At 41.7% G+C, this 142,646-nt stretch overlaps 11 protein-coding genes across 14 annotated transcripts in view; 5 read left to right on the top strand and 6 right to left on the bottom strand.

Moving 5' to 3' along the window:
• Positions 1-26,297: 26,297 nt before the first annotated feature.
• LOC146988182 (pre-B-cell leukemia transcription factor 1) lies at positions 26,298-78,000 on the top strand. 3 transcript variants are annotated; one of them, XM_085773247.1, is made up of 9 exons: positions 26,298-26,889; positions 27,851-27,924; positions 65,768-66,012; positions 67,537-67,727; positions 69,446-69,581; positions 70,940-70,988; positions 72,089-72,201; positions 73,125-73,214; positions 75,200-78,000. In XM_085773247.1, exons 1-9 carry the CDS (start codon positions 26,702-26,704, stop codon positions 75,290-75,292), a joined length of 1,179 nt encoding a protein of 392 aa, XP_085629373.1. In that variant the 5' UTR covers positions 26,298-26,701; the 3' UTR covers positions 75,293-78,000. The 3 variants fall into 3 exon arrangements, with proteins under 3 accessions (XP_085629373.1, XP_085629372.1, XP_085629374.1); XM_085773246.1 differs by having other exon boundaries at positions 70,940-71,099; XM_085773248.1 differs by lacking the exon at positions 72,089-72,201 and having other exon boundaries at positions 70,940-71,099.
• Positions 78,001-82,615: 4,615 nt separating this feature from the next.
• On the bottom strand, positions 82,616-86,092 carry med8 (mediator complex subunit 8). 2 transcript variants are annotated; one of them, XM_085773236.1, is made up of 7 exons: positions 86,026-86,092; positions 85,366-85,487; positions 84,336-84,480; positions 84,115-84,255; positions 83,950-84,037; positions 83,593-83,838; positions 82,616-82,977 (listed from the first exon to the last, which is right to left on the bottom strand). In XM_085773236.1, the coding sequence occupies exons 1-7, from the start codon at positions 86,029-86,031 to the stop codon at positions 82,907-82,909; spliced, it is 819 nt and encodes a 272-aa protein (XP_085629362.1). In that variant the 5' UTR covers positions 86,032-86,092; the 3' UTR covers positions 82,616-82,906. The 2 variants fall into 2 exon arrangements, with proteins under 2 accessions (XP_085629362.1, XP_085629363.1); XM_085773237.1 differs by having other exon boundaries at positions 83,614-83,838.
• Positions 86,093-87,061: 969 nt separating this feature from the next.
• On the bottom strand, positions 87,062-92,200 carry aldh9a1a.1 (aldehyde dehydrogenase 9 family, member A1a, tandem duplicate 1). Its single transcript, XM_085773231.1, has 12 exons — positions 92,182-92,200; positions 91,826-91,988; positions 91,337-91,482; positions 90,947-91,076; positions 90,259-90,393; positions 89,942-90,138; positions 89,573-89,713; positions 89,294-89,482; positions 89,128-89,215; positions 88,094-88,235; positions 87,712-87,824; positions 87,062-87,560 (listed from the first exon to the last, which is right to left on the bottom strand). Exons 2-12 carry the CDS (start codon positions 91,965-91,967, stop codon positions 87,466-87,468), a joined length of 1,518 nt encoding a protein of 505 aa, XP_085629357.1. The 5' UTR covers positions 91,968-91,988; positions 92,182-92,200; the 3' UTR covers positions 87,062-87,465.
• Positions 92,201-93,234: 1,034 nt separating this feature from the next.
• On the bottom strand, positions 93,235-96,279 carry tmco1 (transmembrane and coiled-coil domains 1). Its single transcript, XM_085773230.1, has 6 exons — positions 96,068-96,279; positions 95,131-95,208; positions 94,944-95,050; positions 94,694-94,761; positions 93,812-93,956; positions 93,235-93,659 (listed from the first exon to the last, which is right to left on the bottom strand). Exons 1-6 carry the CDS (start codon positions 96,135-96,137, stop codon positions 93,561-93,563), a joined length of 567 nt encoding a protein of 188 aa, XP_085629356.1. The 5' UTR covers positions 96,138-96,279; the 3' UTR covers positions 93,235-93,560.
• Positions 96,280-100,937: 4,658 nt separating this feature from the next.
• Positions 100,938-107,981, top strand: uck2a (uridine-cytidine kinase 2a). The gene is made up of 7 exons (XM_085773238.1): positions 100,938-101,094; positions 102,940-103,099; positions 103,275-103,371; positions 103,822-103,964; positions 105,059-105,156; positions 105,255-105,303; positions 106,515-107,981. Exons 1-7 carry the CDS (start codon positions 100,990-100,992, stop codon positions 106,637-106,639), a joined length of 777 nt encoding a protein of 258 aa, XP_085629364.1. The 5' UTR covers positions 100,938-100,989; the 3' UTR covers positions 106,640-107,981.
• Positions 107,982-108,565: 584 nt separating this feature from the next.
• On the bottom strand, positions 108,566-110,404 carry aatf (apoptosis antagonizing transcription factor). The gene has a single exon (XM_085773235.1). The coding sequence runs from the start codon at positions 110,327-110,329 to the stop codon at positions 108,731-108,733; it is 1,599 nt and encodes a 532-aa protein (XP_085629361.1). The 5' UTR covers positions 110,330-110,404; the 3' UTR covers positions 108,566-108,730.
• Positions 110,405-110,904: 500 nt separating this feature from the next.
• magoh (mago homolog, exon junction complex subunit) lies at positions 110,905-112,559 on the top strand. The gene is made up of 5 exons (XM_085773239.1): positions 110,905-111,133; positions 111,442-111,500; positions 111,791-111,901; positions 112,172-112,254; positions 112,340-112,559. Exons 1-5 carry the CDS (start codon positions 111,043-111,045, stop codon positions 112,437-112,439), a joined length of 444 nt encoding a protein of 147 aa, XP_085629365.1. The 5' UTR covers positions 110,905-111,042; the 3' UTR covers positions 112,440-112,559.
• Positions 112,560-112,656: 97 nt separating this feature from the next.
• cpt2 (carnitine palmitoyltransferase 2) lies at positions 112,657-117,223 on the bottom strand. Its single transcript, XM_085773234.1, has 5 exons — positions 116,614-117,223; positions 115,881-115,961; positions 115,682-115,788; positions 114,291-115,598; positions 112,657-113,422 (listed from the first exon to the last, which is right to left on the bottom strand). The coding sequence occupies exons 1-5, from the start codon at positions 116,802-116,804 to the stop codon at positions 113,094-113,096; spliced, it is 2,016 nt and encodes a 671-aa protein (XP_085629360.1). The 5' UTR covers positions 116,805-117,223; the 3' UTR covers positions 112,657-113,093.
• A 1,964-nt stretch (positions 117,224-119,187) lies between these two features.
• Positions 119,188-125,662, top strand: scp2b (sterol carrier protein 2b). The gene is made up of 5 exons (XM_085773232.1): positions 119,188-119,337; positions 120,565-120,655; positions 122,713-122,842; positions 123,027-123,106; positions 125,055-125,662. The coding sequence occupies exons 1-5, from the start codon at positions 119,318-119,320 to the stop codon at positions 125,148-125,150; spliced, it is 417 nt and encodes a 138-aa protein (XP_085629358.1). The 5' UTR covers positions 119,188-119,317; the 3' UTR covers positions 125,151-125,662.
• A 2,951-nt stretch (positions 125,663-128,613) lies between these two features.
• On the top strand, positions 128,614-139,676 carry podn (podocan). Its single transcript, XM_085773229.1, has 11 exons — positions 128,614-128,857; positions 130,985-131,266; positions 131,436-131,529; positions 132,590-132,654; positions 135,036-135,145; positions 135,231-135,387; positions 135,541-135,656; positions 135,771-135,984; positions 136,137-136,580; positions 137,371-137,519; positions 139,017-139,676. Exons 2-11 carry the CDS (start codon positions 131,000-131,002, stop codon positions 139,156-139,158), a joined length of 1,758 nt encoding a protein of 585 aa, XP_085629355.1. The 5' UTR covers positions 128,614-128,857; positions 130,985-130,999; the 3' UTR covers positions 139,159-139,676.
• A 2,915-nt stretch (positions 139,677-142,591) lies between these two features.
• Positions 142,592-142,646, bottom strand: part of slc1a7b (solute carrier family 1 member 7b) — a 40,865-nt gene continuing 40,810 nt past the window's right edge. The window contains exon 11 of the mRNA XM_085773228.1: positions 142,592-142,646. This exon is cut by the window's right edge and continues 740 nt beyond it. The gene's annotated coding sequence lies outside the window, so the exon portion shown is untranslated.

Genomic DNA, 142,646 nt, shown 5'->3' with positions numbered 1-142,646 from the left:
CAAAATCTATAATTCACCAATTTTCTACTCACCGTCATGCCAAGGAAGGGTTTGGAGAACTTTTGGAGTTATCAAAACGCTTTTGGAGTTCCAGGGGGGCTGGCAACAGATTTACATATAATGTGGGTGGATTAGAGTTCACTTTTGAATAATCCAAAACACACACTATGAAACATCCAGATACCTCCATACTGCTCATCTGTAGCTACTGATCCAAGTGTCCTGAAGCCGCCACATGAAAAAGTTGTTTGGAAATGTTTTTTTTTTTAATCTCTGTTTTTAGCCTTGCTGTAGCAGTAGCTCCCAGTGTTGATGTTTGTGCGCATGCGTGAGATTTGCTGCAAGATATTTGTTCGTCGTTGTAAAACCATAGATATACTGTAGAAATGGGATGTATGATCAAAGACGGTTTATAAACCAAGACCCCTCATGACGACTCAGCTTCCTGTTTACATGTCACGTGGGTTTCTGCACGGCCACGCCTTTTTAGGAGACTAGCAGCAGTCTTGAGTGTAGGCTATTAACTCCAATGGGAAAATTGAACGTGAACACAGATTATGGTCAATTCTTTCGCCCCACAGTCACTGAAGTAAATTTTGGACTCATTTTTCACAAGACACATCTCTTCTGAACATTTTGACACGATTTTCAGACGGACACATCAGGAGAAAATTTACTTTGTTCAAGAGCTGTCTCTGTCTCAACAACACACTCTTGCGAGATTTTGCACACATCTCCTAGGCAACATCTAACAAATGTTCGCGAACGCCCGTGAAAATTATTTAAATAATTTCTGTCATGCTAAATATGACTGTTCGTGTAGCCGATGTTAATCTGGCCGTCTGCGTTGTGTTTCGGTACAGACTGCCCCAGGTGGGGTTCGGACCCTTGTCATTGACCTCTTGGCAGTCAGGTTTGCGCGTCCTTTATGGGTGAGTGAGTGCACTCACTCACCCATAAAGTGCAAAACCGGCTTCCGGTTTTGACGTTCTGAAACTTGTGGATAGAGTATCTTTGGCATGATGTAAACACGGAAGAACATCTAGTCAACACTAGTCAAAAGTCCCAGCCCCTTTCCTCAGACTGCTCCCTGAAGCTACGCCTTCATCTTTCCGTGGACGTGGGTGAAGACGCCCAAGGCACATTGCCAGAGCTGGATTGGTCAGAGTTTTGTCAGTTGTGCTGCTGCCACAGAAGTCTGATTATTTTCATCACTTTTTCTGATGACTACTCTCAGGATAGAAAGACCATTTCACCCAGTATAACAAAAAGTGTTTCTGAACAGGATTACCAACCCTAACTTTAAGTTGGAGAACTTGCTGTGTACTGTCTGTCTGAAACAGTTGAGATGGCTAGTTTTGTTTCTACATTGTCACATACAAATGCTCAGTATAATCATTTTCTGTTGTTGTTACCGTGTGCATATTGTGCAATGATGTCAGTCTGTCAACTGAGTTGTAGTAGTGTGTCACGTATAAGTCTTCATCTTCGTCACATCAGCATCTCTGAGTCTGCAGACAGAAAAACGATCTCACCCTGTTTTGTTACATTTTTCGTTTAATACTGGCACAAGCACTTTATCATATTTGCTGGCAAAATGTTTTCATACTTTTATCTAAGGTGCTTTGGCCGAACTGCCGCGCCTGCCGTTACCAGAACTGACTGTCACGTTTCACTCGGTAATAGGATTCGGCCATGTGGAGAGCAGAGAGACAAGTGAGACGTCAGCTTGGTACATTGTGGGCCGGATTTACTAAAGGTTTGCGTGTATTAAAACGTGTGCAAACGTGATTGCACACGCAAACACATGTGGAACCTGATCTACTAACCGGACGCACCGAGGATTGCGTCCCTCACACGGGCAGAGTAGCACGTGCAATCCATTTAGCGTGTTTGCCTTGATGCATATGTAAATATGGACGTTTCAGCCAGAACGTGCTAAATACTGGGAGGAGTAGATGCAAATCGATTTATTTAGCGCGTGCAATGTGATTTACCAAACCAGGAAGAGATTGCGGTGGCTGTTTTTGCGTCTTTATTCACCACGTCTGAAAACCATGTACTAACTGATACAACTTTGCCAAAACGTATGCGTTTATTGATTTGATACCTGTCAGAGCCCCGTGATCTTACATCTCTGCATTTCCTCACGTCTGAGTAATTCTGTAACAGTTTTTCAGCCGTGTTAAAAGTCTTTTACGCGCCGTTACGCACGGGGCACGTCTGTCCTGCAGTGCGCTCCTCTCCTCTCCTCTCACCTGGCTGCTCAGCTCCGTCTCTCAGTCCCGGTCCCGGACTGAGACACGTCACCGCTGCTTTCACCCGTGTTTGATCCCTCTGGTCAGTGGTCAGAGCGTTTAGATCCGTGTGTCCCACCTGAGCTCTCTATTAATCCACTCGATCATGGGCGGCACACACACACACACACACACATATTACAGGTGTGTGATTGTCGCTGCAGCTGCTGCCTGTTCGTCACTATATGACGAGTTGGGCCCTGTAGCGATTTGTGTTTATTTATCTAAACAGAGCGCGAGAGAGATGAACACACATGCTGTCTTTGTCTACATCGGATCAAATGTCATTCTGTCCCTTCGTCCGTCCAGCTCTCTGTCCACTCTCTCCATGGCGGAAACGATTACACGCGCAAAACCCTCATTTACATATTGCGGTTTGCACGTGTTTTCATTTAGCGGGTTACTCTTAGTAGATCACCTGTTTTGCGTGCACTAACCAAACTCGCAATATTATAGCGGGCGCAAACAATATAGCGTCCGCTATCTGAGATCTTAGTAAATCTGGCCCTGTGTGTATAAGTTAAAAATGGTGTTCAAAAGTAGTGGCAATGTGGGGCGTCGTTTAGCTCAGTGGGTAGACCAGGCACCCCATATGCAGAGGCTATAGTCCTCGCTGTATCGAATCCCAACCCAGGTGGCCCTTAGCTGCATGTCATCCCCCCTCTCTCTGCCTCCCATTTCCTGTCTCTCAACTGCACTATAAAAGCCCCAAAAATATACCAGTGGAAATGTAGTTGACGTACATTTGTGCGTATAAAAATGTGTGCAAATTTGCTCACCTCACCTGAACAAACGATTGTGCAAGCTGATTTACTAATGCTGTGCACCGAGGACTGTTTTTCAAATGAGCAAAACAACATGTTTATTCCATTTACATTCCAATTTGTTCCATTTAGCACCTTAGCCTTAAAGCAGAAGAAGAAGCAGAAGAAGTGGAATGTTTGTGTTAATATAAGTCTTAAATAGTTATATCTTCCGACAGCAATCACTTCTATAGAGTGTTTGGTCTGAAACACGGGTCTGTCAGTCACTCTGCTCTGCTGTAAGCCGAGGAGAAAACTTTCCTTGTATCCTACATCCTTTATCCAATGAGGAGAGAGAACGGCATAAAGGGGCGGTCCTTTCTGTGTGTGCAGCCAAGGGATGCGCATGAATGTGGTGACGTAGGGACGAGGGCGGGGACTGCTAACTCCATCGGCTGACAGAAAGTTAGCCAAAACGACCGGATCGCTGCTGCTGTTATTGCAACGAGACAGAGGTACAGTATAACACAATTTAAGATGTTTTGCTGCTGCTCAACAATGTGTTTATTTGCCACTCTCCAATAATCCATCAGATCAAATTTCATTTTAAGCTTGTAGTCATCCAGCTCTCCATCCAAACTCTCCATGGCTGAGACGATTAGCTACAGCATGCAAAATCCTTATACATATAATACTGCTGTTTGCACATGTCATTAGGGCAATAACTAGTAGATCACTGGCAAAACGTACAACAACCAAACATGCAGTATTTTAACACAAACATGCCATTTAGACCCAATTTGGGGGGTCATTATTTGGGGTCATATTAAATCAGGTCACAAAAAAAGTAAAAGGAACAAAAACTCAGGGAGGCTGCATCTGGCATACTGACCTGTTAAGCTGACATTTAGAGGATTTTTGCCTGACAGCAGTGGTATTTGTCTCGTATTTGTATGTATTCATTAGTTGGAGGTGACATGGGGGAAGGCAAAGATGGCCTTACTGCACACACAAAATATGCACCCACACACACAACTGGCAGATTGCAGCTACACCATTACATTGCGATGTCCCACTTTTTAATTTTGATTTCAGGAGGTGATGTTGGAGCCCTCACTTGGTTTTAAGAACAATCCAATGCCCTGACTCTACACACACACACACACACACACATTACTATGCACTTACACATACATCACAGCAAGTCAGCCACCTATTTCCCCCAACCTTCCTCCCCCAGTGATTTGCCCTGTCATTAGGTCTTGGAGTTCCAGAGGGCTGCAGAGCGAATGGAGTGTCCCAGACCCACTCAGTGTCAGAAAGACATCACTTAACCCCGATGCTCTCATTCGCCTTTCCTCAGCTTGAAAAGCCAAAAGCCTTTTCCAGTTAGGCCCTTGCCTGTCTTGCCTCTATTGATTTTGTGACAATGGGAAAGTCCAGTATCAAATCAAGTGGCAAATCATTAATGGAAAGTTTCAATTAGTTTAGTTTAGGCTACATCGGATTTTGCTCTGCCCTGCTGGCACAGGCTGATAGCAGAGGAGGAAGAGGAAAAGGCAATGAATCCACAGGTTAACTTTCAAAAAACAAGTTTGAACTGGTCTGACATTCTGAAATTGCTCACAGCAATTATAGCAGGCATTGACCAAAGCATATAACCAATGGCAATTTATACATAATTATAATCAGAAACCAGCTCTGTGTAATCTGTCACAAACAAAACAAGCTAAAAAGTATTAGAAAATTGGAATCCATGGCATCACTGACTAGAGAGAGAACAAGCCAAATAAACTGTTTCCAGTTCAGACATGACATGCCTGGGATTCCAAACCTATTTTGTTGTTGCACAGTTGCAGTTGATTATTCGTCATTCTTACATGTAATGGCACATAATGAAGAGTGTGGGTTCAGCAGTGATTGGATTAGTTGAGGTTCCACATCTTTTGCCTTCTGCGTACATCTAATGGAGATGGAACTGGCTCTAAAGTGATTACTGTCTTATTTAATCATTTCAGGAAAAATTTGTTCTAATCAATTCTGCGAGTGTATAGCCAGATGTTTGGAGTTTCTATAATTGAGTTATTTCACTCAGACAAACAGAGATGTGTTTGGTCTAATTAGACTCTGTTGTCAGGAAAATCAAAAATTCTTCAAGCAGGAGCTGAATTCTTTTAATACGCCATTGAGTGATGTGTCATTTTTAGAATTAATTTCTGATGCAATAAAAACTTGTCTGATCTTTGGATGTTCCTGTTCATCAAGAGCTGTCAGTTATTTCTGTCATTATTCTCCCAGAACAAACTGTTTAAAAGCACATTGTTTGTCTCTGTTTGATCTTCCCAGAGCAATCAGGCAGTCACAGATATTTATAGCACTTCCTCAATCTTGGATGGAATTAATATTCGTGCATATGAATCTCTGCTTCTGACAACGTATGAGGGGACGGAGATTATTTGTGTTGTTGTGATGTTAAAGCATATCTGATCAACTTTACATTCTCTCCATTTATCTGTGTATATATATGCTGAGCTTTGAAGGGAGAGCATCTTTATTTGGACTGGAAGAATGGGCAGATTTTTTTGCTGGCAGCTCTTAGCCTGTGTGACTTCATTACCCCCATCAGGCCTGCCAAGCACAACAGACTAATTACTCAGTCAGTCCAACATTGGCAGGTAGTTGCACACATATTGATCAAAGTGCTTAAGGCTGGACATTCAAGCAGAAATTAATCAGGCATTATTTCTGCTGCAGAAATAATATGAAATCTCAAAATGCTCCATGTTTGATGTGATGATGGTGATGCAGTGTTTATAAAGTAATATAAATATATATTTCTCACTGAATTATTGCCTGAACATGAGATGACATCAGGAAATATGAATCATTGTGCAATGACGCAGGGACATGCAGGGTACAGGAGTCGCTCTAATCGCAGTCCAGTCAGCGAGTCAAAAAGTCAAAGATTGGTGGACATCTAATAACCGGCTCCAAAATCGTTGGTCCAGACAAGTCTCAGTAAAAGGAAAGGAAAGGTCTCTGTATTTTTACTAGAATTCACAAACACTGTTGAGAACTGTTGAAATTCAAATTCAAGAACACTGTTGATATGTGTATTTTCTAAAAGCAAGGCCAGACTAACTACAAGAGCAATGGGGAAATTTCATCTCAAAGATATTCATTTAGCAGCAGATGATGGGATTGGAAATATCTTTGGAGAACAGAAATCAAAAGACATTCTTTATTGCACAGCCAAAACGTATAGACGGCTTCATTCACCTGATAGTATGTGGCAGAACAGAATGAGAAAGAAGCATTTCTTAGGCACAGTCAGCTTCTCCACCTCTTTCACGACCACCACCCTAGCAGGTCAGCGAGGATGGCAAACACTGGCACAGTGGCCCAAAATAAGTTTTGATGTGAAAAACCAGTCCAGTGCTTTCAGAGCTGTTAGGTTAGAAAAACCAGAGAACCAAAAATGGCGTAGAAAATTATTGTCAGATGGCTAGGGAAATGCTGGGGTTAGACATTATGAGACCCTTCTCTAGAAGTTCTGCTGGCAACTACTATTTACCACTCTTTGTAGACTACAACTCGCAATGGCCTGCCTTCATTTATCAAACTTGCACAGGATCTGGTGTAGATCCTTGTGTAAAAATCAGCGCACACTAGGTGTCACGTGTGTTTTACAAAAGGTGTTTTCGTAAGCTGATTTCGGTGTAAAACTAGCATGGTGTTGATAAATCTGGTGGCTGAAACCAATCATAATTTCACTGTCACATCCCGATATATTCCTGCTTTAGAGGCCTCGTCCTGCCGCCTTTACGACATGGAGACAGAAAACGGCCAAGAGGGACTCTACTAAGTAACATTACCACATTCAGCAGAGAGAGGGCAGTAGGTATCACAAATGACCCAGTGATAGTTTTTATGACAGATTAATGCAGTCACCAGTGGATAGGAGCTTCATTGGATTTGGACGGACCAGGAAGAGCAGTGCTGGGAGCTTCCATTACAAACCAGCTTAAAGCATATACTTATTTAATTTTTTTCAGAACAATTTCTCATGTTGGGGCTTCAATACAAGAGGGACATTACAGACGAGCACTATGGAGGTATTTGGATGTTTTTTGGTGTGTCTTTTAGGATGAAGAAAAGTGAGCTCCATTCGCAACCGTCATGTGGACATGCAGTGCTGCGCCGAGCCCCCCTGTAACTCAGAGAAGGCACGGAGGACTCTGAAACTTCTCCCAGCCCTTAGTCGACATGAGGGTGAGTAGATAATGAGTGAAATTTGAAATTTGGGTGAACTATCCCTTTAAAGTTAAAGGGACAACGAGGAGTTTTGGAAAAGCGAAGCGTTTTCACACTACATTTATGAGCCTCCGCGCACACCGTACATTTCTTTGACCGGCGCAAGACGGACTCATGTTTTCATTCATCAAGAATTAAAGTCAGAGGTTCAAAGAGGTTCACATACCGTCGTAGTTCCGACCATAAATGGCGATTCGGCTGCGTTATTCTCATGACTCACCACGAAACCGAAAGTAAAGAAACGCTGGTCGGCTCGACCAGCATTTCCGCCACCACTAATAATAACAAAATAACGATAGAGACAGAACGATATATTTATCGAAAATGGGCCCATTAACAAGTGTGGGTAGCGGAGATTCATCTACATTAACATGAGACTTTTTTATAACCAAATAGAAACTCCTCGTTGTCCCTTTAATTTTAACTTGCACCACAGGAACATTTCCTGATGAATAAGCTCTATTCCTGTCATATATATATTATAAATATGTTGTTGTTTTAATATACAGACTTGAATCATATTTGGATTTGCTTATTGCATTGTATTTTTTATGTTTTACTGTGATGTTTTGAATTAGTTTTTGAAGGTTGTTTAAGTATTACTTTAAACTTGCACTGAATGAACTTTTCCTGACAAATAAGCTTTGTTTCACTTAAGAATATCCCATAATATCAATAACCATGATAATTTGGTCTCTATAATCATGATGATTTTCCTCCCTTAAAACTCAAACTGTCACACAATTTAATTGCCCACTAAAATAGAAACTTAATTCTTCATAAAGGAGCTGTTTAAATAAATGTACCCATGTAGTCAGTCTGTTTTCATGTGTCCTGATGAGCAGAATGATGAGTTTTACTGTGTAAGTTTGGTTAATGCCTGGAGTTTAGATGAAAGTGTGTGCTCTGTAGCTCCATGGATTTATCTGAGCTCATTTATGTAGCTTGGTGGGCTGCCAAGAAGCCTGGATTGAAACGTACGTCAGCAGCATGATTAACGGATAATGACAGACCTGGGTGTCGATATGTTCTGCGCTCAGATTTGTAGTGAGGGCATTATCACAGGCTCAGGCCCAGTATATCATCCAAAGGGAGTCAGCAGTGTGGTGGGAGAGGAGTATGAGGGCTACAGTATTCTCAGGAAGAGGGGCTCTCTGTGCTGTACTGTGTGGAACTTATTCTCATTTTTGTGCACAGACAGTAAATAGCTTTCTTTTCTATCTGTGCTCCTGACCTGAACCTGTGACCTCCCTTTGGTCTCTGATAATATTCCTGTGGTCCCCTGCTCAAGGCTGCCAAGCAGGCCATCTCAGCCAGATCCAGGCCTTGTAATTTACAGGCTTCTAGATCGCCTGCCACAATGTATTGATTTTTGTTTCCCCAATCTCCAGGAGAGAAGCAAAGAAAAGATTAAAAACACTGTCAGTTTGAAGTTGAATAAGAATCCTGCACTGGGGAGATACAGAGAGCTAAGGGTCACAGCTGAAGCAATGTATATCTCTTTATAGTTTTAACCCTTGCTTGGTCCATAATTCAATTGTTAGTCCATTTAAACAGCCAACAATGTTGACATTATTATTCTTTAAATACAAACAAACTATTGAATAAAATCCCCGAAACTAGCCAGCACATGACAATCGCTTATCTGATCACTGAACTGATTCTGATATGATTGAACTCTAAATTCAAAAAGGTTTGTTTTGCATGAGTTTGTTTCTCATCACAGTAGCAGCAACAGGTTCCATATGAATAGTAACTCTATGGAGGGAGTTTAAAATGTAAGAAATGATTATTCATATGTAGCTACCTCAAAGCCAACTCAATATTTTCTTTCTCTATTTTTTCCTGCATACACCCGTTTAGCATTTCTTCAGACAATGCAGAGCTAGTGGTTAACACAGCAGGCAACAATGATGACATTATCCTACAAGTGATTCAATCTCTCAGAGAAGACCTGCTGAAAAAAATCAATGACAACGCAGACACTCATTCCACAGAACGACATGAAATTGGCCAGCTGAGGGGTGAATGAAAATCAGCCGTTGATAAAGGTCAGCGGCCGAACGGCACTAAAAGATCGGGGGGAGAGCGTATTCACTGCAAATGATGCGATTGTAGGTTTACTCAACATGCAACAATATTAAAAGTAAACCATCTCTGACAAGAACAAAGGCCTGGAACAAAGACCATATTAGAGCTCCTAACTAATTAAAATTTCCTAGCATGGAGTCTAACAGTGCGTTCTAACAGATTACATACAAAGTCAATGTAAAGACGCGAATGGACGCAAATTTGTGCGGGCGGCACGAATGACGCAAATGGCATGGCGTGAATGGCGCAACGCGAATGAAGTGAACACGCGAAACTCACCTGTTTGCGCTAGTTCAAAATAACTCAAGCGAAATATTTGCGCGAATGCCGCAAGCAAAAACAAATATTGCAGCGGGCAAACTTGAGTGAGTAGAGCAAGGGAATATTTTACTCGCGCCCGGTGTGAACGCACTGTAAGGTCTTGTCCACACCAGCCTGGGTTTTTTTCAAACCAAAGTTTTGTTAAATAAAATTCTGCGTACACGCAACCATAAAATTAAAGCAATTAAAGCACTTTCATATTCACCCTTTCACACACACATACAGCACTGTTCACAGACAGGCTTTGGGAGCTAATCCTTCACACACATTCACACAGGGTTCAGTGTCTTGCCCAAGGACACTTTGACATGTGGAGTGGGGCAGCCAGGAATCGAACCACCAACTTTCCGGTTAGTGAACGACCCGCTCTGCCTCCTGAGCCACAGCCGCCCAGCGAGGTATAAGGAGAACAGACCTAAACTCTCACTAACAGTTCAACTCTGCCCATGCTGTGAACCCTGTTGAGAACTATGGTATGTGGTGACACAGTAGCATTTTCATGCAAGCAATTCTCCTTTTTCTCCTCCTACTCCTTAGAGGCCGCTGATTGGGACTCTATTTTGGATTCTTTCAAGGGCCTTTAGCTGAACACCGATGGTGTTGTGAGTTCTGATGACACTGCATCCTTGACAGAGGACGTACCTAATGATTAAATTGACTAGGCAGTTAAGGCCAAGAGGAGTGGTCAAGCCCCAGGGCTGAATATAGTTGCTTCTGATTTTGGCCTTATGCAGAGGTCCTCATGTTGTTAGATGCACATAAAGCTTGTGACTACATTGGATTTAACTATTTACTGTATTTATAGCCCTTGGCCTATTTGGCTTTAGGCCTGCCTTCTATCCTGGATACATCTTGTTCTCTGCACCACAAACAGCAGTCCACTCTAACAATGTCATCTCTGGAGTGGGTTAGGAGGAGGAGGAGAAGCCAGAGGAGCCTACATAGAAGGATAAGCCCCTCCATGGCAGGTAGCACCAACAAACAGAAGATCTACCAATAGCTGGAGAAGCCCGGGAACAGGAACAGGCCCTCAGCACAAGATCAATAGAGACTGAGGTCTACCATGGCACCTCAGGTGCAGGTTATGCAAAGACGCCTCTGAGACAGTGCAGCACATCACAGCAGGGTGTAAACTGCAGGCAGGGAAGGTATACATGGAGTGCAACAACCAAGTGGCTGGCATACTGGAGAGGAACATCTGTATCAAGTGTGGGCTGCAAATACCAGGGTCAGGAAGGAAGATCATACCACGTAAGGTGGTTGAGAATGACTAGGCGAGGTCCTGTGGGATTTCCAGATCCAGACAGACAAACTGGTGGTCAATTAACTGGACATTGTGGTGGTCGACAAGCAGCAGAAAAAGGCAATAGTGATAGATGTAGCAATCCACGTGACAGTAACATCAAGAAGAAAGAATATGAGAAGCTTGAGAAATAAAAAGATAAGATAAAAAAAGATCTAAAAGAGGAGCCAGAGAAGATGTGAGGAGTGAAGTCAGCTGTGGGAAAATCATAGATCTCAGTCCAGAAGAGTGCAGTCCTAAGAAGAGCTAAGATACTGCACAGGACCCTCAGACTACACACAGACACACACACTGTATGGTACCTGCCCAGCACCAAGCACCAGATAGACATAAGTCAGCTGATCACACTCTTGGTAGAGACCGAAACAGAGCTAAAAGGAAAGTGACCATCATCAGGACAATTCCGGGCAAATTCAACTCGGGGCTGTATTTTCCCAACATTTTAGGTCTAAAAGAAGGAATCTGAAGATTTTCAGTTGAATCGCTCCTGTTTTGCGGTAGTTGTGTCTGTCCCCACATCGCCACGGCAGCGATGAATGGGAGCGGATGCAAGTTCCACTGCTTAGGCTGTTTACATCCCTCAAAGCCGCAATTTATTTTCCACAGACAGCGTCAGATGGCGACTCAAACATGCACCGTGAAGTTTAGGATGTTAGGAAAATACAGCCCAGAGTTGAATTTGCCCGGAATTGTCCTTTAGCATTCATCTGAACATCAAAGACACAAGATTGCTCATGTTATTTTGTGTAGATGAGTGTGTGAAGGGGGAATGGTTTGCTAACACTGACTCAACAGCTGTAGCCTATAAGGTGATGATAAGTGAGAAAAAAGTATATATATTTTTTAATATTAATCAGATTAAATATTTAGGTAACGGGGGACAGAGCTTCTGGGGATGTTAAATCCTGAAAAACTATTGAAAAGAAATTGCATCTTGCTCATCTCATCACTGTTGAGTTTTGACTAGGCCTACAGTATTTTTTCACCATGGCATCTTCTAAATCGCTCACTTTTACATGGAAATCTTTACAAATGTCCCATGTTGTGACAAAAAATATTTCTATTAGATAAAGAGTTAAAAGAATAGTTCACCGAAAATTCAAATTTCACTCATTATCTACTCACCCTCATGTCGACAAAGGGCTGGGAGAAGTTTCATAGTTATCCGTGGCTTCTCTGAGTTACAGGGGGTCTCAGCGTAGCAGTGCATGTCAATATAACGGTTGCAAATGGATACCAACTGTCTTCGTAAAAAAAAAAGACACACCAAAAAAAAAACATTAAAATCGTGCTCGTATGTAATGTCCGTCTTGTATTGAAGCCCCAAAATGCGAAATTGTTCCGAAAAAAATTAAATAAGTCTATATTTCAAGCTTGTTTGCAGCGGAAGCTCCTCTTCCTGGTCCGTCCAAATCTCGTGTGATTTGGACGCTCCTCTTCCCAGTTCGTCAAATTTGGACGCACTGGGAAGAGGACACACCCTGGTTCGTCCAAATATGACGAACCGGGAAGAGGAGCTTCCGCTACTTGAAAAATAGACTTATTAAAATTTTTTCGGGACAATTTCGCTGACAGTTGGTATCCATTTGCAACCGTTATATTGTAATGCTGTTAATGTTACTAATGTTATTAATTATATTGTATTATCTTATTGAACAGATTAGTTATGTAGTTGTGACATTTGACCCCTGCCGGAACTGTGGGTTAGAGACAGACTTCCGTGTTGTTGTCAGGAAGTTCCGGTTTTAGTACAGCTCAGTGTTTTGAATCGCTCGCCTGCTCTGGTGTGGACGTAAGTCTGTCTGCACTGGGGCTAGAGCGTTCGGCTGTAATGTAAACTCACCTGTTGCTGCCGTCCTTCAGTAAAGTGAGTCAAAGCGACATATTCCTCTCCAGAGTGGTCCTTTTTCTCCAGCACGTTAGACACCGTAGTCCCCTGTTAGCAGGAGCTAACAATATTGACATGCACTGCTACGCCGAGACCCCCTGTAACTCAGAGAAGCCACGGATAACTCTGAAACTTCTCCCAGCCCTTTGTCGACATGAGGGTGAGTAGATAATGAGTGAAATTTCAATTTTGAGTTAACTATTCCTTTAACATAAATATACTTGGTAGGCTAATTCTGTTCTGTTCTAGTTTTATTAATGATAATAATCAAAAAGGTTCACATTAATTAAAGCAGAAGTAAGCGGAATGTTTGTGTTAATATAAGTCTTAAATAGTTATATCTTCCGACGGCAATCACTTATATAGAGTGTTTGGTCTGAAACTAGGGTCTGTCAGTCACTCTGCTCTGCTGTAAGCCGAGGAGAAAACTTTCCTTGTATCTAGAGCACTGGAAAAGAGAGTAACGACACGCATTGGTTCAATGGAAGCGCCTCCTGATGGCGGAATATGGGTATTGCAAAAGCGCCCAAGAACTGACATCTCTGCATTGTTGGTGAATGAGCAAGTGTGGTATTTTCAATAATTTAAGGACATTTATAGATCACCCACGTTAATAGCATCATTGAGGATCCTTTACAGATAAAAATTATCACATCGGCGAGTAAAAAACAACAACAAAAAAAACAGTTGTCTACATTAATGTTTCAATCTACATTTTGTAATAAACAAATTATAAGTATAATTTAATATGACCAAGACACCTAAAAACAAAAACACTGCCGTTTTCATCAATTTACAAGCAAGTGGGCAACACACATACATTAGAGTGAGTTTTCTGGGCGCTTTTGCAATACCCATATCCTGCCACTCGGGGCGCAAAACCCTTAAGTCAATGGTGGTGTCGTTACTCTCTTTTCCAGTGCTCTACTTGTATCCTACAACCTTTATCCAATGAGGAGAGAGAACGGCATAAAGGGGCGGTCCTCTCTGTGTGTGCAGCCAAGGGATGCGCGTGAATGTGGTGACATAGGGACGAGGGCGGGGGCTGCTAACTCCATCGGCTGACAGAAAGTTAGCCAAAACGACCGGATTGCTTACTTCTGCTTTAAACATAAAACTGGATCATTGCATTTATCCGGTCAGTAGGGAGGTAGCCAAGTCATTCTTGTGTATATTTCCCAACTTTCTAGCAAAGAAAGCCATTGTGTCAGCTCTCAGCATCACAACCTGACCTCATTACACCCTCATCATCAGTAAGTGCTGCTGTTCATCCCTCTCACGTGCTTTATATGCTCTCAGGACTGTGTGTGTGTAGGCATTTTGATCGTGGTAGTCAGGTCCCATCCATCTGTGTGGTGTTGAAAAGGCTCCTTATTGGCCTTGACCCCATATGAAATATTGTCTTATCAGCTGAGCATGAGTTGCCATAAGGCATTAGGGCTTGCACATTTCTCCAGCTCCTCTCTCTAACAATCCCTCTCTACTGGAAAGAGATCACAAACACAGTACTGTCACTCCCTGTCCAATCATTTTGCTTGATTTCTATCTATCTATGGTGAAAGCACAGATCAAGTCAGGCCCCATGGACATCTTTTCAATCTTACCCTGGCTTTTACTTTTCTTAAAAATGGATATGATACAGATAGCATTTAGATTTTACAGGCTAATAACCACACACTCACTTTCTGAGGGACATTACAAATGCAGGTGATAACTTTAATAAAGGAAGACAGAAGACATAAGAAAACAAATTACATGGTGACAATATCCACAGATGCTGTCACCCGAGGTTAAGATGGCAGCACTGTGTTCTATTATTTATTGAGTTAGTTGATGAAATGTCATCTTTGATGATGTGATGTTCACAGGGAACGCTTACATCTAAGAAGTTTAATTGACATGTATCGTTGTAGCCTTGCCAAAAACATGTACTCTTGTTTAAATATTGAAGGCCTACATAAGGAAGAACATGGACTCCTTTGTGCTGCCTGTCATGCATGTCGGCAGGTGTAAATGAATTGACTGGATGGCAATATTTTCTACACTGAATAAAGCAAATGGGATACTTTTCAGAAATGGTCCTGAGCATCTTTGGCATGGACCAAAGTCCCAGACCAGTAACACACAGACATTGAACAGTGGTTATTTCTATGACTGTAAAGCTTCTAAATTTCAGCTGAAAGAGTTTGTTGTGCTTCTTGTCTGTTTTTGGTGAAGTTATGAGCATTTAATACTCATTTAATATGACTAGCAAATATTGACTACTGTATTATGTTACTGTTACATCATAGTATATGAAATATTTAGTGAACATTACAAAGTGAAGAAGGAAGAAAATCACTACCAATAGGATGCAGCGCCATAAAAACTCCACAATTTACAGAGCATGATATTGTATTCTATTTTATATCTTATGTTATTCATAGCAATTTACCTTCAGGCAACTTCACAAGCTTAAAGTCTTACACAATATGCTGGGCCTCCTCAAAGGGCATATTAGTGTTTGCTGTTGCATATTAATTTAGCATCCAGAATGACAGACTGGATACAACCTACTGTGCTCCTTTATGCCTTCCTCTCGTGCCCTGGAGGGGTAATATTGCTGGGTTATGAGTCCTATGTGTTATATTTATACACCCCCTCTTTCTACTCCTTTTTATCTCAAGCAATTATGTCTTTAACCCCATCAATCTGTCACTCAACATCTACTTACACCCACCACACTGTTTTGCCGCGAGACTCATGTTTCACTGGCTGCTTAGCACTTGACTTTTTGATCAATTCTCATTAATATGGAGATTTTAGGACTGTGGCTTGCATGTGGCACATGTGATCATCTGTGGTTTGGAGGATGAAGAAAGAATTTATAAGTCGTTAAAATCAAATCACATGGCAGTAACTATTTGAAATGACGAGAAAACATTCCTTTGTTGCCTGTAGCCAAAAGCTGCTTTCAGCATTTACGTCATGCTCAACAGGCTCATTGAAAAGTTATTTTCTGCTGTACTGACGTGCCTCCATATGGCTGTACAGGTGTGAGGAGAGAATACGTGAGGAATCTATCCCTACCGTAGCGCAGCAGCACTAGTTATTTTTGCCTGTCCCATCTTCTTTGGTAGAACACTATAGGCTCAGGAGCGTTGAGCAGAAAATGTTTGAGCAGAGGATCAGTGGAAAAAAACCTGTGAGCCCATGTGCATAAAAGACGACAAACTACAAACAGGAGCATGTACACACACACACACTACACCTCATAAACACACACACATCCAAGCTTTATAGATACACAGCATAAACCCAGGTGGATTTGGTGCAAGCTGTTTTCACTGGCAGCAACTCCCCCCCACCCCCCACCCCACCACCCCCATCCCAGCCCTGTTCAGCAAAGCTGTCACAGTGGCAGCACTCATAATGAAGGGTAAAATATTTTATTCAGATTTATTAATTTGAAAATGAAGCATGCCTGTCGACAGAGGGACAGTTCTTCTCAATCTGTCAACGCGGAGCCACTCGGCGCTGACACCAGGATTCATTTGTCTTGTCGGCTCTGACAGTCGGATTCTCCCAGTGCTCTACGGAGAGGGATCGCCCAGGGATTTTTTGAGCTGGATAAAACACATTCCGACAAGGAACAGCCTCTTTATTAATGCAAATTAGGCCAGAAAAATTCCAGCAACAGCTACTTGGCTCCAGAGTCCTGGCTCCATTCTCTGTTGTTGTTTTTTGAGGGAGGGGGGGCTTAATAAAAAATAATAAAAGCAGCCTCGGTGTGTTTGTGAGAATGGGGCCTACAGGAGGACCTGTCACACCGCAGCTGTGACACTCTCCACACACTTGGGACCTAGACCAAATTTTGGAGCCTTTCCTGCACTTTTAGGTGTCCTTTCCATGTATCGTGTCTCACATCACAGCAATGAATATGAATAACACTCAAACTCTACTTTTTGAAAAACATACCAGTGGTAGGAGATTAAAATCCTGCAGTATGGTTTCAGGTTTTATGTTCATGCGCTGGAGCATTAATTGGTGTTAACCTATTGAATTGCTCATGTTAAATGGGTCCATATAGTCAAACGCGTTGCTCTATATTTTCGATTTCTCTTCTTCTGTGCTAGGATGTATGGATTTTTTTCTCTGTGTGTCTATTTAGACAAGAGGCCAGGAGATTCACAAACTGTGGCTGACTTGTGCTTGCCTGGATGAGTGCAGGCAAGTTGTTGTTTTATTTTGCCGAGAGTCCTTTGACATTTATCTCTCTTCACCTGCTCTGTGATGGTGATTCCAAGTGACAGGGTCTCCTCTCTCTCTCTCTCTGACGCTCTCCTCTGTCTTTCTGTCTGTCCTCTTGCTCCTCTTTCTTCCTCATCGTTTCCATCTCTCTTCCCTGCATACCATCCCCCTCCTCCTCATTCTTTCTCGTTCAGACCTCACTGCAGCTTCAGCTACATGCGTCCCTGTCTTCTATTGGTGCTGCACAAAGTAAATTGAGGGTGGGGTGGGGGTGGTGGGGGGGTGGCTTCTGTCAGTCAGAGGCATTTGACAGGAGACGGCACAAGATGGGACCACAAGGGTGAAGACATGCATGATGGGATTGCTCCCATATAATGTTTAAAATGGGACGGCCTCTCCAATCCTTCAATTACTTAAATGGATGAGATAGGGAAGGAGCACACGCTGCCACTGTGTCTCTACTGTAACGCTCAGATTAGTTAATTGGTTATCCTCTGGAACAAGGAAGAGGTTGTATTTCACTGAAGCCATCAGCAGGCATCACTTATTCAAAGTCCCCCCACTGTCAATATACTGGAACGGAGAGGGGTTCTCTCTGGCCAACTGCAGCGTTGCTATGAAGATATATGCAGCCCATACGTAACCACCGCAGACTGGCTCGGCTGCCACACACACCACTGCAAAACATTGGAATAAAATGCCACGGAGGTAGAAGTGGCCATTTCAATTTGGTTTCATCCAGCATATTAGCTGCCTCTTATGGGAAAAGTCACCTTTATTGCAGAGACTTCAATACTTGACCTCACCATCAGTTCATTAACCCAGCAATAAAGGAAGCCCTCATTCTAGCCCAACAGCACCCGGTCTGCCCATTTGAAAACCATCTCACTTCCACAGTCCTGTTTTCCCCCCAGTGTAAACGGCTCTGCTAGCCACCCACTTTATCAATTGCCTGCGTAATTGTAAAAGCCTTTTTTATGTTGTTGTTTTTCTCTCATATAGTAAATGGAGCCATAATTTAATATTTTAATGCATGTTAATGTGTTGTTTAACCTTCTAGCAACAATCAGGCGGCTCTAAAAGGTTAACCTTGAACGTGAGCCAGTGCAGACAGCAGCACAATAACGCGTCAATCTTTGAAAAACATCTCTGTCTAATGGATTAGTGGTTGATTGCACAGCCCCATCTCGAGTTAGATGCCGTATATATTGGATAGGCATTAAAACGAGCATTTCTCAATTTTCTCGCTGCCGGCCCTCAGGGTCAATGGATCGCTAGGGCAACAAAACGCTGAGTCAACACATGCCTCTTAATTTATCTCTGGCTTTGATTATAGCTTCATTTAAATCTACAGCAGCCCACCAGCTCAAAAATGAAACAGGTTGGGTGTAAAAGAAAAGAAAGGTTTCTTGAAAGTCCATTTAGACATACAGTAGTTCCCCCTCTTTATACTGTACTACTGTACCTCACTGTTAAAAGTGGAAGACACACCGGACCTGCTCTGGCATGAGGGTAAACAATATTGTAAGAAAAATGAAAATGAAATTAATCTACATAGCAGCACCCCTAAAACTCACTCATTAACATGTCATGTCTCATTTGTTTAACCAATTGCATCAAAATCGTTCCTTTAGATTTTTAAGGGGGTTATACGTATGTGCCTGACTATTTCTTGGCTGGACACAGAGGCTCCATGGTGATGGTTACTCCTGGGGATGACAAGAACATTTCTCAAAACATCAAACCATTCCTTCAACAAATCCACACGTAGCAGTCCAGAAGTTATATCCTCATAAATTGATAGGACAGAAGACTTCTGACAAAACCAGATGATTCTGGGCTGTTTGTTTGCTGGAGAGTTATAGGGGGTACAGTATCCAAAGAAAATAACTCTGAGGTTACTAAACTATGTATTTCCCATCTTTTGGCACATAGCTAGCTCCCTCCTCACAATCTCTGCACTGCACAGGGATTAAAATGATGGCTGTGTCAGCCATGTTTTTTTGTGAGATGGCAAATAATTAAAGTATCAGAGTGACTTGGGTGACTGGGTAAATCCTCACATTCCTACAAATAGTTTCTGTAATCAATTAATATGACATACATTGCTTGAAGACTAATTAGTAATTGATTACACATCGCTGAGTGCAGCCTAACTTTGGCTAAAATGCATTTTTGTTCTTACACAATAAAAAGTTAATTCTACAACAATAAACTCTTACATAAAACTATAACAAATAACTGAGTTAGCCAAAGTAGCTCTTTGTTTTTCTGCCTTTCTTGATTGTGTCCCAGGTTTCCTCTGTTTATCCACCCATTTTTACATCTGTCTTTATCACTGTCCTGTAACCGGAGGCTCAAGTGCTTAAGAAGGTGCATGTGAGATGCCTGTGACACTGGTTGAGCAATGGGCCTGTCTTGTTCCAGGGCCCCTGCTGAAGCACAGTTCCCCTTTGTTCTGTGATGTATTGATCCATTCAGACCTCCTCTTCAATGTGCTCCACTGGCACTCTCTCTGCTTAACCCAGCTTGTGCCACCTTCCTCTAACACACTTCCTCTAACACACACATTCATACACCTTAACTGGAAACAGGGCCTGTACAAAAAACATTTTCATTCAGTTTTAATGATTTTTAATGTCTCATAACATCTGAATTGTTCAAAGCATCTGATCAGTTTGAACCAATGAATGATCTTTTTTTTTTATCTCTACATCCTAACACCACACAGAATAATACAGGAAATATCTACTGTAGGAGGGCAGCTAGTGTTGCCAGGTCACACAGTATAATTAAAACACCACACTTAAATCCATGGTGACTCATTGGACGTGTTACACAGAGGCAAATTAATGTTTAATTAAAGAACATTGGTAATACTTAAAGTGTCACCTCTTTGCTTTTTAATAACACTGGGCTTCTGTGAAAGTAAAAGAGACCACTTTTCATGAGTTCATGCTGTACATATAAATAATGTCTCATACAGTATGTTTGAGAATAGAGTGGAGCTGCCATACATTATTTTCTCTGTCCAACTGTATTAGAATCAAAGAGAGTTTTATGTGTATGAATCTTTTCCATTAGTGCTGCCTCTACGCAGGCCAAAAACCGCACAGGATGAGAGGGGGGATTTATCTGCACAGCCTCATCACATGGTGTGACCCTGGGCCTGTAGTAGAAAGGTCTCTCTCTCAGGTGCCATGGAAACCAGCACACCTCAGGCAGCTTGTCCTGTCGTCCTCCAGTCGCCCTCTGTGCTTTTCCTGGGTGGATATCTGGCAAGACAGTGGAGGCGTCTATAAGGCCTGCTGAATGTCTGAAGAGCTTTTAAACAGCCTGCTCCAAATGCTGTGAGAGCTCATTCTTTGACTGATACCCTCTAGAAATGAATCCTCATGTATATTGTACATCATGTCTAGACCTTGTGGTGACGTTATCATGCTTGCATCTCTCATCTCTCATATACAGTATTAAGTAAGTCAATTAATTCAGGGAATGTTTGATTTCTAAAGGGTAAAACCACAAGGTATGGAAAAACAAACATGACTTATTGGGTAACTTAAATACATTCACTTCAAATCAATTAGGAATGCAAAAAGAAAAAGCATGCTGGTTCTCATATCAATCAATAACCTGTAAGTGCTGCAACCAACTCTAACAACCTGCTACGTAGGTTGAAATGTATATCCACTTCTCTCAGATGCATTGTATATGTTGTATGTGTCACTCCTCCCAAGTTCAGCTACTTCAGCATGTATGCACATGTACTCTGCACCCTGTGATAATGGCTGCTGAATCCATTGTACTTTATGTTGCATGTAAAACAACAAGACGAGGATGTTGCAGCTTTTTCTACACAAACAGGCAGACGTGATGCTCTGCTGTGGTGTTAGTGTCTGACTGCTGATCAAACCATTATTGTTCTAACTAAACAGCCAAACTTATTCAAGGCCAGATTTTTAGCCATCAGCAAATGGTTTCAGGTGTTTTACCACCCTCTGCACTGTAATGGGACTGGGGATGGAAATTAGCCACTTGGCTACAATCCCACATATTTACATGATAGTGTTCATCAATATGTACTGTTCCCATTTTAAAAATAAAATAAAATCTGAATCTATTGGATCCACATACATAAATACAAATATGTGAATGCACTGTCACTTTAATTACATTTAATTAGTTAATTACATAACAAGTAAGAATGTGTAAATCTGTAATTGAACTCAAACAGATAGACTGAACCCTGATACATAATTTAGTACTGACTGAATCGATTATTATATTTTTGTTTGTTTCTTTAATTCATTCTTTGAAGCTCACATTACTTTTTTTATTTTATTTTATTTTGATGTATGGATTATTTCAACTAAAGTTTTACCCCCTGCTGAGTCTGGCCTTGTTACTTTTAATAACTGCAACAGTATCTCAGTATCCCACTGGTGAGGATGGCACTCCTGGATATTCATGTATTCAGCCCCACGCTCCATTTACGTCTCTGCAGCAAATTAAGCATTTTACTGGACACCTATTAGCATTTCCTGTTTTATCACGAGTGTGTAGCTGACCATAGATCAGCCTGGCAATGAATGAATGAAGATCACTGGCAGCCCTGTGATTTGTTTGTCTTGCCATGTAGCCTGAAAGTATCAGCATATATTTAGATTTCTAAATGCCCTGCTAACGTAACTTAGCAGATGTTGGGGAGTCATATGGATGTTGGTGCAACAGAGACCCCCTCAGGTATTCTCATTATTCTACTACTGAGCAGATGGCGGGGAAACTTACTGCACTTACCATTATCCATCATACATATTCTGCTCCCAATTTACACAGGCGGTGCTTCACAGGAGCTCCTACTGGGAGAGCACTGAGCTCCAGCATCGCACTAAAGCTCCACCTGAGGCTTAGGAAAACAGTCTGAGATGTCACTGCCATTACACTTCAAACTCAAATATGCTAATGGTTGTACTGAGGACGTACAATGGGTGCATCCCAGTTGCATATTTTCAATTGTGAGGAAGAAAAATCTGCAGCTTGATGTTTTTTAAGTGGTTAAATATCAATTTGAAATTTCCTACTGTGAAACAGGTTTATGTATGAACCTTTTAACCTCAAATTAGGCAACAAATTCTATCTCAGAACATTTAAAGACACTTGAAAACCTTGTTTCTTCTCAGGGGTGATGGGATCCACAAACACACAGTTCCCTGCTAAAGGTCGTCATTTGAAAATCTGCTGACCTAGAGGTGCTGGTAACATGTAAAGAAATGCTGTCATGTGCCAACAAAGCCAGGTGAAGACTACCAACAACTTAACAAGGCTGTACACGATGCAGGTTTGATGATGAAGGAAATGTTTTCAAAGCTTTTTAGAATTCAAGGATGCACATTGATGATTTGGTGAGTTACAATGAACGTTCAAGAGAAACTGTGAGTTCTTCAATGGCCGCTAAAAATGTTCTTAGAACACTCAGGGGCGTAAATTATCTTCAATAGGAAACATGATGGATTGGTGATCAATGAATTGGTTTAGCTGGATGTGATTCACAGTCAGAGAAATCTTAAAATAAATTACTTTTTTTTTTTTTTTTAAGATAAATCATTTTAGTGCTTTCCCCCCATAATGTGACCTGCAACCTGTACTATTCCAATGAAAAACAAACAAATATTTTAGAGAGAGAAAAACGTACATTAAAGGTTGGTTGGAGATTCTGGAAAAACGGTTCTATCAGGCCACATTTCGAAAATACACAAGTCAAAAGTCGCACCCCCTTTCCTCAGACTGCTCTCTGAAGCCACGCCTTCACCTTTCCACAGACGTGGGTGAAGGGCGACGTGGGCGCATTACCAGAGCTACACTGCCACCATGGATGTATTATATTATCTAGATCCATGGCTGCCAGACTGGAGTTAGAGGGTGTGCACATTTATGCAACCACATGATTTTAATACGGTGGCCCTGAAGTGCAAAACACAACGGCAAATCAGACAACAACGGCAAAAGAGAAAACACAACACAAAAAGAGAAAACACAACGGCAAAAGAGAAAACACAACACAAAAAGAGAAAACACAACGGCAAAAGAGAAAACACAACACAAAAAGAGAAAACACAACACAAAAAGAGAAAACACAACGGCAAATCAGAAAACACAACAAAAAAACAGAAAACACAACGACAAATTACTAAACAACGGCAAATCAGAAAACAGTGTATTTATGCATGTGGGGTGTCTGAGTATCTAAGTGTATGTTTAATACATAAAAAAAAAAAAATTATACAATTTTTCTAAATTTTTTTGTTGTTGTTGTATCATAAATATGTGTCTGACATTTATAATAAACCAAACGGCTTGAGAATCGGTTGAATATTCGGTGAGTTATGGCGATTTTAATGGTTGATAGACCTCTGCCTCTGTTGACTAGTGCAGTAAGTAGACACGGCTTCCCCCGTACCAAGATGGCGGCCGCGTTGACGTATTCCACTCGAGGGTACCTACCTTTTCCGGTTTGGTTAATGTCGTTGTGTTTTCTCTTTCTGTGTTGTGTTTTCTCTTTTGCTTTTGTGTTTTCTGATTTGCCGTTGTGTTTTCCCTTTTTGTGTTGTGTTTTCTCTTTTTGTGTTGTGTTTTCTCTTTTTGTGTTGTGTTTTCTCTTTTTGTGTTGTGTTTTCTCTTTTGCCGTTGTGTTTTCTCTTTTGCCGTTGTTGCCTGATTTGCCGTTGTGTTTTGCACTTCAGGGCCACCACATTTTAATTCATCTTTGTCCTTTCAATTTTTCCCTTAAAGGTCCTGTATTATGAAAAACATGTTTTTTCTGGTCTCTGGCCCTCCCTGAGCCTACCAACACCTAGAATGAGGAAAGCAAATGGGTCCTTCATCGACTCTGCAGCCCACCCACTAGTAAACGGCGCTTATACAGGCTGCTCAGACTCAGCTCCTGTGGTGACGTAACGACGGGAGTGAGGCCGGCCCCTCTGCGCGAGAACGCTCCTACCACGTCTGTTTCTATGGCTGCACAGCAAGAAACTCCTGAGCTAAGTTGATGAAACACCGACCAATTTTAAGTCATAAAGTGGTAATAATCTTTGCCGTGTACAGTAAAAGGTATAGTATGTAGGAATTCCCCCCATCTAGCAGTGCGGTTGCATATCGGAACGTATTCTTGATGTTGCATTCACGTGAAATCGGGCAGACGTCAGACATACAACAGACGCTGCATGTAGCAGGATAAACAAGCCTCTATGTAAACAAATGGTCCGCCAGCACGAGGCAAAACAATACAGGCGTATTGTTTACCTGACCCACGTTTTACCGTCTTTCTCTCATCGAGTAAAATGACATCCGGTTGGTTTGCCAGCAGCCGTCTGCCTGACTGCACCTGAATGCACATTTAACAGGCGCTACCTGGAAAACGTTCTCCCCGAGCCGACAGCTCGAACTCATTCTAAGTGTGACAGTTGAGGGTCATGTCACTATGCCTCCAATTGATCTGGGGTTCGAAGCCCGCCCGGGCCCTCTTCACCTTGCCACATTCTGGCGTTGTTGGCAGGATCCATGTAGCACTAGGGGTGGGTCCATGGATTCCTAATGTGTGGCAGCCTGTGCGGAGCACGAGGACGTGCTTGTGAAAAGAGGGGGAGAGATGTGACAGTTGAGGGTCCTGTCACTGTGCCTCAAATTGATCATGCACCCCGGCTACTTGGCCAAGGGGATGTCCCTTTGGCCAAGTAGTTAGCGTGCATGCTCTTACTCTGGAGTCTGGGGTTTGAAGCCCGCCCGGGCCCTCTTCACCTTGCCACATAAGGTACGAGAAAGCTTTCATTTGTATGAATTGAAATGCAAATTTATGAAAGCAATATTTGATTTTTGCTAATAAAAACCCAAATAAGTTACATACTGGAGCTTTAACAAAATAAAATGTATTGTAGACTGATCAGTTCATTGTAAAACATTTATTTATTTACGTAAATGTGGTGATTTCAGTACATAGCCCAGCTCCTCCTCACTTTTCATTCAAACAAACTAATGCCACTGCCACAGTTGTTAGATTTCATCAATGAGACCAACATTAATCTCCTAAAAAGTATTTAACCAGCCAGCGGTAAACCTCTAAAAGCCTGCGGATAAGTTACTTGGCTCGTTTTCTCCCCCGCGATTAAAAAGAGTATAATATGGGATCTTTAAAGAAGAATTCCGTTTGTTTTTGAGTTGGTCAGGTTATAGGTCACAGTCAGGCTGGAAAAAGTTCAGAAATTTTTGTCTCTCTTTTTATTTCACAAAACCCTGGCATTTTAACATGGGTGGGTAGACCACTCTAAATTCATGGTTATATGTCACATACAGTATGTATACACCCAGGCCGATGATCTGCACAGCACTGTTAAGTTTCACACTGGGACTTTTTTTTCCACCCTTGCCGGCAGTGAGGCAGCGCTGGGCCTGAAGGGCACTTTTCAGCATGGCCACACACACTCAAGCCTTGCTGCTTGACTGCGCAACATGGGTCACTGCCTTACATTAGGAGAACCCTGCCAGAGCCAGCCAAGCGGAGTCTTGCAACATACCTGAAAGTGAATGAACAAAGTCTATGTACATTGCCTACAACAACCAAACAAGGGGGGGATTTTAAGATTTGTTCCATACTTTCACTTATGAAAGTGTTTCTGTTTCTCATCACTGGATAAAGTTTTTTTCCTGCTCAGTCTGGGCCATATTATCTATCCCATGATTTTAACAAATGAAAGGGCTGGACAACACTTCTGGACAACACTGATTGGTGGCTTTATCACTGCACAGTATGGAGATGAAGTGGCTTCCTGTGGGGCTGCTGGAGGTCAGAGGGGCAGACTGAAGCAGACCTCTGAAGTTCAGGCTCTATCCATCCAGCAGCCACATCTCCAAGCCTCTGCTCTGCATCCCACCCTCACAGCCTGCTGATCGACGTTTCACGAGAGGCACCTCAAGGTGGGGCTAAATGGTCTTATATTCCCAATCATGTCGCGTAGGCGGAGTCTGCCTCTCACGCTCTTTGCTGCCGCCCGTACTGTACACGACAAAAAGCAAGAGGATGGATAGAGTGAGATAAATCCACACTTCTTATTTCTCACAGCCACTGTTTTGTAATTTGGCAGGAGACGAGGTGATTTGGGATCACTGCGCGACATCACAAGAAAACGTGTCCTAGTTGATGGTGGTAGTAGAAACAGCAGTCTCTCTTTATTTACGCACACCCATGTTCCAGTGAAGGCAGCAGCAGTTCAGATCAGATTTCACATTTAGCTCCGACCAGCTGAGAGAGACACAGCCAGAGAGCGGGAGGCTCGCTGCTCCGCGTTCCCTTCACAAACCCGCTCTGCTCGCCGAGCGCTAGAAAAAACCTGTACCATCTGTAAAGGAACACCGGGTGCGTTTAAAGCACTGCCGGGATTTCCCCTTCCATTTTTCTTTTATGTATTTTTGCAGGATTTCAGCAGCAAGAGCGACACAGACACTTAGATAGAGGCGAGAAGAGATGGACGAGCAGCCGAGGTTGATGCACTCTCACACGGGGGTGGGCATGGCAGGGCACCCCGGCCTGCCGCAGCATATGCAGGAAGGCAGCGGAGGAACGGACGGCGACGGGAGGAAACAGGACATTGGAGACATTTTACAGCAAATTATGACCATCACAGATCAAAGTCTGGATGAAGCCCAGGCCAGGTAAACACCTCTCCACTCCAGCCTCTTCCTCCACTGTCAGGAGGCGGCGGCGGCGGCACAAGTAGATAGAAAACAGAAGAATAAAAGAAGAGCAAGAGAAATGTGGGGGGAAAAGTATATATATATACACATATATATATATATATTTTTTTTTTATCATTATCATTTTTATTTTTTTATTTATTGATATGTAAATATTAACATTAGAACTTTGGAGCGCAGTGTATATGGAGCTAGATGGAGCTGGAAAGCGAAGAGGGAAAAACAACGATGGGAGTCCTTCAAATCAGTAGTTGAAATTTAAAAAGTGGAGAGCCGCGGCCCCACAGGAGACCAACATGGTGTTTATTACACTGCATATTTCAAAACACTTTCATAAAGCCAAGATGCATTTATTGCATCAACACAAATACAGCCTGGTAAAAGCTGTTCTGTTATCAGTATTTAAAATATGAAAGGAAATGAGTGGTAGTTGACTTCCAGCAAGTGCGATGCAACTTTCTAACATGTACATCATTCAAGATATTATCAGTCTTGTCTAATTCACGTTAAATTCAATGAAGCCGCCATGAACGAAAATCCTTCAGGACTGTGTTTTGTGTTAAAGAGACAGTTGGTCAATTAATGGTGTAATAATACAACAGTATCTAATTAGGCTACATAAACTGTTTTTATTCTATTTTTTTTTTTGATAACTTATTTCTGTGTAAAGGCTAATTGATATATTTTACAACAGCAGTTGAAGCACATGTGTTCTTCCACAAGCCGACCAAGTGTTATTAAGATTTTTGAACATAGTTGTGTTTTTGTCCCTGTAACTGCAGCATTCATCTGGCAGATGAAATAAATTAGAACTGATGATAGGCAGTGTTTATTGGTGTCCACTGACTGAGGGGTTCAATAAGTTTTAGATGTACGACCTTTGTGTAGTTTTCTCATGAAGCCTCTTCTCTGTTTCCAGGAAACATGCTCTGAACTGTCACAGAATGAAACCAGCTCTTTTCAATGTCTTGTGTGAAATCAAAGAAAAAACAGGTAAGTTCATCTTTAATTCTACACTCACCAAGCACCAATCACTCGCTGCTTTTGTCTTCACTGTCTACAAGAAACACTGTGAGTCTCCTTAACCAGACTGAATCAATATAGTAGTGTTTTATTAATAATGGAACGTGTTGCTAAAACGTCTTTAAAGGCAAATGTGTTATTCACATCGAGGATCCTTATGCTGGATGTTCAGTCACAACACAATTCACCATATAAATTTCACTGACATGTAAGACGCGTTTCCTCCTGTAGCTGTAAAGTCAGAGCGTTTTTAACTATTTCACAATAGGAACTGTGGACAATTACCTCTAGCAGTCCTTATCAATTATTGTGTCAAAATATGAATGAGCTTTTTGATGCTATTGTGGAATAATAGAGAGTATTGAGCAAAAAAGTGTCACAAGCATGTTGATGTCTCCCCTTGTGAGTTAACTGTCAAGTCTGGTGAATACGTCTCTTTCTCTTCTGTATTGTGTCTCTCTATTAAAGCAGTTGTGAGAGTGCACGCCAGCAGAATAATTGCTTGGAGAGAAATAATGTAACATAGAAGGCGTAAGTCATGTTTCCAAATCATTTTCCCCATGACATTTTTGAAATTGGCGTACATAGAATTCAGTGCACTTCACACTGATGTTGTGCCGCTCATCCCTTTTTTCTTCCTGTCTTCAGACTGATGTGCTATAGGACTCTTCAAAACTCACACTCTTGAGCTATTGAGTTGCCAATGCGTGTGTGAGAGGCAGCGGTTTCTGTGTGTTTCACACTCATTAGTGCATAAAATCAAAGGGATTGGATGGAGGATGAAGAGGATATTGTTGCCATTGTCTCCAAAAGTTGTACTTTCTTATACTTGACCTTTGTGACGGTGTTGCTTTGTGGTCTGTGTGAGCCCACCCTCCTGCCTGACACTTTCATGAATGTTTTCATTGAGGTTTTCATTGAAGTTCACCTCAGTGGCTCCCCCCAAGCCCAGTTATTTATCTTGAATCGGCCAGTGCCTCAGGAGAGGGAGGGAGAAGCCTGCTGACTTGCTCTTCTTTTTTGTTGTCTGGCTAGGTTTTTTTTGCAGGGGGAGTGACACAGTTATGCATAGTGTTTTACTCCCTGGTGCTTGTCGAGTTCATCCAAAGTTCGACTCTGCTGAGAGTACAAAGTAACTTGGACCTCTTCCTGCCTGCACACCCATTCTTCTCTTCTTCAGCTGGCCAACCTATAAATAAAAGGTGCAGCTTATGGAGATTTGCACAGGAGATCTGGGGCCTGTCTTGTTTTTGTCAACTATAATTGTTGCCATTTTTACAGATAGACTTTTCACATTCACTGCATTTTATACTGTTTGTCTAATGCAGGCATTTCACTTTGAATTTACACTTCTCAAATTTGGAGATTTTTGTACCTCTTTGCTTGTTGCCACAATCTTCAAAGAGAATGATGCAGATATGTTTTTCCTTACTGTAACTACACTCAAATGTCAGCACTACACATTTGAGCTCTGTAACCAAGTTGAAAGTCCTAAAATAGTCTTTCACTTTTCTGTTGAGCAACATTAGGAGATTCAGAGAAACAGTCAGGCCTTGTCGCTCTATAGAGGCTCAGAACTTAACAAATTATATTAAGTTTGTAGATATTAAACTAAAGTTGTGATAGTCAGTGCAAAGACAATTTAACAGCTGTTAAGAAATTCCAAATGTTGGATGGTTCAGTGTATCATAGTGTAGCTTAGAAGTTGGTGCTGTGTTAGTGAAAGATGATCTTTCAGACTGTTGTTTTTCAAGACTAAATGATGCAGTTATGTTTGAAATGGCTTACACCCAATTATAGATTTTTTAAAACAGATTATACACAACAGCTATAATTTACTTCACTTGGTTTTTATTTTGCATTTGTGTATAGCAGCGCTGCAGCAACGTTCTGTCTTCTCCTCTTGAACCAGCAGCCAAAATGTTCCCAAATCCACCTTTACATATTTCAGTGTGTGTGTGTGTGTGTGTGTGTGTGTGTGTGTGTGTCTGAGAGAGAGAGAACTGGCAGAATCCCGCAGCTTCAGTGAGGGTGTGAAGCTACAGTTAAGCCAATGTAACTTTGTATCTCAAGCAGAGATAGTGTGTACTGACGGAGCTGTATATATTTTCCATGGCTGGCAGCACCTGCGGGACACAATGCCAGTGTTGATCCAGGGCCTGAACTTCTGACCTACTCTGTGTATTTTTACTGGGATGAAATGAGGGATGGCCAACAGGAGGATTGTGCAGTATAAACAAGCACAACAGCGCAGTGACACCCGGGAGGAAAGGAGAAGGAAGGAACTCTATTTAAACCAGTGCCTCAGTTTTTTTTTTGTTTTTTTTTTGAAGACAGAAATCGGATTCATCTTTACCCCATTTCATTCCAGGCATATTTGGGTTTGTCTTTTTTTACTTCAAAGGAATGCTGGTTTGCAGACACTATGTATGATTGTGTGTGTGTGTGTGTGTGTGTGTGTGTGTGTGTGTGTGTGTGTGTGTGTGTGTGTGTGTGTGTGTGTGTGTGTGTGTGTGTGTGTGTGTGTGTGTGTGTGTGTGACATATCACAGTCTTTAGAGGAGGAGGCGAAGCATGTAATATAGTATAAAGCATATGTGTGTGAGGTGTGGAGTGGAGGTGGAAGGGCAGCTTTGGTTTGCTGGCGTTCAGCCTGTCGTCTGTTTGGAGAGAATCACACAGATACTTTCCAAAAATATATCCAAACACTTTGACTCCTCTGCTGTTGGACCACATCACTTCAGCTCTAGCTGAAATTAGCAGGCTGGTAAATCATTTTTAAAAAATCTATTATTGATATTTTTCAGATGGACTGTTGTTTCTGGTCCTCACCGTCTCTTTTCTGGCTGATGAAAGGCTTCTTTAGATAAGCAAATGCTTGACAAACTGATTTGGAAAATGAGCAGCCTTGACCTCTGTAAACACTTCACCAACGTCATAAATCTTCAGCAGTGTCAAACAAAACCACTCCTTGACCGAGCTGCTTGCTAAATGTGCTGCTTTTTAATTTTTCCCCTCAGCTTTCTTGTGGCCTGTGTTTGTGTAGTGTAAGGTTTCAAGCCTAGGGGATCCTCCATTTATAAAAATGACTGGCCAAGTGATGTAATGTTATTTTTTGAAGGGTGAAAATAGGGTGTTTTACAGCGGGCAGCCGAGCAGTGTTTGACAGGATGAACTGAGCCAGAGGTCTGATTATGGAAGGTGCTTGGAAACCTACACTGACTTGTCAGTCCATTCAGCTGCTTGGCATCTGACTATTTATATTACATAGGCTGATCTCAGCTCAGCCCTGCACACCACTGTGTACACACTCACGATCAGGTACAATACTAACACTAAAACATAGTACAGTCTGCTGTACTGGCTTAAACAGTTTGTGGAAAAATTGATTAAGATGATGACCAAAATCAGTTAACCCTAACCCTAACCCTTAATCATTCAAACAGAAAGAGAAAGCCCTATTGCATCATCATGAACTGAATAACATTTTAATTAATTACGTGAAATTAAAAACTTGGCGCAACCTGTGATTTGTCTTCGTCTTCACAGCTAATAGACTGAAAAAATATTAAAGGCAACTTACAATTGTTTTACTTGTACACTGTAAATTATTTATTTTTTTGAACAATTCAGATTGCTTTTTTTTTTTTTTTTTTTTGTCAAATCAAAAGTGTGAGTCCTGAAAAACTCAGTTTTCACAGGTCAGAAAAGCAGCAAATCCTCAATGTAGGGAAACCCTGTGTTTAGCAAAAACAGTTTCCTTCCATAGACCACTTGACTAATCAAATAGTCTTTGGTAGATTCACAATGAAGAAACTTCTGGGTTCATCTCAGTTTGATGTAAGTCACTCCAGTGTAAACCAGGAGGTGGTAAAACCGCAAGTAAACTTCTCTGAGTTTCATAGTGTAGACATCTGGTGTGATAGTGAGCGTTGTGTCACGGGGCTGAGCCTCTGTCTCCTGCAAGTCTCTCAGCGGACGCACGGAGACGACTCTGATACGAGCAGCTTTTGTCTTTTTCCTCCTCGATGCTGAGACAGCAGCATTCGGGGAGAGAGAAATGCCAAGCTCGCCACCACAGCTGTTTCCACACTCTCTGCTTAATCATCCACAGGGAGAAAGAGGAAGAACTGGAGTCTAATTCTGCCCCAGGAATGTAGACAACTGGAGAAAAAATGATTGTGATCCACTAGGAAACGACCCACACTTACTTTTCTTTATTGTATTTGCTGCAGAATCATAATCACAGAATCATCAGTGAGTGACAGCATTGTAAGTGGTGTGTAATACCATTACAGTATAGAACAATGTGGTCACATTATACATTATGCAAATTGTCAGTTGGCTAATTGATACATGTTAATCATATTAAGGAGCTTAATTATAGAAATCTTACTAATTAACACTGACATTACACGTAGAAGGAAAGTGAGCTATTTTTTTTTCCAGGACAAGTCTCACTGCAGTGATAATCTCCACTCATCCCCTGTGAAAAGGAAGCAGCAGCACTGCGTGCTTTTTGTATTTCTAACTATAGATATTTTGAGAATTTCCTGAACTGATGAATGATTTTTTCCCTCCCTCGTGAAGGCCACTAGAAATGAAGTTTGTAGAAATATTACATTTGGCTCGGAGCAGCCCTGCCAGTGTGGAGATTACAGAATGAAGGTGAGATCCAAGCAGACTTGTAAAGGAGCACAGGTCTCAATCTTTAAGCGGAATGTTGACTCCGCTGCTCAGCGCTTAAACAATTGCTTAAATATCACTGTTCTGCCATTTACCTCATTCAAGGCTCCGTGTGCAATCTCAGTCCCTGCAGGTTCGCTCTGCCTTTTTTTTTATACCAGCCTCCCTTAATATGTTACGAATTTAATCAAGTCTGCAAATTTGTTATGCACGTTAAATTGAACATGCAATGGCACATTTGAAAGTGGTTGCCATACCAACCCCCCAGGAGTTCATTTTCCATAATGTAGTGTTTGGAATCTCATTTCCTCCACTCTCCCCTGCTGCTACTTGCAGACGCCACCTCCAGGCTTCCACTGTATGTTCACCATGAAAGAGGCTCAGCTGCCTCTGCTCTCAGACTCTGGAGGGAGGGAGAAAGGAAAGAGAGAGGGAGAGAGAGGCCTCTCTCCACGTAGTGGAAATGACACAAATTAATATACACTACTTAAACCAGACCAAGATTAATGGTTCCCTTTCGCTGCAGCTTAGTCCCACTGTCAGTTGCCGGGTGCTTGTTGGACAAAATCAACACTAATCAACATTTATTCCACTTTTGCCCTGGGCTTTCAGGAGTCTGGCAGGACTGTGCGGCCCCCCCACTACTCCCTCCCTTCCCTCTCGGCAACCCCCCACCTCCCTCCCTTCGTCCGTCTCGCTACGCTTTTCACCTCTCATCCAGCTTCTCCATACATCACCCTCCTCACATCGCGCGGCTCCTCACAGGAGAGTGCGCCCCCTCCTATCAGGCCACATTAGAGTCATGATAGATTTTCTCTTTTCATTTGCATCTGATATTTAACATAGCAAAGCAGTTGGTCTGTCACGTTACTGTACAAGTGTGTGTGTGTGTGTGTGTGTGTGTGTGTGTGTGTGTACCTAGGTTTTGGTCTGGGTTTTTGAAACAAGGCATTCCAGTCAGTAATCTTATCTGCACTCAGTGGCCACTGCATAGGAGAAACAGGATATGCATTCGCTGGCAGCCAGGTAGTGTGTTTATACAGCACTTCATTTTATTTAAGACCCCCCCACCCCCACCCCCCACCCCCCCTTAGACGTTACCACTGACCCACAGTGTGATTCATCCCACACAGTGCTCAGCTCTGGTCCTAACCAGCTATGTTTTGTATATTTCCTTTTGATGTCAGTGAATGGCAGCAGTGCCATGCACAGATCTGCTGACTCGTGTTTCAGCTTCATCAGCAGCCTTCTTCACAGAGCAGCATTAAGCGTCCCGCAAAGGCTCTTAATTGGCCGAACTAATGCACTTCCACTGCTGCTGCTCACCTCTTTGTCATTCCAACAGTTCCAATAAAAACACACTCAGAGGGACAATTAAGGAAGAAATATACCTAAAATGAAACAGTCTATATCCTAACTGTAAATGTACAGGAAACCGTGTTACTGAGCCATATCCTCTGTGATTATGTGGAGAGAACATCAGTGTTGTCATTCTTGTCACTGGCAGGATTGTGATGTGTGTTAGTATTTATTCACACTGCATGATAGAAACAGATGTTTGTCATATCTTTTAATTGAAGATTTTGTGCTGTGATACAGGATACATCATGGATTTAAAGAGGAACTCTGCTACATTTGTACCTTAATTAAACATCTTCAGAGTCCTAGTGCTGCTCAATGAATGATACACATTTTAAGATCATAAACTTTAGTGCTATATCTATTTATATCCATAAATGAAGAATGTACTCTTTTACATTCTTCAGTTGTGTGGCATTGGGCCTTTAAACCACCCTTTTACATTTTTTCTCACACACAGTTATTTCCCATTATTTCAGGAACCCTTGATAAAACACATAACCCATCACAAAAAAACTGAGCACTTCATAAATGAGAGTGTCCTCTCATTCCGGTTAGATAATTTAGAGAATGATATAAATTCATCTGAAAGGTCACGTATCTTTGGAATTTTGGAAAAGGAACAAATATTTTCTCTGTAAAAAATCAGTTTGAATTTAAATTTCTTAGTAGATTAAGACAACAGAAAGGACATGATACACAAATGAGTGTCTGACCCACTACTTGTTATTGTTGTCATTGTTCTGTCAGGTAACTCGACTGTAAAATGAAGAAAACCAGTAACTGTGCTGGTTGAATGATGGTGAGAGATCTGAGAGGTCCTGTAGTGTGAGGAAACATTTTGGATTCAACACCATAGGTGGCAAAATAATGAATAAAACTGTGAGGACTGGTCAGACCTGCACTGAGTAAGATCAAATTAATTCTAACTAATCATACAAACTGTTTTTTGACAGTATGTCTGTCCCTACAGAAAATAATGTCAACCATGACTTCTTCTGTTTATTTGTACATACTTGCAGATCTTCATTCATCCAGCTGTTGTCTCACCCTCTTGATCCTATTTAGGGAGCTAGATGTGCTGGATATTCCCAGCATACACTGGATGGGAGCCAGGGAAACACCCTGAACTGGCAGACAGTCCATCACAGCAGTTCAGATTTTATTTACATCCAGTTATCTGAGGTAAAATCAGTCATCAGGACTCAGATGTAGAGTTTGTGTGTTGCTTTAGTCCTTTCTGAAGATGGAATTGTGCAAACAACCTGCCTCTTTTCCTACTTTGCCAAAATACTCAGTGCACAGTTGTCCATCTTGTAGGATTGCATGGCCAGAGGCATTGTCATAGAACCAACTGGCCTCATTGAAGTGACATTGAGTGCTTTGTCAGCTTTGTGTTTCAGGTGCCAACCTGCTCTTCCCAAAATAAACTGTCATGCAATGTGACAGGACAGAAAAATGTAGAAGGAGCATGTTGGGGCCCTGTGCCCCCCTGAAAGGAAACAAATGTTCCATAGCAGAAATATATTGTAGTTTTGGACGCCATCCCAGCGTCAACACCAGCAACATGGTGGGGAACTTAAAGCCTGTAGTGTGATCGTCTGCAGCACCAGCAGGGGTCACAGCAGGTGGGATCACACACAAAACTTGGAATTTCTCTGCACTGACGTAGCCTTTTATTTATTTTTGAAGTGATTTTACTTCACTGTGGACCTGCTAGATGTTGACAGCTCTTTGTTATTTGCAGTTGTCCTCCTCCAGAAATAGCTTACGCTCACTGTAGTTAGCTCCTCTTCCTGTTTTATAAATGGTCTGTCATTTTCTCCCTGTGGTGCAACATTACACCAGGAGAGTAAACTGAAGCCGTGCTCTTGGTTGAAGTCACTTTCAGGCTGATGTCAAAGAGGTTGAAAAGGGTGAGCATGTGGAAAGTCATATGCAGAGATTCCTCACTGACCTCCAAACTGTAACAACTAGCTGTATCTGCCTTGCTGGATTTGGCTCTGAGCATGTGATTCCTGTTAGATCTCAGCATGGCCTGTGTGCTCTGTAGCTGCCATGACATTTTTATGTCTAGTGGACTGAAGTAAAGGTGGAAGTCACAAAGGCTTGAAATGGAAGTTCAGTCCTCACCTCCATAATGAGGAACCAGTAGCTAATCATGCAGACAAAGGGAAGGAACCTGTAGCCCGACAGTAAGAGAGCTATAATGATGTTTCACTAAACATGGACTGCAGAGCTGGGTCCTGATTTGAACTGTGTCAAAATTGTGATGAGGTGGTGAAATGGGCCCATTCATACTTTTCTAATGCATCCCTTAAAAACTGCACCCACAGACAGTTGAATGACATGAGGACTGACATCAGACATAATTCATTAAACTTATGATTGGTTTCATTTGCAACTGCAGTAAACAAATAAGAATTCCAGGGACATTTATACAGTCAAAAGGAAATGGTAGATCAAAGAAAGAAAGAAAGAAAAAAACAGACTCATGACATAATTCACATTTAGCCATAACAGCTACTTTACTGTGATGCAGATTATTTTAATCATCACCATGACAAGGAAAAATGGAATTGTAGGGGCTGCTGGAAGTCAGTCATGTCTGACAATTAAAGCAGAATAACATCATCAAAATGAATGTCCATTAAAGCAGAAGTAAGCGGAATGTTTGTGTTAATATAAGTCTTAAATAGTTATATCTTCCGACAGCAATCACTTATATAGAGTGTTTGGTCCGAAACACGGGTCTGTTAGTCACTCTGCTCTGCTGTAAGCCGAGGAGAAAACTTTCCTTGTATCCTACAACCTTTATCCAATGAGGAGAGAGAACGGCATAAAGGGGCGGTCCTCTCTGTGTGCAGCCATGGGATGCGCGTGAATGTGGTGACGTAGGGACGAGGGCGGGGACTGCTAACTCCATCGGCTGACAAGAAGTTAGCCAAAACGACCGGATCGCTTACTTCTGCTTTAATCAAATAACCAAAGATGTATCAAATAAATTAATTTTGAAAATCAAGAGATGAACTGACAATAGTTTCAACTCTTAAAGCCACAATGTCATTGATATTGCTGCTAATAAATTCCCATTGCTCCTTCCTCTGCTGTAAAGAGATTGTGTTGATAAGTTAATATTCCGACAACAGAGATGAGATAAAGAGGTTTTAGGAGTTTGGAGGATAGTGTAACCTTGATAAAACGCTCATCTCAGTGACATTGATTTTCACCATCCATCTTCATCTGATGTGAAGTATGCAAATGGTGGCATCGGCTGGGAGTGGAGTACAGTGCTGTTAAATGGGCCATTTCAAATGTTCTTTGTACCATGCTGACTTCCAAAGAATTTACTGTCAGTCCGCTTGGCACATGCCTCCTTTTTGGAGGCACTTTTTCACCTATATATCTTCTTCTATTTCTTCCATTTCTATCCTCTCTCTCTTCCCCATCTTCTTCCTCCCTTCTCCAGCTTTTCCCTTCCCGCTCCTTGTATGTCATACAAATTAGGTATATACTGACAGTGTCAGAGCGGCTACTCATGAAATATTAACAGCTTGTAGAGAATTTTACATCGCTACATTTCTCTTCATTTTTAACTATGTCAGCACAGGCTGCAGAACATTTATTTGTGTGAGTTCAGCAAGGCTATTACCCTACCAGCTATTTTCATATTTTAGATGATATCCATCAAGCCTCTTTCCACATGCATGTGTAGTCTACCTCACCTCACTTATCCTTTCCTTGCAAATGCAAGCAGGCCAATATTCAGGTGTGCATCTCTACCTACCACAGCCTGGATACAAGTCCAGGATGCAACATGCTGTATTTTTTTTATGATGATGGTTCTTCAACACAAATGAGAATCTGTGACAGGCTTCACACTTTTCCCCTTTGTCTTTTAAGCTTGATTTTTACGTTTATTTTTTCATCCCATCTCTGAGCACACTCATTGGAGTGGGCGGGGATGGCCTCTGTCTTTCTGCTTTTATGCTGGATGGCCCCTGTGAAGATGGAGCTGTCATTCATCTGCAGACTTCCCGATCCCTGAAAGGCGGCATCAGTTCTTAGCGAGGGACTGGAGCAATGACTTTTGTTGTCACACATGTGCATATATGTGGAGCATTCTGCAGATAGTGTCTTAGCCTTTAATCAAATTCATCTTTTCTGGTTGAATGATGCTGAAGGGAGCCAAACAGATGATGGCTGAAATAATTAATATGGGTTAAATGCTTCAAATATTCTCCGCTCATGATTTGGAAGTTATTCTCATTGATTTTCACATCATTCCCATCAGCTTTAGCATTAAACTCACAAAAATATTTTTTCAGCCAGATAATTTAAATCCACTCCATTTGGAGTTAAAATGATGTGAAAGTAAACACAACTGAAATGTTTTCAATCATTTGCCATTGCACAGGAAAACTGTTTGCACAATGACTGTAAATATGCAATAGTTTTGATAACTGCATGGCAGGTTTCTTTTTATCACGTCAAAAAGAGAAATGATGGTGTAAAGTCTGAAAATTAATTAATTAATTAATTCTAATTGTCCTTTACCTATTAATCAAAACAAATTTCACCAGCATTTTTGTAGAAATAACTAGACAGGGAATGTCCTTTTTTGGGAAGTCAAGCAAATGAGCAGCCTGGTTTACAATAGAGTATTAACATTTTGCGTGTTTGGTTGGTGTATTGTATGTTTTGTGGTGAGTAGATGCATAAATGACAACAGGTGCAAACAGCAGTATTTATTTAAATTAGGATTTTGAATGTTTTAATCATTTCTGCCATGGAGAGTTTGGACAGAAAGCAAAACTAAATTTGATCCAACGGACTAGTGGATGGGGCAATATATTGTTGAGCTACTGAAAAGGAGAACTGATAGTATCTGGGAACGTGAACATAAGAACAGATGAAATAAAGAGATGATGGAGGACTGACTGGAGGAGAGACAGAGCAACCACATAAAAACCCTGTTTGTTTTTGTTCAGTGCAACCCACGTGTGCAAAAATCTTTTGTACCCACTCATCCCAAGCAACATAGATTTAAGGACTTGGGAATGCATGAAAAGCTTTGGGAGATCCTCAGGACACACAGTCAGAGATCAGCTTACACATTTGTTTGTGGGTGATATCGTGTGTGCACATGCAAACCCATAGTAAATCAAGCCCTAAGTTCTTTATCCAGTTGCTATAGCTCTGCTCATTTGCAACATCGCCCTCAGTGGTCTAATATACCAGCTCCCACCTTGTGTCTCAAGTCAAGTCACAAGATGGTCTAAGCACTGATTACATATATAGCACAGTCTGTGCTATATCAGTATCATCCCATGGGATTGTATGAGCAGCATTTTATCCTGTCCAGAAACAGGTAATGAGCACACTAACAGGTAGAAGATACAGGTGTAAATATTCTCTCTCTGATTGCTTTGCTGCATAAAAAATGGGGGCAAATTGGTTAATGAAGTGTATCCTCCTCTCTTATCATATGTGGCTGGGGCTTCCTCTCCTCTTGACTAATGATGATGTGTGGCACAGGTAGCTGTCGGCAAGGCATGATTAATTAAAAGCAAAACTGGGCCAATTTGTCATATTGTTCTAACTGTGGTCAGAGAGCAAGGCGAGTTGCTCTGCCCATGCCTCCACTCTCCACTCTACCTAGACATCCAGAACATGTTGGGCTCTGCAGCTATTTGTGAGAAGTCTCATCAGCTCTATGGAGGAGCTTTAATCAGTGCCTCTCTTCTCAGACTGTCTCAACATAGACCCGATAACAATTAGGAGGTGTCTGCTTTGGAATGGGGCTCAGAAATATGAGCGTGCCAAGCAAGGTTGACATAATGAACAGATTCAGTGCAGGGGGAGAGCGCTCTGCTGTGTCTGCTGGAGTGAAGTCGGAGGGAAGCACAGTGTCTTTTGCCACGACCATACAGTGAAAGCTGCTTTTGATTTTCTGTGTTTGTGTTGTGGAGGTCTATCCATGCAACAGTGATTAGCATTGTTGAGATGCTGGGGGCTTACAGCATAGCTCTGAGTGCACACTGAGTGAGGCTTCTCAGCTGCCAGCTGTGGGTCTCGCTGCAGGCCCACTGTACAGAGCAGGAGTCGTGTTTGCATTGGGCTGCAGTGTTGCACCCAGCAAGCAGCCTGGCCCTTGTCAGTGGCCTTGTCATATCTGTCTTGGACCTGTCCCGACAGCCGACCCGGACTACCCCACATCACAAAGGCAGACCCGTCCTAGGAGAGACAGGTGTCAGCAACCCGACACCCGCTCCCCTCCCTTCTGCTCGTTCAGGCAGATGCCTGCTGCGATGGGGCCACAGATTTAAAACTGAGCAACTTGGAAAGAAGGGTCATCTCTCCCACCCATTCTGTCGAGAGCGGAGCTTCATCAGCGTGTGAGAGCGCTCGTGTCAGATATGGAGCATCCACGAGAGGAGGTTATCCCAGTCCGAGAGAGCATGGCAGACTGCGGCTGCGTCCTGACTGACTGACACACTGACTGACAGCTTCATTGTGTCCTTTGAGGAACAGGGATGAAAGGCTCTCATGAAGATGCCTTACAAACACAGACCACTCAGTCGGGCTCCAGAAGAATTACTTGTTCCTTTGTATGCATTGTTGTTTCTTTGTATAGAGTTCACGTCTTTTAGCTGACAACACTCTTTTTCTAATTGTACAAAAGCAGCCATGAAGGGATCTGACTCATTATATTCTGGCTGCAAAGCATCAGCCCCAAGAACTCTGGCATCAGGAATTTCAGCAGGATGTTTTCTTGTTTTCCTCTGAAAATGCAGCTCTTACTCAGGACAGATGCAGCATAATGCCACCACACTTATTTCTATAGAGATACTCACACTGCGCAACACTACAGTATCAGAGCACTTATGACCATTTGAAAACAATTAAAAGCGAAAAGTAAAATGTGATATTCATGATCGTATTATTTCAGTGATAACTCATGTAGTTTACAACATTTCCTAAAGCTGCTTCACAATAAAGTCTCTCAGTGGTTTTTCCAGCGGAAATATTTTTGTGAAAAACATGTGGCAACAATTGCACATGCACAAGCTGTCTCAATGTCAGAATTTTTAACTCTACAGCTATCATAGCCAAAAGAATTCATGGGAATGATATTACGATGATATCTTTAGATTTAGTCAACCAGACTAAAGGTCTGTTTACTAGTTTTTATTACTGAGAGCTGCAAAACTTTGTGTTTAGTCTGGGGTTGTCTTAGCAGAGCTGCCACTATTGAGCCAGTGTAAAGCCAAATGTATGCTGAGATATGGGTTCATTCAACATCACTTGTAAATGTAGCTTTGTGTAGCTTACAGCTCAAATGACAAAGTTGTTGTTGTTTTTACAGTGCCACTCTACCTGCTTTGTATATGAAGAAATATGAAGAGAAAGGGGCGAATGAGAGAGATGTTCAAGTTACGTCAGTTCAGAAGCAAATGTATTCATATTCTGATGCTGTTCTGCCTGCCACTGCATGGTATTTTTATTCAAAGAAGTGACATGAAACAGTGAAAGCCAAATGACTAATGTACCTTTTCCCTTTCTCTGATCCCTGTTTCTTCATAGCTACGCTGTGGCCAGCATCGCTATTTTCTCCTCCGTTATTTTTGTAGTCATCTAAATTGATCCACGGTGTAGCCAGACAAAGATTGCTGTATATTTAATGTCTTTCAGTAGCCACATTAAGAGTGCAGTTTGTATGGATGGGGGAGCTGTGACATTAATAATTTAATTGCAGTCATGTATCTGAATGCTCCAAGAGTGCCAAGTGATGGATATTTTTAATGATATGAAGAGTGAAGCCCAGAAAGATCAATGCCAGCACACACACACACACACACACACACACACACACACACACACACACACACACACACACACACACACACACACACACACACACAAGGAGTGTCTGTCAGTATGAATCTAAGGGCCTGGTGAGGATGATTGTACTCCCACACTAATATTGTTTTGGTCCATAAGCCGTCTGGTCTGATCTTACAGGCTGAAGGTCTCTGGCCCAAATGACTCTGTCCCCTTTGCTGCTGCTGTCAGAACTGACAGTCCTCATGTTTATTTCATTTTGCGTCTGGGCTGTCTCGTTTCCCTATCCTCCAATGTCATTAACGCTGCGAGCCAGGACCCTGCAGTGGTGCAGCTAATGAATTCCTCTGCGGCTCCTCACTCCCCACCTAGTTACCCCAGCTCAAGGTGTCAAATTAAAACAGCCTGGGAAAAGAGAGAGGAGCTGCTCTTGCATGTATGTGTGTAAGTTTGCCTCATGTCCCCCCACCCCCCTCTCCTTGCATTATTTATTGTGTTTGAAACAGTGATTTGTTTTAAGTGGCGAGTGTTGATTTTCTGACCATTGAGAACAAATGAACAAAATTAACTTTTTTATCTTTCCCTTAAATACTTGTTAAAAACAAACACATCTGAGCTGCAGAAATGATCGTGTGAAGCAGGAGCTGCTTGTGATGTCGATGCTTTAACCTTCCCTTTGTTCTGTGATAGGTATGATTATCTTCACTTGGTGAAGAGTTGTTCCTGTTAACATTTGGGATCTCCAGGATAATTTGGGGAATGAAATCAGCAGCGGTGAGGATGCCTGGGTGACTGCTAATTGTGCTTATTTAGTTGTCATTGTGATTAGCGTAACGAGGCCAGACGCGTTATTGAGCTGTGAAGCTGCAGCGGGAAAGCTTTCTTACATTCACCCTAAAACTAAAGGAGGCTATAAAAGAAGCATAGTGTTGATGTAAATGTACTGAAACTGAATCTGAATCTGAATCTGTTTACATTAAAACACAACATAGTTTGTGTTTTTTAAATTAGAGCTTGCACAAAATCTTTTGCCCGACTTGATGATAAACTGTACGAAGTGGATTTGAGGGTTAAGCAAGGCCAGTACTGTGTTGTATGTTAATATCCTCCACCCAGTGGACCACATTCAGAGGTGACCACAGTGCTGCTGCTGCTGCTGCTGCTGCTGCTGCTGCTGCTGCTGCTGAGTGTGGGAGAAGGAGGCCTCCCTGTGTGGCTCCCTCTCTTTCTCTGACAGCACCAGAAGATGGAAAATGGTGTCAATCAATTCATCAGAGCAACACGGGTGGCTGTGCAGCGGGAGAGCTGGGGGTGTGGTAATCGCAGCATGCAGGAGGAGTGCAGCACATGATTATAGCTCCCTGCTGCAACTATTTCCCTGTAATGCTGTAGCTGATGCTGCAGTGCCTTAATGGACTGACTGACTGTACACCTGTAAGCCCACATCCACTAAAGAGCCCTGTGGAGTTTCCGTCGGGGACCCCAATGGCCCTCTTATGTCTACTGAGTGTCTGAAGGGGCCCCTCCCTGGTCTCTGTGCAGGCTCCAGTCTCTGCTGTGTCTTGGACCACCTTGCTACTCACAAGTCCACGGCTTGTTAGACTAAAAGAATGTTCTGTGTTAATTAAAGATGTGTAAATATGCTTGAATGGGCCGCATTTTCACATTAGGAGAGATTTGCAGAATCAGAGCTGTAATATATTTTAATTAAGAATTAATTAAAAAATAATGGGGATTTTATTTTGCCTGGCAGACTAGGCTTGGACATGATTCTGGCATCTACTGTGAGCTCATCAGTGGAATATTGAGCACCTCAGCTTCTCAGGAGCACAGGGAGACTCTCAAGGTCTCCTGAAAACAAAAGCACTGCTCTCTCCTCTTTGAAAAAAAAAAGAAAAAGAAAACAGACATTTGCTGTGAGAGGGAGTGGCCAGTGCGTTGGCTTAATTAAATTTTTCTACCCCCCTCTTCTCATCCTCACCCTCACCCATCCTCTTCTCTCTTTTTCGGCTGGCAGAGCAGCAGAGTGGCTTTGAGACACGGAACACTAGTTGTGCTGGCAATTATGTTAATGGCATGCTATTAGGCCATGATTCGGTATGAGCGATTGGGGAGAAGAAGAGCCCTGGCGGCAGAAAATGATAACTGAGCGTGCGCCTCGTTGATACCACTCCAGCGCGATCATTTGCATAATGAACCCTCCCCACTAACGAGGGGTGTGGCCTCGACACTGAGCTACTTAGGAAGCTCAGGAGTCACAGCGTGCAGCGGGCCGACAGAGAAAGCACAATGTGACAAAAAGATTCATGGACTTCACTAGTCATTGCAAATGTATTTTTGGCACCAATGTAACAATAGCATTCGAATTCCTGAGTTGGTTCCTCTGCAAACTCAGTTTACAGGCTGCATGTGTTTCCTTCTGCAGTGACATGACAGTGCAGTTTCTTTGTAGAGCACTTTGTAGTTGAAAAATGAACGAGGAAATCTCCATATTCCTGGTTCCTTGGTGTAAGTTAAGCCTGAGTCGTTGACTGACTTAGATCAAAGTTTTTATTTTATTTTGCATGTAGCATATTGTTATTCCTGGCAACCACTTTCTAAAATGTCTTAAGCCTCAAGAATTAGTCACAAATCAAATATTCGTTGTGCTGCCATTGTTATTTCTTTTTTTACTTTGCATCTTTTTGTTCAGTCAACATTTTGCATTTCATGCATAGCTCAAACACACACACACATGCGCACACACACTGACACAGTGTAGAATTTTGGGCTGTATGATTCACTAAGCGTTAACAAGAAAACCACCTGGGGCACCAGAATCCTGTTGATTCCCTCAGCGGCTGAAATAAAACAAGCAGTGACTGCTCCACTACATTTGGTAAACATATGCAGCCATAGTAGCCTCTTGGCTTTATTTATACAGCTGAGATTATGCGCCGATGCTATTGATCCCAATCCTTAAAAATTTATTATTAATTTGGTTGCACCGTTCAGCATCTTTATTTATGCATCGCTCCTCCCTCTTGATGTCTTGATGTATTATTTGTGTGTCCACCACGCTCTGTGTGTATTTTCCTACAGCACAGCCTGCCGTCTTCAGACACAGCCTCAGGATTTGATCAGAATGATCTGGAGGCCCAGGGGAAGACATTAAACACCCAGAATGCCCCTCAGGCTGCTTTCCCCTCCTCTCTTTCTCAACCTTTCATTCTCCCTTAATGAGAACTCCTCCTAATTATTTCAGTGGCTGGAGCGTGGGGACACAGCCAGAGTTAGATCCCCTGTGCTCGAACGTGACTGCTATGCTGATGAAGGCAGGGGATCAATAATTTAGGCCCTGGGCTTAATGGTGGGGTGAGGAGAAAGCGATACATCTGAGTCAGAGATTACATTTTAAAGGCACAGCCTGAGCTCCAGCCAGGCTGCTGGAGTAAACTAGAAACACTGAATGCACTGGCTGTGTACAGCTGACACGTTTATGTTTACTGGAATCCTTATCACTCTTCCTCTTAGGCTAAGTCTGTGTAAGTGATTATTTACCTAGCTTCGTATATACCACATTCAATTATTGCAGTCTGCAGAGTCACTCTGAAAATGTCTCGCTTGCCAAATGATTTGCATTTGAAGTACTTGGGAATATAATTGATTTAGAAGCATGAATATTGATAGTATCTTATCAGCTTGGTGCCCATCCCTCAAACCACTCTGCAGAGAATAATGGTCCTCTGAGCATTTTTCTGGTCATCTTGCTTTAGCGAATGCACACATAATCTTTAATGTACAGAGCCTGGGCTCCATGAAGCCCTTCCATCTCCCTCTGGGGAGGCATCCATGCATCTTTTAAGGACTCTTCACATCAAGAAGGCATGAGCAGAGTACCCTGCAGTTTCTGCCTCAATTATTAAAGCTGGGATTTTGATGCTTTGTTTTAACGTAGCCTTGGAAGAGGAGAGAGGAAAGCCACATGCAGAGGACAGTAGCCAAGCCAAGCTTCACAGCCGTCTTCCCAAAGATGGTGACAATTTTCTACAGTAATTTATTGGAAGTTTCGTCTTTTTTAAATTGAAACTTGGAGGTTTTGAAACATTCATATGGATTTCATATTGAAGACATTCCCTCTTCAAACAGAATGACTCACTGTGGGTTGCATTACAGTTTTCCAGGCAGCGTACACTGTCACTGTGTGAAAGAAAAAAGGCCTGCATCCAATTATAACAAGAGACACATTTGCTCACAATGTTTCCTTTGATTGATGTGTGAGGGCTGTGGTCACAGCTTTAATGGAGTCCAAATCGCTCCAATTGAAACGTTACTTATTGACTCAGCCTGACAAACAATAACATCAACAACAGTCATAGGTGTCCTTGGCGCTGGTTGCCATAGAAGCACAAGAAATTAATGATGAACCAACTAAACTACGGCTCAGGGTGCAGAAACTCACTTGGCCTTGATTGGATGTCACTGTTTTTTTTTTTTTAATTTAAGTGCCGAGGAAGTTCTTCAAACTCCACAGACTGTTTGGCTGACATCGATGGTACTCTCTGTCTCTGTGAACTGCAGCTGCATGCCTTTAGCTCCGATCAAACATTGATATCCATGTAAACAGTGGTTCCATAGTGAGCACTTGATTCAGAGTCACAGTCTCCCTCTGCACTGTGGAATGAGCTGCTTGAGAAATAGCCCCTTTGTTTCTCAGTGGCTCACTATTGATTTATGGACACAAAATAAAGTGTTTTGACACCGAGCTGAAATTAAAGCCCGACCAATTTCCGACGAAGGTCTCGGTGAATTTGAATGAATTCCTCTGTGAGTGCGACCTAACACATATGTCCACAGTTTGCAGCGCATGTGAAGCTGCTGTGAACAGTGACTGTTGTCATAGTAGGAATTGCAGTGGTTTGATATTTTCTGCCACCAGCATAAATATTCTCTTGTTGGGAAAAGACAGAGAATTAGTGTTGACTAATTGATAATTGGCTAAATGTATTCACCATCCACAATCAATCAACCAGCACAGTACTCTGTTACATGAATGCCAATTGTGTCTTTGGTTGTTTGATTTGATTGTTTGAAGTGCAGGCCAAAATGTGGCCCTGGTGCCTGTGAACAGTGACATGAATGATGCTGTTTGTGTTTTCCTTTAGTTGCACTCAACTACATTTCCATGTTTTTCCATATTCCATGTTTTAAACTGTTTTCTTGTCTGTATACAACATCTCTGTCACGTCTGCCCGTCCTGGGTGAGGGATCCTTGAGACAAACTGTTATTAAAAATGGGCTATACAAATAAAATTACCAATTGCCTTACCTACAGTGAATAATTATAAATTATTTTAAAGTATAACGAAATGCAGATGTAGACATATTGTTAGATATTGTCATCAAAGCCTCGCATGAAGTCTCTACAGTATTTTTTGTGGTGTGTGTGTGTCTGTGTGTGAGTACGTGTGATGGTGGGAGGGATTGCATGTAGCATTCATGAAATGTCTTTGATACAGTTGATGGAAAAAAAAGAAGCAAAGCAAGGACGTAATGAGTGAATGTGCTTCTGACATAAATGGAGTGGAATTGTTCATTATTCATAATTTACCATGTGAGCCGTTGCATGGGGGGAACAGTATCCCACCAAAGCTCAGGATTTGAATCCCTGCATTTATGTGACAATTTACTGTAGTGGAGAGAACCCGGGGACTGCATCATCCTCGACTGCATCTGCTGATTAGCTTGAGGCATGGTGGAGCTCACTATTACCTGTGTCTTTCATCCCACACTGCAATAGTTGCCACATACTGAGATAATACCACTGTGAAGGGAGACATTTTCCTTCCTCCACTCTTTCTTTCTCTCTTGCTTTTCTCTGAACAATAGATCTCCTGCCAGTACAGTTTTCTTTTTTCCCTTCAGTGTTTGCTTGCTTTCTCAGGGTCAATTCAATGGCTCTCTGCAATAGAAACATTATATACTCTTACTGTGAGACGTGTGCATACAGTATACAGCATGATCCGTGACTGAAATGCCATGCTCTCGGGAGAGAGAGGCCATCCACATATAAGAAATGAATGAGGTAATGTGCACAGAGGTAATGGGTTTATGCAACACACTGGAACAGAGAAGCTCATAAGAAGACTGGCACCTTAACCCCAGTCCTGCTGCCTTTACTCCCTTTGTCATAGCAGACTGGTTGAAAGCCAGGGAATTTAGTGCTGGAGCAGGTGAATCCATTTTGGAAGGTGAGTTACCTTACGTATGAATTGGTCTGCCACGAAGCTGCAAACCAGCTGTGTTGTTTCCACTGGCAAAAAGCAAAGTGACCTGTGTCATGTTGAATGTACAGGAAAGTTGAGGTCAACAATGATTCAAATTAAAAATCCTAAAAACATCGAAGTTCAGTCCTTTTTTTGATGTTGAGCAAAGCATTTTTTACAGGATATATTTTCCTTAGTTCTTGTCTGGCTGCTCGTGTTTGAGATGAGCACAGACGTTGAGCTTGTATGAGCTGATTGGCATGAGCAGTCTCATTCATGCTTCACAATCACTCATGTATTCACAGCTGTGTGGGTAAGATCCAGTCATTCATAGAACAGCGCAGCCACTATAACTTATAGAGACTCTTCACTATTATTCTGCAGTATGTGCTAGAGTTGTTAGATTTGTGTCTGTCAGGCCTGTCCGGCACCTGACAAAGTTGTCCGTGAATTTGAATGGATTCCGCTATGCATGAGTGTGTGTCTGCAGATTGTGAGACTGCTATGAACAGAGGCAACAAATCCTCACAACGGAGGAAATACTTCATGTTTCATGTCACTTGATTTATCAACAATCAACAAACCTTAAACCTTGAAACTTCCATTGCCTGCTTATGCGTAATATGTGATGGGCTATTTTGGGGCTGTATTTGTATTTTTGAAAATGTAATAATAAATAATTGACCACCTATTTTTAGGCCAATATATTTTGGTATTTATGATTTATTTAAAAAAAAAAAAAAAATATATATATATATATATATATATATATATATATATATACACACACACATATATATACATTTTGTAATTTTGTAATTTTCCATGTTGCAGCTAGAATTCCTTGAGGGTTCCCTCTCAGACCAGAGTGAGAAATGGATGAATTTTTGTTCAATTAAAAAACAAAAAACAAAAGAAAAAACATGTTTATATTCCTCAAAGGAGAGTATTGAAAACACTGGAATTGACTCAAAATTTCCCAGGCGTGTTGCTTGCCGAGTCCTTGGATTTATTGTAACTGTAGATTAAACCTCCTCCACATCATTTAAGGGGCTAACGACAGAAATATTCTTTCAGCTCTTGTGGTATAGTGCTGTATAGTGTTTGGTCGGAAGCTGCTCACATCAACTAACTCGAGTGTGCTGAGATCTGTGTACACAATGGTGTTACAACTGATTGAATAACATGCTCAAATCATGTTTGGTTGGTGTGATTGAGACGTTGTTTGGGGTTTTGTCTCTCTCTGCAGTGGCAGGATGTGTTTGGCAGTTCAGGCATCTCCAGGTATCTGGCCCGCGTGGAGCCAGAGTTTCCGGTCTATTTCCAACGCTGCATGTTCATTCTAGGTGACTGGGCTGTGTGTCATTAAAGGCCTGTCCTCTGCTTCTACCCAAGTGTGAAATGCTGCGCCTTGGAGATGCTGGTCTGCTTTTGTTTGTTTGACCAGGTTGTCGCAACTCAGAAATCCTGGGCAGGGAAGGTCAGTGTTGCTTGTAGAGGTCAAGAACACACTGCACTGTTTGAAGTCAACATTATTTGCGCTGTTATTTACTCTCTTTTTTTATACAGTCATTGGGTTATCTAGTCATTATTACATTTTTGCTTGAAAGTTTTTCACTGAAAAACAAATACCAAATGAAATGTATGTGAATGATTTGATTAATTCAGACTACACAGGCTTATTGACTATGTTGCGTTCTACACAGTTTTCTCATTTTCTGTCAGAAAAGTGAAACGAGCCTGTTGGGACAAATCCCCATAACAATAAAGTCAGCCAATTATCCCCTTGTTGGCAGTTTCTAAACCATTTTATAGTTGATTCAAAGATATAAAACTTTATTGGATAAAAAGATAAGGGACAGAGCAGTGTATGCTTTTCCTGGCTCAGGTTTATACTATCTATATTATAGGTCCATCATGACATTTAAAACTTTATTGGACAGGACTTTGAAATCTGGGGGCAGTATATAAAATGAGGAATTTATTAGACTTTGTGCCCTTTTGTGTAGGTTGTGTTTGAAATATTGTATAAGACACAGATGAGCGCAGCCTGTGTGGCTTTAATGCTGCAGTCACTTGGTAATGATGTGCAGTAAAGAGCAGGTCACAGATGCTGAAATAAAAGGAACACGATATCAATATTTAGCATAACAGATGTGATGTGGCATTTTATACTGCCAATAATCCCCAGATGACCCTGTGAGTCAGTAACAGCTGAGTGATTAGTAAATTTAACAGTAAAGCAGCACAGAGCTGTCTTGGATGTTTATTATTTCAGTTCCAGCCGATTTGGGGTTTTTATTTTTATTTTCACGATCATCTTCCTACGATACTTTTGAGCTGAGATGTACATTTTGTGCACATAGAACGGTAATATCTAGATGTGGTTGAGGGAAGGCTATAAAAGCTCCCTGTTAAGCTGGAGACTTTTTTCCTGAGGCAGGTGTGCATCCTCAGCCACGAGAGCAGAATTTAAAAGGAGCCGGGGAGGTAGGCTCTACGGGGAAACTAGAGTAGGGAGTCAATAAGGCCTGAATCTTTTATGAAGGCAGAGGTATTCAGATCACAGCTCTGCCAACACAAAGAACAGCCTTTGGCTTATGTGAGGAGACAGAGAGAAGTGGAGGGTCTAAATCTCTTCCAGATTTACCTCAGTTCTCATTAAGGCAGTAGCTGCTGCTCGTTATGGCTCGTGCTTCACACTGGAAGAGTTGAGTATAGTTTTCTTACACTGCAGTGTCAAAACTAAACATATAAACAATGCTTGTATTTTTTCCATTGTGTATTTGGTTGGTTGATGTATATAACATCATTAAAGGACAATTTAACTTGGGTGACGGTATCACACCATTTCTAACACAGCACCTACAGTATCCTTTGTCCTTTGTGTTTACAGTTGAGTCTATATTAGAAAATATTGTGACATTCTCCGTTGTTTTGTTAATTCATTAATTCATCAATTCATACAGTATATTGCAATATTGACGCAGGGCTGGTATGACATTTTTATGTTACCAAGCCGATAGCCATTATCTCATACATCCAGCAAATTCAAACTAAATCCAAAATTGGACAATGGAGAACAGGTCCAAAGCAGGAGGTCAATTAAACCAACCCGAGATGACTTCTCTTGTTTACATTTTATGCTTATTTCAAGTCCTTTTATTGAAATAATTGTGTGTTTCAAACCATTTTTTATTTGAATTTCTCTTATCATGATCTATACCACTACTAAAGGTAGTGTTTAACTGTTTGATCATATTTTCCATTTTTGGTTATGGCAAGAGTGACTTAATGATTACTTTTTTTATAGTAATGATAAACTGCTGATCATTTACACAAACATTTGATTGTGTAGTCACATGACAAATAATTGTATATATACCTGCTGATTATTTATTTTTTATCAGGGGACATAATGATTCATTTCCTAATCCTTGCAGGTCCAGATAATACTGGACTCACGCAAGTGCTCAATGGGATCTGGGAACACAGCAACAACATTAGAACTTCGTCCAGTGTTGGGTCATGATCTCTAAACATTGGAGTCATCCGTGTGTATCTTCTGGCTGTTTGTTTTTGACTTGTTTTAGCAGTGTAAATGTTGCCATGTTGGTCAAAACTGTTAAAATCAGATTGAGGGCTTTTATCCGTTTACACTTAGAGAAACAGTGAAGCATTTACCAGCTAATTCCCTAAAGACGAAGCTAACAAGAGAGCAAGAGAAACACAACTTCAAAAACATGCTAATCGCACTCTGTGCCTGTTGACAACACTTTCTAACAGATTAACCTCTCCAGCTTTGTATGCTGATGATAAGTCATTGTTGCAAGCTTGCTGTGCTGCCCCCAGGTGCCCAAAATATTGATTAATACAAGTTTAAAGCTGATGAAAATGAGTTTGAATTAAAACATGAGGCCAAAGCTATGACGCTGAAATGTAACTGTTGATATCTGTGCCCTTCTTTTCAACACTTGCATTACAGCTAGCAGGGCAAGAAGACCTTCTCACTCAGCCTTCATCGTCCCTGTCTGCTGTCCTCACTTTACTCAGACTTTTACTGAGTGTGTTGGAGTGTGTGTTATGTTGAAAGACAGAGAGTCTGAGTGGCTCTTGTTTACTAAATCTATGTTCGGGGAAGTTTGAGCTTGTTATTGATTAGGGAGACAGAGTGCATCTGAGAACTGATGTTTTGTGAATCATCAGCTAAAGAATAGCTTGTGTTGTGTTGAGAACTGAAAATAGCCCATCAGTGCCTAATCACATTAATGCATACTTACTGCTGCCAAGATCTAATTTAGCATGCTGGTGAAATACACAAAGACACCAAATGGCATTTGATGAAAAGGGAAAATATTAATTTGAGTGGGAAACAAATATCCAGCAGGGCTTTAATAGATTCCTGGAAATGTAGCCTTGACGCTGCCCTGCTCATTCACGCTATCGCCTGAGCGCACAGGAAGGAGCAGGTGCAGCATTGCAGAAAGGTCGAGGTTGGTCTTTGTGAATGTTGGCCAGCTACAGCGGGGCTGGGAGATGTCCACAATAACAGACCTTTTTTTATGTCCTTTTCTCCCCCAGTGAGGCTCCACTGGCTCTCATTGCAATTAAAACCAAGTGTCCATCAGAGGCTATCTCTGCTCTGTGTGGCCCATATGTTTGGGTGCTGATAGAGCGTGGATTACTCTGTTTGGGACACAGATAACAGGCTGTTTATAACCTTGGCAGAGTCTGGGGCCTAATCTGGCAGGAGCATATTTCCCCTTGCTCCCCGATAAAGGCCTGTTAGCAGCTTTATCACAGGGGCAGATAGAAGTTGAGCCAGAGCGAGACAAGCAAAGCATTGAGCCCAATCTGGCATCATGCACACGGTTTTGCTGCTTTATTTTTAGAAGCCCCCCCTCCTCCAAACACACACACACACACACACACACACACAAACAACCCACTCCTTGTCAGAAAGAGCAATTAATTTCTACATCTGCCTTCTCGGGCACCACAAGGACCAACAAACAAATTGAACAGACAATGCCCCTATTCATCATTACAGCATTTGGAGTTACATTATGTCTGTGCGTGAGAATAGGAACACAAGGCCTTTCTCTCTTATACATGCCACCATGTTTGATTGTAGTTTGTTATATATCATGTAGAACCTAAAGGTAATTAGCCTGAGCTGGGAAATACAATGTAGCCTGGCTGTTGCTATACACTCTACATGCACTACTTTTCTTTAATCATTCACAGCATAAATAAGTAGGCTACCTTAATCTATTTTCCAAAATATATTTTTCTAATAAATAAAAGCTAAGTTGCAAAGGGATACGTGTGGACCAGATCTTCTATTTTCTGTATACCCGTTTTGATGGCTCTGGGTAGGCACAATTAGAGAGAGCGCTTCTCTCTCAGCCAGAGAAAATTGTCGTCCTCTTTAAATTGCTTTTGCCGCAGCTTAAAGAAGATCTCTTGTTACCCTCTTATTCAGTCTTTCTCACAGCCCACTCTCCCCCCTTTCAGGAAAATTGCTTTCCCGCAATCAACAGATTGCTTCCTGCACTTAGGGGTAAATACAGGTAGACTAGAGCATTAGCATAACATTATTCAGGCAAGTGTCAACCTCTAGGCAGTTAGCGCTGCATCTAAGCTCAGTGTGAGGTGAAATGAAGTGCTACAAAGATGGAGAGGCTGCTGCTGCTTTTGTGGCAAAGATTTTCAGAGAGGAGTTGGAATTGGTCAAAAGTGCAAGAGTAAGAAAAGATGATGCACTTCAACGTTTCAGCACTTAAAAGGAGAAAAAAAAAGTCATCTTGAAGGAATTCAAGCATGGAAATGTGAAGATGTTGCTTCAGGATGGCTTGATGTGTGTAGTTTGCTCCCTGTCTTGAGGTGTGCAGAATGTAGGTCAGGCTGGCCTTATCATCCACACCATGCAGGACAGGCCAGAGATGAGAACAGGCTTTTATTGGTGTGGTGCCGATATATGGTCCAGAGATCTGGATCAATCCTGAACAGAAAAAAACCTGTAATGCTTTTTCACTTGCATCAGTTTAGCTCAAATGAACCTCACAAGCCTGATTCTAATTAAGTTTCCTCAATGAAGCTTAGCACCACTGCTCTCCTCTGGACCACTTGATACCCTGTGTCCTCGGGGACGCGCTGTGAGGAGGAGCAGACACCCTTCCATCCTCCTCCATTACTCCACTCTTTACTCTCCTCTCCCCTGATTGACAACAGGGGTTCCTTCTGACCTACATTTTGCATCTGCTCCCTGACCCAAATAAGACCCACGTAATGAGCTGCGTGGTCATTTTTAAAACCATGAGCAGAAACTTGTGTGTTTTTTTTTTTCATCCTGACTACAAGGGGGTGTTTAGCTGTGCTGTGTTAGCGGCCGGCCTCCCTTGGGGCTTTGTGTCTGGAGCTGCAGGGCTGCACAAAGACACTGCCCCATCCAGACGCCTGCTGCCTGCATGCATGGCCACCGGGCCATTCTAGGTCATCTGATTACTCTTCACAGTGATTGCTAATCAGGGACTTGTGCTAATGTGCCGTATCGCGGAGGTGCAGAGGCTAAACCAGCGGGCAGATTTCAATCTTATTCACCAGGCGCTGTGTCATCAGTTTCGCTCAAGTGTCTCCCCAAATACGGCAATAAAGCCAAAAATCCACTCAGTGTCCTCGCCGTGCAGAGTGTCAGGCTGTAATATAATCTGACTGTGCAATGAGCCTGTTATTGTTTCCCTCCAAACACCAGGAACACTCAGCACTGGCAGCAGCTTGTACACAAACAGAGGGAGAGATCCCCTGGGATCCACTGTGGATTCCACAAGCCAGTGTGAAAACAGTTTGGTGCTCAAGACATGTAGCTGGTGTTAGTGCAGCAACCATCACAGCAAAAAACCTGTCTGATGAACACAATCGTCTGGCTGCAAATACGAGCAGCGTCTTGATGAAGATGCTTTGTCAAAAAAAACAACAGAGGAGCTGTTCTCCACCACATCATGAGTGGCCTCGCTGTTTTGTTTCACAGCTCTGTAAGATCACATATGAGCACACATCACAGACATTCTTGTACCAATCACAGGCTGACATTAGGAGGAGATTAATCTTTGCTATGGCAGAAATACAAATGTAGACACACTGGAACAAGTCTGGGAATTCGTGGTTTAATTTCCTGCCTCTTCACTGTGGGATTTTCTCTTAGCAAAGACTGTGATATTATATGAACAATCTTATTGCAGCTTTTTCCAGCTCTCATAATGGCAATTTCCCATATTCCTGATTTTGATTAACATCCACTGTGCTGTAAGTGTTGCAGTTGTGTGAGATAAAAAAAAAAATCCCATCACCCTTTTGAAGGAGAAAGGGATGAGACATATTCACCTAGAAATTGCTTTTCTTTTCATTCATTTGACTGCAGCTTGAGTCCACCTCATTTCATCTAATATTGCTCCCATCTGTGCTTAACAATCAGAAAAGGAAACCTTCTTTAGTGGCTGCATTAGATGGCCTTTCATTTTCCCTGGGCCTGCAATCATAATGACATGATGTTGTGCATGAGCCTCTTCTCTCTATCTCTCACTGAGGATTCATACTCAAGCAGCTCCACTCTTCCTGATATGTGAAATACTAAATCCGATTATTTCTCAGGCCAAATAACATAGCTCCCAAAGGCGTGTCTGATATTTTAATGAGAGCCTGGTTCCTAATACTCAATGCTGTCTTCTCCTCTGCATTTCCTTAAACTGCCAAGTAAGAGCCCCATTAATAATTCAGCTCATTAAAGTGTGTAATTAATCTGGAGCTGTGTAACAAGGAGAGACTGGGGCGCGGGGAGGAAACTCTCCAGGGGGGCACTAGAGAAACATTGGGCAAAGAGACACAGCACACCCGCTGTGATGAAACCAGTTCCGTGGCACACAACCAGTTCTCCTGCATCATTTATCTGGCAGGAAAATGCTTGGAGGTTGGGGGGTTGGGGGTGGGGGCTTTCTGGGTGGAGACTGCATGTTCTCCCTGTGCCCGTGTGGTTCTCCGCCTTCCTCCCACAGTCACTAGACATGCACACCAGGTTGATTGGTGACTCTACATTACCCATAGGGTGCACCTTGCTGCTGCCATATGCCAGCTGGGATTGACTGTAGCCCTGGCGACCCAGCATGGATAAGTGGTATAGGATGGAAATTAATTTGATGTTAAATGATTTTCACATTATTCAGAGCAGTTTTAGGTAAAGATGTTGGTGAAGATGGGGGCTCCAGATTAAAAACAAACAGGTGAAGGATAATTAAGGGCACATTCACTCTAGGGCCAGTTGTTCCGTACCGTGCTGAAGCATGAATGGCCCCCCTCCCCTGCCCCCACCCCGGCCCGCACTCACACTACCTCGAACCCAAGCGTGCTCAAGCACGGTTGCCTCCGACACATACGTCACCACGTTGATATCAACATGGCGGATGCGCTCTGACTGCAGAAAGAACGGCACTTTGTAACTGTTTGACCGGTTGTCATGGTTATATTGAAGTTTATTCAAAGCAATGTTAGCTAGCGATGTTAACATACGCATGGTGCGACGTGGTGTTTACACGCGGTTGCAGACACGTGGTGGAGTACGAGACCGCAGCGCATTTCTGTGCGCATTCCTGGCCAAGCGTACCGTGCCCAAGCACACCTCTCCCAACCGTGCCGGGCCAGGGAACACTTGCACTCACACAATAGAATCCGGACTTTAGGGGGCAAACGTGCTTGGGCACGGTACGATTGGGTGTTTGTCTTGCCTTCCGGTCCCCAAAATGTGAGAATTGCCAAAAAAAACTGTAATGTGCAGGCTCCCTAGATTGAAATCCATGTGGTTTTACCAGCTGTTCCCTAGGTTGTCTGCCAATGATGTAACTAGTTTTCGAATTTGCATAACCACACCCCTACCTGGTACCAGTAGAAGGGGCGGGGCAAACAGTGGTTAATTTGCATTTAAAGGGACAGACACTGAAACCTGTCGTTCTGAACAGGGCTGTTTTGAGAGGATGGAAAGAGATGTGATGTTTGATCCTTGGGGGATTTTGACCACAGCATGTCACAGACATGTCTTTAAGACACCTGGGAACTATTTTAGTTTGTGGAAAGGGGCATGTCTCCTTTAATGGTTTCAGGTCTGTTAGTGTCTCACCATTGTTTCACACAGATATGAGTACCAGCCATGAAAGCCAGTCAAGCTACGGTCTGTCAACATAATGTTGATGTTTTTCTCTGTGCCTGACACTTTGTGTTGTACAATAGATCTAATTACAGTGGAAGTAAATGATTATGAAGAGTAACTGGACGAGAAGAACAACATGGAGGTTTGAATTGGACTTTATTTTAAACAACGTTGAGAGGGCTCTTGTTTTTTTCTTGCACAAGGTGTCTGAAATTAGCCATGTTTGTTTTTTCAGCTGGTTCAGGTAGACCTCAGTAGAGTAGCTTTTACACTCAGCATGCCTGCTGCCATTCACCAGCCCTCAGCTGCTCCAGATGTGGCTTAATTTACTGCGACTTGGCTAATCATGGTGATTAAGAATTAATTACTGTTAATCACTTTTACATAAACTGGTTGGCAGTAGGTGAGCTGCGCTGTTTGAAAACTGCCTTACCAGTGTGTGTAATCAATCAGAGATATGGGATGGATTTGGAACCGGTCCTCCTGTGTGTTGGTGGTGGTGCTGGTCCTGTACTGATTGTGCCTCGTGTTTCCTGAATCCAGACAGAATCATCCTGAACACGTTTCTTTCTAACAGGAGAGACACTGTCAATATTCAACACAGCGGTTGTCCCCTGGTCAGCCAAGACTAAACAGACACTACTGGGCCATGCGACTGTCCTGCTACAGGAGATAAGATTGTGAAGGAGCATAACCACTGTGAGTTCCATTAACACAAACTGACAGGGGAATCACAGGGACATCAGGGGGTCCGGGATGAGGCTGACAACAAAGCCACCGCGCTGCGCTTGTATCCCCCGCTTGCCCCCTGCACAAGCTGAGGGTGGCAGTGTGGTCACCTTCCCTCCTTGGCCTGGTTTCACACTGTGACATGCTCGTCTGCTCTCCTGAAGGAATGGCTTTAATAAGGTAGAGCAGATCAAGGCAACTGTTAATGACATGGCAGGGCCAGTCAACACGCTGCCTGGGGCCATGGACGGCCCCGGTCTGGTGCATGCTGCTGGATGCTGCCTAGCTCATGTGGGACACACAGGACACTGGTCTGGATGCTCTTTCACTGCTACCTATCCTCTGTGTAGGCTGAAAGGTTGACAGCAGAACAAAGCTAACCTGAACTACTTTACTGTAGCGTTACACTACATTTGATCACATGCAGTAATACAGCATTATCTTTGTTATGGATGCAGAACATCCAGGTCTGAAAGAAAGGAAACAGGATAAATGTATTGGGACTCGCAGAGAAATACTTTGATATGAAATTCTTCAGCTCACACACACAGCATGTGCATGATAATAGAGGGTGGGGTGTGTTAAGCAGCAGCTGCATAAGCACTGGAACAGTATAATGTGTCTGTGGTGGAATATGTAAAATATTGTATTAAGAAAACAGGCTGTAGAGTGGCTCATGCTGGTTTGTCCACATCAACAGAAAGGAGGCCTGTAGCATGGAAAAGTACTTTGACAGAAAACATGAAGACAACTTTATTTGTTGATATTGATATATCATCTAGCAACACATTACAACATTTTGACACTTGACAGCGACCAGAGTTTTACATTCTAAGAATCATTTTATGAAAAACTGTTTTCTTGCTTCACAGCACTGAAGACATTAACAGAACTATAAAAGTATCAAAGACGATGTCGGAAGAAGGTCTTTGTGGACCAAATTCCTATTACCTTCATTAGTGATGTGTGCAGAGGACTGGAATGTGTGATGGGGATGAAGGCCGGATGAGACGACAGCATGACTCTTCAAAGTGAAGGCTGTCAGTGCGACTCCCTTTTCACCGTCTGAAGAGCAGGAGGCCTTATCTCTTTAATTGACTCTTAATCTTTTGTTAATTTCCCCCTAAACGCAAAAGCTCACGTCCTACCCACCTTTTGATATGTCTTTTTACACTGGCTATGTCAGACTTAATGGAGGTGGCTGTATAGGGAGATAGACCATATTTCATATAAAAGACAGACCTCTTTCAACAACACTGTTAAGGAGCTCAGTTGCTTCTTAATTGTCTTCATTGTCTATTCATTTTTTTATATTGTCCATTAACCTTTTTCCCTTTAAATGAATAACATGATATTTTGTCTACGCTTAGAAGGTGGAAGAATTTTATTCTTTCCACATCCCAAGGCTCTTTATGTGCGTATCTAATAAGTCAGGTATAATTTTGTATCACCAGCAGGAATTTCAGGACTTGAATCCTTGCACAGGCAAAAAGAAGGGACTTAAGCGGAGCAGGATTTAACAGTTTGATGCCTGTCGTCTTCCTCCTGCTCTATGTTGGTTCTCTTTCCATTCCAGTACACTTGCAACTGTATAATGAATTATGCCAATGTTGAATTAGCATGTAGCTGTCGCTTCGGCTCTGGTGCCTGCCTTGTGACAGGACCACCGTACACAGGCTTGCATGGAGAGGGGGGGTTTGTACTGTGATTTATTAACTGCTGAAGTCACAATGAAGTACGCCACCGAAGCACCGCTGCAAACAAATAGGGCCAGTGCTGTCACAGTAAATTCATGTGGACAGGCTGACCGCAGCCCAACCAGATAGGGTTAATTATGCAAAAGCGTTTGGCTTTCACAAGACGCACAGGTTTTGAAGGATGGACTGATTATTTGAGGCATGATTACATCATGCCACTGTTTTGTGAAAGGCTGGACTACAAGGTCTGAGTAACATTTAAATGTTAACATTTAAGATTAGAGATATTTCACAAAAACATCTTTTATTTTATTTTTAACTCTTAATTGTCAGCAATGGGTTAAATATCTGACACCATTTTCAACACAGTAAACTATAAGATACATAATCATATATATAATTATATAAGATTTTACATAGTTGTGATTACTGACTTTTATATATAATCATTTTATATTTTAAAAATTCAATTATATTTTATTTTGTTGATTTTTAAGATCTAAAGAGCAAAAACATATTGGACCCAGATAAGTGATATCGCATTAAGTGGTATTGGACAATTATTTAAGAATACTAGATGTTTTTAAAATGTGTTAAGATATTTTAGTTTTTCCAGATTTTTTTCCCTTGTAGATGATGCTGAGTCTGACTCAAAAAATCATTTTACACACTAATGAAAATACATCCAACACAAGATTATAGCATTTACATGGACGTTACTGGTACCCTACAAGTTAATACAAGTTACATATCAGATACCACTGTGACTCTAACAACCTCCACCCAAACAAACCACTGTTATCTGCTGCTGTGAACATATGGAGCCTCATCTCCTGCACTCTCCTTTTAGACAGCAAAGGTTCTGATAAGCTGTGCAGACGTTGGATCATCATTGTGGTTGATGTTTAATTTCACAACAAAATTCTGATGTGAAAGCATCACCAGATTGAACTTGCCCTTCACCTTTCTAATCAAAGTGCTTTTACAAATGTCAAGCCAGATGGGTGTTGATCTGCCTCGACACACTGTCACTTGACCAGCATCGTGTGTCAGTTTTGGCCAACCCCCCTCCCCCCATGCTGCTCCCCGTGATGTAACACTACAGATCACATTTCACCGTGTGGGTGCAGAGTGGAGGTATGAATGTGTCCAGAGTTTGAACTGAGGCACCCAGTCTCTGTCAGAGGCCTTTAGATTTGACTGTCCATCTCGCTAACTGTGACAGAATGGCCCAACATCATTAATTAAACATCAGGTTTCCCCCATTCACCCGATCACCATGACAGGCTGCCATGCCAACAGTCCCTGTTGACATGCCTTCGAAATCTAGAAGGGGATTACATATGGTAATGGTTTTTGACAGGCTGCCATTTGCCTCCGTTAATCTGATAGGATAAGATATCTAGACTCCAGAGCATGGTGTGCTGCAACTCTTTGAGTCTGATATTGTTATGCCATGAAAAACTGAATCATTTTGAAGATGTAAGCAGTGTCCTGGAAGAAATATTAATCCCCTGACAAGCTTTTGATATGATCCCAAATATTGTCCCTGACTCACTATGTATTTTTAGAACTGGATCCCTCTTGTATTTGCTGTCAATTTTGATATTTGCCACATTTCTGAAACCCTGTCATGTATAGTGAGATGATTATTACAAGGTTCATGTTGTATGTCAGTGTGGACCCCAGGATGTTTCGCTGAGTTCCATGGCATCAACTAATTGGGATCTGTTTACAGTTTGTAAGGAACTGTCCTTCTCCAGGCTGCCAGCCCATGAGTTTATTGTCTATTCTTTATTCAATAAACATTCACCTCTAATGTCTGATCTATTGTAATATATCTATGTTGGATATATCTATTTAATATTCCAATACCCAAACCATCTTCATATGAGGCCACCAGCCAATTCACTGGAATGACTAATACATGGGGAACAGGGAACATTACACATGTGCTTGCAGAAAACAAGCAACAACGGGAGAGAAGATGGGTGCAAGCTGCTCTCCCCCAAATAGGGACGTAAATCATCTCCAAGCATGATACTCTGAGCTTATCCTCAAAGAGCAAAAAGCTTTTTCCCTCAGCTGCATGGAAATGAAATAAATATTGTCTCGATAAACGCCCAGACAGTTAAACATCCACCTCTCCAAAAGCCAATTGCCCTGGGCTTGTATTAAATATCGATTTGATTTGCAAAAGGCCAGATGTTGCAGGGTTAAATAAATGTCACGTTCTCCCATCCCAGTTTACTTTACTTGTCTTTCTCGCTGTGCAAACGCAGGGCAGTAAAACGACTGACCAGCGGCGTGTCTCACACATGCAATGTTATACCCTCACACTGCATTCTGTATGTTACTGCTGACTTCGTCACCAACCACAGCCGATGGATTTGTATTCATATAACTACACAAAATAAAGTGAAACAATAAAAGCCTGCAGCTTGTGAGAATTGCTTGTCAACAACAGGAGGGATAAGGCACCTTCTGACAACAAGCCATCTTTGAAACGCCTCCAAGAGGAAAATGGCATCCACTGGAGACATGCTCACTGGTGGTGGTGGTGGTGGTGGGGGGGTTTCATGCGCACATTCACAGATAATTGTTTATCCCTGGGAGAAGCTTCAGTGCTTGTCTGCGGGTGGTTAAGTAAGTTCAGCAGCTCTGTTGGACACGGAGAGCCCGGCAGACTCAAGGCTCAAAAAACATTAGGATGAATCAATTAGGCTGCCATTAGCCAATAAAGTGGCCTCACTGAGTCGTGTAATTATGACCCTCAGCAAAGCCAATTTTATGGAGGCACATTATCCCTTTCTTTTCTTTATTAATTTTATTTGTTTGAGATAATCCCTCCATGGTTTTAATTATGTGATTTAGGTTCAGGATGGAATAAATAAATCATCATTTGCCTCTATCATTCCCAAACACTGCAGGTCTGTGGTGTTTCCATGTTAGGAAACAGCCTAGTTCAAGAGAGGAGACTATCATGTCTGCCATTGTTGTAGGGATCTCTCTGATTAGTCACTTCAATTAAAAATGAACACCGCTGCAATCTTCTTCACACAATCGGCATTAACTTCTCTCATCAGAGCAAGTTTCCCTCAGACTGTGCGATAAGAGCATAGGCAGGAAGAGCTGGTATTATAGTGAGCAGCCACTTTACTTGTTCCCAGCTCAGAGGACACTGTGTAAGTGTGACAGTGTGCTGTCAATGAGGGATGACAGTACACAGCCAACATGGCGTAATGCATTGTTCTTTCCAGGGTCCCTCCTGACAGATGCTCTCCAAAACAGCTGGATCAGCAGCAAGAACGGAGCTGGGATCTGGGCTGTGTTGAGGATGAGGATGTGATATGTCGCTGATTAGCAGAGGATACACATGTCAACAAGCAGGCCTGGGGATCATGTCATCCACTTTCTGTTCATTGACAGTTTGAAACACATGTATCTGTTTGTTTCAGTTTATTACTGAGAACATCCCGCCTGTGGAATGGAGACATCTATTGATGACCTTTCCTCTTCCATCTTTCTATAAAAAGTTAGTTCACAAGTGTTTTTTTCTCTTTTTCCTTATAAGATCTGCTAAGAAATGACCTTCTCTGCAGCAACCGCTCTCATAAGACTGATGTTGGAGGTATTTCCAAGCCAAGTAAAATAAACATGTCATGAATGTTAAGCTGGAACTTGGCAGACGTGATTCGAATCATTTTTGTGGACACAGGGAATTTTTATGTTCCATTTTCATTTGACAGTCTAGACTTTTTATGGGTTCTAGAAGAAATCCAGCCATGGATTCTCAGTAGAAACTTCATGAGCTTCCTCCCCAACATTTTTGAACGGGCACTCTTTGAATCGGGATTGTACTTGTAATTTTGTGGCTTTGTTTTCTTGTCTGTTGTGTTTGAGGAAGGGGGTCAGGTGAGCCTCCCAACACAATAGGCCAAATTTAGAAAACCACATTTGATGAGATCTTCGTAGGCTCGTAACACATTTCCAACCCACTCTGTAATACTTAATATAGCTTCTTATTGTTCCTATTGTTAATGCGTCAAAATTGTCAGTTTCCTTTCTTCTTCTTTAAATACGTTCTGCCATGACTAGTGTTCCTGCTGAAAATGACTTCCAGAGAGTACTGCTTATTTTTCTCCATGGGATATTGTGGTGTGCTCTCATTTTAACACCCACTTTAGTCTGGTATTTATGAGGTGGTAACTGTAGAAAAAAAAAACTGCGTCTCCATACTAGTGAGTGTTGAGGAAACGTTAACTGAAGTGGACAGGCGGGTTTAGGGTTCCTGATGGAGCAGGTTGGAACGGGTGTGAAGCTATCCCAGACTGTCCATACATTACAGGAGTGATGAAGGAGTCTGGGTAATGAGACAGGATGTTTGTACAGTCCTGCCATCCCAAGAGACCCCCCCCCACACACACACACACACACACACACTCACACACTCCTTGCTCCACCCTCCTTGTTCTCCAACTCCTCCCACACTCATCTCCCTCCTGCTGAGCCTGTGGCCTGAACCTCCGACCTCCTCCACTCACCAACAGTTACCGTATTTGCATTTCCAATGCACTTAAAGGCAGGGGGTGACCGTTGGAGCCCCCTCCCCTGTCCTCCCTGTCTTTGCTCGTACAGCAGGCCTCATTCTCATCCCATTGACCCCCTGCCCTGGCCAACCAACCCGGACAGCAGTCTGGGGTTAATGCACCAAGCACTTCCATTGTCTCTGAATTAATGAAGTGCTCCCTGCCTGTCCCTTCTCATTCAATGACGATGAGACAAATGACACGTGGTAGCGTTTTAAATGGCTATTGACACATGCAGTGTGTGAAGTCACAGAGTCGCTGCTCCTGTTAGCACTGTGACCAAAGTCCTGTAATGTTAATGGCACCTACATGTCAGTGCACCTTCAATTTCCACTCTGGGATCAGTTTGGATCCTAGCAGCAGCAGACACGCTCCAAACAGGAGACGGTATTTACTTTTGAAACGGATGGTTGTCAGATGGAGGAGGAAGAGTCGGAGTCTGGGAGTGTTTTCACCTCAGAAAATGGAAGGTGGAACTCAAGTCTTATAGAGAATGACAAGGGAGACCTCTTGTGGACAGCAGATGTACTGTCCAGATGCCGGTTGATGCTGTGTAATTCCAGAGTTATCATTTATTATACACTAGCAAAATATTTATTATTATTTGTATAACCTTTATTTAACCAGGTTTGTCCAAATGAGATTCAAGATCTATTTTGCAAGAGAGACCTGGCCGAGAATAGTACATGATACATGACAGTATCACATCAGTCTGATAACTGCATCTGAAAAAAAAAATACCACAAAGAGGCAATAATAAAATAGCAACACCATGAACTATTTATAATGGGAGTGATTCCAGCAGGAGCAAGATAACAAATTCTGCCTATACTTTCCTTTTTAAAATGAAAGTGACTAATTGTATTTGCAGTAAATGAGTATTTTCTTTATGACTTACTCATTTTTCAATTAAATGACAAATTGCTAGATGTTTATATGTAAGAAAATAACAAAAATTGTCCATTGGTTTCTGAGAGTCTGAGTTGAAGACATCAAATTGCTTATTTTGTTGGCCCTGAATGTAAAACACAAAGGTCATTTTTTCAATACAGACACCAGAGAAAGGTTTTTAACAAGGCTGGAAGTGGAATTAGAGAGAGTCTTATGTCTGCTCCCAAAAAGCCTGATTTGATCTTTGCAACCAAACTCCAAAATATGCAATGTGAGCTGTAGTCTGGATCAGCCTGCTCCTGTAGAGGTGGACCAGAGCCCTGCAGTACAGAGCCCAGACACAGCCGTTTAGTTGCTAACACACATTTCTTGTCAAACTGTGTTTGTGATTGAAAACCTTTCGCCTCCTTTATCGAAGCAGTTGACTTGTCTGCACATTTCTCTCTCTCGTTGTTACAACAGAATGAGCTGGTGGATGTGTGGCTGTCAGCTGACAGCTTGTTACTGTGTATTACACCACCGTAGGTGTGACCCCTGTGCCTGACCTCTGACCTCTGACCTCCTCCTGTCATTGCAGTGCTGAGTATTCGCGGCGCGCAGGAGGAGGAGCCCCCAGACCCCCAGCTCATGCGGCTGGACAACATGCTGTTAGCAGAGGGCGTGTCAGGTCCAGAGAAAGGAGGAGGTTCTGCGGCGGCGGCAGCTGCGGCGGCGGCCTCAGGAGGAGCCGGGGCCGACAACTCGGCGGAGCACTCGGACTACAGAGCCAAGCTGACCCAGATCAGACAGATCTACCACACAGAGCTGGAGAAGTATGAACAGGTGAGAGGATCACTCCTTACTGGACATGAGAACCACCAGAATGTCTTTTCTCATCTGTTACAAACTGTGAAAATCAAATATGCACAACACTGACTACAGCATCATGATCAGATCTTCTGATCTATTCAGTTCTTTGTCTGATACTCAGTTTCCAAGATGATTCTAGGGTTTCTCATACTGTCATATAGATTAATTGTATTTTGCCATATTTTTGAAACCTGTCTTGTCACATACAGTATAACTAATAACAAGAAGAAGTTGGACAGCAGTTTTAGTGTGCAGTAACTAGTGTTGTACCTCCACAAAGTTCAGGGACTATGTAAATAGAACAGACATGATTGTTGCAGAAGAGAAGATATTCTAGTACTTCCTAATATGGATGCATTTTACAGCACTTAAGCCCACATTTCCAATACTGCATCTCTAGACTCACGATAAATGTAAATGTTAAAAATGCACAGCTCAGGTTTTCTTCAAGTTCAAGCTAAAATAACTGTGTGACAGGAGTTTCCTTTTCAGATGACCGTGAGTGAGACAGATGAACACACATATAGACAATGTCTGACACAGCTGAATCCAGAGAGAGATCGACAGGAGAAGCAGAAATAAAATATGGTGTAGTAATATGGTAGCAGATTCACGCCTGGTGTCACACGGGGGGATGAATGGAACGTTGTGGCGTGTTGGTCTCTCAGGGTGGTAATACTGTGAAAGTGTGTCTGTGAAGGGAACAGCTGTCATTAGTTCTTCAGTTCTTAACATACTTCCCTCACCACTTCTGTTAAATATGAAATGTATCAGCACTTGTATTCCCGCTGGTCCGTGACAGAGCCGGGCCCAGGACTGCACTGAACAAAGAGTCGGATTTTTATTGTTCATTTTTTTTACACTTCTTCATCTGTGAGCTTTAAACACTGCACTTACCGCGGGTGCGTGCAGGAGTTTTGGACCTGTGCTGCCAAGTGCAGTATCTACATTTTTTCAATTTTCAATTTTTTTTTTTCTACCAATCAAAAGTGTGGCATATTCTCTTCAAACTGGTAGAATTTGATATTGGTACTGCTAAAAATTTCCAGAGTTAATGGGCTTTTTATTTTGCTGTCCATCCAAAAAAAGCACAGTGAAACCAAGGCAAAGTGCAGTAACTGCAAAGAGTACTGTACTCCCTACATTCTATAATTTTCTATGATTCCATTGGAGTAAAACCAAGGCAAAGTGTCGTATCTGTAGCTAATACCAAGCCAAAGTGCAGTATAAAACGGTAAAAATTGGTCAGATAGACAAACTACAAAATACATTTAATTCAGTCCACCTTTATCTAATCAATTATAGACTTGGTAGTTATTCATAATTTGATGCTTAAACCTGACAATGAAAAACACAAAAAGCTGTTTTTCTCAGTTTGGCATTTGCCTTTGTAGGGCAGTGTGGATGTCTGCACTGACAAATGAAGGTCCTGTTCACAGTTTGATCGACATGAGGGAAGGTGTGTGGCTTCAGTTTTTGTGTGTTTTCTCCTGGCAGGCCTGTAACGAGTTCACCACTCATGTGATGAACCTGTTGAGGGAGCAGTCACGCACGCGGCCCATCTCACCCAAAGAGATCGAACGCATGGTGAGCATCATCCACCGCAAGTTCAGCTCCATCCAGATGCAGCTCAAACAGAGCACCTGCGAGGCCGTCATGATCCTCCGCTCCCGCTTCCTGGATGCCAGGTGTGTCTCCTTTTATCAACATGTCTGTTGAGACGTACATACTGTGCCACACTCCACGCTGCAAATCACCTCCCGATTTAACAACACCGCAAATACCTCCTCGTGTGCTTCCCTCTCAGCCTCATATCCATATAAATGGCTGATGTAGGAGGCCTATCATGGTACAAACATGCTGTAACACGGCCACACACACAGGGCTGCTTTACATCTGTGGATGCCATTTGGACCAACATACCCAGCAACGGTGGCCAATAAGAGTTCCCTGCATGCTCCATAGCACTGTTTCCCTTTTTTAATGTAATCGCTTGTTCCTTTTGATGCGTGCTTGGATTTGCATACATTTTTCTGAGGATAAATCTCACTCAAAGTCTGAGTTGGAGGCATGACATTTAAATGAGGCATGCGCTCCCTTACAAAGCTCCCTATCTATTCTCTTGCAAATGATTGTGGTGGTGCTGCAGCGAGGGGAAGTGAGAGGAAGAGGAAAGCTTTCACTGGTTGAGAGACACTACTATGCTCAGCTCCGCTGATTAATCTACTGGCTGCTGGAGCCCATGCTGTGCACATTTACATATTCTAAAGCAGGCTTTTGGAGTGGGGGACAGAGATTTTAGCACAAATCTCCTCACCGGTGGATCCATGCACAGAGATTTTACAGGGTTTCCCTCCAGCTTATGTAAAGCCGTCTTCAGGTGTGGCACATACAGACACGACCTGATGGCAGCAGGTGATCCTGGGTCATCGTTAGCTGTCTGCTTCATGGATGTCTTGGGCAGGGTTCATTTCCATATGCAGACCTTGAAAAATGTGAATTAGTGTTTCATGTTTTAGCTTTTCTTTTTTTGCCTTTTAACCTGATACAATACCAAGGTTTCACTGTATTATTTGTGTTTATTAACAGTTATTCACAGAGTTCTATATCAGATTTTTTTCTCAAACAAAGAAGGATTTATTTATTTGATTACCAAAGCCAGAACACTTTTTTTTAAATACTTACTGTTAAAGCTGCTGCAATTTGTATATATTTTCTCTCCAACCTTAGGAAACCTTTCAGGATCTCCAAACTCATTGTTTTGGTTTAATGGTCAAAAACTCAAATGTGTTTAGAAGTGTTCTTTCTGAGCAGACAAGTTAAGAACTGTCCACCACCATCCCAAGTCAGAAACTCAGCAGCTAAAAGGCCAAATACTTTTAATGTCATCAGCTAAATGAATTCTAAAATAAATAAATAATTTACTCTGTTCATCCAAAGACGCAAAATGTCCATGTCTGAATATTCTTATCTTTTTAAAGGTTGAAATACAGACCACACATTTTTATATTGTATAGTAACAACTAACTGTGTTGAACTGTTATTGTTGCTTCTGCTTATGTTTTTTTCAGTTGCTCATAAATATAGCTGAAGAGAAGCTGACAGAGTTGCAGTCTGATATTTATTTGAGGACATGGCTAATGGAAGTGGGTAACATTTGCAGTGCAGGTGGAAGGCTGTTGTTTTTTATTTAGAAGTGATCATTTTTGACTCTGGGGTTAATTTGGATGAGATGAAGACAAAGTAAAAACAAACTATCCAGCTTATTTTTTCAGTTCTATAGTGACCCGTGGAGGTAGAATGAAAAATACAGTGGTGTACACATCTATTAAGAGTTGTCTTAAGTAATAATTGAATAAAAGAATAGGAACTTTCTTGTTTCATTTGTTGATTTTCTCTTTTGCAGACGGAAAAGACGAAACTTCAACAAGCAGGCGACAGAGATCCTCAATGAGTATTTCTACTCGCACCTCAGTAACCCCTACCCCAGCGAGGAGGCTAAGGAAGAGTTGGCAAAGAAGTGTGCCATCACAGTGGCCCAGGTACACGCAGATCACTGCCCCCACACTACACACTACACACGACCACTGCACACACAGCAGTCAGACAAACTCCGTTCTTAACCTGAAGAAGCAGCTGTCAGTGTCTTGGCAAGTAACCTAATAATGAGTGTCATGAATAGGGACAGCTCCTTTAATCTTTTAGCCGTACCTTTCACTGAAACAACAAAGCACTCAGTATAAATACGCCCTGTCAGAAGTTTGTAGTCGTGTAAATCAAACCAGATGAAGCTGTTTTTGACCAGTGACTCCATGTTTCCTCTGAAGTAGAGCAACAACACTGTTCACATCTTGTCATATTTTCTATCAATACATAGAATATACTGTACACAGGCCAGAGTTAGTCAAAGCACTTTTTAGATACAATGGATAGAATGTAATTAGCTGTATAAAAGGCCCAATTATAGTGAAAAAATAATGTAATATTAACTTTTTCTTGTTTCAGATCATCGTTTCATCATTCTTTTTGTTACTGATCACAGATAAAACTACTTGTGCTTGGAATTTGTTGTCATGTTTTGTGATTATCGACAAAACGATTAATTGAATGATAAAAAAAAAAAATCACAATCATTTTAGCTCTAAAAAGCCAAGACCATCACTCTTACTTTCCCAAAAGGACATCTGACGACAGAGATGTTTGTGTCAGTGATGCTGACAGTCAGAAAGTATTTTGGCACCTTGTTTTTTCATCTTTGCATTCTAGCGCTCAAGTTGTTTAAATCCTGTGAGAATTGATAATCAGGAAAGCAATGACAACTCCAAGGTAAACAACAATTTGTGTTTTGAATCCATCATTTGGGAATGGATTGTTTTCTCAGTTGGTTTCATTAATTCATACCAAATGATTTGAGGATGCATCTGGGCCTGATTGTGGAAGCTGCTCAGTGGCTGAATGATTTGTGGGGTTTCCGTTTCTTGGCCATAATAAAGGAGAATGTTTACCTACTATGGATTGGAAACTTTGCAGGATTGATTTGGTTTTCGTTTTAATGTTGTTTATCATTAGTGCTGGGATTACCCCCTGGCTTCATCTGGGGGTCCATTAGCCATAATGGGTGTTAGCGGATGTTGACTGATTGGTGCTTGTGTGAGTTCTGATGATAGTTGCAGTCATGATGACATAATGAGACTGTTATTGGCAATCATTCCATTCTGGCACTAATGTGGATTCGCAGCACCAGTCTATGTAGCTGCTACCACTGACAGAGGCCCTCTGCAGTGTTCCACCTGCCATTAAGGCCATGCACTCTAAACACTAGCATGATGATTTCTCAATGAGACTCTGTATGTTCAGATTTCACAAGAATTAAACTATGTTCCCTTGTTTGTCTGTTCAGGTTTCCAACTGGTTTGGGAATAAAAGAATCAGATACAAGAAAAACATTGGTAAGTTCCAAGAAGAAGCCAACATGTACGCTGCGAGAACTGCCGTGAATGCGGCTAATGCATCCTCACATGGAAGCCAAGCAAATTCACCCTCAACTCCAAACTCTGCAGGTGAGACAGGAAGTCCCTGGCTCTGCTCAGCCTTTAGCCATGTACCTCCTCTCTGTGCATTACTACAACTAAGCAGTTTATCGATCTGAGGCTATTTTAGAGCTGGTGTTGGTGACTGTGAAGGAATGAATTAGGGCGAACAAAACAGGCACTTCTTGTACAGGGAACATGCCTATCACAATGTAATGCACCGTTACTGAATGTTTACCCCTTAAAAAGCCCACCTACCCATCTAGAGCAAAGAGTGTAGCCAACCTGAGCCCCAAGTCTCCATGTTCTAACTGTCCTGTTGTCTTCATCTCAATAATACAATACTTTTCATGTTTGACTTTGTAACTCTCTATTTATCTATTCTGCTGCAAAAGACCAGTCTGGTGATAGTTTATATTTTTGTTCATTGTCAACAAGCCATGTAAAACTAACAGTAGATCACATGTTCTATCATCATCATGAATCTGTTATTTCAATATTGACTTTCATGTGGTCCTGATGTAATTTAGGATCATAACTAAAAAAATCTTTTTTAAAAAGTAATAACATTTTAAAATGATACCAGACTCATCTTTTAAAGCTACTGTCCAATATTCTAAGAAATGTCTTCATTTGCTGTCTGAGTCAAAAGAACATTTTTCAATGTAAAAGTAACAGAAATGACATGGAGTCACAGTACACCACTTTTACTTTAAATTGACCTCCCCAGTAGTTTGACAGCAGACAAGTGTTTTCTTATGATGTTGGACTGTTCCTTTTCCTCTATTTATGCATTAATACTTGCTTATTTGTGTGTTTTCACACACTTCTGGTGGCTGCAGCTGCAGCTGCAGCTTTTCTGTTTTCTTGTGTGCATTAGCTCCATTGATCTAACAGCACCTCTCTGGCTGCTAGCTAACTGCATGGAGCTCCTCCATATTAAAGTCTGGAGGGGCCGACTTGCTTTCCCTGCTTCTCTCTGTCTCTCTGTGATTCGACTGCTCCCTCTTTCCTTTCAGGTTCTGGTGGCTCTTTTAACATGTCAAACTCCGGGGACTTGTTCATGAGCGTGCAGTCTCTGAATGGGGACTCATACCAGGGGGCTCAGGTGGGAGCCAACGTACAGTCACAGGTAGGGCCCTGACTGATCGTGCAGGGACAGGCCCACCACCTTCTCAACAGTCCTTTTTCCTGACTGACTTTTTGTCATACACAAGTATCACTAATACAAGTAGCCTAATAAAACTAATGATTTAAAAAAAAAAACACTTATATTATCCAGACAGTGATTGGGAGTATCAGAGGACTCTGACTGCTGTTCGCATTAGCAAATCCTAAAAACAACTAAATCCAGCATTAATTCAGTTGAATCAGTTGGAACATACGAGAGCATCTGTTTTTTCTTGTTAATTCATTGTTACCAATGTTAACCAAGCTAATTCAGGCTTAGGTCAAAACATTTGAGGTTTGCCTATTTTCTTATTTTTCTGCCAGCCCTGCATGAGGCAGCATCATGTTTTCTTGATTTCTGCTTTTTCTGACATTTGCTTGATCAGTGAAGAGCTTTGCTGTTTCCAGATGTCTTGCTAACCTTAATATTTCTGGTCTTGCTAGCATAAAAACACCCCCTTTTCATTTATTGTTTCAGGTAAAATACATCCCATCTCTTTTCTTATACAGTTTTGCTTCCTCCTATTTCAGTACCTCTGTCAAAGGGAACTCACCCTATAGTCTGAAGTCTGTCACTGCTGTGACTAATAAAAATGTCTGTTGTGAAAAAGACCACAGTTATGCCCAGGCCCCAGGAAAAAGTGCCCGATCACAGGACATGTGACTGTCATGTGTTCACCATATGAATGTGAATTAACTCAACCAGTAAAAAGAAAACTCTTTTTTATCCTAAATGGCCTGTCTGTTGATTTGGACATACAGTATAGAAGCAGATATAAGGCAGAAATAGGTTATTTTTGTCTCTCGTGCTGTCTCGTCATCCCTCTCTCTTTTCACTTATGTTGACCCTGACCTTGCTTTGTTTTTTGTTTCTGAATGTTTCAGGTGGATACCCTTCGCCATGTTATCAGTCAGACAGGCGGATACAGTGAAGGACTTACAGCCAACCAGATGTACAGTCCCCAGGGCATCAATGTAAGGATTCTTCCTTTCTCCCCCTCCCAATTATTTCAGAGCCAACGGGCTCAGAATGCCACTTAGTCGGGCTTGTCTCTGCTTTGCTCTGATCACCTAGTTGATTGGTTCTGTATCGCTGGTGCCACAGGCAGCACACTGCCCAGTGTACTGGCTGCGTACATGCAGAGCCACCTTCTGAGCCTGTCATATATAATCAGGTCTGGCGTGGCACCTGCAGCCACGTATGGTCAGCCGAGAGCCGACTGCACAAACAGGTGACACCTCCCGCACTGGACTTTAAATTCCTCTGACCAATCTGACCCCTAATTAGCCGGCCTGGGGCCACAGCGTCCACTGGACCCTCCCAGGAGATGACGCTGCTGCGCTGCTAAAAATAAAGCCTCACAGCTCCTCGTGTGCCACGGGGTGTGTTCCCCTCATGTTTGTCTCATTTTTGCAAAAGAGTTCAGGTATAGAAGTGGGGGTTTGTAGAGAGGGGTGGGGGTGGGGGAGTTGGGGGCGGGGGTGGGGATGCTAGCTGGCGGCTGCAAACTGTAGGGAAATTCATAGCGACAAGCCGTGTCGTAAAGGGGAAAATCGATAAGACAGACACAAGGAGAGCAGAGTGTGGACTTGGGACAGCAATCCAAGCGCATTGCTCAGATCATGTTCGTGCCACACTAATGGCCCTGACAGTGAGTCGCGCTGAGAGGACGAGGACGGTCACAGCCGCTGCTGGGTTCCTCCACTGCCCTCGTTGTGCCTCAGTGGCCATATGATAATCAGACGAAATGTCTGCCATCTAAAAACATGTATGTGTATTCAAATAAGCTTCCTGGCTGCTCCGAGCACATCCCACAGCCAGCTGTGCTAACCCTGAGAGGCCGCTAACATATTCAGGCCCTGTTCTCTCTCAGTCCTTTGACCTCACAGATACAGTTCTCCTTGGACGGCTGCTTGCTCTACCACATCTTACACTGCCACAATATGCTGTGTTATTCACTTTTAGACCCTATAAAGAAGCTCTGCGATGCATAATGTAAGAGCAGGATATCATATCTGTCTTCCAGGCTCTTTGCCTGTGATTTATGGAGCTAAGTTTGGTTTGATAAAATATTTTGAAGAAACACACAGTATATATAAATAACAACACATCAGCCCTATAACCTTCAACACTGAACGCTTTAGATAATTGTTCATTTTGTGTTACTAAATGTGTCCAACAAAAATACATTTTCAAACATTTTATGAATGAGGGAATATTAAAGGAAGACAGCCTCTCTGATTTTAAAAATTAAATAAGTTACAAAAAAAAAAAGAGTTGAGAGTGATTGATTCTGATTACACACCACTGTCTGCTGCCTTCAATAACTGGCTTTGAAATGAAAGGGTGTCAAGGACCATTTCCAGTTTTACTGATGGCTTTAAATTTACTTTTAATATTCTAAGTGTTGTTTAAAAGGCCTGTCTCTGCAGTGCAGCGGCCCTCCCCAGCTCTTGTTGTATGTTAATTTCAGCTGTCAGTGTCATAATTAGTGCATGTGACATTGATTGGACTTGCTTTGTTTCAAAGGTCTTTTCATACCATTTACATATTATTCATATTAGAGTGACAGTGACAAGCCAAATCTTGTACAATTTGCCTTTTCTTATGTGTGTTTTCTTCATTAAATGAATTTGAGTGTTCAGTGTATGACGGTGTGTGGACTATAATTCACTCCCTTTCTGCTTGGTTGAAAACATGATTTTATTTATTTTATGTCAACCTTGTTCTGAAAGATTAGCTGTAATTTGAGCTAGGTTAGGTTCAGATGTGTAGTATGGCTTTAGGCTGTGTGCAGCTGTATGGTCAGTGGTATCCCAGCATTATGTTCATACACTGGCTCGCCCTGAGGACTCGCATCCATTGCACCTCACTGTATGTATGACCCAGCTGCATTGACTAATGAATATGAAACAATAGATTCACCCCCCTCCCATTCCTCTCTATTATTTTGTCTCAGGCAAACGGCGGCTGGCAAGATGCTCCAACCCCCTCATCAGTGACTTCACCTACAGAAGGACCCGGAAGCGTTCACTCTGACACCTCCAACTGATCCTCCGTCCTTCCTTACCCAACCACTGCACTCCCATATCTCCCACATCGTGACCCCTGACCCCACTGGGACTAAACGTGACCTACTGGACGTAGTCACACTGTGGGACATTTATGGGCTCTGGGACGATGTTTTCCCCATAACGGACAAAAATGTCACTTTTCCTGTTCGGACCACCACTGCACCATTATGAGCCTATGTAGGGGACTCCACATCCACAACCACAGTTGTACAGTTTGCACTCCATGTCCATGTTCCCTCATTGTATTTCTCAGACATCATATATTCACACATTAGGCACAGTTAGCAGCTTATTGCCCCACGTCGTGTAAATTGAAATGCTTTCACACTACCTCTATTCGAAGTAACAAACAGAACAAACAACCTTTCAAATGCTTTGCTTTTATGACTTTTTATGATGAATAGAATTGAAGTGTACACCACACCATGCCCTGTCATTATACATCTGTCTTGATTTGTACACAGACTTTTTTGTTGATCTATAGTGCCAAAGTTCAACCCTGGAGGTGAATTTTGTTAATCATTCATTACATGTTTTTATGTCATGTCCTTACATTTTTCATGCCATACTTTGTGAGGTATTAATATATTAGACCAGTAATATTAGTCAGGTAATATTCAAGTATTCAGTCTCAGTATATATTGTTTGTACTCAGAACTTCTACAACAGACAGTGACATATAAGACATTTATACTTTATTGCCAGAGCCATAGTTCATTTTTCCTCAAATGCAGCACAGAAACACAAAGAGTTTTTACACAAACTAAAAAAGCAAGAACAAAGTGAGTGTGACTGGAAAAAGACTCTCTGTCTCACACATATTGGTTACATCACCATTATTCAAAGAAAAATTATTGTGAAACACTAAATGACAATGTGTTATGGTACGTCACTATGAATGAAAGCACAATAACAGGTATTGATTGAAGTCAAACGTAACATTTGTAAATGTGGAAGAGAAAATAATGCAGAGGAAATTTTAAGCTATAACCGTAGTAGTGATATATGGAAGAAACAGAGTATACATTATCAGACATTAACAACGTGTGTCATTATAGTCAAATACCACAACGCAACACAAACTGTAACTCTGATTTAAAGGTGTCATGCCACTGGGATTTAAAACACTGTGTCTTTTGTCTGACTTAACACTCACTTGTAATTCATGGAATTACATCTGTGTCTTAATCCTGAGAATACTACAGGACATTTTTAAACAAATGATTTTGAAGTTTTCTCATTTTTGATATTTTGATCTTAATGCAGTTTTTCTGCAACTTTACGCCATGTGTAGACAAAAAGTCTTTCTGTGCTCAAAATCTCCCTCATATGCTCAGAGTTGGGTCATAAACATACCTCCATATTCATTTCGAGCTAAAACACTCGAGGTTAGTTTGACATAACCTCTGTTGTCTAACAACATTGGAAAGAGGGTTTGTAACGGAGCACTTCTTCACTTTTTTTTTTTGCTTTGTTTTAAAATGACACGTAAAAAACACCAACACAAACCAATCCAAAATGTGAAATAAGATTTGTGACTTTAGTTGTATGTACAGAATAGTATGTGGTCGAACACGTATACATGATTACAATAGTCCTCATGACATATCAGCATTTACACTTACTTACACTTTGATACCAAAAAAGGCAGAATTTTTATCCTCTTCCATTGCGATCAGCTTTATCAACAGTTTCTTTTTCCTCTTTTCATAGGATTTTATTATCGGTACTACTGAGCAACTTATCATGCTCTAGTACTCTGTATTCAAAGCCAAAATACAGTTTGAATACATCACTGTTTATATAGATTAATGGAAAAAATACCCTGATGGCACACAAATCCAGATGATGTTTGGATATATTTTTATGTCTCCATTTTGTGAATAGGTCATCCTTCTTTTGTTTCTGTTTTCATAATATTTTGCTTTACTGCAGGATTATGTTCCTTTTCTAATGCTACCATTATATGTGAATTAGCTCAAGAATGCTCTATATACAGTATGTAGATATGCACCTTTACTCCTCTTTTGTATCTTTGAATTTGAACAGTAGCTATTTTATCACAGCCTGATGGCATTCCTGTTAAATTGAAGGTGAATCCCTCTTGTTAATACCAAGGGAAGCTGCTGTCCAAATGAAGGTGACGTAGAAAAAAAAAAGTGTTAACGTTGCCCAACTCAGTGCTTTCAAAAAATAAAAATTCAGTCCCTCTCAGCCTCAGAACCACAGAAGTTTTTTTTTAATCAGTCCTCAGCTTGTTTGTATTTATAACATGTGTATGAAATCATGGATGTTTGGACATCGCATACATTGAATCAGACAGTTGGGATCATTGAGAGCTGCCCCTCTTCAGCTCACCTGCTGGAGAAATGTGGAGGGGCCAAGCTTCATTCAAGTGATACACAGACGTTGCCTCAGTCGTGTCTTCATAAGTCATTAAAGTGATTTGACAGCACCTGCCATGCAAGGCGAAAACCAGGATTGTTTTTGCACCCCTTAAAAAAGGCTTTACTCTACTTTTCACATTGCCTGTCAAATATTATCGAAGCTCATGTAATGATGCGTTTTAGTTTTTGAATATAAAAGGAGAAGAGACATGAAAAGAAAAATGAACAATTTGTAAAACAGAAAATGTTTTATTTGTTGCATGTCTTTTTGTTCTTCAGTAAAATAACGTACTGCAGTGTTTTGAATGTTAACTTCTTTTTTATAGGGATTTCAGAGTGAAATTGTGGAGACTTTTTCTTGACAGGTTTTAACTTTTAAGATCTCTGCTATGTAAAAAAAAAAAAGAAAAAAAAAAAGACATCAAACGGAAAACTATTGTCTTTTTAATTCCAATTCAAAACCTGTTTTCTGTGGAGAAAATAGCTGAAAGGTGTAGGTTTTATGGTTCTTTCATTTGTACTTGGCAATGCGTATCCCAAATAAATAGTTTCTTTTGTTGCATAAAACCCATTTATTGTCATTTTTCATGTTGTCTTTCATGATTCCCTGCAGACTTTTGTTACAGGGTCAGGAGTCACTGTAGGATACAAGTTTACACTTTGTAGAGTTGTCAGTCCAACACCTCTGGATAACATCTCACTTCCAACTCTGCCATGGCACGCAGCCGTCCTGTCCCCGCTAACAGACACCAGAGCTGGGCCAAGCTGCCGATGGTGTGAAAGGGACGTTTTCACAGTTTTGAAGTGAGTGAAAGCTGTGAGCTCCCAGCAGACAGATACCTCCTCCGCCCTCCCTCCCCTCCACACACCCTGCTCTCCCTCCCAGGCATGGTTAATGTGCGTTCCCGAAAAGAGGCGGAATCCACACTTATCTCTTTCCTCCAGATAAACCAGACAGGATGTCTGATTCTGCGCCTCCAATTCATCCCTCCACTGGAAAAAAGGAGGAAGAGGCTGAAACATGAACTAGTAGATTAGGAAGAGGTTCCTAGCAGCATCCAAAATCAGAGAGCATGACAGAGACTGTGGGGGTGACATATGCAAACACGATCAAATGTAATTACATGGAGAAGCCTCCTTGTTTCTATCAAAGAGCTTCTTCCAGCCACTGTGTGAGAAATGAAAGGTAAGAAGTGCTGGACGTGGATAATTTATTCATGCGCTCCTGCAAACCAAAAGCCATTGTGAGGCTGATTCATTCATTACATGGTAAAAAGGTGTAATTCCACTCTGACTAAAGTCTGCGTGTTCTTTTGAATTCTGAATTCCTTCGACAAACAGGCTGGATAACATGCTGCACCATGACAAATGACACTGATCATTCTCACATGGTGAGAAGACACCATCACATCCCATCAAAAATAGTGTTAGCCAACACCTAATGTAACAGTCATGAAATTCTACAGGAAAAAATCACAACACAACATTTTCTTATATGTAACTGCTAACTACTTGTTTTCTCTGAAGAAGAGTGAATATTTTTGATCTGCTTCAAGAAGTCAGACGACACCCTGGTATCTGGGTTTAAGTTGGCTGTGCTTGGTTGGATAGGTTTAGGTGTCAAGGGAACACATAAGATAAGATAAGATATTCCTTTATTAGTCCCATGGGGGCTTTTTCAGTACTGCAGCAGCAACCACAATGAAAATAATAAACAATGCTAAATCATAAGAACAAGCAGTACAAAATAGAATAGAATAGCAGTGTAATTCTGTAAAGTCCAGTCAGTGACATTATATACAGAGAAGAGATGGATTAGGTACCAACATAATAATATTAATAATTAAAGCACAGTGTGGAAGAGACCAAAGCACATATCCTCCTCATCACTGGAGTTTCACATCAACCATCCTCAACCAGTCCTCCATGCATGTGGCACATACACCACAGTGGACTCACATTATATCAATGACAATAACAAGACTCATAAACAGGCTGGCGTTATTCACCACGCATAATGTGCATCAGTTACATCAACGCCTGGCAGCATGATATATACACAGACACACTAAGGTTACACACATGTGCCTGAGGGAGGGCTACTGAAGCAGATGATACAAGGTCTGAGGTCTGGGGGCTCTTTGTCTCAGGAAGCCCTCCGCATTAATATGATGAAACTCTGATCTTATGAGAATCACGTTACTCACAAAAAAAACATGTCATGATCCACGGACAAAAAGCTTGTGCAGGAACAGGGTCAAGTAATTAGTGGCTGTGGGTGTGTTCCAGTCAGTGCTGCAGATTTTTGAATTTGGAAAGTGTTCATTTTGGCACAGATATGCCGCTGGAAAGCTTCAGTTTCATATTGCCTATTCCACCCACAGATCTTTAATGAATTCCTCTGATCCCAACTTTCATAAAGAAGACATTTGGAGAAGATTTCACAGATCAGTGTGTGTCATCTTAGCCTTTCAAGTGATTTCAACCATGGAACATTTGAATTAGAAGCTGCAGTATATTTGAGCATTAGGGGTGTGGGAGTTAAAAGCTGTATAGTGTTTCTTTATATTTGCCTAAAGCTTCCATAATGAGCAAGATATGGACCTTATCATGTTCTTCAATTATGGGGGAAAACCTTTAAAACTGTGCCAGGAATCACTCACATTAAAGGGAAGACAAAGTTATCTCTCCAAAACATGGATCAAAAATGAAACAAAAAAATATTTTTTCTCTGATGATCAAGGACATTTGGGTACAGAGCTGTTGCAATAATTATTGCACTCATTTCCAACAACAAAAGTGGGATCATTCATGTCTACTTTCTGCAGCTTTTAGCCAATTTGCTATGGGTTTGTCATCTGTGTTTTCTAAAAAGTTTCTGGAAAGGAAGTCCTCCGACATGGTTGGTCACTGCAATGTGTAGCTTCAGAGGGAAGTCCTGTCTTCTCAAAGTTTCAATGCTAATTGTGTCTTCACGACAAATGTATTGTCCAGTAACAACTGCCCAGTTACCCCTGCTCTCTGTACCCTGCTATATACTGTACTGTACAGTATGTTGTCATTTAGGATGCAACTGTCATAGTGAACGTTCACATTATCCACCATGTGAGTCTGTACCGCTTCTATCTCTATCTCTATCTATGAATTTTAATTGATATTGAAATTAAGAGTACAAGCATGAGGTGGATAGATTTTTTTTTTAAAAAGCCAGTGGCCGGTTTTGCTCTTGTGTACAGTGAAACACCAGTGACCCCTTATGGTTTGACTTGACTTTGGACACAAGAACTGCACTGTGAAAGGGAAAGTTTAAAGTTTAGACTCAAACATATCAATAATTAAATAAATAAGATTTTTATTTTAAACATCATGCAGACATGGGACCTAAAAAATGCACAATTACACTGCACTCTATGGACGATCTAATAGGCATGGAAATTATGCAGTATTAATTATAATAATAAATTACCATAACTAGTGAATTGAATAAATAAATTAGTCTTTAGTGAGATGTATTTAATGTCAAGGTAAAATCATGAGAATGAAATGGCTGAGCTCAGCTTGGTTCATTAGCTTTTAACAGAAGTAGCTTATTTATTGTTGTTACCTTAGATTTAATATTCTAATTCATTCACCAAGATCCTTGGGTAGCTATATTAATTTTACTTTTGTCCATTTCCAGGTAGCAGGAAGACATGGCTAAATTATTTAGCTAATCTCACATATGTCTTCCAGTTCACTAAAAACAACATAGGCTACTAAGTACTGACTGACGTTTTAGCTTTGCAGGACTGAATGGATGGTATCAGATCCAGCTGCAACATGCTACTTTAATGAAGAGCATTAGAATTAATGTTTGTATTGCCTCAACCAGAGAAAACAAAGTGTTAGACACTGCTGTGACTGTGATGCTGTGTAGAGTGTGATTGAAATCACTGCATTTTGTCTGCCTTTTTTATTTTGTTACATTATCCTGTATGCTGTTCTTTTTCATTTCATTGCTAAACCTCAGCAGCTGCCTGCGAAACAAGAACAAATAACTGAGAATCTAGTAAATCTCAACTCTATTGTATCTTTGTGTGTAATTAGCACTTGAAAGGTAAAACCTCCCTGATTTGGGGGCGATAGTTTGAAACATTACCGTGTTCTCTGAGGTTTGCAGAATATTGTCTGATGGGTCTTTGTTTATTATTTTGACCTCAACTGTGGACACGGGTATGACCTTGTGCAGCTTTGAGCTGTCTCAGCAGAGCGTCTGACCACAGTGGCTGACACAGCGAGACGTCTGCCTGTTTGGGGACAGAGGGTGTATGTAGGTCAGCCATGGGCCGGCTGGCTGTGACAGCAGCATGGTCACTGTGCTGTGCAGCAGGACAGGGATTGGAGTGGACAGAGAGAGGCAGCGTGGAGAGAGGCCCCTCTCACACGTCAGCACCGATACTCCCTTATATCTCCCCTTAAACACTTTGACATTATCAGGCCACACAGAGCAACGTCCATCCTCATTATTCTCACCTTTGGTACTGCAGCAAAATGGGCAAAGAGAAGAAAGAGGGAGAAATAGTGAACAGACGTCGGATTATGGTGCATGTCTGATATGCTGTGATGGCCATTTGATGGGTAGTGGTACTACTGTTACTGTGATGATGTTCAGTTACAACAAGGTTACAGTTTTGACAGTACAGATCTGTATTGTATGAACACCACTTCACTGTAAAAAAAAACAAAAAACAAAACAAAACAACTGGATCAGTTTGTGAACCACTAACAATTTCCATGTTTAAGATTTCAGCAGGTCAAAATGATTCTTAAGATGTGCAGAATTACTTTCCTCAAATATTCATACAAACAGTCGTCAGACTTAAGAAAAAATGATTTAAGTATGGACTTAAATGTATTCATGACACGCGTAGAAAGTCTTTTGAAAACATCTTTTATTGAAAGTCTCATGACAACAGTACCAGATAAAAGCCATTGTGATCCAATGAATGATGCCATACTGCCATCTAGTGGCTCCAACACTGTAACTCTGTATCGAACACCGGAGGTTTAAATACATTCTGTTCTGTTGAGACATTTCTCATATCAAACTGTGCATCACAGAAACTGCATCAAAGAGGACAACTTCTCAGAAGTTGTTGCATTCTATGAAAGTAACACAGGATACAAAAGTCACATGATGTAAAAAAAAAATGAGTAGGGAGGAGCTCATCGGTTGTAGGGATGCATCGAATTAGATGCAGATTTGATGTTTGTCTTGATGCTGCTTGGCATTTTTCCTGAGGAAGAGAAACAGAGAGAGATCATTATAAACATACGTAAATACAGTACAGATGACCTTTGTCAAGTCCTCAGGTAAGAAGAAACATATCAACTGCTAAAAACTGTGTTTCAGCAGTACAAAGCTAAACGGTACAACAAACAATGAAGTAGTAATACAGTTCAAAGTTTTATTTAAAAAAAACAACAACAACATATAAAGCATGATGTTGTGTTTTAGCTCATTTGCACATTATATCAAGAATGTTAAAGAAAGATATGAGCAGTTTGGAATGAGTTGCTGCCTTTTTTGGACAAACAAGTTCAGGTCAAGTCAAACAACTTTCAGCAGCATCATCACTACAAACAGGAATTCACACACAAACTATTTATATCACATCATGAATCATAAGATATTAACCACTATATATTATATAAAGTCTGTGTGTTCTTTTGAAATCTGAATTCCTTCGACAAACAGGCTGGATAACATTATAGCATTCATTATTTAATTATTTCTCAAATGGTCCTAAATATCTTTTCTTTTTAAAAAATATTAGTAAGAAGGAGTTGAAGAGCAAGAATATTGTTTAATACGAAGCAAAATAAGTAGTAGGCTGAAACCAAATACTAACCCAGCTCTCCAGGTCTCCTACCTGGCTGTCCTTGCTGCTGTGGAGGAACAGGACCTCCCATACCTGCTTGCTGACTGGAGCCACCACCGATAGTGACCTGCTGTAAGGTTGGACCTCCGCTCATCATGGGCCCCTGGGCTACTGGACCCGGGGGCCTGCATTTAGAAAGACCCTTTCCAAATGCAACTGCTCCAACCAGGGCATTAGTGTCTGCTGGGTTGAAAGATGGTTTGTTCTGTCTCATCGCTGGAAAAACAAAATTATAAAATATGTTACAAAAGAACCATTAAATCTTACACTAATTCATTTACAAGACAATTTAAAACAGAGGACCCCTGCAGTAAAATTGCAATGTACCTGCAGTTTCAGCATCTCTCTCATCACGTGGGTTGCTCAGCTTCTCGAGTAGATTGGAACACAGCTTGTTCAACGTCTGGATTTGTTTCTGTTGAGAAAAATATTAGCAGGGTGAGTAGTCATAGAATAGAGTAAAATGAAACAGTAGTGCAGTAAGTCACTGACCTGTGCCACCTCTGGGCCAATACGTGCAGCTTCAGCACTCAGCAGTTTCTCCTGTTCCTCCACCTCTGGATCAGGCTTGGTCCGCAGGTAGTCTGGTACGATCTCATGGCTGAAGACCGGCACACGCTGCTCTGTCAGTTTCTGATAGAGAACACTGATTAACCCACAGGCCTAATACACAAGCACACACATTGCTGACTTTGAGTGTTTAAGATACTCACTGCTAAGTCTTCGTCTCTATCAGGAGACAGAAGAAGAGGAATTATGACCTGGTTGCGAAAGGATGGTGTCTTCTCATTTTTGAGAAGTTTATTGATGGTGTTCAGTTGTCCTGACAGCAGAGCAAAGTTGTCCAACACAGATGGCCTGAATGACAAAAATGAATATCACAGCTTCAAACAGGAGAAATACAAAGAAATGTCTACATTCTGATGACAAGGCTTGTTTGAACATAAGGTGTTGCATTTGTAAATGTAAATGTATTCACTTTCTTGCTCATAATAAAACATAACAAGTCATAACAATTATAAAAATTGATCCTGAATATAATAAAATGTTCACAGACAAATGTGACAGTGGACACACTTTTTCACAGAAAAATACAAAGCCTCCTGAAAAAGGCTGGCCTGTTAGAAGATTCCAACACATTTCTTCAAGTACATGAATGTAAGGATGTGATTCTAAAGATGATTCAGATTGATTATAAAATACAGCGCAGTTCATTTTTGACTTGAGATTTGATATTACCGAGCTGCTCCATGTAAAGTGAATATTAGTATTTTGGGCAGTTTTACCAGAGAATGGAGATATTTCAGAAGCACTACATTCAGTTACAGCTAATTTATAATTGTGTATCGTCCAATATGTCAGGGGTCTCATCACCCCTAGCCATGATGTGGTTACTTCTTGTCCCAACGTTGGCCATGATACTAGTAGAAACCTATGTATGGTAAGGCAAGGCGAGCCCATTTTTACCAACAGTTTGTCTCAAAGGACTTTACACAGCATCATAACAACATCCTCTGTCCTTAGACCCTCACATCCACTGAGGAACAACTCCAGAGAACTAACAGGAGAAAGCTCAGGGTGAGAGACAGAGGAGGATCCCTCACCCAGGACGGACAGACGTGAGTATATGTTGTATACAGACAAGAAAACAGTTTATAACACAGAATATGGAAAAACATGGTAATGGTTAACAAGAGCTGCCACGCAGACGTTAACTAATATTTATCAAAATGCTTTACTCACCATGTTAAACGCTCGTACTCATTTTCCAGCTTATAAATGAAGTTGTGCAGAGCGTTCTTGACGTGAGCCACCCGAGAGATGAGAGACTCCACCGACGCCTCCAACTGTTTCTCTTCCCTTTGCTGCGGAAGCGAGACAGACGAAGTTCATTTGCAAAAACAGATAACTCCGTTTTAAAAAAAAATTGAAAATTTTTAATTATTATCTACACCAGGTGATATCAGTCAAACCAAAGTTGAGTGGCTTTGACCAAGGAGATGAGATGTACAAAAACAGATGTAACTCAAAAAAATAAAGCTTTATTGAAAACAACACTATGTAAAGAATAATTCAAAAGCATCAGCTCATTTTTTTCAAAATGGCACTTATCTGCTTTTGCAAATGAACTCTTCATATGTTATCGTAAAGACATCAACTACACACGGCAAACGGCCACACTTTGCAAAGTTGATTTAACAACAACCACAGCTTCATTGTTGTTGTTAGCTAGCTAAAATGCTAACACTGCCTGATTTAGCGAGCTAGCTTCAAAGGATGTACATAATACATTCAAGTAATCCACAAACGAACTAAACACTGGAGAACATCCCAGTTGATAACATGATAACATGACACTGATGATCATTGGTAAAATACTTAAGTTAAAATTGAGAGGATTACCTGCATTGTTGAAATAGAGGCTAACGAGAAAAACTTCAAGCTCTGAATCGCTCGAGACAGATGCACTTCCGGTTCGTTATCGTCAAAATAAAAGCACCTGTAATTAATTTGATTAATTTACACCCATCAGAAAAACTGAAAACCGGTGAGAGTTTGCATAAATTCAAGGACAAATTTGCATATTCCAATATTTTAATGGAAGTACAAGTTAAAATAAAAATAATGCCAAAATATATGTTTAGAATAAATATAATTTCTACTCGTGCTTATCTATATTATTTTATCAAGTGATATAATAATACATCAGTTCAGGTGATATCAGTCAACAAGTAGGAAAAAAAAGTTTTATACCATAATACTGGTAACTGTAAAACAATACTGATCAGATGTAGAAGGCATAGTGCTTCTGAACAAGGGCAAATACAGCATATTGTGATTAAATAGGCAGATGCAATTTCAGTTTGAATGGTCAGTTTTGCTTCATCTCACTTCACTCACCACAAAATTAATATTGAGGATATGTTTGTTGGGTCTGGCCAGAGTTTCTCTGCAGCAATATGCACAACAATGGTGAAGATATTTTACCTGCAACCCCTATGATTTGGATATTGCACTAGGCCATATTGAGATTTCCATTACATTGCAACACTAATCACACCCTAAGATCAGTTATGATAGCTGGACATTATATGGCAAATAAAGCACTTCTAATGTCTCTATATAATATGTCCATGGGGCGCCAGGGTTGAGCAGGCGCCTCATATAGTCCTTGCTGCAGTCGGCCCTGGTTCGAATCCCGCATCGGGCGGCCCTGCATGTCATTCCCCATCCCCATTCTCTCTCAACTGTGCTATCAAATATAAAGTTGGTACTCGTGCTAGTAAAACTGACCATATTTACCACTGGATGTGTCAAAAATGTCTGTATCATACATACATCCTCAGTACTAATGTGTTTATTAGTTGTAGTAATTATCCACAGTGTCCTGTCCATCTTCAACTTTTCTGCAGAAGAAACAAATAACTAGAACAGCAAATTGGCATCTGAATTATTTTATTGTAATACAAAAGAAGGTAGTTGTCAGTTAAATTTACAATATAAAATCTGACAGCAGCTGTGTTGGGTGGTTATTTTCCTAATATTGATTCATGCACACATCATTTTTGATTAAGGTTGATTGTCCACAATCACAGATGCACAAAAATGTTAGTTTATGGGGGCTGCATTTGTTCACTTAGGTGCAAGTACTGAAAAAAGGCTGAGAATGGTGAAAAAAGTGAAATTGGTCTATTTCTTAAGTTCTGCAGTTCGTTCTTCCAAGAGTGAGGGCCAACTGCAAAGACAAGAAGAGCAATGTGCACTTGAATGTCACTTTACTGTAGGGAGAAGTGATGAGTTTTAGTCACAGTTGTTCACGCCAGTATAAACTTGGTGGGGTGTTTAGAAGAGGCTCTCTACATCTCCCATCTCAACGACCACAGTCTTCAGCTGGGAGTAATACTCGATGGTCACCTGGCCGTTCTCTCTGCCAAAGCCTAGTCAAACACAGCAGAGATCATATCAGCATTCTTTTCCATTTAAGGATCATTCAGCTCTCCTGCAGAAACATTACCATTCATGTATTTCCTTTGCATGTGCAATGACCCAAGTGTTCAATCTAACCACTTTAACCTCATTAGATCATACCTGACATCTTGTATCCACCAAATGGCACCTCCACAGGGCTAATGTTGTAGTTATTGATGAAGCAGGTTCCTGCTTCTAGGTTCTGAGCCACACGATGGGCTCGAGAGATGTCCCTGCACACAGAAAAAGGACAGAGTCAGTCGTTTGTGTGCAACCTCATAAGACAGTTAAATGCTGCTTCATCTGTCCTTGTACATGTACAGAAGCTGTTGAGCAGTGTGTTCTTCTTGGAAGATTGCAGAGTGTTGGATGTGTTGTGAAACCCTTGACATGCAGCCAAAGGAATGCAATAACCTCATTCTCAAAGAGCAAACTATATCAGAGTTTGCAACAGATTGCTGACTGATCACAAATTCAAGTGCGTTGTGCTTCTGCAGCTGACCTGGTGAAGACTCCTGAGGCCAATCCAAAGGTGGTGTTGTTGGCCCTCTTGAGCACTTCCTCCTCTGTGTCAAAAGGCATGACGGACATGACGGGGCCAAAGATCTCCTCCTTCACACAGGTCATGTCATCTCTGCAGTTATCTGTGGCAGAGTGAGTACTGGATGTAATGTATGCTGCATACTGGGAAATTATGCAGATGCTGTAGTCCTCGCTGCAGTCGGCCCCGGTTCGAATCCCAAATCTGGCGGCCCATGCATGTCATCCCCCCCCTCTCTGCCTCCCCATTTCCTGTCTCTCTCAACTATGGTCTCAATAAAGGCAAAAAATGCCCCAAAAAAATTCTTAAAAGGGACTACGAGGAGTTTTGGAAAGCGAGTGTTTTCAGCCTACATTTCCCTTGAGCCTCCGCTCGCAAGGTCTTGGACCGGCGAAAACATTTGGCAAGAATGTTTTCATTGATCAAGAATGAAAGTCAGAGGTTGGAAGATGATCAGATACCGTCGTAGTTCCGACCATAAACGATGCCGACTAGCGAGTCAGCGACGTTATTCCCACAACCTGCCGGGCAGCGTCCAGGAAACCAAAAGTAGGAAATGCTGGGCGAGCCAACCACTAAATAATAATAATAATAATAATAATAATAATAATAATAATAATAAAAAAATGGACACAGACTAAAAATGACAGCCTCATGGCCACGAGAGCCAGTCAATGTCAAAGAGATGAGGCCAGAACCTCCCTTTTCTGAGCTACAGTACTTGTGGCCTGAATAATGACCATAATGACCTTTTGTCAGTACTCGGTGACCTTGACGTTTAATCTCCAAAATCCAAATTAGGTCACCATTGATTTTAAGTGGGCACATTCTCCCATGTCAGTCATAGGACTGAGACACGCCTTATAGGAACAACACAAAAAAAGAAAAAAGAAAAGAAAAAAAAAATCACACATTTGCAGACAGCTGTGACGAAAAAGCAAAAGCACAGCAGAGGAAAAATCTAAATGATATGGAGAATATACAAAACTGTTTACCGAGTACACAGGGTGACATGAAGTACCCTGCTTTTAGTTTGGGGTCACTGGGGATAAAAGGCTCTCCTCCACACAGCACTCTGGCACCCTGAAAGACATAATTATAGAACCAAAGTAAAGATAACTAGTTCTTTAAATCTAAAGGTCAAAGGTATTATTTACACACCTCTTTCTTGGCCTGGCTGACAAAACCCAGCACTTTCTCCAGGTGTGGCTTGGTGATCAATGCTCCCATTCGGGTGCCATCTAATAAAGGGTCACCCAGAGGGATGGCTTTGGTCCTCTTCACCACCTCCTCCAGGAACTGGGGCATGATCTCTCTTTGTACAAACACTCTGGTGCCATTGCAGCACACCTAGATTGGACACAAATTGATCTGGTAAGAGTGAGAGACAATGTGTAGTTTAGGTCAACATTATGTAGTTCATGCATAAACAATCATCACCTGTCCCTGAGTGAGGAAGTTTGCCATGAGTGCTCCTTTCACTGCGTTCTCCAGCTCACAGTCTTTGAAGATAATGAGAGGAGATTTCCCGCCAAGCTCCAGCGTCACCTGCTTCACCGACTTTGAAGACATTTCCATGACCTGAGAGAAATAAAATGTTTGCCATGTTTTAGGTGTTCTGACAAAGCACTTCTGGAGTTTAGGGTACATTCACCACAGCCAGTGTCTTTTAAACATACTGTAAAGACAGTAGTCATATCACTTTTGCATGATAATGCAGTGCAAACATTTCAAGATGCACTCACATCTGAATGTGCCATCAGACTCATATTCATTATTATATTGAAAATCACACCTGTCATTCTGTACCTTTTTGCCTGTCGGCACACTGCCAGTGAAGGACACCTTGGCAACAGTTGGATGGTGGCAGAGCAGGGTGCCAGTCTCTGCTCCGCCTTGTACCACACAGAAGAGCCCATCAGGTACCCCAGCCTCTTTGTAGATCTCAGCCAGAATGACAGCCGTCACAGGAGTCAATGGAGAGGGCTTAAACACCATGGCATTACCTTAGAAGAGGAGCCAAATATAATTATTTATCAATTACAGTCCACTTCACTGTTTATGCTGAAGAGATTAAAAGGTTAAGAGTGGGTAATAATGTGTAATACACACTCCAAGAACCTCACCACATGCCAGAGCAGGAGCAGACTTCCATGATGCGATCTGGAAGGGGTAATTCCACGCTCCGATACCAACACACACACCCAGGGGCTCCCTCCTGGTGTAAGCAAACGCTCCCCCAGGAAGCTGGACGTGCTGGCCTGTACAATAACAACACAATACAACATTGAGGTAGGGATTAAGTATTTCTTAAAGGACTATGCTGGGCAAACTCAACCTGGAGCTAAAGAAGGATTCTGAAGATTTTCTTTTTAAAGTTTTGCAGTAGTTCTCTCTGTCCCTGCATCGCCATGGCAGTGATGAATGGCAGTGGACAGATCTTAGGCTGTTTAGGCTGTTTACATCCTTCAAAACCACATTTTTTTCCACAGATAGCGTCAGATGGCTTCCAACATACACCGAGGGGTTTGTTCACTTCAAGAAAGCTGACATGTTTGTAAACAGAGCTGAAATACAAAGGCTTGCAGTCTTGCGTGAGAGTCAAGTTGACGGCTAACTGTGTTGTCTGAAGCTCCCGTTTGTTTTATCAACAAAGGAATATCAACTCAGAGCCACAACGTCTTCGTAGCGGTAAGAGTCAGGGGGAGAGACAGAACTACTGCATAACAGGAGACATTATTCTTACATTATTATGAATTTGCCCGGAATTGTCCTATAACAACAACAAAAAAAGTTGGCTGTTGGTGCACCCACCTGAAAGCATACCGGCCAGGCCGGCATAGTATTCAATACACTGCCAAGCAATGTCAATATCCACCAGTGCTTCAGTGATGGATTTACCATTGTTGACCACTTCCAGCTTTGCAATCTTCTCCCTTCTTTCCTGTTTTTTCATTGGAACAACAATAAACATACAAGTTAGTGTAAAACTCATCCACTTATGTAATGGCAGAGGAAGAGTGAGGCTGTAAACCTTGTCTAAAGAGGCCAGACAGACACACAAAGGCATATTCAGTGCAAATGTAGGTCAACAGTGGAGGTTTATGCTTTTAATGAGTAACTAGTTTATTAATGCATTCAGCGCCAGTTCATGTTGCACAACACTGAAAAGCATGCACTGTGTCAGCACATTGACCATCTCACCCTGATTATACGGGCAGCTTCCAGCATCACCCGAGCCCTCTCCATGCCCGCCATCTTGCTCCATTTGAGGTAGGCAGCGTGGGCACTCTGGATGGCCTGGTCCACCTCCTCCGCCCCGCATGGCACCATCTGACAGAGGACACGGCCTGCAGGGACATCAACGGGTCAACAGGTCAACAAGTCAGCTCTGACACAAAACAAGAATGGTGTGAATTAATCATTAATCACTGAAACCCAAAGAATTGCACAGGGAGACTTACCCCATTCTGCCTTTTATTACATTTAGTAAAGTTTACTATATCAAAGACACTTCCCTCACCACATTAGAAGAAAATGGGAGGACTTTAGTTACATAACAGTGAAGGATAAGCGGCCTCATTGTGCGCATGTGCTTCACACCGTTACCCTGGTTTACAATTGTTCATTCCTTCATTATTATGATTATCGCAGATGAGATGGTTAACCAGACCTTTAATGAGTTGTAATTACCAGTGGCAGGTTCAAACACAGGCTCAGCGTTTGCTTCCTGTCGGGGTTTGACTCGCTGTCCGGCCCAGAAGTTGAGATGGTCCGTGACGACCACGGTTCCTGTGGAGGCGTCGGTCATGGAGTCGAGGAGAGACTGGGCCATTTCAGATGAAGTAAAGGGAACCTGAAGGAACACAAAGGGAAGTGAGGAACAGTTCCCGATACTGACTGTCCCCAGCTATATGTAGCAGCCCACGACTGTCAGCTCTAAGCTAGCCGACGAGCGTGTAGCATTTAGCGTAACTAGCACGAAGGGAAGCAGCTGAGGAGAACACGGTGCAGGTCATGTTAAAACAAAAGGCTGGATAGATACTCACTGCTGAGGAGCGTGCAGGCTGACAGACACTGTGTTGACAGCACCAGGTCACATACGCGCCCAAGAACGCCTAATATACCCCACAGGACACGCCCCCTTCACGTGGCCTGACAACTTGGAGCGTCACGTTGGTGCAGGCATAGACTTATGGGGTGCAGGTACTTTTTATCCCCAGTTTAATTTATGCTGGAAAAATGTTTTGTTTGGCTACACTGAATATGATAAAAATTAAATTCTCAGTTTTATATGATTAACTTGTTAATTATTTTATCCAAATTTTATATACATAAGTCAAAATTTTCTGGTAAGAAGCCAAACTTCTTGGAACTGTCTGCATAATTGGTCAATATATCTCTTCCCTCTGTGATTGTGAGAATAAAAAAGCTGTTAAAACGTATTATCTTTGTAAGCTTTACAAAATATTTATTTAAGTTGATGTTTTTTCTGTTTTGCTGTCATCCCCTGGCGTATTTATGATGGTTTGGTTGTGTATTAATGTTGTATACACTTATTTCATCTACTAACTGTATTCAATCCTGTGTAAACTCTTGTTGTCAATAAAGTTGTATTAAAAAAAAGGGGGTGCAGGTACTTTTTATTGTCCGACATGGTACCACACACCAACAGTTTCTTCTTCTCTTTTCAAATGTATTGATGATAGTGAAACGAGGCGAATAGATGGGGCATAGCATACAGCATATTAGATAATGTCTGCTCAGCAGTTCTGTATCTCGGCCACAGTGTCTGTTCAGTTAGACCAGACCAGATTTGGCTCAACAGTTAGCCAGGGATAATTGTACCATGTCCTTCTAGAGAAGGTAATTTAGACTTGAATAGATTAAAGTATTAATACAGCAATTATGTAAGGTATTTTAGAGACATCATAGGAGAAAATAAGTGTGAATAGTTAAATTTCTTGTGTATTTACAAAACTTGCTTGTGTATTTGACCTGAAAGTACATAATTTCAGATTAGAAAAGTTCTCATCCTTGCTTGAACACAATTGATGGACACTGCATGGATTCAACTCATTAAAATGAAAAGCAAAACAAAATATACTCATAAAACTTTATTAAGAATTAGATACAATAAATGGATCAGATGTTATTATGTCAATTAATTAAAATCCCAAAACAATGCATGATGTGTGCGGAATACAAAGTAGACATTTGAATCCTTTGGTAATGGATGTAATAAGAACAAGTTTTTTTTCCTCTAATTTCTAAGTGAGACAATGTCAGCATTAAATAAACAAGAAATGGATGAGACATCAGACACAAGGTAGTGACACAGCAGCTGCAGCAGATAATGTGTTTTGTTCTGTCTGCTCAGCTGGGGAGTGATGATCCACACGGTGGCTCTGTCTGAACTGTCTGATGATCAGGAGAACTTGGCTGCCTGGGGAGGAGGCCCCAGGAAACCTCCTGCCTGTTTGGTGGCAGCTCTGGAGGGAGCAAGGCCGAGCATCTTCTGAATGTTCTGGATACAAGAAAAAAGACTCTCAGACAAGCATTTGCATGGTTACTGTCTTGCTTCCTCTGTCCCCACAAATACAATATAACCCATTACAGTATATCCAAAATTGACCAGTGACATGAAAAAATATAAATCCACATTGGCTCTAGAGTTACCTGTCTGATGGACATGGTGCAGAGGATGTAGAGGAAGATGAAGGAGCAGTCAGTGTAGTCCTCGCCCAGCAGGTTGCGATGGGACAGTCCCTGGATGTAAGACAGCGGCACGAACGGCAACTTGGCCACAACTCTTCCATCAAAGCTGAAGATAAAACAACAGATAGTGACGAGTTATCAACAGAAGGGGTGTGACCATGGTTAAATATTAAACTGAAATTGCGTTCTGTAAGGTTAAGGAAGAAAACATCTATTTGCAGTTTGCAAACTACCACAGGTCCTGATCATCATACAATTATAAAAAGGCTGCCTAACAACAATATGGTAGCAGGAGAAATTAATCTTTCAAATGAGTTCTGATGGACAGTAAAGCGCTTTGTGCGTGATTGTCTTCTGCAGTCAGAAAATGGCAGAGAAAGGTAAGCAAAGTCTCTCTGAAGTTTTTGCCTAGGCTGGGCTATACTGTATTTCAGGCATGGGCAACTCATTCTTCAAGTGCTCTTGATAGGTTGGAACAAAACCTGCAGCCACACCGGCCCTTTGTGGAATGAGTTGCCCATGCCTGCACTGTATCTGTAAGACTCTGATTAGAACTTAATCGTCGCTGAAAAAATATTTGGATTTCATGTGGAATTTATGCAGTTAAAAAAACTACCACTTTTGTTCCAATTTCATTGTCGACAATAAAGAGATTCTATTCTATTATGTTCTGTTTGTGAATGTGGAATTCAATGCAAATTTCTGAACAGTTTGAACAGATAACTGATAAAATTTCTGGACTTTCAGTGACCATCTCCTCTCATATTTTCATTTTGTTTGATTGTGTATTTAATTTAAGAAATGAAATCATATTGAGCTAATGCAACTATGTGCAACACTTACATGGAGTTGAACATGCCCATCAAAGCTGTGAAGCAGAAGCCAATGGCAAACATAGACTTCATGCGCACCTACAAACACAAACACACACACAATAATATTAAATGTGAATTTAATTGGAATTTTACTGGATGTTGCAAAAGTGGCAAATTCAAATGTCACTGTGCTTCTTAAAATTACAAGGGAGGATTTCTCTGTTGGCAGACACATTAGATCATTTAATTATTGCATCATTGAAAACAAGTTGTCTCACCATAGAAAGGTCTCGGTTGTTGTTTTTCAGTTTTTCCTCTTGTCTTTCGATTTTCTTCTTCTGTTGACGTCCTGCAGATTCTGTGATGGTTTCCTTTTTCTTTTCAACTTATGTCAAACAGATAAAAGACAAAGTTGAGTTTCAGAACAGTATGTGGCTCACATTCTGTGCATGTTACTGTACTTACGTTTTTTGCTTTGTTTTTCAACTTCAGCTTTTAGCCTCTTGTACTTTTCAGTGCGGTATACTAACACCCAGGTGATACCTGCAGGGAAAATCAAAATAACACATTTACTGTATAGAAAATTAACACAGCTCTTAATGGACCACTGCCACTATGGCAACTTAGTATTGATTGACTTTAACTGTCACAATTTCTCCAGTCCTAGATTTGTCCAAAACGTTAATTCAGCCCACGGTGGCCATTTCTCCACTATTTTATCAATAAATAGTTTTAAGATTTCTCATACCACATTGTTACTTATAATACTACTGATATCACAACACTATAACAGAGTTGTGTGGACATGTTTATTTAATAAAAATGTTTGTGCATATTCCTTATGGAAACAGTCTCTCTGTATAGCTGCAGACATTTTCTTACATAACACTAATGTATATGCTCTTTGAAATCCAAATTATGTAGTACACAGTGTTCTGTATTTGAGTTTTGCTGGATTTGAAAACCTACCATTCCGATAGCACATGAAACCACAGAATTTAACTCGATAACAAGAGCGAAAAGAAACAAACAAAAAAAAAACTGTAATTAAATAAAGATATCTACCATATTAACATAGATTTGTCTGTTCGGTGTCAGCCTGCGGTTGAAGGCTTCTCCATAGACTTTTATTGTGAAAGCGTTTGCAGTTACCGGTATCCCTGCTCCAAACCGATTTGACACGAGCTAACCATTAGCTTGGATGTCGACACTTACCTGCTAACTAGGAAACTACCGTCCCCTAAAACACCACAGTTACCAGTTAATCGACATTGATACCGTTCACATCGATCTGTCGCCATGTGACACGAGTGGAGCTAACACTGGTTTAACTAGTGAGTTTCCTGGACGTCAGTAAACGGTCGACAGGCTGTTAACGTTAGTCAATGGAGGATTTACTCACCTTCGGCTAACAACGCTGTACACACAGAGATGAACACGATGAGGATGGTGTCTGCGAACATGGTGCTCATGTCGGTATAGTCCTTGATACACACACACGGACACACTCAGAGGAACTGGGTTTATGCTTTCTTTTTTACGAATTATTTCCCGAGCACAGCAGCGCACTGATCCCGAGACTCACTAAGCTAAGTCAGCATTAGTGAGGAGGTCAGGCCTAGGAGAAGTGTTTCCGGTTCATCTGCCGACGACCACTGATACCACAACGACCTGCTATCTATGCCTGCTATCAGAGAATTTATAATATCGAGTCTGAGAAAATGGTATTCCAATTTAAAATGAACAGACCCTCAATTTCTTTGTTGTTTTTTTTTAAAAAGATGTTTCCACCAAGTACAAGACCAAAGAGATGATTTTTACAGAATTTGCTACACTTTGATAAAAACAATTACATTTTTATTGTGTTTTTGGCTCATCTTCTGAGCCATCTTCTGTAACTTTCTCCCTTCTCCCAAAAGGATTTCTGGAGCTCAGCTTTTTTTGTTTTTGGGGTTCGTTACCTTTCTAACCAACTCCGCCAACTGTTCAGTTTGGCTGGATGGCATGAAGAGTCCTGGTTGACCTGATGGAGAGACCATTGCTCAGCAGGTCTTCTTTTGTAGCCTTGTCCAGATATGTGTCTTGCTACAATTATGTCTGTATTTACCGCAGATGCATCTGTGTTGCAACTGTCAAGAGTTACAAGATCTTTGAAATCATCCAACAAAGGATTGCCCATTCTACAGTAGTAATAGATTATCAATTTACTACATTCATTAACTTAATTTAATTTATAATAATTTATAATAACTTTGGAATGATAAGGCTCCAGTGCTTCTCTACCCCTAGATGCTTTTGTGTCTTTGCACAACTAATCCATATAGCCTACTGTAACGCATGTTTTATACATTTGGAAGGTTACTGGTCAGTGCACAAATTAAAAGCAAATTCAGGTTATACAAATGGCCTAAAAAGAGAAAATTAGCTAACATCAATTATCTTCTTAAGACTTAAGAAAAATTACATTTTTGATCATATAATAAGAAAATATGGTTCTTTTTATGGATATTTCAAAAAATTCTGGTGGGCTCCTAGGCTAAAATCGTATAGTAGGTAGGCCTACTTACGTTGCCTCGCGCCAAATTTCACGCTTTTATCCACTCGGTAACGGTAAGCCCCAAAAAGTGTGCTAAGCCCCCTGACTAGGCTATGGAGTTTCTCCTCAGTATCAGTGGATGTGAGGGTCTAAGGACAGAGGATGTTGTTGTGATGCCATAAAGCCCTTTGAGACAAACTGTTTGTAAAAACGGGCTATAGGATAAAATTGCCTTGCCTTGATCGATACCCTAAAATTAGACTTTTATTAGGGCCCGAGCCGAGCTGTTTTTTTATTCGTCTTACGCAACTTCATGCCCCAATTTCGCCCCTTTCCCAAATTTGAAAATGCACAAATTTTTTGCATGTTGGAGCGGCCTTCTCCGAAATTCAATATTTTGGTGTTGCCACACATGGGCGGGGGTAAATTGCGAATTGGCGCCCCCTAGAAAATTTTAAAGCATCAGCCCCGCCTGTGCATTTCGCCTAAATGCACAAAAATTGATGGACTCATAGATCATGCCAAGACGCATACAAAATCCTGTTAAAGGGATAGTTCAACATTTTGGCAAATTGGCCCATTGCCATAATCGCTATAGTCATAGCAGTAGGTTCGTTACCTTTAATTGTTGGTGTAAGCTGTTTTTAGAACGGTGGAGCGGAGCAGCAGGCTGCTCAGGGCTATGCTAGGCTAAAGGAATTTCTTGGTTTTCCTCATCAAACTCATCAAATACAAAATACAAAAACTCCAAAACGCTCTGGTGGACAAGTTGTGACCTGCACAATCACCACGCTATGAGATAATAACGGAACATTACGAAACGGAGCCGTTTTTGAGGTAAATAGCCTACAGAGTCTGCTTGCTGAAAAACTGTCCCTGAACGCAACGCGCATCAGCGGTTTTGCATGTATTTACCTCTAAATCAGCTCCGTCTCGTAACGTTCCGTTATTATCTCATAGCGTGGTGAATGTGCAGGTCACAACTTGTCCACAACAGCGTTTTGGAGTTGTTAGGTTGTGTATTTGATGAGTTTGATGAGGGAAACCAAGAAATTCCTTTAGCCTCCATAGCATAACCCTGAGCAGCCTGCTGCACCACTCCACTGTTCTGAAAATAGCTAACACCAACAGCTTGAACTGACAATTAAAGGTAACAAACCTACTGCTATGACTATAGCGATTATGGCAATGGGCCAATTTGCCAAAATGTTGAACTATCCCTTTGGTGAAATCACAACAGGAAGTCGGCCATTTTGATTTGAATTTTCGCTGATGGCGTGATTTTCGCCATTTCCACATTTCGTATTTGAACGAACTTGTCCTAGGGATTTCACTTGATCGTCTTCACATTTGTTTTCCAGCATTGAGACCCCATGGTGATCTTATCTTGTGCTCTGCGCGTATGTAGGTGATAGGGCGTGGCTGCCAGGGCTCGATGAACTTTGGCGACTGTTTCGGAGCACGCCATCCAGCTTCGAACAGCTCTCACGCCCACATACTTAATCTCAGCAACTTCAAATTTGCTGGACATGACGATGGCTCCGCCCTGAACGTCCAGATATATTAACTTCCCACTTTATTCATAGTGCCCCCCGGTGGTAACAGGAAGTGACCAGTTTTTACCTTGTACTGATGCCACATAGTTGACCCCATAGATATATATAAGAACTAGATGACTCACCCGCAGCTGTTTCCCAATGACAAAGCGTAGCCAGTACGGCGGCCATCTTGGGACGGGCAACTCTCTCCCTCAGAGCATTAAAGGGATAGTTCACCCTAGAATGATATTTCGCTCATTATCTACTCACCCTCATGTTGACTAAGGGCTGGAAGAAGTCTCAGAGTCCTCCGTCCCTTCTCTGAGTTACAGGGGGTCTTAGCGTAGCAGTGCATTTCAAGGCAACGGTTGTAAAGGGACACCAGAGCTCTTCGTAAAAAAACACACACAAAAAAACATCCAAATACCTCCATGATGCTCGTATGTAATGTCCGTCTTGTGCTGAAGCCCCAAATTGCGTAATTGTCCCGAAAAAAATTAAATAAGTCCACATTCCAAGCATGTTTGTAGCATTAGCTCTGTGTCTGTTGTCCGGTCTTCCGCTGCCAGCGCGCATGCGCAACCAGACTGAGACTCGAGTCGGTCTCAGTGCGAACCTTGCGCATGCGCGCTGGCAGCGGAAGACCGGACAACAGACACAGAGCTAATGCTACAAACATGCTTGGAATGTGGACTTATTTAATTTTTTTCGGGACAATTACGCAATTTGGGGCTTCAGCACAAGACGGACATTACATACGAGCATCATGGAGGTATTTGGATGTTTTTTTGTGTGTGTTTTTTTACGAAGAGCTCTGGTGTCCCTTTACAACCGTTGCCTTGAAATGCACTGCTACGCTAAGACCCCCTGTAACTCAGAGAAGGGACGGAGGACTCTGAAACTTCTTCCAGCCCTTAGTCAACATGAGGGTGAGTAGATAATGAGCGAAATATCATTCTAGGGTGAACTATCCCTTTAAGCCTATGGTGCATGTTCTGCTATAATGACCAGAACTTGCTCAGTTTTTGTCCGATTTCAAAACGGTTTGATTTTTATGAACGTTTATGCAGTTATGATGCAGCATATTTAGAATCACGGATAATTTTAATAATGTATTTTTTTTTTGTAAAAGTAACATTATTATATTATATAGTGACATTATGCAAATAGTTAAAGTAATAGCTACATACTGATTTATTTTTCACAGAGTTATGAATCGTTTTTTTAGTGCAGATGACCGGATCACCTATCTACTGCACTGTAACTGCAGCCAGAGTCAGAGCAAGTTGCCCGTCCTCATATGGCCGACTGTGAGCTACGCCTGCGTGTAGTCCGATCCATCCCCCTGGTTGACCCCATCAACTTCATTCCACTTCTAAAACATGCAGAACTAGTTGGTGAAGCTACATTATGAATGTTGTGAAGCTACGCATAATGGCGTCCGTGTGGGGGCGTGGCGACTATCGATCCCTCGCCAAGAAAATACATTTAGCTTTTTGATGGCTTTAATGAACTCGTATCATCATGAAATTTGATACAGAGGTCCAGGGTGGCGACCTCTTCCATCTGATAGGGGTGTCGCTCATGTCGTCCCCTTGTGGAAACAGGATTTGAACAGGACATTTGCATGTCCGATTTCCTCGAAACTTCACGTGTGATGAGGGACTGACCCTGAACACACCTGCATACATCCCATTACCGCCCCCTGGTGGATGAACCATCAACTTCTCATAACTCCTTCAGGCTTTGTCCGATTCACTCCAAACGTCACGTGAGTAAGGAACCGCCCCTGAACCTATACCCACAACTGCTTAGCACCACCTGGTGGATGAACTAAACATCATTCCTTCCAGGTGTTTCATCCCTTTCTACTTAACGCCACAGCCCCAGCATGCCTCAGGCCCCGGGTTACATGGGGCGAGGGCCCGTCATCGCCGCTTGCGGCTTTAATTTTAACATTATTATTATTTCATAGATAAGTCTTCAAACTGAAACAGCAGAATTTTGTTTTGGTAAGCCAACTGCCCATCAGCCCTATCGTCATCATCATCATATGGTACAACAGTGATATAAGATTTTAGCATCATCATCGCTCGTGTCCGTGATGCCAGCCTCCTCGTATACGTCATCTTCATCATGTCCATCACCACCACCATCATCATCATCATCACATGGGAGGAGCCGCCTCCCCTCCCCTCCCCTCCCCTCCCCTCGGTGTGCCGGAGGGCCGCAGCCCGCTGCAGATGAAGCATGGCAGGCGACAGCGACACAAAGCCAGGTGAAGCAGCCGAGAATGAGAGCAGCAGCCGGCAGCCTTTCCTCATCGGCGTGGCCGGAGGGACAGCCAGCGGCAAGGTCGGCATCTGTCTCAGCAATAATGACTGTTTTTTTTTTCTTCTGTTTTTTCGAATTTGATTGTTGCATTGCGTGATTTCTGTGAGAACCGACACTGATGGATGATCGGTTATGATCAATCTGACTGATCGATTATGATCCGATCCATCTCAGTGCGTGTTAGAGCAGGGTGCACTGTTTAACATGTGCCGCCGCCTGGTTAATAAGTGGTATGGACATCAGACCAGGACTCCATAGCCCTGTCTGTCACGTTTTTAAAAGGCAGGGATCATCAGAGTAAGCAGGTGTGGAAGATCTAAGTTAACTGTTCATCTGCAGGTTCTGCTGTCTATGAGCTCCTGACAATTTAAAACCCTAAGTCTTCATATCCAGGCAGAATGTGGCTTCAAGTTAAGATGCTGCAGATTAAAGAGCCTTGCATATCCTGACGTGACAGACACGTTTTGGGGTCTCTTTTTTTTTTCTTCTGACATCACACTGGAGTTTTCCTCTTGACACTGTCTAAGTGAATCTGCATTATCATCCTCTGTTCTGTTTCCACTATGGTGCAGCATTTCTAAAGTTTTCAAAGTGTTCCTTCTTTTCAAGATAAAAACAAAAGCTGCATTAGTTTCATATGTTTCTGCGTAGTTTATTTATTTATTTTTAATTTCACAATAATTCAATTCAACAAAAACTACCATCTGGATACAGTATCAATGTAGGGTGACTGTACCGTTTCTTCTTTTTTACCCACATCCCTACCCTACCTAAATAAATAAATAAAAAAGGCAGCAACACATATTCACTGATATCAGTGGAGTATTTGCGCCTGACTATATATACATGTCCATACATACACACATGCATGCCAAGGCCCTACATGTACCCATACCTATACATTCCCATATATACAGGCTACATTTACTCATACACGTACATTTTATGTTAAGGTCTACCTCGCTACGTAAGGCACAGATTCAGGGTTAAACTAAGCTAATCATTCATCCCCTTTAGGAAATTTCTCCAAACTTGAAAGTAATGGAAACCGAAAAATATGACCACATTTATATTTTTCCAAGGTTAATCTTTATAATGGTAAAAAATACTGAAATCTGATCCATGAAAACTTTAGAGGTTGGAAGGGAATCATTTTTCCAAAATAAGATTATCCTATACGGGATGTAAGCATGTTTTCTGTTGGTGCCATGTGTAAGAGAACAGCATTAGATTTATTGAAATGTATCATATATCTGGAGTAACTTCCAAATTGTTGAATTGTTCAGAGTTTCTGATAAGCAAACACAACCCAATCGAAATCAAGTTTATTCACCCTGCATCCTGTGTGACAGGGTTGGTTGGTGAACTGCCAGACAGAGGGGGATAAGAGCCAAGCTGCTTTGTCTCCGCAGGGTTTCGTGATATTTCTCCCATTTTCTCAGGGTGAACCATTCAGGTTGGTTAATAATCTTATTGAGACAACCTGTTTGCTGATGGGAGTTCTATAGCTGACAATGGGTCGACTTTATAGATGGTTAGATGAACAGAACAGAGCTGTGGTTCAGCAGACAGTTGTTGGTGGTTTTGACTTCCTGGCACTCCACCATCTTCCCACTGGGGTAACTGCTCACAGCACCACCTGTTCTCCACGTACAGTAGCTTATCTGGGTGGAAGTGAACTGCAGTCTCTGTTATGTCTGCCAGCTTCAGACAAGAAGTACCAGCTTATAAGTAGGCACTCGTTTCTAATAACAAATCCAGAAATGTTTCAAGGCCACGGCGACATGAGTAACTGGTACCACAAACAGGAAGATGCCATCACTCGGATCAAAATTTCTACTTGTTCTGTTACTGTTGTGTGGTCAGTCGTCAGTGTGCAGCAGGATCATGGAGCTGTTGGGGCAGAATGAGATAGACCACCACAAGAGGCAGGTGGCCATCCTAAGCCAGGACAGCTTCTACAGGGTCCTCACCCCAGAGCAAAAGGCAAAGGCACTGAAGGGCCAGTTCAACTTCGACCACCCAGGTATGGTGTTGTTGGTCACGTGCATTTTTCAGCACTCTGATGTGTCATCCTACACAGCACTGGTCATTCAGAGATGGTTTCAGTGGTTAACCTGTGTGAACTGTGAGCTGTGAAGTGTCCTCAGTTACAGTCTAATCCTGATGTCTAACTGCTCTGTACTCTTTTCTTTATCCAGATGCATTCGATAATGACCTCATAATCACAACTCTGTGGGACATCATGGAGGGAAAAACAGTGCACATCCCTGTCTATGACTTTGTTTCCCATTCCAGGTGATGAATGTGTTTCATTATGTCCACACAGACACATCTTTGAGGGAAGTATTAACCCATCAGCTACTGTAAAAAAGTATGCATCATCATCATCATCATCATCAGGCAATAATGTTGAATCTAAAAGCAGATTCAGTGATTGTATTGGGTTATTTAATCAAGATTTACACAAAATACTTTTCAAATCATGAATGAAATGAAAGCAGCTGTTTCCTTGAATATCAGAAAACCACAAATCAACAAATCATCCAGTTCAATATTTTTTGACTTTGTCTGGTATGACCAGTAACCTAATGTTAACAATCCATAGGCACATACCTGCTGAATAACTGACATTAGTGACTGAGGCAGATTGACTTTTCAGCAGTTGCCGTTATTGTCACTTGATAACACAGTCACTGTTACATGGGCTTTACATATGTTCATAGCTGATGTGTTTTTGCGTGGCAGGAAGGAAGAGACAGTGACAGTGTACCCTGCTGATGTGGTGCTGTTCGAGGGGATACTGATGTTCTACTCTCAGGAGATCCGAGACCTTTTCCAGATGAAACTGTTTGTGGACACCGATGCAGACACTCGGCTCTCACGCAGGGGTGAGACACACAGGCATTAAAGGACAATTGAATCTTAGATACAAGAGCCACTTCATTTAAAAAGCCGCCAAATAAAAGAAATAGTTTGTACCATTTCAGAAATTCAACTTCTTTGCTTCCTTGCTGAGAATCAGACAAGAAAATAGACACCACTGTCATGACTCTACCCTAAAGCTGAAGCTGTCTTTTGCAGCCAGTTAAAGGGATAGTTCACCCAAAATTGAAATTTCACTCATTATCTACTCACCCTCATGTCGACTAAGGGCTGGGGAGAAGTTTCACATGGTGTGTCCCAAATCGCGCACTTCTGCACTTACACTTAATATTTTGAGTACATAAGTGCGTTCACACTGAGCAGTGTGCGAAAATGTAGTGCGCTATGCGGCCGCCATCTTAGTGACGTAGCGGAAGCACGTCACTACTTTTCAAACGGCAGCAGTTGCTTTGAGCAGCGACGGATGGCATTAATGTCTTTAAAAAACACTAATAACAGCACAACAACAACACTAACACAATAAAACACAACTTAATAGCTCGTTTTGAGCGGCAAAAAGCGCTGTCAAGTGTCAGCGATAGGGCTCCAATGGCCGGTTGCAATCAGAATTTAAAAAATAGTAGAAGAAGCTGTCGAGTCATTTCCGGTAAGTGCGCAGCGGCAGTGTTTGATTTGAGACAGTACTACACTGTCGAAATTTGTGCACTGCACAAGGCAGTACACTGCCTTACAGTGTACTGTAAAGCAGTGCACTAAGAAAAGTATGCGATTTGAGACCAACAGTTATCCGTTGCCTCTCTGAGTTACAGGGGGTCTCGGCATAGCAGTGCATGTCCATATAGGACTCCTCTTCCCGGTTCGTCAAATTTGGACGAACCAACTCTGAAACTTCTCCCAGCCCTTAGTCACAGAAATTTCAATTTTGGATGAACTATCCCTTTAAGCTCTGCCAACAGGTAACTTTATGCTAAGCTAACAAGCTGCTGTAGTGGCTTCATAGTTGTCATGCTCACATGATGGTCAAATTAAAATGTTCTGCTTCAAGTCTCCTACATCCCAAAGCTGTTTGTCTGCTGACTAACTGTGTTCTCTCTGTCAGTGCTGCGTGACATCAGTGAACGTGGTCGGGACTTGGAGAGCGTTCTAGCTCAGTACATCACCTTCGTCAAGCCCGCGTTTGAGGAGTTCTGCCTCCCGGTGAGTGTATAGGCTACTGGTTTACAGGTTTGAATGGCTGTGTCCCTGAACATGGACTCATGGTCAAACTCTGTTCTCTCTTTGTTGACGTGATTCAGACCAAGAAATATGCTGATGTTATAATACCAAGAGGAGCTGATAACATTGGTGAGTATTTGTGCTTTTAGCCTGGGAGATTCTTCATGTGGAAACAAAATCATTGAAACCAAATGTTTCAAAGTGGAGTCTCAACAGTGTTATCATGTAGGACACAGCTGTGTGTAATGTCGACCCTGAGCTGGGAGTTGTGTGCTAAGAGACAAAACAGCTTTGTCAGTTGACTGGAGAAATGAACATCCAAAACAAACTGAAAAGGAAAAACAGGCTGCAGCTGCTTTGGACGTGTTGGAGCAGGAGGATGTGAGCTGTCCCAGTCTGTTATATTTGAGTTAGGGTTGGGTGGTAATATGGTAATAAGGTATCCTGCGGTATCTTAAAATAGCAACGGTATCAGTTACATTACGTCATTTAAAAAAATTGCAATACAATCATATAGGGCCCTGATATATTACCTACTAAATATCATTTATTTTACTGCCTAAATAATAAGTGTAGGCCTATGTCCAGCACCTACATGTGTGTCGTTGAGTTTTCAGCTTTACTCCAATAGTATCATGTTTTCCTTTGGGGAGATGTTTGATAAAGTTGATGGACGTGATGTCGTCACGTGACAGCTCAGAGAAGAGAGAGAGGAAAAGACGGCAAGTCGCTCATATAGTGAGTTGGTCCTCAAGAAAAACACAACTTCTGCAAAAACCTTGGTAGATTTGAAGCACTATGTTGCCATAGTTACCAAGTGTGGCTTGTGCCTATGTTTTTTTTCTTGCTGATGTCATAAAAATACACAGAGACGCTGCTACAGCTGAGCAGCGCCACATCTCCGATGGAGGTTAGATGTTCTCATGTTGAACTCACCATCCACATTTTTTTTTTCTCCATCCACATTTTGTTATAAGCTATTTTATGTTAAAAAAATGTGTTAATGTTGGTAATGTACATGTTTTGTTATTGTTTCAGTATTCTTATGCGGTGTTTGGTAGCTGTTCCCTGTCTGAACAACATTTTGGTGACTCCATCGCAACATGATCTTTAATTGGCCACAGTAATACGGTATAAGATGGTAAAATGTGGATGTTCAACGGTAGCCTATCAACATTTGGATACCGTCCAACCCTAATTTAAGTCACAGTAGCCTATTATGCCTCTGAAAGATAAAAACCAGGGTCAAAAATGTTATGTGGATAAAAATGTTTCCTTCTAAGATAAGTAAGGTGGATGTCATGTACTAACCTACACAATCTGTTTATCTCTCAATGCAGTTGCCATAAATCTCATAGTTCAACACATCCAGGATATTCTGAATGGTGGTTTGATCAAACAGCTGAATGTCTGGTTTAACAACATTGGATCAGTGAAGAATGAGTCCAGCAGTCGGCCACACTGAAGGCAGCTCTGTCCCGGGGAGGGGAGGAAGGTTACCTGCTCGTGCTGAATGGGCTCCACAGTGAGGCTGACAAGGCCCAGAACACTGTCAGGATTCAAAGCTCCTGCTTCTAGTTTGATTCTGCTGGGACTGAGCAAATCAATAAGACGTAGAGAGTTTTCCTTGCGGTTTAAAGAAGATGTTTTACATTACTCCTTTGCTTGTGTACTGTATGAAAAGGATAAATACGAAGGGGCTTGCTTATAGCTTCCTTTGAAACTGCTGCCTGCCTTCACCACAGCACTGAAACTAAAGAAACAGTTATGGTGTCTAACAACAAACACTCGACAGCCTTCAACCATACAATAAATGCTGTGTAGCAACATGCTGTTTAATGACAGGGAAGTCCCTCCCTAGCTAAAGGTTCACCATGTGACCTGACTGACCCCCTTTATCGGTGCATATTTCCATCTTTATGCCTGAAGCATATTTTCAGCAGTAGAAAGAGATTTTGAGCTAATGTACTCATGAGCTGAGATTTCTGCCATTGGTGCCATGAGACTGTATGAGCTTTGTCATGTCAAATCTTACATTAGCTACATACATCATACATCATCTGATGTATAAGATCATCTCCAAAGATAATTTCCATACTGTCTCTGTGTGCCAGTCATTTCCATGTTTCATTGATTTTGATATAACAGTGAATTATGTTCAAGTGTTATTTTTCTTTGATTCCTTTAAACTTGAATCCTTTGCAAGTCTCGCTCAGAATAAAAGTGTTCAGGTGTGAAACAAACACTGTAAATGTGACCTGTAAATGTTGTTTAACACAGGTTTCTTCCTGTATGCATATTTCTAAAGATGAAGTTCTCAGGTTCTGTATGTTTGATTCATTTTTCTGTCCGTCACTGATACATTCTTTAATTTGATTTAAATATATACTGTATATTATATCTACGGTATGTCAGGTTTAACTCCTCTGTTACATCTGTATGTTGATGTTTCATTAAGGCTCAGACACAGTGGAGTAATGTATGGCAGCCAGGACTGAGGACACTTAGCTCATGTCATTTCTCTTTATATTATTTATTATTATAAGGCTTTTTGACATAGCAACACTGAGAAGAACAGAGAATGAAACCATGATTATTTTGAGACGAACCACAATTAACTGTTTAACTATTGTTATTATCAAGGATTAAGTTTTCAACATGTTTTGTGTTGTGGAGATTTGTCTTCCTCAGGAATTCAACCCTGGCTGTGTCGAGAAAACATTTAAATCTTCATGTTCAAACTAAACAGATGCAGAAAATATAACTTGACTCTTATGCAGACAATTAAATTAAGTCTCAATATGAAGGGAAAAAATGAGAAGTCTTGTCAATGTGTCTAATCAGTATTTTCTGATGGGGTCAAGGGATCTGTTGGGAACTTAAGATCAAAACCTCAGTCCTGGTTATAGCCCTGAACATTATGTGACGTCTTCAGCTGTTTCCCAAACCCATACCGTCTCCTAACTCCCTATTGTCCTGTCTGTAGTATAATATAATTAAGTCAGTATGCAGAAATTAAAAAAAAAAAATCATTGTTTTCTTAAAGTTCTGTTGAAGCACTGTTTCAGGGTGCCACTGAAAACAGTGCATGCTGAATGGTGGTGAAACACTGACTCCAGTAACATCCTACAATATGGAAACTTTTTGAAAAAAAGATTCAACTTTATCTCCTTGAATGTAATGTATCATCATTTATTTTTCTGTATATTAACAGCAAAAACATTATAAGGGTTATTATACTATACACATTGTTGTGTGTGGAGTTGGAACACAGCATTTATGTTATGATGGTTCAGACATATTCTATTAAACAAAGCCATAGAACTTGAAGTCAACACTTTACTTGAATCGTAATAAACAGTGATGGAAAGGAAAAAATTGGCATTTATTGTCCACTTCACACTCACTACACATTATACATGTGCATTTTAGATTTTTAATCACAAGCTAGTCATTTGACAACAACCACCATCATAAAACTGTTCCACAGTAGAAAAGGTATGAAGAACTTAAGGTCCAGTCTATGATCTGATCTGAGGAGGGACTGCTCCACATGTCACTCCCTGACTGAGGACGTCTGACCAAAGAGGCCTCGGTACAGTTCACTACGGGCCTCGTCGCTCATGGAGCTGAGGTCCATGGGAGCCATGAAGTTGGCCAGCTTGCTGTGGATGTGGAAGCGGACTTTCCTGCCTTTGCTGGCTTTGGTGTCCACCTTCTTCTTGACTTTGCTCCGGAGCTTCTGGATGGCCAGCCACTGCCTGCCCATGGCCACCTGGTCGTTGGGATCCGCTGCGCTCGTCCTGCGCTCGATGAGCTCTCTGAGGAGCTGGTGGTAGAAGTCATCATCGTCGAATATGTCCTTGTCCACATCTTTGAGGTGTGTGTTTGCTTTCGACGGCGGCTCCGCCTCCTCCTCCTCCTCCTCGCCCTGGGGGGGGACGGTCTCGGAGGTGATTTTCCCCAGGACTGTGTACTCTGAGCGCCTGGTCTGGGTGCGCCTCACCAGCCGCTCCTTGTCCATCAGCACCTGCTCCACCTGAGTCAGGATGTTCCTGTCGAAGGCCCCGAAGCCTCTGCTGCTCTTGCCCATGCTCAGCCTGGTTCTGTCGTGCCACTTCTGCAGCATGCTGTCACGGTACGGCTGGAAGGCAGCGAAGCGTTTGGCCATGAAGTCTGGGTACTCTGCCATGTCCAGTTTTCTTTTAGGAGCGCCCCTCTCCTGCACCGAGCCCTGTCCATCTTCATCGCTGTCTATCTCCTCTTCGCTCTGAGCTCCTGTCCTCCCCGCGGCGATGGTCCTGGTGTCCGGGTTCTGGTAGAGCAGCTGGTCGTGCAGCTCCAGCAGGGACCTCTGTAGAGCCTTCAGAGCCTTGTGGGTGTTCTTCAGCGCCCCGGCCACCTCAGCTCCGCCCCTTCTCTTGAACTCTGGGAAGGTCTGAGGCTGTGGAAGCTTGTTGGCCGTCACCAGAACTTTCTGGGCTTTGATCCGGCCCTCCAGCAGCTGGTCCCACAGGGCCAGCTGCCTCTTCACCGCCGTGCCCTTCTCAACCTCCTCGTTCACTTTCTCTTTGGAGAACGTGCGGATGGTTCCCTCATCCTCATCCTCATCCTCATCACTTTCACCTTCGTCGTCATCAGAGCCTTCATCTTCACTCTCCTCCTCCTCACTGTCATCCTCATCTTCACTCACACCCAGGTCGTCCATGCCCTCCGTCAGCCTGTGGAAGTCCACTCCCTGAGGAAAGCTCAGGTCACAGCTCTCTGTCTTAGACGACAGTTCTGCATCTGGTTGTGCATCACTGCCCTCCTCATCCAGGAACTCCTCTCCATCATCCCCTAACTCCTCTATGCTGGCGCCCTCCTCCCCTTCATCATCATCATCATCGTCCTCATCCTCCTCATCGGACATCTCGGTGTCCATCAGCTGTTTCCGAGAGACTGCCTTCCCCACGTACCGTCGGTCAGTGTCTGAGAGCAGAGCTGTGTTGCTTCTCCGCAGGACACTGAGGCCGACTTCCTCTCCGTCGTCATCCTCCGTGAAAGTGTCGATGACTCGGGCTGCGCTCGTCTCGTCGCCATCGTCCTCTGGATCAGCGAACTTGGGCTGAGGGTTCAACAGATCCTCCAGCTCCTGGGAGAACGACCCCGCCATGTTTATAACTTTTTATACCGACCGACCACACGTGTGTTGTAGTCTGATCGGTCCTCGAGGCGGAGAGTGATGATGTCACTAAAAAGCGACGACACTAAGCATATTTTGTACCTGGGTTTTGTCTTATAGGCAGACTCTTTTCTCCGCGCATCAACAATCACTTCAGTAAATAAACGATAAGCGAAAATGAATTAGAAATCTGTGTGGATGTGAAACTTGTCCATGAGAATAGACTGTTTTTAATAGTCCAGTCTTACCTAAAGCTAAATGAAACAGTGAGTTCTAACAGTGAATGAGATATTTAACCAATTGTCAACTCGACAATTTCAGTAGGACAATAATTTACCGCTTTCTATTTATACAATCTGTTTATTCAATTTTTTAAATCATTAAATATGGGCCATAAATGTTAAAAGAATGAACCGAGAAACATAATGATTTATCTTTTTATAAAATTTGCATACAACACAGTAGTAAGGCAGGCTATACCCTCCATATAACAGTACTACTACCTCTGTAGAACAGCAGGCTACTAACACCTCTAGGACAGTCGGGGATTCCTGGAAGACAAAGCACCGGGCAACAAACATTAACTGCGCTTTGATCCTTAGCGCATGCGCTCTCGGCACTGAGACGCCGGACTGCTCCTGCTGCTGCTAGCCGAGTGTTTTTCCGCATGCTTCACCAGAAAGGGAACTTTCTGCGAAGTAAAGATGTCAACAAGCGACTTCTACCTGAGATACTATGTTGGACACAAGGGGAAGTTTGGACACGAGTTCCTTGAGTTTGAGTTCAGACCTGACGGTGAGTTTGTCCCTCGCGGTCATGTTGTTGCTCTGAAGCTAACGTCGTTAGCCACCGACAACGAGTAGGCCGCAGAAGTCGAAACGAACTAGCGCCAATTCTCCTTCTGGCTTCCACTGTGCGATGAATGAAAAAAGTTCTTATTTAAACAGAACTACTTTTCCCCACATGTATGTGTTTTAAATGAAGTAATGTTCCGGTTAATATCTTGTACCCAGTTGCGCTAAATGTCCGCATAGTATCAAATGTTGCGTTTTGTTGAAAGTGATGCGTTGCGTTGATTTCCATTAAATGTCTTATCCTCACAGGTAAACTGAGGTATGCAAACAACAGTAACTACAAGAATGACGTCATGATCAGGAAAGAGGTAAGCTATGATCATGAATATGTTGAAAGATAACTTAAAGCGGTAGTCCGTGCTGTGTGGATTTCTTTGTTCTTGGTCACAACATTATGGCACTGCTGACCTGAGCCCAGCCTTTGACCGGATTCAGTGATACCTGATTTGACCAGGTTTTCATCATAGCTCTTACTGCCTGTAAACAGCAGCCTATGTTATAACTGCCAACAATATCAGAGGTTGCACCCATTGTCGCATCATATCTGTGATTGTTCCTCAGTTTGTTGTGGCTCACCTGTCTGTCCCGTATAAACCAGGCATACGTACACAAAAGTGTGATGGAGGAGCTGAAGAGGATCATTGACGACAGTGAGATCACCAAGGAAGACGACGCACTGTGGCCTCCCCCAGACAGAGTTGGCAGACAGGTTTGTATTTGTATTCTCTGCCATTGACACTGCTGCTTACACACACCATTACTGGAGTGGGTCACAGTCTGATATACGTGTCAGGTTTTGTTAAATGAAATATTTAGTACAATGGCCTTCAAATGTATTTGTTTCAAAACTCTCATCACTTTATATTTTTTTATAGGATCATTAGTTTTAAAAATTCAGTATTTTCCTTTGATAAATTGAAGCAAAAACGCTTATGAAGCTCCCAGAGTGACTTGACTTTATTTGTCCTGATGTTCATAGGAACTGGAGATCGTCATCGGTGATGAACACATTTCATTCACAACTTCCAAAATCGGCTCCTTGATCGATGTGAACCAGTCAAAGTGAGTAGTATCTCTAGGAAGTGAGCGCTAAATATTTGTCCCCCGACAGAAGGACATGGTTTTAAAGAACTGCTCTGTGTTTCAGGGACCCTGAAGGGCTTCGTGTGTTCTACTACCTGGTGCAGGATCTGAAATGTCTCGTCTTCAGTCTCATTGGGCTACACTTCAAGATCAAGCCCATCTAAAATGTGGATTTTGCTTGTTTTAATTGCTTTAGCTAATGTTTCTGTCATTGAACTTTCTCATTTGTACATTTGTTTCGAGTGGAATTGTTTTTTTTTTATTTTAAATAAAGGGTGAGAAAATGTTCGGCTTTGTCTTAGTTCCTTGTTTTAAAGTTCAGTATAACAGTCCACTGCAAACATGTCAGAAAAACATGTAATGATTCAGCAAAAAATGAAGTTTTATTCAAAATACATTCAACCATGTCAAGCAAGACTGCAAATGATAAACTGTACACACTTAACTGTATTACACTGACTTAAGTTAATGCTCAGGTTGAAATCATTATTTTTGACAAGGCACAGCATCTGTCTCCATACTAGTAAAGTAGTTGTGCATCTGAGAAGTGTAACTGTCGCCAACAGTGACTCTTGGCTGGCAGATGAGGGACTCAACTAGAAAACTCAGCTAGCTCTTCATATTATGCTACAATACACCTTGATTTCAACATTTCTTGCTCTTAAATTACATCCTTGAGAAAATATGTCTTAGAAAATCAGTGGATGAAATCAGCTGAAAGTAAAGTATCTCTGAGGTTACATGTTCTCATTCTTGTATCCCTGGTTTAAGGCTGAAATAATTCACTATATAATAGATCAGAATTATACAGACATTTGTTAGTTCAATGACTTTCCCTCCAGGACAGCAAAGATATCTTCTAAAGATTTGCTGACACACTCTAAGAACTCATGGACATTACGAGCAGGGTAGCTGGACACATTGCAGCCGATCCAGTCGTCATGGACACCGTAGCCAACCCCGAAGCCATCAGGCACCACTGGGGCAAAGCCGCCGAGGTTCACAGCTGGACTGGTGAGGGTGCTGGTGGAGAGGATGTTGTGGTTGATGGTGGCGTAGGCGGGGTCAGTGTACAAACTGTGCAGAGCTTGGCCCTTGGAGTTGGCCAGATATCGCATGGCAAAGAGATGTCGGTCAAAACCTTGGCCTGATGGAGGAGGAGTAAGACAAGAAGTTAAGACAAATCTACCATAACCTTAACCCATTGCTCTAACCAGTATGTACTGCGTAAAGTTTACAGGTGGTGTGGATTTGGGACAGCTCCTATCCTACCTGGTGAAATGTTATATCAAAAAATCTAATAAAAAAGCTTTAAAAGGCAGTTAAAAGTATGTACAGGTTTCCAGCTGACAGACACTTGGTCTGGGTACGGACTGTCTCTAAAAGGCTCCACCAACATGTTTCCTCATTTAGGCTTCATACAAAAGAGGCAGGATCCTCCATGAGCACAAAAAGTAAAATGACTTAGGTTGTTTTAAAATTTACATCTATGATTTTCTCATCAGGTTGAAAAGAATATACCATCAGGATATACCAAAAATTGAAATCTGTTTTTTGACTATTAAACCTAACCAAGTAATTTTGACATTTATCTAGTCATAAATTATCAGTCTGGCAGAAAAATATTTTGGAAACAAAACCCAACTTCTTATCACAAAAAGTGATAAATCAGAACAATAAATGTGAAATAACTGACACATAATGTACACTTCCAGAATATGAATTAATTTAAGAGTGTTTGTTTGTTGTTAATAATTAAACACAGCTTCTGAGCTCTGGAACCTGACCTGGTTAAGCCTACATTTCGACTCTCTTTCTATTAATACATTACCAAAGTATATTGACTGTCATAAAATTACAATGTGTGATGGAGAAATATGTTAGAGTGCAATGACTGCCAGTGAAAACAATAAGAGCCAATAAATCTGTATTAGTGGAACCACATTAATAATTCATGTCATTGTATATTGTGATCAAAATGCCTCACATATTATATACTAATGTCTTATACACACCCATGGCTGCCTCCTTGGTGAGCTGCCCGTGATATTTGGAGCATTCACTGAGCATGGCCCGTAGCTGCTCCACACTATGTTGTCCTCGCTCGCGGACGAAGGCGTGTGAACATAGTTTGGTGTATTTGGTAGCCGGTCGGATCGTCTCTGTGCGGCCGTGCTTGAACGCTGCAGTGCTACACGACTCGTATGTAGCCACCGTGTCACCATACTGCCTCAGATAACCCATCTGAAAAGCCAGCTGGACTATCGCATCTGGACTCAGCTTACTCTTCTTTAACTGCTCCTTCCCACCCTTCTTGAACTCCATCGCATCAATTTTGAGTTTGGACACAGCTGAATCAAAGTTCTCCTTGGCCTTTTTGATGCCGCTCTCCAGCTCCGAGTCCAGTTTGAACTGCAGTCTGCGGACGGCGGACGCTGAGTCCACAGCAGCGGCGGCGGCGGAGCCTGGGTGCACCAGCGGCTGCTCCGTGGTGTCTTTGAAGATCTCATTCTGAAAGCGGAGCACAGCTACACCATCGCCCCAGGAGTGCTCAAAGTTAATGGCTGCCTGTCCATCTTTGGTGATGACGATGCTGAAGGACTTGTCGTACCACCGGTTGCAGCCGTCACCGTGCAGCATGTTGTGGGAAATGTGAATATGGTCTCGCATGATCTCATCGTCCAGGGAGAGACAGAAAAGAGCGCTGTCAACAGTCTGCAGGTCTGCTGCGTTGCCAGCAGCCAACAGCTTGTCCCTGAGCCCGGCCCACACATCCCTGTTCTCACTGGTCAGCACCCCAAGAGGAAATGCAGGTGCTGGTGTTGGGTCAGACAGAATATATTTCAGGTGAGACTGGATCTCTGCAGGCGTGACTAAATTCCCATCCCTGTCCACCACGTCAAACACGTACAAGTTGCCATTTCTCATGACAAGGAGATGTCGCCCTTTGTCATCGGTGAAGAGCTCATCTCGTCCATGCTTGGGAATCCGAGTTGAGTTGAAGAGGCGAAAGTACTGAGACATATCCAGGGGGTAGGCATTCACCATGTAGGCTCCGTACCAGGACAGAGAGGACGGCACCCACCGGATCAACCTTTTGAAGGAGTCTGTGTCGCTCTTTGCTGGGTTTAGATGGAAAACCTCAGGCTCCAGCAATCCAGCTCGCAGCGTCTTCATGAAACGCACTGCTGAACACACCATGTTTGTCGCCCGCACAAGCTGGTCATTGTACTGTGTCTTAGGGTCGGGGTTGAAGGACATGAAGGGGTTGAAGTTAAGCACCACAGAGTCTCGTGCGGACAGATACATATCAAACCATGGTGCTGAAAGAAGATAAACAGATTGATCATTAGTTAGTGATGATGTATGTATTTGAGATGCTCAGTTTCAGGATGCTGATTGTCACCTGAGATGTAGCTTGTGTGCTTATTGTTTTTATCCTGGGCTACCAGTTCCTCATGCAGCTGTTTCCCCACACCACTCTGGAAATCCTGCGTAAGTTTTTCTGTCGTTCTGAGGGAAAACAACAAAATGGCAGTAAGCTACAAAGTGTGTAGGATCTAATAATAAAACCAAAAGAGGTTGATTTCTTTACTATAATATACCTGAATTGGTCATCATCCAAAAGAGGCCTCTGAGCAGCTAGATACCTCCTGATAGTGTCCTCCAGTTTAGGAACTGGGAGCCTAGACAATTAAAAAAAAGAATTATGTAAACAGTCCTGTAAACATCAGCAAAATAATAAGCAATTTAATATTCTGTTCTCTGTAGCCTACAGGTGCTCCTGTACCCTGTCCCTCTCCATGTGGGGCCGTGGTGCATCAGACCCAACCCAGGCCAAGGATACAGAGTTCACAATGTACTTGTTTACTTATTCATGTAATTAGGCCTTAAATCTCAGGTAAATCATCTTATGTTGCATTGAGGTTGCACTTTGGGGCCTATATTTACAATAGTTGTTCACAATGTTTATTTTTACTTCTATATTATACTGTATATTCCATCATACTATATTGTTATAGCTTATAATAAATATTACAGTTGTTGTAATATGACACAGTTTTGAATAAATAACACTTCAGTGTCCAGTTTAATTTCGTATTGTAGATATGGGGTGTCAGCCCCCCCTAGTGGTCATGGACTTACAGTGCATGGTGCACTTTGGCCTACATTCATCTGATAGCATTCTGGGGTCACCTACACAGACTATTTAAAACCAGAAGCCTTACTACACTCACCTCACATGCACTAGGCTCGTTAGTTTCATTTTAGACCAATGTTATCTTTAATGCAAACCAGATATTGGGGATCTTGAGACAGAGACAATCATCTTCTTACCTGGGTAAACTCTTCTGATAGTGCATCGACGGGACCACACTGAGCTGCAGGTACTCGTCTGTAGGAGCCTTACTGCTGTAGAGGCGCTTCTCCACACACACAGCAGCAGTCCGACTCCTCACAGCACTGACACCTCCGGCTTTTCTCCTCAGTGAGGCAGCGCATCTTCCTGACAGCAGCAGACTGGCCATGGTGCTTCCTGTCTGTTAACACCGAACACCTGCTGGTGCTGCTTCCCCTGAACCACACCGGAGAGCTGGAGCTAACGGAGACCAGACCAAACCAATGAGCTGTCTCCACAGACAGACAGACAGACAGACAGACAGACAGACAGACAGCTCTGAATCTGGACCTTACTTAGCAAATGTTAGCAGCTAGTAGCGAGCAGCTGTCTGTCTCTAACCGACTCGGTAGTGTCCTGTCACGAGAACATGTGTTAAACAAACAGTTAACTACTATGGTCACATGAAGCGTCCAGTCGTCCACTCGCTGCAGACGACACCAAGATGTATATGATGTTTGGTTCGGTAGTTGTGTGTTTGTTAACAGAGAGCTGTGAACAGGAAGTGGAACCGGGCTGTACCGCGTGTCACGTGACATGTGTGGCTCAGCCAGGTTGGGAGGGACGATAGCCTATGTCAGAGACTTTTTTTTATTTTTTTTATTTTTTACAACAAATATTATATATATTATAAATATGACTTTGTTGATTGGTTTTAAAAATCTCAGGGACATAACATAATGTTGCTTGAAGATCTAAGAGAAAAATCCACCTAGCCGCCGCCCCAGGTGTCAACGACTCCTAACGATTTACACCTGCCAGAGGCTATAACAAATACTTTTTTGTAGACATAGATATACATACAATAAACAGACAATAAACAAACAAACAAAATATATAGAAAGGGATATTGGTATTGTAATAATTAATATTCTAAGGTTTTTATAGCTTCTCTGTCTTTCATATTTTGTAGTGCTGAATATAATATCTGATTTCTATTTTAAACTCATAAAAATGTCTTTTTTTGGATGACCATTTGCATTTATGGATGTAATATTTTCCTTGTAAAGTAAAAAGAGTCAACAAAAACAATTCCTTTCCCTTAAGTTTTTCATCATGAGTGAGAATTGGGCTATATCTTTTTTTAAGTTTAATCTTGATGCCTGTCAAAAATGTAAACATGTCTTCTAGTTCCATCCAAAACAAATAGCCTAGGTATACGACATTCAAAAGAAAGATGACAAATATTTTCCTCCTCATGTTCACAAAAAGTACAGTTGACATTGATATCTTTAAATTTGGCTATAACAAAGAGAGTATTGGCTATAACGAACTCGCAGAGGGAGAGAGACAGAGAGAGAGAGACAGAGGTCAATCAGAGGCTGAATGTCCGGGTCCTCTCAGCAGTCGGTAAATTGAACATCACCCGCGGATGACCACAGCATAGATGAAGAATCCTGATAATCCAGATATACTATGAACCATTTCATCTTGTCATGTACCCCAGTGATCAGCAGAGAGCAGTGTACTCCTGATGAAGTACCCCCCACCCCGCCTCAATCCCCCACACATCTATGACAGAACAGAGGCCATAGGCTCCTGCAGCAGTCAGAGATTATGCCCTGGCCTGATGGTGAGGGGGTGATCAAACCAGTGGATTGCAGCCCTCCCCCACTACAGCTGCCTGTCTAACATCCACACACACACAGGCTCATGCTGCTTACAGAACACTGAGGGTGATGTTAATATAATACATCCATGGTGATGGCTCACTGCCACCTTTTCACTGATGAGATGTATGCTGTCTACATTAAATGAGGCATCCTGACCTGTATGGAGCTGCCCTCTTTATGGACAACAGCATGGTTTCTTGTGTGACTGTATTTATGCCAGCAGTTATTTCTATCAATACATGCATGTAACTTCACTACCACTCCTTAATACAATGCAATTTCTTCGTCTATCATTTATTGGGGTTGTAAAGTGTGTTAGGAGATTGTGAAATGTATTAAAATCACCATCCCGTGTTGTTTTTACTCCCTTGAATAATAATTGTGCAGGACAGGTTATTTGTAGGCCTATAGCTATTGTATTATATTGCAGTGCTAAATATCAGTGAGCAGTCTTTAAAAGTGTACCTGAAGTGTCATGATCACAGTTATTGTCAGGTTTACATTATCAGCTGTTCCAGTTTGGTGAGGGTTTTGTTAACTCATTCCACTGGAGTTTACTGTGGTGGATGGGAGCATGTGAAGCTCATGAGATGAATGTAAGCCAACTGGAAATACAACACTCTAAAACACAAAGGTTTGTTTGCAGATGATCTGTTCTGTGTGTGTATTAATAAAAATGTGTGCTGAAATGAAGGGGCTAACGCCTTCTTACAGTTTAATTGGAGCCTATTTATCCTTGTCATTATGTTTTATCTGCACAAACCTTAACCGGTAAAGTAGCTAATTACTGTGCGAGTCCGCTCTGTGACAAGTGATATAAAAATGTAGCCTTTACGCAGAGGACCAGTTTTTCAGGTTGTGTTAAACTATCTGACATCGACACGTCGAGTCTGAAGATCCGGGGGAAAAAAAAAAACACGGAAGTGAGAGTGAAGTTAGCAAAGAGCAGCGCAGTCCCAGCTAACCTGTCCCAGTTGAACCCGCAGATTAAACCAGAGCCCGTGGTTTGTTCACGCAACCCTCCAGAAACATGCCTGCAGACACACTCAGGTAAGAGCACAACACAGTACAGTTCAACTGGGACACGACAGGAGCTCAGTGTTTGTGAAGGATTAACTGAGAGCACCGTCATTGTCCTCAACACAGCGTCAGAACAAGTTTACTGTCAACTCACATAGGTTATTACATAGGTTACTACAGATGTTACTACATACAGTAGCTAGGTTAAGTTACTATAGGCGACTGGAGCTCTGAGCTAACCGCTGGTCAACCTTTATTAGCAATAAGTTGCTTATTTCATAGACAGACACAAAATAGGGTTCAATCTAAACCTTTCTACTAGCACTAGCTCTAGATGAGCGTTCATTGTTAAATGTTTGATAACGTTAACTTATAGCATGGTGTAGCTGTCAGCCGATATGAGGACCATTTCTAAGTAAATAGATCTTGTTGATCTAAACTAATTGATTGGTTCTCAGTCTAATGGTTGTTCACTCTAAAACATATCATAATTTCATTGTATAAGTCATCACAATTACAAAACTATAGATAGCCTATTTACAGCACTGTAGGCCACAAATTCTCCTTGTTTTTTGTTTATGTGTTTATTTTATACTATTATGCTGTATACATTTTCTTTTTACTCTGATGAATGGAAGTTACTTTATGTAGCCAGATGTGAATAAAAATTCCTTGGTAGCACGAGTGAAATGTGTGATGTCAAACCTTGGAGACTACTCATACCGTAAAATCATATATATATATATATATATATATATATATATATATATATATATATATATATATTGGAGAACCATTGGAAAAAACTGTAATAACATTTGGCATTAGTTATAAGTTCTCATATGAAAATGTACTGCACCGCTGTTGTTTTTTTGTTTTTGTTTTTTTGCAACTGTGCTGGTGTCATTTCCCACCTGTTAATACACCAGCAGCACAGCTGATGGCAGGTGCACAGAAATAACCACAACCTGCATTTAGTTTGAAGTGGCTGTTCTGGTGTTTAGATGTGTGGTGCAGACCAACAGTTTTAATTGAGCTAGGCCTAATTCTCTAGTGGAAGTGATAACTGTGTAATGTTATCAGAGTTTGTGAGTGGTGTTCACATGTCACACCACGGAACAGACATGTGAGCTGAACTCACACTGGGCTCCAGAAATCCATACAAAGACATGACATGTGTTTGCTGGCTGAGTTTCCTTTGCTTTCTCTTGTTTGTGACCTCTCTCATGTCCATGCCCGTTCCTCCATGACAAGCAGGATTGAAGCCATTAACACTAGTGCCAGTGATGGACTGGAGGGGTTCAAGGCTCACGCTGTGTTCCAGGAGATCAACAAGAAGCTTGAGGAGGTGAGGATATGTCTAACAAGACACTGTTTTCAACACCAGACTTACTTTTATTTTTGTGTTTTGTGTTTCTCAGAAATAATGTGCAGCTTATGTTGACTCAAGTGGTTTTCTCACTGCAGGCAGTTCCCTTTGTGTCACCCCAATCAAACCATATTCATTTCAAGCATGCGAGCCGTGCTGTCTATGCAATGAGTGGAGTTTGTCAACAATGAAAAAATGAAATATGTCAGGCAACTGATCAGACAGATTTACAGTTTTGGATGTGAAAGTCTTCAGTGAGAGTATGTCCTACTCTTGTAAATGGTAAACGAGCTGCCAGACAAATGAATTTCCCTTTGGGGATTTATAAAGTCATTCTTATTTTTATTCTATTTCATAGTGATTAGATTTTCATAGTTCAGTTTCTATTCAAATCCCAATACGTTTGGCAGATATATGATAACATTCCAAAACTTTTGCATCATGTATAAAAGGAAAGTAATCCATAACCTGATGAAGAACGTTATCTTAAAATGTATTGCGGTGTGAATGTGGTATGAATGAATAATGGTTGCTGTACACACTTTGGGTATTGGGTAACAATAGAAAAGCGCTATATAAATGTAATCCATTATTATTATTATTATTATTATTATTGCTTGTATAGGCTGTGAATTCAAAGGTCAAGTGTCAAGTGTTTCTTTGTTGCAAATTTACCATTTACATTTGGTATTCCTTACTTTACATCCATGTTCTCTTAGCAGTCTTTTTCCCTTGTGCCATGTGTAGATTAGTTGTTACAGTAAATCACCGAAATCAATAGCTACAAATATTTATTGTAATCTGTGTATATTCATGTATTCATGCACAAAACTAGCAAACATCTTTAATGTTTTTTTAAAGTGGGGGAGACCGGGGATGGTTGTAACAGCATCACTTTTACCAACAAGGGATAACATTAGACTGATGTGATCAATATCATGTGTTATCACTCCCTTACTGATATTGCATATGAATTTGAATGGCTCTATGAAGAAGTGTATAGGTTTTACAGCCCAAAAACATTTTTTTAGGTCAGAAACTAATCTTTTAGACCAAATCCAAGTTCTGACTAGTATCGATACCATTGGTGTTTGAATTGCGTAACTTGTATAAGATGAAAGAGCAGGTTCTTAGGTAAAATGTGAGACATTTCATCAATGTTTGTATCAAACCACCATGCTGGTACAGCTGGTCAAACAATGACTGACAGGGGTGGGGATGGTTGTTACACCTTTTATCTTTGTTGTTTTATTAAGTGTCACCATCTTTCCTGGAATTTTACCCAGATTATTAGCTGCTTGTGACCTCCTGCTGAAGGTTTCCATTCATACACACCCTTCATTGGTATTATTATGCTCTTTAATACAGCTTTCTAATGTTAGGATCCACACCACTGTCACTGCTTATTTAGCCGTCAGTGATGAGTTCTGTTTGTTCATACTGAACCACAGGAAGATGCTTTAGTGTTGGAACATGCACAATTAACATAGACTTACATAGATGCGTATTTTTTGGTTTGGTCTCAGTTTTTAGTTTTTAATCTCACTGTTACAATTTACCCCAGGTTGTGTTCCAACCTACCCCGGGTAGGTTGTAACAGTGGCACTGGCACTCCTTGCATTTGACATCAAATAGTGAATTCTGTGATATAGTTTAAGAAGTTCAAGGCACTGCTACTTGTTGTGGACAAATGAGGGTATTCTGTGTCAAAATTTGAGAGCCCTACCATGAACACTATGCAAGTTATAGGAGCTGAGACAAAAAATATTACAACCATCCCCGGTCTCCCCTACGTAGTTTTGTGTTGTGTCATTTTGTGGAATCTGTTAATGTTTTGTGCATTAAAACATTTTCATTTGCATTTGTAATTTGGTAAGGTGTAATTCAACTTAGTAATGTGTTTATAGACCTAAGTCTCTGAAACACAATAACCCTCATGGTCTCATGAGCAAAGTTTACATCATAAATAAAAACGTAATATGCTTGTAATAGAGATACTGTTAACTGTATGTAAAATCTAATTATGTTTTAAACAGGACGGGGAACAGTTTGTAAAAAAGATTGGTGGAGTGTTTGCCTTTAAGGTGAAGGATGGCCCAAATGGACAGGAGGCAACTTGGTTTGTGGATGTGAAGAATGGCAAAGGCTGTGTTCACAATGACACAGGTAAAAAGTCACCTTTGGTCTCATATAACAGTGTAAACATATAAAGCTCAAGGCCTGCACTTTGCTGCTTCACCTGTGTTGTGTTATCAGACTTTCTTTGTATTTTGCGACTGTTAAATTCCTGGAAAAAAAAGCTGTGTAAACATTTTTGAGTTAAATGTGCCTTTATTCTTCTTTTCTGCAGCTAAGAAAGCAGATTGCACTATTTCCATGTCGGACACAGATTTGTTGGCCCTAATGACAGGGAAGATGAATCCTCAGACTGTGAGTATTCAGACTTGCTCTAGTTTATGTGAACTCATTGACTTGCAGAACTGATACATGTTTCAGTCTGACCATGACAGAGCAGCTGGCTGCTGGTATATTTGTGTGAATGCGAAATAAGGCTTTTGAAATAATAAAATGTCCTCACTTCATTTTAAACCCATGTGGGATAAGTGAGATGGTGTCAGAACATTAATCGAGTAGGCGTCCCTTCAGTGTTGTGTTGACAGCATGCGGCCGTTTGTGGCTGAGATCACACCTGTAGGAAGAAAAAAGCAGTCGCTCAACTCATAGCCTTGATGTAGAAAAAATACTGTACATTATTAGTACTGTACTGTACTAATAATGTACTGAGTACACCCTGAGGAAGACCTGTGTGAGGTCGAAACGTTGGTCCTTTTTAAATAAATTATATATATTTTTTCTACATCAAGGCTATGAGTTGAGCGACTGCTTTTTTTTTTTTTTTTCAACTTGTCCACCAGAGCGTTGTGGAGTTGTTGGATTGTGTATTTGATGAGTTTGATGAGGGAAACCAAGAAATTCCATTAGCCTCCGTAGCTTAGCTCTGAGCAGCTCGCGGCTCTGCTCTGCCGTTCTAAAAATAGTTTGCACAGACAAATAAAGGTAACAAACCTACTGCTATGACTATAAGGATTATGGCAATGGGCCAATTTGCCAAAAATGTTGAACTATCCCTTTAATGTGTGTGCCTTGGTCCCAATAACGAATGGAGTGTGTTTGCCAGATGGATGTGGTACTGACAGGATATTTCTAAGTGTCTGGTTGACACTGACAGGAAACCCTCAGAGTAGAGGCCATGGAGTCTCTGCTCATAGGATGAAAACATAAAAAAGAGAGAGGCCCGACCATTAAATGAGGAGCATTCCATGGCTGAATGAGAAATAGAAAAAAAGACGACATGCCCATCCTCTGTTGTCAGCAACCCAAAAGACCAAAATCAATCAAATGGACTGGTAAGCTCCACTGGCATCCAATAGCAATTAAAACACAGTAATGTGTGACTCCTTAGCATTACACAATCACAGTCGTTTACTTTGACTCAGTCTTACATTCATATCATTGTGCTGTTTGAAACAGCCAATATGGATTGATGACCCACTAAGAATAGCCCCAAACACATGCACCATTTACTTCTGTTTGGTAAAAAATAACAGTGGCCAACATTTTGAAATATATGATTTAATCCTATCTTTGTGTTTGTCTTGGCTTGGGGCTGAGGCTAACCATGATGAGACAGACTGATGTAATATGCTGTTTTCAGCTTGATGTGAGCGACATGGCGACACTCAAAAGTATACATAATGGTGATGGTCAGATTTTCAAAGTTTTGACATTTGCGATGTCAATTTGATCTTCTTTATTTCTCTTTTTTCAGTTTTGTATGATAATCCTCTTTACATTCTCAGCAGCCTCTTGTCTCACACTTTGGTGCAGGGATGTTTTCAAACTCTGGGATGTGATGGGTAAAAGTGGTGAACCATGAAGCCCACCTATCTGTGGAGCAGACTGATGTGATGACACATCTGTGCCATCAGGTCACAGCCATTTTCAGTGATTACTTGTTCCAGGAGAGAAGCCGTCACAGTGTGTGTCATTAGAGGATTGACGAACAGTTTTTCCACTGCGTCATCGACAAAAACTGCAAAGTCAGAGTTTCTTTGTTTAGGTTTACACTTATTTCATTTGTCAAACGAAAAAGCCTCTGCTCTCTCAGAGCTGTTGAATTATGACCTCTTGGTTCATTTTTTTTTATTCTACAATTGCATTGCCTGGGTTCAGTTTCCTGACACTTCATAGGCTGTTGTTGCTGTTTCTCATGGTGATTCTTTAAACCAGCAGCACCTTGTCTCTTTAACACTGGCTTGAACTACACCTCAGATTCAGAAGTGTCTGGATGACATTGTTCACTCTCTCTGATTTGCAGGCATTTTTCCAGGGCAAGCTGAAGATCACAGGAAACATGGGACTGGCTATGAAACTTCAGAACCTGCAACTGCAGCCTGGCAAAGCCAAGCTGTAGGTGGGAGATGGGAATGAGCTGTGGCCGTACCTCTGAACACTGAAGGAAGTAACAGCAGGTCTGGTTCAGATGAATGTTACAGGGTTGTAAACATGCTCATCACTGGACTGAACCACTTCCCTCCTAGTGACCTCACAGGCTGAGCAGGGGATTAGTCAGCACCCTGCCAATCTAACTGGACAATAAGATAGACTGATAATTAATTCTCTAATCAAGTCCCTGCCAGCAGGCCTCCCTGTGATAACACTGTCAGTGCTCTAGAGTAGAGACAGGTGCTCCTACTTTGTCATACTAATTCATGTCCATATGTTTCCATTATCTGTTGCTAATGAAATCTTTCAGTGTATTGTGTATGGAAATGTTGAGTAGATCAGGTTGATGTATTTTTCCACAATCATGGACACAACAGTCTAAGTGCCTCCTCGTCTCAGCCCAGAAAATGTCTGTCACTGTGGCCGCCCAGTGTTTGAAAAGATCTCTACAGAATAAATCTGTCTGTCCTGCAGTGTCCACTGGGTGGTTTTCATTCATGTCAGAATTCAGCACTCACTCTTGGCTAGTTTTCCTCGACTTCATGTTTCTAATAATTTTGCAGACATAAACAAAAGGCCAGAAAAGTTTATCTGTGAAAGTGACTCATAATAAAAATGGATTCAAGCACAAGCTGGCCCCGCCTGTTTTATGATGAAGGCTCCTTGATGCTGATGTTGAGTTTATAGATGTTAAAATGGAGATACTGGCCAGATGTTAGAACATAAGCTTCAGTGTTTATCCAGTGTGAAGTGCAGACATTAAATTTACATGAGCACACTCCTGGCTCCACAGAATATGAACATGCCCCCTCCACACTATGTAGGGGCCTGTTGGAGGTTTTATTAGCGTGGACTGCAACTAAAATGCTCCTGTGTTCAGATGCGACAGCACTTGGCTGAGTTCCTCTTTGGAGGACTTTTCTGTTTTCCGGCAGCCAGCGAACTGGTTCCAGACTGCCACGCTGTAGTTTTTCCTTTGTAAATGAAAAGCATGGCTAAAAGACAAATCTGTTAACTAGCTCTGACCCAGATTCCACTGCAGCTTTGGCTCAGCTCCCGTAGTTCTGTGGGTCTTGGTTTGTAGTCACACTGGGGTTATTTCATTGGTCACTGCTGAGATTGCGTGAGTGTAATGTCTCATCTCTCAGGTCTGATTTCTAGATGGAACATTTTAAACGTGATTAGAAATCAAATTAACAAAACGGGAAGAATACAGTCGTGTGTGCATTAAAAGAATCAATAAATGGTGGATGTTTACCTGCACTTTTCTGTGAACGATAATTGTCACAGCTGCATTGTTCTTCTTGAAACATTTCCACCTTGTGGAGGTGATATACCAGATCAGTGTCGTCCATGTGTTTCTGCTTGATGTCACCATGACCTTGACCTTATATAACACAGCTGTTGTTACTTGTCCAGGAAAATAATTACGTACGGTAAGAAGTTCCGTGTTGTAGGTTTCCAAAAACCCACTTTGTATCGCAGGAGAGGATGAACAGAGGCAGCAGTAAAACCAAAAGACCCATCTCTATCTCCACAGGGGCAAGAACGCCTAAACAAAAGAAAAATACAAATGAAACCATGTAACAGAATAGACAAACCCACTGACAGTAAATGCTACATATTGACATAAATGTCCCACTTGGTTCACAAGCAGCAGCTGAGAACACTGCCTGACAAACACTCTGGGAGGGACCAGAGTCCTTGATTCATGTTCTGGTTTTGGTCTAGTCTTGTCTTTTTTCGTGTTATATTAGCGCATCTGTTTCAACAGAGCAACTATGTATGTCAATGTGAAATCATTTTTATATTCTCCTAAAAAACAGAGGGTCCCTGAGTGAGGTGCATAAGGTCAAACACAACCCTTGCTGTTCTGAAGCATGAACAGCAAGCTTTTCACAGACTATTGGAACAGACGTCACTTTGAGAAAGCAGTTTGAACATCTGTAACGGCGCCAACAGTGCCAGCTCTGCCAAATCATACAATGAGTAATACAAGGAACATGGACCCGAATGTGTTTTCTCCAGTTTCAGGAAGGAATTCAAGGGTAAAGTCTGTCTCACTGCTGATCTGAAAGCAGCAGACGAGATCAGAGTAAGTATCCATCCATGACCTGCCTTCAGTCTTCATTCTGCAGGTGGTGGCTGCTTTTTCAGCACTCAAATCTGACAAAGATCAACATCTGTGGTGAAAGGCTGGAAATCAAGGGAATAGTAAGCGACACATAAATCATAGCCGGTGTCTTTATATGAAGAGTGCAGAGTGTTTCAGAGACCAAGATCCACCTGGGATCCACTGAGGAACACACTTTGGAAAATGAACAGAAGCACAAAACCCAAAAGGAAGTGAACAGACAAACTGACAAGTGAGGATCTTGGGACACAGTCTGGTCTCTGAGGAAACACAAGTCCATCCATTACAACTACAATCCACCCTGGAGGAAGAGGAGGTGGATGGATTGTAGCAGAGAGGCTGCTCATCCATCCTAAGAGTTGGTGAGTGCTTCAACTGACTTTGTGTGTTCCTGTGCTTTTGCACCAGAATGTGGAAATGATCACAACAACATGGCTGTTTCCAGTTGTCATAGCCTACTTGTTATTCTAGATCTAGGTCACTCTACACTGTGTGGACAGCAACTGATCCCATAGTCCACAGTAGCCTAAGTGTTAGTTAAAAAAAAAAGAAAAAGATTTGCAGTCCAAGACTTTACATGTTTAGGTTCTTTGGGTCATCAGATTATTAATATTATTATCAAGAAATAAAGCTAATTATTGCTGAGAGAGATTATTTATCTTTAATGTCAAGTACATGATAAAAAAATTGTGAAAAGTGGAAAAAAAAAAAAAAACAGACAAATGCAATGTGCAATGTTTTTTGCTGAAGCCCATTTCATGGTGATGAATCATCCTAAAACGCTTCCGTGTGTAAATCTGAAGTTCAGTGAACTGTGTTAATGCATCATAATGGTAGCAGATGTTCACTCTGTGCCTAATGGGGGGTGGGCTTGTTGAAAAATAGGCCTAATGGAAGAAACTTATCAGACATTAGATGACACACTGAGGACACTCAGACTCAAGTGTCTTCTCCAAATGAAAGGTGTCCCTACAATGCACTTTTATCTCTCATTGGAACTGTAGATGTTTCAGTAAAGTCTGGAGAACTGCTGTGCTTTAAGCCGTTTTCAGTCTTTGAACATCTAAGATGCAGCCACTCTTTCTGTTTGAAGGGACGTGACCTTTAAGAGCATCCAAGTTTCTCTTATCCCTCAGCAGTAGTCAGATCATCATCTCACACTTTGAAAAGGTTTTGTTGTATTTAGGGGACATCTAATCAAAATAAGTTGTCACTATACAAACTTCAATTAAAAAATGGTAATTTAAAATAGAGAGACCTACTGCACTGAGGGAAAAACAATACTTGGGAAAAAACTGAGAAAAAAAACGGAAGGAATTTGTTTTTGGCACCGAGATAGGTCAGAGCTGTCTCCCTTACTCACTCCCTTCCTCTTCACTCTCGCCTGTTCTCTTTCCTTTCTCTAACTTTCTCTCTCCCACTCCCACTTCTCTCTCACATCTGGAGGGTATCTGCTGTGACTCCTTGCCTGCTATGGGACAGACTGTGTTTGGACTGGACGTCAGACTTGAGCACATTTCACCAAACGTCCTTCCGATCGGGTAACGTACAACAGTGGAATGAATGTTGCTTTTGCAGACTTTACTGCTGCATGTTTTACGGATGGCTGTAATGTTATATGGAGTTGAGCTTAAAGTGTCAGCATCATTCATCCATGCGTAACATTTCTGGCATGATGGTCTGGATTGTTGAACAGTGCAGGGAATCCACCATACTCATGAACTAAACAACTCTGCTTTTCTGCAAATAAAGCGCATTTACACTTCGAACCTTGAAATGATAAGGTGAGATGAGAGTGTTGCTGAGTTAATGAAGCTTTATGCTCCTTTCTGACCCCTGTGATGTTTTTATTCTAGCCAGAGTCGTAAGTGCAGGCAAGTGCACAGGCTTTTATTTTTCATTTTCTGTGAGTGTATTCATGCGGGCGTGTGTGTCCACTGGTATATGTGTGTCTGTTCACCACAGTCCCTCTGGTAGTTGTTGTGCAGCTGTGCAGTGATTGTGGACGGCTGCCTTGAGAGTTGCCCCGAGTGCCCACTTGGTGTGGTTTTATCAACACTATAGTGGAAATGATTAAAGAGCTTTTCCAGAGCTGTGCACAACACTAGTCATGTGCAAACACTAAAGGAGGCTGTGGCAGAGAGATGGCTGTCTGTTCTTGGCCTGCGCAAACCCTAGACATCAGTTCGATATCAAGAAACTGCACTTTATTTCATTTAATCTAAACCTGGAGATTAGTATGTGTGTGAAAATGCACCAAGCGAGAGGTGAAAGTTGGTAGATCTAACAGATATGAAGTGAAATGATGCAGTTCATGCCCATACTGTAAATGAAACTGTGCTAATCAGATACATGTGTTTTCCTCGAGTCAATTGGCAGAATTATCATACCAGGAGCCAGTTCATGAGAAAAGGATTTTATTGAAAGCTGAATTTTTGTCTCTAGATTTACTGACCTGGGCCTGAGCTGATCTGATCAAATCTGGATCTCAGTTTCAGTGACTCTGTCTCTGCCGTCAAAGAGCAGCTGAAGCAGATGTGATATCTATTCACTGAAATGACACATTTGACACTTAATTCCTTCATATATAAGATCAAATACAGGGAAAAATTTGAACTTGTATAAATTAGTCAAAGTGATCCACTTTAGAAAGTTTCTATGTGAAGTATACATCACCTGTGATGAGTCCACAGCTCCTCTGTAAGGTACTTCAGCCTCTTTCAGCTCAGTGTTTTGGTTTCACTTACTTAAAGGGACATTGTGTGACTTCTCCTGTTATCTATTCACAAAAATGGATTATTTGGTTCAAAAGTCTGTTTTTCATTGATCAGTAATCCCCCCCATCAACAAACTGAAGTGTTCCGGTAAACTCTGAATTTGCCATTCATATCATTCATATCTCCATGGAGCGGGTAAGCTCGGTGCTGGCTGCCATGTGGTGTCGCCATGTTTTTACGTTCAGTGGCAACGTGACGGTAGGAAACCACGGAAACTCAGCGGAGACACCGGAGCTGTCGGCTCAGGTCGAGGTGGCGTCAGTGAAAAGTCACCGTGGTAACGCAGTGAGGAGGAATGGAGCGCTACACTGATGCTGCATTCACCTGCAGTCGGGCAGACGGCCGTCGGTAACAAACCAGATGTCATTTTAGTCACAGAAGTTGAGAGAAAGCCGGTAAAACGTGGGTCAGGTCAACAATACGACATCACCATGACAACATACTGTCACGTGTATTGTTTTGCCTCTTGTTGACTGTCCACTTGTTTACATAGAGGCTTGTTTATGCCGTTACGTGCAGCGACTGTCGTCCGTCTGCCGTCTGCCCAATTTCACGTGAATGCAGCATGAAAAATACAATTGAGTTGCTTGCGATATACAACCACAACGCTACATGGGAGGAGTTCCTACACAATGTACCTTTAAAGGTGATGATATGTTCATGTAAATATCTGTAATATGCAGCTAGTAAGAGTTGAGTTGCTCATGAATGACTGACACCCCTGACATATAGAGCAATGCAACATGAGAACAGACTCCAACCATGTTATCCTTCAGTGGTGCTTCTCAATCACCCACCATTATAATTACACACACTCAATAAAAAGAATCCAACAAGTATAATAAAGACTCCATGAGCTGATGTTTAACTGTACTGCCCCTGTGTCTGCAGAGCCCTGCAGTGGACATGGCCTTTTCCAAGGACTCCTTCCTGCGTGCTCTGAGTGTGCTGCTCTGGGCCTGGGTGTTGGTGCAGTGCCAGCCCCCCCTTAAACCAGTGGAAGAGGAGGAGGGAGAGGAGACCAACATCACATCTGTGGTGATGAAACCTGAGCCGGTCCCATGTCCTCTGGACTGTAGCTGTACGGCAGAGGGGGCGGTGGACTGTGCTGGAGTTGACCTCACAGAGTTTCCTGCTGAGCTGTCTGATAAAACCCGCCAGCTCTCTCTGCAGGTCTGTCTCACACTCACACACACACACACACACACACACACACACACACACACACACACACACACACACACACATACACATACACATACACATACACATCTATATTCTCTGGTTCAGTCACAGCCTTTACAAGTACACATTCTGTGTGTGTTTTGTCCCCTGATACCAGAACAACAAAATTGAGGAGATAACAGTGGAGCACATCTCCCACCTGCATCAGCTTGAGACGCTCAACCTTCAGAACAACTGGCTCACCACGGACGGTAAACACTGTAACACAATCTAAACACCTGGCAGGGATCGGTGTAGAGCAGGGGAGCGAATCACAGAGGAGTTTATAAGGCTGGTTTGTGTAGAATAAACAGGACTGTGGATTGTTGTGCTCAGCTGTGGGTCTGTGCAATTTACAATTCATTGGTAATTTATGATCATTCCAGTGTGATAGGGCAGAAAGTAAATCTCCGAAGAGCTAGTAATGACAAAAGAACATTTCAAGTCCACAACAGCTGTACAAGGCTGAGCCTGGGAGAGCTAGATGACACACATCATACCCCTGCACACCCATAACAAACCCACAAGCCCACGTCATGGTAAGACAGGGCACGTTGTACGTTACACAGGATCATCAAACTGGCTCTGCACTCAGCTTCAGGGACAGACCTCATCTCAGTGTAAATACCACAGTTATTGACGCACATGTCTGAATGGACCAGTCCAGAGATTTAAAGGAACACAGTGGGTGACTGGACGTATAATACTTTTTTCTTTGGTAATCAACAATTTTCTTTATTGATCATACAATGCATGCGTATGATTGCCTATTTAAAAACTACAAATTATTCAAATTCAAGAAAAAATCATAGTGGATTAAAAGTACCATGAAACGTAGCATGTACATTTTAGTAACTTCTTACATCAGCATTCCTTTTCCTCACTGCCCACAGACACTATTACTAACTGCTAAAACAATAAATCCCATTGTTTGAAGTGAACTCTCAGTGGCCTGAACACATTGAACCAGTCACTTTTTTGGCTAACCATAGACAATTTTCAGCAGGAAGAACTCATTTCATCTTTTTGCAAAGCTCAACAAAATTTGAAGTGATGGACCTTGCACTTGAAGGTTGAAGTGTTTTTATGAATCCATAGATTCCAAAAGATCAATATTTTATTGTTTACATTGGTCTAGCTTTTCTTACAATATCGGGATGTGATAACCATCACATGTCATGCAGTATGATTTATACATCTACTTTTGTTTTGGCTGGTTGTGTGTGTAAAAATATATATTGATTTGAGTGCAGCATGTTTTTTTGTTTCCAGGCCTTGAAGATGAAGGTTTTGAGATGCTCGAACAACTGGCCTATTTATACTTGGCAAATAACAAGGTGAGTCATACACCAGACTTTCAAATGTTTGTTCTTTCTACTAACTTTTTACAGATAGCAAAGCCACACCCACCCACCCACACCCACACACACACAAACACATAAACAGACACCCACACACGCACACATGCACACACACACACAAGCATGCACCACCACCCCACACACAAACACTACTACTACTATGTTCACTCCTCTGCTCCCCTGCCTGGATGAAGATGGACCATGATTATTCACTTGAACTGACAGTAGACATATGTACAGTATGGAGAAAACAATCCCTTCAAACATTTAGCATCAACTGACAATGAGAGACTCCAGTGATAATGTAGACCTTTACATTTACATTTACACAAAACACACAAAGCCTTTCTCTCATGACATGTCTCAAGCTCACAGGATTCAACTGCAAGTTACATTTTCATATTTCTATTCTATTCTATTCTATTCTATTCTATTCTATTCTATTCTATTCTATTCTATTCTATTCCAATACATTGACATAGTGCCAGCTGGCAGAGGGAGGTGGCACTCTGCTCCCATACACAGAGGGAGCTTATGCTTGTAATGACTTCCAGTCTGGCTGTGCCAGCTGGTCGGAGCTAAAATGTTACTGACCCTTTTGGACGCAGTGCAAGAGAGAAAAGATGGAGAGAGATTTGTGCCTCCACTGAGATGAATAGGCACATAGGGTACAGGAAGAATAGAGGATTTTTAAGTGCTCACTAAGCCTCAAAGACACCCATGCTGCTTTAATCCATAAACCATATTATTAAGGAGAGAGCTCTAAATGAACATCTAATCTCACCAGTGCTTCTCGGATTTCTATGCTCTCTGCTATGTTGTACAATAAAGCTGGTTGTAGTGAACTGTACTCTTATAGAAGGGGTACACTGTTTGTTAGCAAATGAATCACACCCACCTCTATGGTTATTATTTGACTTGGAGTCTGTAAAATAAAGCTATATGAAGAGGACAGAGAAGCTGTGACAGAGCAGATATTTGAAGTAGAGGGAAAATCCAACAAACCTCCACTTCTAAATCACAGAACAAGCTGTTTCATTGAGTGTCAGAACAACCCATGTGATATTATAGAAACTAAAGATAAGATTATATATTCCTGACCTCTATATATCCTACAATGGGGAATTTGCATTATTACAGCAGGAAAGTGGACAGTAAAGACAGTAAAAACAAGAGGAGCATCGATGATTAGTACAAAAGCTTGATTTTAACTGCATTTGTTTTTATTTGAGATTATTGTGATATGTTTTGTAGTGATCTTGGCATGTCACCATTGAAGGTTTAGTTTAGGTTTTGAGCTGCTATACGGCCACTGTAGTCTGTTTTAATTCTGACTGATCATTTGTTAATCAACCTACCTGCTGTATGAATGAAAAGAAATGATGTGCTCAAATTGAACTTCTTTTTTATGGATCTTATTTAAAGATTCATTCTAGTTCTGGGTTAGATCACACAACCCAGATGCCACAAAAGCAAGAGCGCTCAGTTTGACAGACCCAATTAAAGAGTTTACAGCCAGAGTGGATGCGATCATGAGCCTGGTTGAGGGACTGAGACATCAGCATCAGCCAGGACCATCCTACAGCTGTCCAAAATGTGTTGAACAGAACCTCCCAGATTGTTGTCATTCATTCTTCAGCTGGAAGAGGGTCAAAGAGCTGCTGGCAGCTTAAAGAAACTAAAGAACCAGGGAAACAGAAATGGCGTTCTGCAGGGGAGCACAGTGACCAGGTCTGGAAAAGAGCCTCAAAATGAGCAAGGAGGAGGCTGTCATGCTACCAACATGTGCCTTTTGTATTTATTATGACTTGGTTTTAGTATGTTGTTTCTGTTTCGCTTTGCCTGAGTTATATGTGTCCAGTTATATATGTGACTAGATCACCAAAAGTGCTCATTATTCATCATCTGGAGACGACAATGGATGCCTGACCATTTAGCAAGCCACAGCAAGAGAGTTCATTGTCATTGTTGAAAAAATGTGATCCTAGAAGAAAATCAAGAAATCACTTATAGGGTACACTGTAAGGAATCTATGGCTTTCTTGTCAATTTCAGTGTGAATCCAAGACATTTCACATAAAACCAGAAATGTCACCTCTAATGGTGGGACTAAAAGAAAAGTCAGGGACTCATCAAAGTCATTTGTGTCTATAAGTGTCATTCATTTTTGTCTAGACAACACTCTGCACCAAAGTGGTTATCTGCCTGAAAAAGTGACCACCTGACCAACAATGACCCACCACTAGAACGGCTAAAATACTTTTTCAAATATGGGGAAAACTCGTAGCTACTGTTGGCAGGATGTTAAAATCACTTACACACTATAACAGAAAAATGCTTCTTTTCTTGTGCTTGTAGCTAACCTCAGCACCGAAGGTCCTTCCACCCTCTTTGGTTAGTGCTGATTTTGCTGCTAATCAGCTTGTAAGGATCTTCCCATATACGTTTGGCCATAAACCAAAACTGAGGTATGAATGTGTTTGTAAATGTATTCCTTTTTGCTGGAATTGTGTCCATTAGCTCACACTAGTGTCTTTTCATCATGGCTCCCAGGTCTGTGTATCTTCACAACAACAAGCTGACTGACGCAGGGCTTCCTGATAGCATGTTCAATGCCTCCAACAATCTAGAGATCCTTACTATGTCCAGCAACTTCCTCCGGGTTGTACCCAAGAGCCTCCCCTCCAGCCTGTACCGTCTTCATCTGAAGGTACAGCCACTCTTACACCACGTAAAACCCTGAGAGTATCTGTTCAAATAAGTTTTCAGTTAGGCATTATGTGGACATAGGGTACTCCTGTTTCTTTTTTTATTTATGGACATAAAAACAAGGATAACAAAAGGCCTGCTCCTGTTGTTACAGAATAACAAGTTAGAGAAAATCCCAGCGGGGGCCTTTGACAGCTTATCAAACCTAAGAGAGCTGTATCTTCAGAACAACCTCCTCAGCAATGAGGGCATGGACAACGAGACTTTCAGGTGGGCAAAATCCTCACTCACAAACCACCAGTTCCGGTGTTAAAACAGCAAAGACAGACACAGTCCAGGATCAGAGAACTCATCTCATGACTTCCCCTCCCTTTCTTCTGGTAGCCAGCTGAGCAGTCTGGAGTGCCTGGACTTGTCAAATAACAATCTGAGCATCGTTCCCAAGGGTCTGCCTCGCAATCTAGTGCTCTTACATCTGGAGAAGAACTCCATCCACAGCATCCCCGGGGACGCTCTCACCTCTGTTCGGAACCTGGAGTATCTGCTGCTCCACAACAACAAGCTCCGCTCACGCTCCATCCACCCAGCCGCTTTTCAGGTACATCTCTTTTTCATTTCATAGTCTTTTAGATCTTTTAGAAGAAAGTGCACTTCTGCAAAAAACATTGACTATGTCTATGCATTCAATATTTTGAACTTCTGCATACTAATGGGTTTCCCTCTGAACCACTGACTTGCATTTTTTTCTAGGGTTTGAAGAAGTTGCACACTCTACACATGTACAACAATCTGCTGGAGCGGGTTCCCAGGGGCTTACCTCGACGGGCCAAAACCCTGATGCTTCTCCACAACTACATTTCTGAAATTGGTCGCAATGATCTGATCCTATTGTACACCCTGACAGAGCTCAACCTCAGTTACAATAAGCTGACCAGTCCAAAAGTGCACCGCGAGGCCTTCAGGAAGCTGCGTCTATTGAAAAAACTGGACATGTCAGGGAACAACCTTCTCTCCATGCCTCTGGGTCTTCCCCGCAGTCTGCAGGAGCTGGAAGTCAAGAACAATCAACTCAATTCCATACCAGACGGTGCGCTTACAGGCATGGAGAAGCTACAAAAGCTCATCCTAAGTGAGAACAACCTGAAACTGAACTCAGTCTACCAAGGAGCCTGGATGGAGCTCAGTGCACTTTCAGTGAGTGTCTAGGAGATACACTACCAGATACTATTGAAGTCAATGCGTAACCCTGGTACAAGGCATGAACTTTTAATAACTTAAAGAGGCTTTGGTACTACAGGGTGTGTTGTGTTTTCACTCCATTTACAAACTATTTTTTGTCATCAATGAAGCAAAAGCAGGGCTTACCTCAGTGTTCAGGCCACTCCACTCATGTGGAGGTGAAACTGGATAGTGGTCAGAGCTACTTCCAGATCACACCGACCCACCTTCTTCACTTTGCATCACCGCATACAATGTGATGTTGTGTTTTTCTGTAATTGTTTTTATCGCTATAATTTCCCTGTTCTTGTCTTTGCTGTGATCAACTGAAACAGCAATGCAGAGGAAATGTCAGCCCCTTGTATGTTGAACATTAGAATTTTGGGATTTCTGCCTCTGATTCTGGACCACAGGCTTGTGGCCTGTGGCTTTTTGTTATTGAGTAGAAGTCAAGTAATTTATGCTGGTCTTTAGGCAGTCTTGGATATATGAGACGCTGTTAGCATGTGGGTGAAGTGTCAGCAGATGAAATGATCCAAGTCAAGTCAACTAAGTGCAGCGCTGAATGATCTTAGCTGCAGCTGCAAATCCACCACTGCACAACTTTACCACACAGCACAGTTAAAGTTTGTAATACTATTTGAAGGTGTAGGTAATGTGTCAGTCAGTGTCAGCATGTATTCATAGTCTTCATATTCTACAATTCTTTATCACATTGATCAGTAAAAAATGTTTAATGTCCAATATTTTTATCTTGTAATTTCAGACATTAGATCTGTCTGGAAACCAGCTGTCACACATCCCCTCTGACCTACCTGAGTCTCTGGAGTACCTTTACCTGCAGAGTAATCGGATCTCTAGCATTCCCGCTTCAGCTTTTGAAGGCACTCCAAACATCAAAGGCATCTTCCTCCGGTAAGGGACACACACACTGTCACCCAGTCATCTCTCTGCTCATCCAGGAGGGTGTAGGCCTTAACACCACCCACTGTCCTCAGGGCCTTATGGAAACATGGTTGGCGGCTCCTTAGAAGTTTCTTCACCATTTGTCTCCAAATCTACCACTCAACTTGTTATAGATTGTCTGTCCATACAAAAAATGACGCTTTAGTGTACCACTTTATGTGGGTTGTATTTCAGACTATTTCCATATCAGCCAGTTTATGATGCAAGACTGGTGTCAATCTTTGTTTCTCACATTTTCCTAAATGTGAGACTTGTCATTTAGAGTTTTGACTATAAACTGGGATTGTGAGGTATTGAGGCATGTATTGGGTTTACATTTCCAAACCCTAATTTTAACTTTATACACCAGTTTAAACCCATTAAGGGTCAGAACCAGAAACAAGGTTTAAACCCAAGAGATGCAGATAGAAAATGTCAAAGGTTTATTTGTAGAACCAAATAATAATGATGATGATAATAATAATAATAACCAAATTTGGAAGGTTTGACTCAAAGGACAAAGATGATCTGTTAGAGAACACGGGGGAAGGGTGAATATATACACACACAACAAGAGAGGAGGCAATGAGACACAAATGTGAGGAACTTTTACAAAAGTATCCCTTGTGTCTCTTGACTCCTAACTGTGGACAGACGTCTGACTAGGCTTCATTTTGCAGAGCAGTGTGGTGTGGTATCTAATCCCTCCATCTCTAACTTGTGTGCATTCAGCAAATTTTCCACTGAGGTCTATTCCACATAGTGCAGGCTTATAGCAGCAGAAAGCAGCCGTCAGACAGCAGAATAAAGAGGTATCGTACGAGCGCTTTCAAGGCTTTTGCTCTGTTTGTTTTCCCATCTGACCCCAACCTAGTTGCTTTACAGCTTGTGTTTACAGGCCTTGACCCCTTCCAGGCTGTTGTGCTCTTTGTGTCGTTCATATCAGCTGCTGCCACATTTCTTTTATTTATTTATTTTTAAACCAAAATCCCTCTACAGCTGGGAGCTTTTGACCTTAGCCAATTTAGAGCCACTTGGATGCATCAGTAGGGATAGTGGAGGGAGGATTTAAGTGTATGTGTGTGAGTGCAGCTCATTTACAGTATATGTGCATTGTATGTTGCCTCAGTGTTAAGAGTCCATGGGAAACGTGTATTTCCACCGATAGACAGGAGCAGAGACGGTTGATCTAAGGTGCCTTCAGAAGAGCTCGTGTGCAGTGTGTGTTTGCTGTTCAGTGTGGCCGATATGCTCAACAGATGGCTCCTGTAGTAATGATGCCTAAGTGGAGAGAAGCTGTCAGATGGTTCTCCTGACAGATGTGGTTTGTAAATATCACCATGCCCTGCATCAGGATTTTTGCTTTTAGCCTTTAAAAATGTACTCTATAGTCTGACTATTTTTGTCTACTGTCAAATGAGGAAAAAACATTTCACAGACACTTGTTTCACTTTCTTCCCCGTCAAGGTTTAACCGCCTGTCTGTGGACACTGTGGACGAGAGCTCTTTTGCACACCTGTCCAGCTTGCAAGTGCTGGACTTTGGTACTGGAACAGGAAACACCGACCTCTCTAAAAGAGATGAGATGGAGGAGGAGCAGGACACATAACTGATGTTGGACTGGATTGCATGAGGGACAGAGAGGGCCTGTTAATTGGAATGAACCTGTGAATATTATTTCCCAGGTACATTACAGTTTTGGGCTGAGTGGAGAGTTGCATATTTCTGGTGCAGGATACCGGATAAAGTTACTTTAGTTTCCATTTTATGGGCTGGTTAGTTTTGCATTTTGTTATATCTGAGCTTTAATATTTGTTTTTGACTGTTGACATCTACTATCTGTGTTTTTGAGCTTTACTCTGAACAATGCATTCACAAAAAACAATGTGAATTTTCCCATTATGATCTTGAACCAGCTGCCAAAAATGTAGGAAAAGTGAAAAAGGACTGACTAATAGCTGATGTCTTGGACTTTGTTCATGGCTGCCCTCTTCCCTGGCATAAAAAAGGTGAGTTTAGAAATACTGTGAAACAATTTGTATTTTTTAGACCAGTGGTGGCCATATAAATATCTGACTCCAAAAACCAGAAACCAGTGTAACTCTTGAATAAAACTGTTAGATAGGGCTTCATTTCATTTTATTGAGTAATCATTTATTTTGTCAAGTAAGCACTTCATCTTTGTCTGTCAGCTGTCAGTGAGGAGCCTGATGCCAGGGACACACTGCTGGGTTGGATGTGTGTGGCAGATGTGTCGCTGCCCTGCTGTGGCTGCATCACTTTCTGAACAGAGTTACCTGGGAGCAGGCTTTTTGAGTGTTGGATTTCAGTTTCTTAAAATATATTTCATTGTTTTTTCCCCAGGAAAAGCTAAAATGGTTAGAAATATAACATTAAAGCTTTTTCATATCTTTGTCATATTCAGATTCTGCCCAGACATAGACAGTTGTAGTGGACGGTGTCAGTCTTTATGTGATATTGCTGGTATGATGTCAATATGACATCACCATTCTGAATCAGACATGAAGAGGAAGACGCTGTGCCATGCACCAAGTGTGTTCTTCATTTTTGATTCAATTCATCAACAATCTGACGATCTCAAGCTTTCCATTTCCATTATAATGATATATAGATGAGAACATAATGTCAAGTAAAAACATCATATCTGAGAGGCTTTAAAGTAACAATCCTGTTAACAATATGTTCATTCAATATGAGTTATGGCCTGTAATGTTACGCAACGCTGCTCTGTTACTGTATTTACATTTCTCAATAATGATTCTACATAGATGGCTTTATTGTTACTGTTGGAGTCCACCGTCCTCAGGTGGATTACATGTGAAGAATCAGTGGTGGTCAGAGGACAATGCATTAACACCCAAGTTATAGATAACAGGTACTGTTGACTGTCTTCTATAGGCAGGAGTCTTAGATGATGTTTCAGACTGTGCACTCTTCACCTATTGTAATGAAATGAAATGAAAACACACTTTCCCTTCCCACCAGCTCTCATCAGATTGACCAGAAAAATGAAATGTTAAGGACTGTAGCTTTAGATAGTAGTGATATTATGTAAATTCCAATGGATCTGTATTATTTTTCTTTCAATTGACCCATTGAATTAAAAGTACTGAGTCAGATCAGCCAGCAACAATGTTGGAAAGCATTCCTGTTTCATAGAAAAGATAGCAAATATTTTTAAATGACATTAAAAATACTCATTGTATTACACTCACTATATTGCTATACGATACAGTGATACACCTTCACATACAGCAGTATTGTATTACAGTCATCAAACACAGCAATAAATTATTTGAAAAGGCTAAAGAAGATGTGTGCGTTTCGTTTCCTGACATTCACCAGAACATCTGATGTCAGCAGCTTCTCTCTCATAGCCGGTGCCCCTGCTTAGTTCTCATTAGTCTCTAATGGGCAGGCGAATAGTTCTGATATTGGACTGTTTTCCTACTGTGTGCCATACCAGTGCACTGGTGATTTATCTGAGGCTGTTTATATTGATAACATGCCATACACAGAGTGGATGTCAATCCAGAGAATTTTGGTCATTTGTTGGAATCACATCAATTCCAATCATACCACAGGAGAGACTCTGAAATCAGCAGGTATATCCACCTGCAGTCAGGAGTGATGCTGTGTAACAGTCTTCATTTGTTGTTTTATTTTAACATATGTGGCCAAACTAAAACCAGGGGCATCTTTAATTACAATGGGCTAGGGGGAAAGAAGTTGTTGACATGGTGGGTCACATTTTACTCTACAACATCAATCCAAATCAAAAATCATAATTTATTTGTGTATCATAACCTGCAGTATCACATGTATGTCACAATGTTTATAATCCATATCCACTTAAATGGCCACTGTGCTGCGGATGGTTATGGATCATTTCATATTACAGAGAACATGATGAGCCTCAAACAGGTCACGAGTGAGGTTCCTGAGTGAACTGATGGAGAGTAAAAGCAAAGCAGTGACTGTGACTGGCCACGACTGTCACATCAAATAATATGTTGACTATGATGTACAGTATTCTAGCCTGCTTCCAAGTGTGCCACAGGTGCATCTGGCCATAGAAACACTCCAGGTGTGTTTGGCACACTTCCAGCCCACTGGGCCACCCTAATGTCCAATATCATGATATAATCCAGATTATATCAGAATATAAACCTCTCGACTACAGTCTGTTGTGAGAAAACCGTTACAGTGAGAAGCACTCGATAACAAAATGCTCTGTAAAATGGCAAGATCCATGACACCTGTTATTTGACCTTAACGTGGTAAGAGTGAAACATACCACGAAGAATAATCAAGTTGGTGTAATGGCTGTGATTAGATGGGCTAACTTCCTAGCATGTGCTAGCAGAAGTTGTTGACAAACCTGTGTTTCATTTTGTTCTAATAGAGGAGAGTAAAAAAAGTTAGAGCAGGAAAATTGCAGAGACACTGGTGACTTCTCTTCCAGATTGTTGCTGATGTTGGAAACACAATGTTTGGTGAACCTTTACTTTGTTCTGTCTGAACGAACCATAATAAAAAAACACAATCCTCATCACATAGTCACGTATACCCTGCATTAGAAAGGTCCAGATCAGACGAGTTTCACTTCTGTAGTGATATAAGGTTGTTCCAAGGAGCAGTGACCCAGCTCTTACAGTAAACTACCATCATATATTTTAGCAAAGACAAAACACCAGGAGATGAAGTTTGTACCAAAAGCCTGTGACTTTGAAAGACTTTGCCTGACATGTTGCAAACAACAGGCCTATAAATAAACCAATAAGCAAGGACCACTTGGTTCATGTTAAATCACCAGAGGTTGTTTTTTGGACTGTTCAAGTACCAGGAAAGTTTAATTAAATCAAGTGTTCCTGAGGCTGCTCAAATACACAAAACCATTTGAATCTCTATTTTACCCAAGTGTTTCAATTACAACCGTACCGGACCTCGAGGGACACTGACGTTTCTGCTCTTCTTCTTCTTCTTCTGCTCCTCCTCCTTCTGAACCAAGCACCACCAGCTTTGTTAAGGCAAAAAGCAATTAGGGCATTTGACTTTGCCTCCTGATCACTCAGC

Source organism: Trachurus japonicus, chromosome 4, assembly GCF_045865225.1.
Source record: "Trachurus japonicus isolate A0001 chromosome 4, Traja_1.0".
Classification (NCBI taxonomy): Eukaryota; Metazoa; Chordata; class Actinopteri; order Carangiformes; family Carangidae; genus Trachurus; species Trachurus japonicus.
Note: the sequence above shows the minus strand (reverse complement) of the source record. Positions and strands in the feature narration are given on the sequence as shown.

Excerpts from the sequence above, each read along its gene's own strand:
- LOC146988182 (XM_085773246.1), top strand. The coding sequence starts at position 26,702 with ATGGACGAGCAGCCGAGGTTGATGCACTCTCACACGGGGGTGGGCATG. Across the intron at positions 27,925-65,767 it reads TGAAATCAAAGAAAAAACAG|TGCTGAGTATTCGCGGCGCG; the intron begins GTAAGTTCATCT and ends CTGTCATTGCAG. Across the intron at positions 72,202-73,124 it reads GAGCCAACGTACAGTCACAG|GTGGATACCCTTCGCCATGT; the intron begins GTAGGGCCCTGA and ends TGAATGTTTCAG.
- cpt2 (XM_085773234.1), bottom strand. The coding sequence starts at position 116,804 with ATGGCCAGTCTGCTGCTGTCAGGAAGATGCGCTGCCTCACTGAGGAGA. Across the intron at positions 115,962-116,613 it reads TATCAGAAGAGTTTACCCAG|GCTCCCAGTTCCTAAACTGG; the intron begins GTAAGAAGATGA and ends TTAATTGTCTAG. Across the intron at positions 115,789-115,880 it reads TTGGATGATGACCAATTCAG|AACGACAGAAAAACTTACGC; the intron begins GTATATTATAGT and ends GTTTTCCCTCAG.
- podn (XM_085773229.1), top strand. The coding sequence starts at position 131,000 with ATGGCCTTTTCCAAGGACTCCTTCCTGCGTGCTCTGAGTGTGCTGCTC. Across the intron at positions 131,267-131,435 it reads CCCGCCAGCTCTCTCTGCAG|AACAACAAAATTGAGGAGAT; the intron begins GTCTGTCTCACA and ends CCCTGATACCAG. Across the intron at positions 137,520-139,016 it reads ATCAAAGGCATCTTCCTCCG|GTTTAACCGCCTGTCTGTGG; the intron begins GTAAGGGACACA and ends TTCCCCGTCAAG.
- magoh (XM_085773239.1), top strand. The coding sequence starts at position 111,043 with ATGTCAACAAGCGACTTCTACCTGAGATACTATGTTGGACACAAGGGG. Across the intron at positions 111,134-111,441 it reads GTTTGAGTTCAGACCTGACG|GTAAACTGAGGTATGCAAAC; the intron begins GTGAGTTTGTCC and ends TTATCCTCACAG. Across the intron at positions 111,902-112,171 it reads CAGACAGAGTTGGCAGACAG|GAACTGGAGATCGTCATCGG; the intron begins GTTTGTATTTGT and ends TGATGTTCATAG.
- aatf (XM_085773235.1), bottom strand. The coding sequence starts at position 110,329 with ATGGCGGGGTCGTTCTCCCAGGAGCTGGAGGATCTGTTGAACCCTCAG.
- scp2b (XM_085773232.1), top strand. The coding sequence starts at position 119,318 with ATGCCTGCAGACACACTCAG. Across the intron at positions 119,338-120,564 it reads ATGCCTGCAGACACACTCAG|GATTGAAGCCATTAACACTA; the intron begins GTAAGAGCACAA and ends CATGACAAGCAG. Across the intron at positions 122,843-123,026 it reads CTGTGTTCACAATGACACAG|CTAAGAAAGCAGATTGCACT; the intron begins GTAAAAAGTCAC and ends TCTTTTCTGCAG.
- uck2a (XM_085773238.1), top strand. The coding sequence starts at position 100,990 with ATGGCAGGCGACAGCGACACAAAGCCAGGTGAAGCAGCCGAGAATGAG. Across the intron at positions 103,372-103,821 it reads GACTTTGTTTCCCATTCCAG|GAAGGAAGAGACAGTGACAG; the intron begins GTGATGAATGTG and ends TTTGCGTGGCAG. Across the intron at positions 105,157-105,254 it reads TTGAGGAGTTCTGCCTCCCG|ACCAAGAAATATGCTGATGT; the intron begins GTGAGTGTATAG and ends GACGTGATTCAG.
- tmco1 (XM_085773230.1), bottom strand. The coding sequence starts at position 96,137 with ATGAGCACCATGTTCGCAGACACCATCCTCATCGTGTTCATCTCTGTG. Across the intron at positions 95,209-96,067 it reads TACAGCGTTGTTAGCCGAAG|GTATCACCTGGGTGTTAGTA; the intron begins GTGAGTAAATCC and ends TTTTCCCTGCAG. Across the intron at positions 93,957-94,693 it reads ATGGGCATGTTCAACTCCAT|CTTTGATGGAAGAGTTGTGG; the intron begins GTAAGTGTTGCA and ends TTTTATCTTCAG.
- med8 (XM_085773236.1), bottom strand. Across the intron at positions 84,481-85,365 it reads GAGTACGAGCGTTTAACATG|GCCATCTGTGTTGGACAACT; the intron begins GTGAGTAAAGCA and ends TTTGTCATTCAG. Across the intron at positions 83,839-83,949 it reads GAGAGATGCTGAAACTGCAG|CGATGAGACAGAACAAACCA; the intron begins GTACATTGCAAT and ends TTGTTTTTCCAG.
- aldh9a1a.1 (XM_085773231.1), bottom strand. The coding sequence starts at position 91,967 with ATGGCCCAGTCTCTCCTCGACTCCATGACCGACGCCTCCACAGGAACC. Across the intron at positions 90,394-90,946 it reads CCTGGCCGGTATGCTTTCAG|GCCAGCACGTCCAGCTTCCT; the intron begins GTGGGTGCACCA and ends GTTATTGTACAG. Across the intron at positions 89,483-89,572 it reads ACTTCCTCACTCAGGGACAG|GTGTGCTGCAATGGCACCAG; the intron begins GTGATGATTGTT and ends TGTCCAATCTAG.